The 142,500-nt window shown below is 42.7% G+C and overlaps 1 protein-coding gene across 1 annotated transcript; it reads right to left on the bottom strand.

The window, feature by feature from the left end:
* Window positions 1–16,831: 16,831 nt before the first annotated feature.
* LOC120308729 (semaphorin-3E-like) lies at window positions 16,832–92,976 on the bottom strand (the record flags this gene model as incomplete). Its single annotated transcript, XM_039345188.1, has 4 exons — window positions 92,636–92,976; window positions 23,250–23,410; window positions 18,043–18,102; window positions 16,832–16,951 (listed from the first exon to the last, which is right to left on the bottom strand). Coding segments are annotated over exons 1-4 (468 nt in total), but the record flags the coding sequence as incomplete, so codon positions are not given.
* Window positions 92,977–142,500: the final 49,524 nt, after the last annotated feature.

Here is a 142,500-nt window from a genome sequence, read left to right on the forward strand (position 1 = left end):
GCCGAACTTCAGGCCTTCCTAGGCCTCCTGAATTTCTACAATTCTTTTCTTCCACATAAAGCTAGTGTAGCTGAGCCTCTTCACAGGCTACTAGACAAACAAGCTGTGTGGCTGTGGTCACAAGCACATGAGGCTTGATTTAAAGAAGTCAAGTCCTTGCTCACTTCTAACAGTGTTCTTGCACATTTCAACGAGTCTCTTCCTGTGTGCATCGCTTGTGATGCATCACCCTACGGGGTTGGAGCTGTCCTGAGTCACCTCAGGTCTGATGGAACTCAGGTTCCTATTGCATACTACTCCAGAACATTGTCTTCTGCCGAGCGCAACTACGCTCAGATAGACAGGGAGGCTCTGGCTGTTGTTGCTGGACTTAAAAAATTCCACGATTTTCTATATGGCAGGCATTTCACGGTCTTCACTGACCATAAGCCTCTGCTGGGACTGTTTACCACACGTAAGCAGACTCCCCAAATCAGTTCCCCTAGAATCCTTAGGTGGTCTATCTTTTTGTCTGCATATGATTTTTCCTTACTCCACAAGCCTGGAAAAGAAATGGGCCATGCTGATGGCCTCAGTAGTTGCCTCTGCCCCTAGGCAGTAGAAGTGACCCCAGCGCCAGCTGCCCCAAAAAGGGGATGTTTTCAAAACATTCTATCAATACATGCTTACCGAGCTCTCTTAGTTGCCTAGGGATGGTACGACTGAAAAAAAACAGGTACAGATAAACACTTTCACGTGTCCGCTCCTGGGTCCTGTACGGGTGGCATGAGGCACTGCCCTAGTACTGAGTTTCAGAGTTTCTGGTCCAAAAGGAACAAATTGTTCCACTTTCTCAGGGTGGTTTGCTTTGGGGAACCACAGATGGTGTCAATTTCCCACCTCAATGAGGGCTAGGGTCTTAGAATCCCTCCACGAGGCCATCCCGGCATGTTCGTATGAAGGATCTTGCACGCAGCACACTTCGTGGTGCTTGCTTTAGATAAAGATATTTGCGGCTAAGGTACAGCATTGCCACAGTGCCAACGATCTCGCCCAGAGATGCCCCAAGCTCCTGTGCATAGATGGGAGGAAACACAGTCCCCATGGTCGAGGGTGCACATTGACTACTCTGGGCCCTTTCAGGGCCAGTTCTTCTTGGTCCTTGTTGACAGCCATTCAAAATGGCTTGAGGTTGTGCCTGTCTCATCCACCACCACTGCAAAGACTTTTCAGGTACTGAGGGGGATTTTTGCTGCACACGGGCTGCCAGATGTCATTGTGTCCGACAACGGCCCTCAATTCACCTCCTCCGAATTCCAAGCTTTCTTACAGGCAAACCTGATTCGTCATGCCACGTCTGCGCCCTTTCACCCGTCCACCAACGGTATGGCTGAACGCATGGTGCGCATCGCAAAGGACGCCTTGAAGAGACTCACCTACGGGGACTGGCATCACAGGTTGGCTGACTTTCTCCTTTCTTATCGCACCACACCGTCCACTTCTACAGGGAGAAGTCCAGCTGAACTTCGTTGGGGGCGCCAACTTACTACGAGACTTGACCGGTTGCATCCGGACAGACTGCCTTCATCTACCTCACATCCTCGGGCACCTAGACACCTACTTGTGGGTGCCCCGGTTTGGGCTCGCAATTACGGGCCTGGTCATACATGGGTCCCCGCTTCTGTGTCCAGGATCACAGGTCCTCTCTACTACGAGGTTGCCCTGGACAACGGTCGTGTCCTGCGTCGGCACATCGACCAACTCCGCTCTAGGCGGGACTTTTCTGCTGAAACTCCTGGGTCTTTTCCAGGGGGGGAGGGGGACCCTTTGGAGCAAAGGGAATGGCAAGAGCTACTGCCCATCGCCACTGAGGGAGCCACAAACGGCTCGTCCCAAGGTTCTGCAATTGCTCCGAAAAGGAAGTCTTGGAGCTTACCCACACAACAGGCACTCACGCCTACTCCAGCCAGGGAGTCACCCCGGGGGCATACTCACTTTCCACACACGTCACACAGCACTCCAGTCACGGAGGATACCCGGGGCATCCCAACAAATCATTCCCCGCAAGAGAGCTGGCACACAATCCCCAAGGTTGGCCTGACCTTACCCCAAATCCTACAGGGGTCAAACATACACAGAGCTAGTCGAGGAACCAAGTCCCGACTACAACACCCCTAGCACAAATCAGGGAACACCTGAGTTTTGGGAAAGTACAGAAACCCACACGAGCCCGAACACAGAATGGGGTTCAGGGAATGGACAGCCTCCTGACAGGTCTTGGACTGACCTAGGAGGTTCTACAGAGACGCCCAGCAGCGGCTATCACTTCAAGGGGCCTGAGGGTCTACAGCTAGGTAGGTCAACCAGGTCACAAAGTAACAGAAGCCCTGGCCTGACGAGCCCGGTGGGCAAGCAAGCAGGCCAGGCATCGGGGCACAGTCCTTGGAAGACACCAGGGCACAATAGAGAGAACAGGCTCACGCCTCCCTCCAGTCAGGGGACTTATGCCAGTAACCCAGAGCTAAGAAGGTCACAGAGAGCAAAGAAATCTCCTAAGTATCTAGAAGATTACATAACATTGCTGGCAAGGCAAAAGCCAGTAATCAGTGGGAGCACTGGGGAGCAAAATGTCATATAAAATAAATGTGTGTATGTTGGTAGTAGTTTTAGCCCGGGGGAAAGGGGTGTTATGTCCCGAGCCTTGCAAATGGCTTGGGCGTTTGCAGGCAGTCCCGGGCAGGTGCAAAGCTGCCCGGGACCAGACAGGCTGTCGCCAGCGCCGTGCGCATGCGCGGGTGCTGGCGCGGGAAAAGTAACCCATTTACCCGGGAGTTGCCTATATAAGAGGCTGCGAGGCGTTTGGGCGAGGCTGAAGCCGTCTTCCTGTAAGCTGAACGCTGAATAAATGAAACTGAGAACTTCAGCTGCTTCTCGTGTCTGTTTTCCCGCCACGGACTCAACAATCATAGTCTACATTTATATATTAGATATTTATATTCTAAATTATATTCCAAATATATGAATACATTGCAAATTTCAGCATTTTTTTCAACCCCAAAATTACATAATTTTATACAGAAAGTTTCTTTAAAAACCAACTGCTATTATTCCCCTCTTAAAATACAATTATGCTGGATGCTGTACATAACTATTTTAATGAGATACTGTATGCCTTCTGCAAGTTCCTGTTATGTACATATTGTTTTTAACACTGCAGTAATTGTTTTAAAGAAATGTTTTCATGCTCTACTTAATTGATACTGATCTCTGCTTATATATATGAATCAGCAACTAAGAACCCAGCAGGCAAATTAAAAATGGATTTTTTTTTCCCGCTGAGGGAAAAAATTCCCTCTGAATTTTTCCATTTATTCTATGGAAAAAAATATTTTCACAAAAATATAGTAATATTTTCACTTAATAAAGCCAAAAGTCTGTGTTGATTCAGTGATTTTCCTACAGAGAACAGTTTTCACTGTTTCATTCTTATTCAATAAAATTCTCTCCCTTTGTACAATTTAAGCCTTCTGCTTTATGTGAAATACTTGTTGCTTTGGCTTGGGCCTAAAAGACAATCCAGCAGGGGTTTTAGCATCTTTTGTTATCTACAGTGTGTTTGCACAGCTGCAATTATTAACTGAATAACACAGCTTACATTTTCAAGGAACCCTTCAAAATTAAGGTGGATCACAAATTTACATTTCTCTAAAATTGTGAGAGGCTTCTTTGGCAGGTTTTCCCCAATTCGACAGAAAGCAAAGCGCATACTTCTTAACTATTTGCAGATATACACATTCATCAGGGAAGCTGTCTGCAAAATTTCAACAGTTTTTCAGATGATTTATGCATGTTAGCATAAATACAGCAGAAAATAGTAAAGGCAAAATGCTGGATGACTACAAGTGGACAGCAAAATTGTTGAAACTTCTGTGTTTCTTTACCATCTATTGACCCACTGGATTTTTACAATCCTGATCTGCTACATGCTGTGATTTAGCCATTCTTGGCCATTTAGGAGAAAACATGTTAGAAAAATTGACAGTCCGCAGGATAGTACTGAACGCCTGGTACCATTAGTCATGTTGAGTCTCTCTCTCTCTATTCCTCCACTGGTTTGGCTGGATGTAGCAATACTCAGAGGAGGAAATGGTGGATTATTCAGTGAGGTTTGGGCAGAATAAAATAAAATAAAACCACTCAGGCTTGATTTATGGTACCTCTAAGTTAAGAGGAATAAATTGTATATGGAAACTGCCAGGCCCTTCATGGTTTTTAAAGTTGTGATTGTTCCTTGATGTGGCTATTTTGTTACTTAGCAACTGAGCAGGCCCTCAAAATAATCAGAGCACAATACTAGAAGAAATAGTGCAAATTTAGCCAATTGCTATTTCCTGATCATATCATTTGCATAATCAAGAAATCGTAAAAATTATTTAAAATGACAAAACTTCCTCCCAGATGGTTCACTTAATTGAAGCTTTACCGTAACTGGTATTATTTTACTAAGTTTTAGCATCCAACCATTTCCGCTGTCTTATCCAGAGGGTCAACAGAGAAGTATTGAAATGCACTGCCAATACTTATTTTAATAAAACCCTCATTATTATAGATGTAATGAAAGTATAAACTATTCCATTCAGCTACAGACATTTTGGATTTCAGCCCAAACAAAACGATTAAAATATTGCAATCTGTAGAATTTCCTGCACTAACCAACTGGTTGACCCCAAAGCACCCTGGACTACATTCCTAGCTAGCCTGTTTTAGCTCTACAGAGATTCCCTGAGTGCTTGAGTCCCTGAAGGAGTTTCCCCGATTTAATGAGGAAAATTTCTTGATTTTTATTTTTCTTCTCCTTGGTGACATATTTGATGGAGAGCATCAGAGAAGCAGAAAGCAGCAGACATTCTCCATTGCTTTGAACGGTATATTTCATTTGAAAGGGCTAGCATATTCCACTTCACAGGGTCCTCAGGTTAAGACTTCAGTAGGGGAGCCAGAGTGGGCATTAAAAGCAAACTAAGAAATGTTAGGGTGATTTATTGACAGGACCTGGTTTTTTTCAGGCACGTGAATGCAAGCTCAAGTCAAAGTTCAAGTGATAAGCCCTCCTTGTCCAGTAAAGCTTCTGCAAAATATATTTGAGATCGTTATTGCAGATAAGGGGAAAGGCACCAACAATCCTACAATATGATATACAATATATTTACAACAAGGACAAAAGAATTGAGGCCTTTGAACTATGGTGCTGGAGAAGACTTCTGTGAGTCCCTTGGACTGCAAGGCGATCAAACCGATCAGTCCTAGAGATCAACCCTGGCTGCTCTTTAGAAGGCCAGATCCTGAAGTTGAAACTCAAGTACTTTGGCCACCTAATGAGAAGGAAGGACTCACTGGAGAAGGGCCTCATGCTGGGAAAGATTGAGGGCAATAGAAGAATGGGATGACAGAGAATGAGGTGGCTGGATGGAGTCACTGAAGCAGTAGGCGGGAGCTTAAATGGACTCCAGAAGATGGTAGAGGACAGGAAGGCCTGGAGGAACATTGTCTATGGGGTCGCGATGGGTTGGACACAACTTTGCAACTAACAACAACATATTTACAACAGAGTTCAGAGGTGTTTGCTGTAATCCTATGTTTAATACCACGAAGCTTTTAAAGCAACAGGGTTTCATAAACATGTCATCTTAACTCGGTTTTATTTCTGTTACATTTTTTTTAAGGGGAGATCTGGATTATCGTCATGATACCCAAAACACAGTATTTCTAATTAAACATTTCACAATGGTTGAATGAAATTATACTCGTGTTAATGAGCACATTGTGCTCTGAAGTAATTGAGGACATCCCCTCAAGACCAACAAATAATAGCAGTGCTCCTATTTCCTTCCTTCCCTCCCTCCCTCCTCATGTCCCCAAGGCATGCCAAAGGGCAAATATAAAAAGGAAGTGTCAAGGAAATGTCTGGGGCATCAGATCCATTTGGATACCACCAGGATTGAGAGGGACACCTCAGGACTGCATTCAGGAGCCAAACGTCTCTTCCTAACTCAGTGGTTCTCAACCTGTGGGTCGGGACCCCATTTGGGGTCGAACGACCATTTCACAGGGGTCGCCAAACAAGGCTGTCCGCCATTTTCCCCCCTTTTCTTTGGCCACACCCCTGGCACCCGGTGATGTACAAGTGGTTGGGGGTCACCACAACATGGGGAACTGTATTATGGGGTCGCGGCATTAGAAAGGTTGAGAACCACTGTCCTAACTAATACTGAGAAGATAATAGCCCTCTTATATCTTCCATCAGTCCCTTGGGCCTCTTCTTTCCCCCAAATCCTCTCCAAATGACTGTGAGGGACAGTATGATCACCTTGCTCTGTTTTTAAAGGAGGGATGGGGAATAGGATATATTTGTGTGCCTTTTCTCTGAGACCCATAACTACGGCAATCCATGAACTCAGAAAGAAAAGCAGGGAAATATAATGATCAAAGTCTATGAATTTATAAAGTGAAATTGGCATATAGTACGAGTGATTAAACGAGAAGAGCAAAATGATGGTACTCTTTTACAGAAACCTTTTTGAGAAAGGAAGGAAAAGACTGGAGAGCTTTGTGATAAAAAAAAAAAACAACACCAAGGTAATTTGGTACACTTAGACTTCATTTTCAAGTACAGGGGTTTATTTATTTATTTATTGCAGTTGCCTAGTACTTCACAGCACAACTACATGATGAGGCTCAGCAGGCACAACTACATGATGAGGCTCAGCAGGAGTGAAGTCAACCAAAATCTAAGGAGTTATTTGTCAAGCTGATCTAAGATAATTCAACCTGAAGTAGACACAAAGTTAAGGCCTCTCCCATATTAACATCAATTTAATAATCACTGAAAGAACATGAAGGACAGAACTTGAAGATGTAGTTACTTTTGGATTTTTTTTTTCAAAATATTATAATTAACAATAATTGTAAACTGCACGTTTATATAGCTAAAACGTACATTGAACTTTGCAGCAAACATTGTCAAATTATTAATGAAAAAAACATAAAAAGACAAGGGGGGGGGAATGCTCCTTGTCTAATAAAAAGAATAGGAAATTATAGAACTTAATTAATGGTGTCCATGGAAGAAAAATTACACACAGTGAAAGTGATATGGCTGAGGTCTATTGGAATCTGTTGGACATCTGGGTTGTTGTGCAGACCTTAGATAAATCTATTGTTGGAATGGTTAGAGGGAAATTTTGGGGATGTGAAAGGAACAGATATATAAATATCTGTATTTATACAGATCAATATGAGAAAGGTGGCTTCAGGATTTTTTTTTTAAAAAATCTGTAAAGATTTGTATGAATGAAATCACTGTAAGAAAATAATCTCTCAGCTTGGCTCATTGTAGTCTTCGATTGAAATCATTTTTTTGAAAAATAATCCCAATTAATGTCTTGTCCAATGAAAGTTGTTATTCATGTCTAGATTTTTAAAACATGAGAATTGTTGAATCCCATCTCATTTGTAAGGTCTTCAAGGAAATAACTTCTTCAAATCAAGAGGCAACGTCAAGGTAATGATTTAGAATAGACATGTCAAACTCACGACGTCACGTGACATCACGTAACATATTGGGACGGTTTTGCCATTGACTGCAATGGGGTGGGCGCGGCTTCCCGATGATGCGTCCGGCCCATGGGCCGGAGTTTGACATCCCTGATTTAGAAGCTAACCAGCTGATGTAATGTAAGATATATGATGTAATGATGGGAATGACTCCACAGGATCTATTCCCTTTAAGAGCCAGCTGGGTCTGTGTCCCTTTAAGAGCTTTTTATAAAAGGGAAGGCTCAGCAGATGTGTGCTCTCTTCCTTTTCCTGATGAAAGTATGGTTGTTTGGATCCTGCTGTATTAGCATGTGCGTATATATTGCTCCTGGTGTATGATATTATAGTGCAAGATAAACCACCATTTAATATAGACCACTGTTTACTGTGTTTACTCCTGGGTTTATTCCTTGTGCAATAAGACTGTGCACGCTCTGACAGGCAAATTGGAGGGCCGAAATGGAGAAATGGTACACAACAATATCCTTTGACAGGTCATCCACTGATACCTTTTTCCTATTTGGGATTACCCTATTACGGTGCTGATGAACAACTAGCAGAAGATTCAGGACAAGCATTTTGCAGCATTTTTTTGTCAACAGAAGGAAAACCAGACCACTCTATGTAGCCAATCAGAAGGGTTTTGGAATAAACCGTCAGGTTGCAATTAAAGGAAGCAAATTTACTAAAAGAAGCAAGTCCATGTCTGGATATGCACAACCCCCTACACACAGGGCAGCCTTAGTTTAGATGCTGCAATTTAGATAAGATGGAAAGCTAATGATGGTGTTTTGCACGTTCTTTCTCAATGGGCTATCCTTGCTTCCCTCGTGGCTTCTCAGCAACATGATCCACCCAAGCCAAGATCCAACTGAAAGCAAGGATTGTACAAATGTTTATTTTTGCTATTTGAAACTATCTTTTTTGACGTATGGTTCTGCAGTCCAAACAAATGCAGAGTCCTGGGCAATTATTTCTCCTGGACTCATTTCCCAATGACCTCATCCCTGCTGCAGTCCAAGGGAAGGAAACATATGGTTCTGCTGATCAAACAGCAGTCAGCTCTCTCTCCCGTCTCCGTCTCCCCCCTTTTTGATATCAAGTGTGACCAATTTGTTGGAAATATCTGCCCAGAGTCAAGGCGTAGTCATACTTAAGTATGTCACTGTCTGGTCAAGAAGCCCAACCAACCAGAAAACTACCAATTAAGACTTTTTGACACACAATTCCAGTTTTATAATCCAACATGCACAGCTAGTTCCTATCTAATTGTTTACTTGCTCCAGAATTCATCTCAGTTTAGAATGAATGTATGCACATCATGGGTCGTAAATTATTATATCAATTTACAGGACAACAGTTTTCAAACCTTCAATCATCATTAATGTGACCTCAGTGGCTGTCTTAGACCAGGGGTAGGCAACCTTTTATGACACGTGGACTTCAACTCCCAGAATTCCTGAGCAGGATTTGAAGTCCACGAGATATAAAAGATCCAAGGTTGCCTACCCCTGTCTTAGACCATCCCCAAATATTTTTATAGCACCTTTTCCTGCTCTTTAAGAAGGACATTTGCAAGTGATGGGGGGCCCTGCTCTTGAAGGCCCTGGAGGGGGAATCCAATGACGTTTCTCATCAGGGACAGCTGCCTATTTGAGCACCAACATACACAACTTCCCAGGGTGGTCCTTTACACCATATCTAGCAGGTTGAGTTAATTTTTCCCAATATTAGCAATTGTGTGAATTGACTCCACTCATCGATTTTTTTTTTTAAATTAAAGGATTGGTATATCAGAATCTCTGGAAAAATTTGCAAAATGTTGTGTTGTGAAAAGAACTATTGGATTCTTTGTATAATCAAGAACGGATTTGGATAAATGATGCATGATGAAGTTTTGACAAACTTGCTGCTTCATTTTTTAAAATGATATTTGGGCCCATTAATTTGCCTTGATGAAGCATCTTGTTCTGATTTTTATCTTAATTTCTGATCTACGACGGTATAGGAATTAATAATAACAAAGAAAAACATCACATTGCTGTGAAATTTTGGCATTTTATCTAGGTATTTATAATGATGCTTGGAGCAACGGAGCAACAATTCCTGGCCTTGTCTACCTGATGACAGAGAATGGCTGGTGTGCAATGGAAAAGAAATAAAGCAGAAAATAGGAAGTAAATACACTAGTAACTAAAACCAATCCTTTACAAGCCAAAACTGCCTCTTGTTGATTAAATGCTGTGGTCTGGCTTATTTTCAATGAAAATAGTAGCATCATAAAGTTGGAAAGGGATGCTTAAGTGATTAATCATTGGTTGTAATAATTGTTAAGCTGTTCTTTTTGTGGGGAAATATTTCACCATTCAACTGGAGTTGGCCTCCATTTACCTGAAGATCTTATTACATCTCCTGCACCCAGGGACGAGAGGGAATAGGTCTCCATTTTCTTTGGTCTGGCTTCTCATCAGGCAACTGAAGAGTGCTATCCTATATTCTCTTTGGCATTTCTTTCCAAACTAAACATCTCTCTGTCCCTCACCTTCTCCATGTATTGTTCAATTTCCAGCCTGTGGATGTCCCTCGTTGCCCATCTCTGCACCTGTTCCGACTTCTCTATTTTTTTTTTCTTCAAGTCAGGGCCCCCAAACGTTTGAGGCCTGTTCTTGGAATTTAGGAACCACCCGCATTTATTTTTCTAGTTGGTTTCATTAGATTTCCTCAGCCCACTCCTTTAGTCTCTCAAAATCATTTTAAATTTTATTGCTCCCTCTTTAACACTAGCTATATAATTTGCATCACTGGGCAATGTGACCTATTATTTTTCCACCGAGTTGATGAAAAGTTGGAGAAGAAGAAGAGGAAGAGGAAGAGGAAGAGGAAGAGGAAGAGGAAGAAGAAGAAGAAGAAGAAGAAGAAGAAGAAGAAGAAGAAGAAGAAGAAGAAGAAGAAGAAGAAGAAGAAGAAGAAGAAGAAGAAGAAGAAGAAGAAGAAGAAGAAAACCCACAAAGGTAGAGGTGATGTAAATGACAGACGGGGAGGGGAGAAAGGGAAAACGGGAGGTCAAAACAGGCAAAAGAGAAAATGGAATTGAAGGTGAGGGAAATGAAGGGAAGGGAAGGAAGCCAAGACCGCACCCGTCAAGCAACTCATCCAAGCAACAGCCGTCCTCAGACCATTATTGTCCATTATTTGAGTTTGCAGCCATTTGTATTTAATGCTCATTCTGTCTTCTGTCCTTATCTGTAAATGCAATTTGACGCAGAGAGGGAAAAGGAAACCTTGTTTTTAGTCAAATAAATTCCTCACCCCAAATGGGACTGGCCTGTCCCACCCATTCTGGCAGAGGAGGCATGCTGCGGCTCCTGTCAGCCAAGCAATTTTGCTGGTGGGCTCCAGAAGGGCTTTCTCTGCCCTGGTTCCCACCTTCTAGAACATCTTACACACACCCCTGAGGTGAGATGGGCTCCCACCCTGCCCGATGGCCTGGGGACCCAGTGGGGGAGATTTGCCCTGGAGGGGCTTGATTAAGTTCAATGCCACCCCAGACCTCCTGCTCCTTTCCTCTCCCCCATCCGTTAACTGTAACTTTACTTTGGATTCTAATTCTATTGTATTGTTCTTATAAATCTTTATCTTTTTGTTTTCTTGCTTTTAATGCTCTAAACCAGGGGTAGGCAACCTTGGCTCTTTTATGCCTCGTGGACTTCAACTCCCAGAATTCCTGAGCCAGCATGGCTCAGCTTGAAAACCTCTCCCTTTCCCCTCAGCATGGCTGGCTCAGGAATTCTGGGAGTTGAAGTCCACGAGTTATAAAAGAGCCAAGGTTGCCTACCCCTGCTCTAAACCATCCAGAGTTGCTTTGAAACAAGATGGGTGGCAAACAATTTTAATAAATGAATGAATAGATAGATAAATAAATAAATAAGATTGTACCCTCACCCTAAATTCTCATTTACATTAACAGAAAAAGCACAGCTGATTGTAAACCCAGGGCTTTCCAGGAATTTGCAAATTCCACGTCTCATACAAAATTTCATTATTTTAAAAGAAAGGAATCGGATTTTGTTCAATGATGGCATGTTTAGGAAGAATTAGAGTTTTCCTCAGAAAGATCACGTCTTGCATTCCTAAAAACATTACATTAACATTCCTGTTTTCTGTATGTAATCTAATAATTTTTCTCTTTCAAGCTTGCAGTCCCCAAAGAAATTACATAGAGATGCTTTAAAGCGGAGAGAAAATTAAAAACCTTCCCTGCAAGTGCTGGCTGCAAAATTCAAAGGCACACTGGAGAACAGAGACTCTGCATCAATATGTTAATAAATCTATTTTAGTTTTTTGAAAGCGAACAATTTTATCACTTGTACAAAAATATCAAGGAAAATATAAATAAACATCAGTTTAACTAATGGACTAATTTGATCACTCCATTTATCCGATATGTACTCAGATATAAATCAGATAAATGGCTTTTCCCAAATGCTTATGTTTATAAATTTTGAAAAGAAGGTAAACAATTTTAAATGTAATACATTAAATAAAAGGCAGGAACTGAGTAACTATGATCAAGTTTATAATCAGAAAACCTATCTTTATTTAAATTTTAAGATACTTTAATAAAATAAACTTTATTAAATAAAAATTATGAACATCAGCAAATGAAAGCCAAAGGTGACTTACATTTCTACAATATCCTTCATCTCTGTATTATAAAACATTTTGCACTTGTGGGAGCTTCTCTGGAGAAACAAGTCATATGAAAAGATGAGTTTAAGCATATAAATGAACCAATTCTATTCTCACTTTAGGTAGGTCTAAATCCCGGCAGCGTGAGTGCTGCAGTTTTCCCAAGAGCTCAGCAGAATCTCTCGAAGAAAAAAAACAACCCACCATTTAGGTGCATCCAGAGCTGGGATTCATTAGAAATGAAACATTGCAGACTTGGCACTCATCAAATTAAAACAGTAGACATTTTTTAAACAGTGGGGGGGAAAAAGCAAACCCATGAAAGAGTGTAACTGCCCCTATTCAGGAGGGTCTTTTAAATGGGATGTTGCAAGTTTTGTTCTGTGCCTTCTCTTTCAGTAGCTTTTTGCTCTTAGTAGGGAAGTCACAATGCTCTCAATCTGATATTTATTTACTTGAGGGCTGTTTTCTGTGCCCCTTTGGCTTCCTTTCATGAAAAGAGAGAAAGCAAAATATTTTCTTCTTCTTCTTCTTCTTCTTCTTCTTCTTCTTCTTCTTCTTCTTCTTCTTCTTCTTCTTCTTCTTCTTCTTCTTCTTCTTCTTCTTCTTCTTCTTCTTCTTCTTCTCTTCTTCTTCTTCTTCTTCTTCTTCTTCTTCTTCTTCTTCTTCTTCTTCTTCTTCTTCTTCTTCTTTCTCCTCCTCCTCCTCCTCCTCCTCCTCCTCTGCTCATTATTCAGACAACACATCTCTTGCTCCTAAGGTGGTGACTCCATCCACCAGCTAAGAAGCAGAGAGAAGGGCTGGCTACAGGCCATTTGTTAGTTGTTCAGGTGTCCCATGGCTGCCTCCATCCTTTATTTCTATACCTTCTCTTTCAGCTGATGGATTTATGCAATGGCTTTACAATCTACTAGGAGAGGAAAACCCATTTTTCAATTGCTCCACCTGACTAATACAACTCACCCAACCTAACAGATGTCTTACTAATACAACAATATTCATTTATCTACGTTTCCTATCTTTTTCAGATGGATCGTGTGAGGAACAACATGGCATAACTCTGCTTAGAGGGACAATTAATACGGAGCTTTTCACCTTGTCAGTTTTATTTCCCTTTCTATATAAACACATACGCATATGTACGCTGACATCCCATAGTACACATATGAGTCCTCCAACAGCTGTTATCAGTTTATTTCACAGTTCCCCTGAGAAAGCTGGGGAAATCTGCCTGTGTAGCCATCATCACGCAGAAATGATTGAGAAGGCCTGCTTGAAAAGATGCCCAATCTCTAATGGACCCTCAGCTCAAGGAATGGACTGGCGTTTAACCACACAGTCCCCACCCAGAAATGGTCCACTTGAAGAAGTGGATTATCTATTCCTTGCCTTGGGAAGATTTATCAACTAACCCTCACCATGCTTATTACTTAGCAGAAGAGTTAAAACAGACGAGGAGCACCCCAGCGTGTCTGTATAAGTTTGAAAGACACGTCCAGCAACAAGACGGTCAGCTGGAGAGGGTCTACATTGGCCCACTCTCCAGCCCATCCCTTACAGTACGGGTTGGAATACCAGGGAAGACCACCTGCTGGTTAGTCACTTTCACAAAGAGGGTTTCTGGGTCTCATTCCCCACCCTCCCCAAATGATCTGATTGGCTTTGGGCCCAGACGTGCCTAAGCACAGGGGCAAGAGAGCAATGCCACTGGAGGGGAAGGCCCTGATTTTACACTGAAATCCAAGATCCTCACTTTGGGCAAAACAAGCAAACTGTTATTATTAGCTGATACCACCAGAATGTTAAGCTGTGAGTATATTTTTGATTATTTTTTTTCCTAAGGAACCTTACCTGAGAGTGAAGTTTAAGCATAACAAGCATGGCTGGCTCAGGAATTCTGGGAGTTGAAGTCCACGAGTCATAAAAGAGCCAAGGTTGCCTACCCCTGACATAGACAGACGGGCATACAGCACAAATGGCTGGTCTCCAACATTCTTGTCCCGTGTGCCTTCAAAGCCAAAATGGCAGACCAGAAGCCGAAATCCTTCCATTTGGCTGGTATCAGCTGCCATTTCAGCTCTTCCCACTCAAATTTGTTCTTCCAGTAACCGTCTCATGTCATCATTGTGTAATTTGATTATGTAACAAGAGTTATTATCTGGGTTTCTTAGTGCTTTTTTTTTTTTTGCTACAAAATAAGGATCCTGGACTGATCCTGGACAGATCCTGGGCTCTGTTCCCAACAGTACCCCAATCCAGGATTACTCTGGATTAGTGGAAACTATGCTGCTTGGCCACAATATCTGAGGTATGGTGTGGTATGACATCACAAAGAGACTTGCTAGCATCCAGCACTGTTAAGCACACATGTCTTGTTACCAGTGAGCTTTATTCCAAGGAAAACTGTGGTGGATACCTCTAGAACAGGGGTAGGCAACCTTGGCTCTTTTATGACTCATGGACTTCAACTCTCAGAATTCCTGAGCCAGAATAGCATAGCTGGCTCAGGAATGCTGGGAGTTGAAGTCCATGAGTCATAAAAGAGCCAAGGTTGCCTACCCCTGCTCTAGAAGTTCCAGTTGGCAATAAGGAATTTTATGGAAACTTATTCAAAAAAATAGCGAAATATATCTGTAAATGAGATTATTGCACTATACCTCTCTAGGTTGTCATATTCATCTGATCTTACAAGCAACCTTGCAAACTTTCCATGGACTTACAAATAGTGAAGGTCAGGCCTGGTCAGTCAAGGCTTCAGTGGAAATCTCAATGAAATAGACTAGACAGGAAGGTGAAGAAACATGGTGGACAGTTTCTGCATTACTGCTAAAAAAAACCTGCCTAAATGTCTACAAGAATTAACTCAAAGAAGGCTTTATTTTACCTTTTAATACCCAATGACACACATTTTTGACCTCAAAACCTCAAAGATTTGGATCTGTAATGTTTATCTTGGATTTCCTGAGGAATTAGTATTGTAATGCTAACATATGGAATGGTTTGTTTAATTTTTATTCTGCACAAGTAAACCTGCTTGCAGGGTTTTATCTACACAAATCTTTATCACTGGTGACAACCCACAAGTAAGAACAAATGTGACGGCCTTGAAGTGGCAGGATAAGGCATTCTCACAATTTACAGCATATGCATGCATTACATAACCTACGAATAAAATTTGTTCAGATTAAGTGAGCAGGCATAAACACAAATGGCAGTCTTACAATTATTTCTCCAGTTCATACCAGGCTTTCAAACCACGGATAACTGCTGACAAATCTATGTGATCGGTATAAGGCATTTCTACATCAATTTAAATATCGCTCCTGGATTATGCTCCAAGAAATTAGGAGTTTTTGCAAATCTTAAGAAATGTTCAAAATATTTCCCAGAGAAATTATTCATGAATACTTTTCTTTTTGGGTTGGCAATTGTGGCTAGGGAAAATTAGTTGTAAATTTAATCCTATGTCTCTCTCCTATAATTTAATATAGGTGCTAACTAATTCGGGTTCCCCAAATCTATTTCTTCTAGTTTATTGTCAGGAAAAGTGTGGATTATATAACACAAAATCATTGTGGTTTGGGACTAACAAATCTCTGGTTAGAAGGGCAGTTTGGAAAGTATGGGATGAGCACATGGGATAAATTTAACATTAGGGATTTAGCAAGCATTTAGCAATTTAACTCAGTTTGCTTCGAGGCATTATAAACAGGTTTTGCAGAAGATATACATAAAGAAAAAGGTAGAGTAATTGCAGTCCAATTTATGTATTAGTTCAGTGTTTCCCAAACTTGACAATTTTAAGGCATGAGGACTTCAACTCCCAGAATTCCACAGCCAGCAACTCCCAATTCTGGGAGTTGAAGTCCACATGCCTTAAAATTGTCAAGTTTGGGAAACACTGTATTAGTTGGTATATCTAAGTTAGAAAAGGCTACATTAAAATGAGAACCATATCAATCTCACCCACATTTGCTGTCATAGTAAACAGTGATTTCTACATTTATTGCACAGGTTAATTTTGTAAGTAATAACGATCAGATGAATATAGAAGACGTACAGTAAGTCAACCAGCAATGACATTTTTTTTTCTTAATTAAGAATTAGGACATTCTTAAACAATGTATCTGGCTGGCTACTTTCCCTCCTTGCAAGGAAAAAAAATGCAAACTTAAGTAATTTTTTTCTATCATTCTACTGAATGAATGGCAAAACTAGTAAAATGGGGTGAACCTAATATCCAACCAATGGAAAGAGATTACATTTTGCCATTGGTTTTCTTTAACTTTTCTGAAATTGAGCCCCCCCCCTTTCTCTCTCTTCCCCCCCCCCAACCCACAAACTAACCAGCCAAATGCTTTTCTGCATTTCCTCGTGGATCTTGTATCTCAGATTTCAAAATCTGGCCTGGAGTGATTGGCCAGTTTTTCGGAGACATTTTGCTGAATGGGAATCCCTTGTCCAATTTCCCACCCTGCAGGGAAACAAATCCTGAAGACGCGCTCCATCCTGGGCTCTGCGTAACGTGGGCACGTGCGTGACGTGCTTTGTGCGGCGTATGTCTTACCTCCGACTGATGGCCAGCTCTGACGAAAGCACAGACGGGATCGAAGGCTCCCGTTCCACAGGCCAGCAGGTGCGTTCGGTTGTATCGGTGCAAAGCACAGATGTGATTGGCACATTCCTCCTGGGGGGGGGGGAAGGTAAAAACATAGAGGTAAAAAGTAGGTTGGTATTTTTAAAAAACAATTCTATTTTTTATTCCAGGGACATTATTAAGTTTTTAATTTAGGCCACGGATCTTCAGACTTGGCAGCTTTAAGACTTGTGGACTTCAACTCCCAGAATTCCTCAGCCAGCCATAAGTCTTAAAGCTGTCAAGTCTGGAGATCCCTGGTTTAGGCCAAGCTTATAAAAATGCATTACATCAGTTGGATTCAAAACCTGTAGTAAGCTCTTTGAGGGCAAACAGCAGATCCTCTAAGAGTCAGTGCCAATACTTCTCCACTTCTCTACCCGGTATATCTGCTAGGACCATATGGCCTGGCCTGCAGGTCTTCAAGACCTTTTAACAACTCTCCCAAGGAAGGGGGAGTGCAGCTACCAGCTGGCCAAGGGCTATGATTCATGAATCAGATCTCATGGTTCTTGAGTAATTGGGAGTTGGCTATTCAAGAAGAATAATCGATTCCAGGCTGTTCTGTCTGTTTTTAATCTCTCTCGTGTTAATCTGGCTTCACTCTGCTTGAGGTTATAAAAAAAAAAGGGGGGGGGGAATTAAGCAATCTGCTGTAACTGAAGGGGAATCCCTGATGAAAATCCACCTTCAGCCGTAGAAGGTCACTGCGGGATCATGGTCCATTCGTGATCTTTCAGCTCACAGACAATGGAAGAAGGAGAGGAGGATTCCTTCCTTGAGTCATGGAGGAAAAATAAGAAACATGTAGCCAAGAAAGCAACTGAGAAGGAGCATCTTTATTGGACGGTCTGTGGAAGATCACTGAAGGAGAGATGTGAGTAAAGGAGTATAGGACACAAATGGATATTCACAATTACCCCATTTGTTATGCTTTCTAGTGACAATCTCTGCTGTTTCCTCGCATTCTTTTACAGTTAAATAAACCCAAACTTTCAGATAAAAGGGGTGTCCCATTACTGTTTTCGATCTCAGAGTGGGATGTTGCTCAAACCAGATGAAAACAAGACCCTTTTGAACTCTCAATTAGCAGGCAAAAATCAGCAAAAATACAAGGAAAGTATTTCACAGTGAATACAAACCATCGATCTTCCTTTGATTGTGCATTCTTCCACCTGCTGGGAACTGCTGGGCCAATGAATCTGCAAGAAAACAGGGCTCCATTTAGAAGATGGTAATAACTATGTATTTTTCTCATTAAATGTTAATGCAATACTTGTTTTTCATAAGGTTTCTTATCATTCAAAGGATTATTATCACTATCGGCGTTACTGAGGAAGTCTGGGAGTTGAAGTCCACAGATTTTAAAGTTGCTAAGGTTAAGAAAACACACTGCTCTAAAACAACTGCAGTCTAAAGTTGGTCAGATTAATAAGGCAAAATTATGCACCAAATCATTCTTCCCCGTATGGAGCACTTTGCGTAATGACTGAGCAAACCTTCTTGTTATAAATGCCTCTAAATGCAAAGCCTGCCCATAAATCCATTAATAATACCCACTGGAACGCTTGATTATTCTGCCCTTGAAATAGGAGTCCCTCATCCTTTTAACCAATCTCTCTTTTGTTTCATCATTCAAACTAAGATCGCTTATCAGTAGTATATTTCTCTCTTCTGTTTCTGCGTGATCTCTATGTTGCCACAACTATGCAGCAAAATTCTGCTTTATTACACTGTGGAATCTCTTAGTAATTTGCTGGGAGATGTTTATTTTCATTATCAAGAACTAGTATTTGACTGAAGTACTGGATGACAAAAATATGTATGTAGTATGTATGTTTTCTATCCTCTCTTCTGTCTGTCTGTCTGTCTTCTATCTATCCTATGTATTCTCTGACTCTCCCCTCTCCCCCCTTCTCCCCCATGAATTTATATGGCCTCCCAACTCATGGTGACCTACTTGGGTGGCTTATAGGAATAAATATTAATGTATATTTAGGTGTTCATTTAATTCTGGACATGGATACTAAATCAATGAGCATATAGCAAGCATGTGAGGAATATGATAGCTTCCCCTTCATACAGTGGTGAACTCTTAAGTGCAGCGGGAGCTGTGCATGTAGTCTTGTAGGATTTGCTAATAACTAAGCAAAGAAGAATCTGACCTAACAGGAAAAAATTAAATAAAATATATTAACAGAGGACAAATAATGCCAAATTATGTGTTTCATCAGAATCTCCCCAAAATCAGAAAACCTTGATCCAGGTTCACAGGGATAGATTAATCAGTTTTAGTTATGATAAAATCAGTTTTCTCAGCTCTTCTTGGAAGTACATATAAGTCATGTTTTATAGAGAACATCTGGAAGTATCTTCTCCAGATTTCCACCTCCAGAAGTTTGGCATGTGATGGGCAAAAAAGATAATTTTGTATTATGGGATTTTGCATGTTATGGTAGGCATCTGATATATATGAATATGTATTTGGATGTGTATTGCTTTCATGATATGCAAACATTTTGAAAGATAGATAGATAGATAGAAAGATAACCCTATCTATATTATACTGGTGGGAATCAAACCAATCTATTCATAGTCCTGCCCGACACAAATTCTAGATCACCAATCTTCACTTTCTCTTTGCCAAAGAGTATGAAGTTAAATATCTTGCAAATTCAGAGTTTCTCACCAACAAGTTATTGAGCCAACAAATGGATTTTATCAAGGATAAATCCATCTTCTACTTGAAGAAAGCTACTTGGCTAATGTTCTTTTCTACATATATACAGACAGCCCAAAAATAAATTTACAGTTCTTTCATAATGCAGTGCCTTTTCTTGACTGCTAGTCCTTAATTGCTAAATATTTTCCACATAGAGAATGCAAGATGAATTTGTACTACACATAAAGCCAAAAACTAATTGATTATAAATGCTTCCCCCCCCTTCAAGATATACAAACTCTGAAAATTACTCAAAATGATTACATCCATGGCTTGGTACTAAGTACTTGCCAGGATTAAAAAAACTTTTGGCAAGCTGTCAATCATAATAGTTTACAGAATCATAGTCTGAAGTATTTTCTAAATTTCACCAGTAATTGTGTTGCATCCACCATAGTTTATATTTTAAAGTGAACAAAGAAAGATAAATAATTTATGCTTTGGCATCTATGTTGGAATGACAGGAGCTTGCTAGCCTGCTAGATCATATGTTGAATGGGACGGAGTGAGATGCCAAACAAAAGCTTCTTTTCAGATCACAACCTGAACGTGATGCAACAGTGAGACAAACAAAAAGCCCAGGTGCAGTCCTGTGCTGAATCAAGAAAGCTGGGCTGTCAAAATCAAGACAAGTCATCATCCTGGTCCATTCTTCATTAATCGGATTAGAATATTGTATTTGATTCTGAGGATAGCATTATAACAAGGATATTAGTAAAATGGGGCTTGTCCAGAGAGAGGAACGGGGATGATAATTAAGGAAAAATATGTGAGGAACATTTGAAGGCATCTTTCTTGGTACACTTAGTTGGAGGTTGTGATGGTCAAGAGTCACACCATAGGACTTGGCGGGTTTCTGATCTCAGTAATTTCGGTAAGCAAGGGACTGACCAATATATGCAGGTGGACTTCAGAAAGAACAGGCTTTCTTGAAGGATGAATGTCTGAAGTATTTAAATTGTCAGTTGACTGAGGAACAAATCCTTTTGCAGCCTCTGCATGAACAGAAATATATGATCACTGAGGCTCCCCAGTAGAAACTGGCGTGCTAGAGTCAGAGTTATAAACCAAGAGGTTGGGAGACAACCTTGTGTGGACTTGACACCACTATCCAACCTTGGGCCTGACTTCCTTCTTATTCTCTGACAGACCGTTTGCCTGGTGTAAGATTCCACTCTGATTCCTGGATTGTGGATTTGTCTGCATGGAACCTCAGGATTCTTTGTTTTTTCTGAACTCCCACATTCCCGTGTAATCCTGAGATTAAGGCCTGTTGTAAAGACCTTAAAAGTGATCCCCTGAACTTGTAATTGTTGGCCCAGGATGGAGGTATGTCTGGCTTGTAGAAGACTGCAGATAACTGATAACTGTCAGGTATGGGACAGAATTAAGATGGACAGAATTAAATTGTTCCAGAAAACAGGACAAGAGACAATGGGTTTTAATTCAAGGAGAATGATCAGGAAAGCTTGTCTAGTGGTTAGAGCTGTTCAGCAGGGGAATCAAGGATCTTGGGTGGAGATAGATTCTCTACTGGAGAAGCTGGAAGGCCATCAGCTGGGGATGTTGCACTAGATCGGGGGTAGGCAACCTTGGCTCTTTTATGACTTGTGGACTTCAACTCCCAGAATTCCTGAGCCAGCATGGCTCAGCTTGGAAACCTCTCCCTTTCTCCTCAGCATGGCTGGCTGAGGAATTCTGGGAGTGAAGTCCACGAGTCATAAAAGAGCCAAGGTTGCCTACCCTTGCACTAGATGATGTCCAAACTCCTTACCAACTTGCTATTTTATGAGGACAGTTTGATCTAGTGGTGAAGGCTAGAAAGTGGGATGAGTTCCAGTCCCATCTTGGGAATGAAAAAACAGCTGGGTGACTTTGGGCCAATCACCAGGAGATGGTGAGTTCTAGTCCCGCCTTAGCCATGAAAGCCACCTGGGTGACTTTGGGCCAGTTATTCTCTCTCAGCCCAATCCATTGAGTTATTGTTATGGGGCTGTTGTTGTGGGGAAAATAGGAGGAGGAAGGTGTGTTGGATATCTTCACTGTCTTGAATATTATATATTATTTATAAAAAATAATAAAGGCAGGAAACACATAAATAAAAATGATTCGGCGGAGAAATCTAAGGCTACGTAGAGCAGAGGCTGGCAAAGCAGATGATTCCCAGACCCCCTTTGTGTGGTTTCCCAAGTCCCACAAAAGAGGCAAGATTAAAGCAGAAAAGGGGGCAGGGCCCGCAGATTCTAAAGTAAACAAATTAAGCAAACAAATTGAACCTTATCAGAATCCATTAATGAGATACGTTCTTGTGCACCCATTTCCCTCTGAGTTTGCTTCCTTTCTCCTGCTCTCATTTTCCATTAATGAAATCGATTAAGTATGATTATTTCTGATGCATTTAATTCCCCCTCTGTCTGCTTGGCCCCATCCCATTCCCATCAGTTAACCATTATTAATTCAATTAACTAGAGTAAGCATGATTAATCCCACAATATTTAATGCATTCCCTGCTTATTTAGTTCACTCCAATTCACTCACTGAAAACCACTGGCAACGGCTGCTCTTCTCTGGGTCCCTTTCTCTCCGTGGGTACGAGAGAGATCAAAGGGTTTGGGGGCCGTTTGGGAAGTCCAGTTGAACCCCAGCACCACCCTGGTTTCAGTTGCAAGCGAGTGGCTGAGCCCCCACAGGGTACGTGGCATTTTGTACTATTCCCTTCTGGTGCCCTGCTGATTTTATCATGTATTTATTCGAGTGTTTACAGCTGCAGCTGCCCATTGATCTTGAAACCATATATCCTGCAAATCTGACAAAGATCTTTCTTTAAAGGTTTTCATACTTTTAAAAAGGGCAAATGGAAAAGATTGGGATTTTAAACAATTCACAATGCAACTTAATAAACCAGTGCAGTTTAACTGGCTAACCCATGGGGGCAAACTGCTGTTCCCAAAGTAGCTGAACTACACCATGTATGCATCCTAACTGTACCTAGTTTGGGGCAGAAGAATCTTTTACTCTTGGACGTGAGGATCTGCTTGGCAGAAAGGATCAACTATCTCACCTCTTAGGGCAGGGGTCGGCAACCTTGGCTCTTTTATGACTCGTGGACTTCAACTCCCAGAATTCCTGAGCCAGCATGGCTCAGCTTGGAAACCTCTCCCTTTCCCCTCAGCATGGCTGGCTCAGGAATTCTGGGAGTTGAAGTCTATGAGTCATGAAGGGGCCATAGTTCCCCCGTGCTGGCTCAGGAATTCTGGGAGTTGAAGTCCACGAGTCATAAAAGAGCCAAGGTTGCCTACCCCTGTCTTAGGGTATCTCACAACAATGGGCCCATGGAGGAGGATAAACAATCAAAGGGATGTCAAACCCAAAAAGAAAATAAACTGCCATCTCTCTTTTAATTACGGTAATTCAGTGGAAAAGTTAGAAATGTAATCTGTCAGGGTAATGAGCCGCCATATAATGAATATTTTGGAATGAGCCTGCTCAGTCAAAGCTCTTGAGGGTGGGTGCTCCTTAAATGCCATGTCTAAACCCTCGAAAATCCAAGCCCCCCCACACCCTCTTTTCTCATGCTTCAAAAACTCAGTTCCTCCATTAGCGTAGGATATGTAAATTGTACTGTACCTCTCTGTAATTTTCACTGACTCGGTCTAAGCTGAGAGAATATATCAGGTTTTTTCCTCCAATAAACAGCCGATCTTGATACTCGTCCACAAGCATTACATGAAGCCCAAGCGATCCAGATGGACTATGAAAAACTGACGTTCGGTTCATATTCCACAGCTCTGAAATACAACCAGACTAGGCGTTACCAATATGGATACAGGGATGGGACACCGGTAACGCTACGTTCACGTTCTTCTAGATGTTAGGAAAATAGCTGCCCTGTCTTGACTTTCAAAATTCTTTAGAGGGCTACTTGTAGGTTATCTTATTTCTTTACAACCAAGCATCAATGCATACAAAGATTTTGTTTGTAGAGTTGCCGAATAGAAGAGTTGGAAAGCACCTTGGAGATCATCTAAATCAGGGGTCCCCAACCCCCGGTCCGTGGCATGCCAGCAACCGGTCAGCACAAACAAGGAAAGCCCGATCTGCAGGATGCAGGCAGGAAACAAAACCACGTCCCCTCCGGTTCACGGAAAAACCTCTCTCCATGGAACCGGTCCCTGGTGCCCAAAACGTTGGTGATCTCTGATGTAGACTATACCTGACCAGTGCAGGAATCCTGCACTACAGCAGAAAGAAAGAAGTATGCCCTCAGAACGACTTTTCTACATCTGGCGTTCTCTTAGCTTGCTTGTTTTCTTGCAGACGTTTCATTACCCTAACTAGGTAACATCATCAGTGCTAGCAAGGAGTGCGGTTTGCTACCTGTTTATATTCTGGCGTTTTGCCTGTCTGGGTGGGTGGGGACGATAGGGATTCTTTGGTTGGGCATTTGACTAGTGGCTCTGTGGCATTTTCTTGATTGGGATATTGCTCATGTGATTGTTGGTCTGAAGTTGACCTTAGAGTTAATCTATGCTGATCTGAGTGCTGATTACTGGTAGAAAAATACTGGAGTCTTTTTCTCGTTTGGGCTTCTCCATCAGTAACCAGCACTCCAATCAGCATAGATTAACTCTAAGGTCAACTTCAGACCAACAATCAAGTAAGCCAGAGGTCCCCAACCTTTTGAGCATCAGGGACCGGTTTCATGGAGAAAGGTTTTCTGCGGACCGGAGAGTGCGTGGTCTTGTATACTGCCTGCATCCCATGGATGGGGTTTCGCTTGTTTGTGTGGACTGGATGTGCCGCGGCCCAGTACTGGTCCACGGACCGGGGGTTGGGGGTTCCTAAAGTAAGCAATACCCCAATCAAGAAACTGCCACAGAGCCATTAGTAAACAGCCCAACCAAAGAATCCCTAAGACCGCCCACACCCAGCCAGACAGGCAAGACACCAGAATATAAACCGACAGCAAACAGCACTCCTTACTAGCACTGATGATGTTACCTAGTTAGGGTAATGAAACGTCTGCAAGAAAATAAGCAAGCTCAAAGAGCACCAAGGGCCCCACAGTCTTCCTCCTCCTCCTCCTCCCTTCTAGCACTGATGAGGTTACCTAGTTGGGTAATGAAACGTCTGCAAGAAGACAAGCAAGCTCGGAGAGCACTAAGGACCCCTCACCTCCACCCTGAGCTACAAATATTCTCCGTTATTGGTCTTCTACGTCTGTATGAAACATTACTTTCATTAGTACTAAAAGCATATTCTAAATTCTGGAATTCTCAGAAGTCTGACAAGCTTAAGATGAGTTGGAATCTGCACGTTTCTGATCCTTCTCATCTGAGGTAGTTACCTTGACTTCCAAAAATAATGCTGCCGCAAGCGTCAGTCTTTAAAGTACTGCAACACTGCATTTATCTATAGGAAGAAGAGCAGCCCCCACCTCTAAATAACGCAACAAATTGAAAGCGTTGCTTTATGTATGTTGATGAGAATAAAATAAACAAAAGAACAAGTTGAAGATGCAAATGGCTGAGGACACCTTTGCAGCTTGTCTGTGAAGATTAGGAGAGTTGGTCCTACTCGCCTGGAGTGAATTTAGCACCCTTAAAAACACCTCAACAAGTTTTCTCCCTTTTCTTGCTTGCTTGCCCCTTCCTCCCTGACTCCCTTCCCTTCCCTTCTAGTCTCCATGAAGCTCATCAAAACTTGAGCCTGACAGATTTTGTCTGGGCTCAGAAACTAAGCAAGAGTTGGATCTGTCAGGGAGTTCCAGACTGTAAATTTTTTTTACATAGGGAAGTAAAACAAAAAACAAAAAAGCAAAAGTCCAAAAACCTAGGAGAAAGCAGTAGCAAGTGAACTGTTTTTGTTGGGAGGAAAACTACGTAATTGTTTAAAGTCACCAGGAGTCAAGCTCAACTTGAAGAGGCTTCAGTTTTCTTTGAACCCTCCATCATATCGTAGGGTTTAAAGTAGCCTCTGGTAAATGTACACAGTATTTCTGTTTTCATCTGAATCATGAAAAGCTATATAAAACAATCCAAAGGCCAAGGATGCTCATTACTTTCTAAAACTGTTAACTTAGAACAGTTGATTCACCCCTCTGTAAATTTGTTAAAATGAGAGTTTATCAATGTGAAGTGCCTAAACTACTATCAACTTAATCAACAGGTACCGAGTAAATATTAATTTACAAATGATATTTTGCGAAGAGCTTTCTTATGGTGAAAAGATGAAAGATTTTATTAGTTTATTTCGCTTACTGTTTATTCCTCATGTTCTTTAATCTTTTGAAAAAACTTTTCCACTTTCATCAGTTCCAGTTCCAAAGATTACTCTTTCAAAACATATTTATTTCAAAATGTTGATTAGAATTTAGAACAGGCTAAGCATGTCAAGGATTTATTTATGCAGGCCACAGCTTTCCAAGCAAGACAATATTAAACCTGCTTAATGGAATCATCTACGAAATTCATGTAACATGAGGAGGCATCATGATGGCATCTCGTATTTCAACTATCAATTCAGGAAAACACTGATAAATGGGATTCCTGAAATCATGGAATCTGCTTATACATACCAGGTTATACATACCAAGGAATATAATTTATTAGGATTTTTAAAATTCCTAATGGAGGAGTGAACAAAAAAAGGACTTAACCATCTTTTAAAAATGAACATTATTAACAAAGAAGAACAGGTGGAAAAAAGAGAGGGAGAAGGAAACAAGATTTGGGAATTATAAAATAAATACTCTAATCTCTAAAGCATAATTGCAATGAAATCTCATTTGATCATTGTCAACGAAACAATTACTTACAACCGATTAACATTCGCCAGATTGTCCTTGCCCTTGTCATTTACATTTGCCTCAATCAATTACAACATTTTGAAGATTGATTTTAAAATCAGTGAAAGCCTCTTAATCTTCAAACCAGATATGTGCTTAGTTTTGGGTACTTCAATGTATGAACTTGGCATCCTAGGGCCTAGGCAGTGGTGGGATTCAGCCAGTTGGCACCACTTTGACAAAACCGCTAGCTAATTTTTTGTCGCCCAGGCCCAGAATGGACTTCCGGAAGCAGCATCCACACAGAGAACCGGGTTGTTCATATATTTGAATCCCACCACTGATCCTTTTTGTATCATGGCTTCTGTTGCGTCCTTGGCGGGAAAACAGACACGAGAAGCAGCTGGAGTTCTCAGTTTCTTTTATTCAGCGTTCAGCTTACAGGAAGATGGCTTCAGCCTCGCCCAAACGCCTCGCAGCCTCTTATATAGGCAACTCCCGGGTAAATGGGTTACTTTTCCCGCGCCAGCACCCGCGCATGCGCACGGCGCTGGCGACAGCCTGTCTGGTCCCGGGCAGCTTTGCACCTGCCCGGGACTGCCTGCAAACGCCCGAGCCGTTTGCAAAGGCTCGGGACATAACACCCCTTTCCCCCGGGCTAAAACTACTACCAACATACAACATTTATTTTATATGACATTTTGTCCCCAGTGCTCCCACTGTTTACTGGCCTTTGCCTTGCCAGCAATGTTATGTAGTCTTCTAGGTACTTGGGAGATTTCTTTGCTCTCTGTGACCTTCTTAGCTGTGGATTACTGGCATAAGTCCCCTGACTGGAGGGAGGCGTGAGCCTGTTCTCTCTATTGTGTCCTGGTGTCTTCCAAGGACTGTGCCCCGATGCCTGGCCTGCTTGCTTGCCCACCGGCTCGTCAGGCCAGGGCTTCTGTTACTTTGTGACCTGGTTGACCTACCTAGCTGTAGACCCTCAGGCCCCTTGAAGTGATAGCCGCTGCTGGGCGTCTCTGTAGAACCTCCTAGGTCAGTCCAAGACCTGTCAGGAGGCTGTCCATTCCCTGAACCCCATTCTGTGTTCGGGCTCGTGTGGGTTTCTGTACTTTCCCAAAACTCAGGTGTTCCCTGATTTGTGCTAGGGTTGTTGTAGTCGGGACTTGGTTCCTCGACTACTCTGTGTATGTTTGACCCCCTGTAGGATTTGGGGTAAGGTCAGGCCAACCTTGGGAATTGTGTGCCAGCTCTCTTGCGGGGAATGATTTGTTGGGATGCCCCCGGGTATCCTCCGTTGCTGGAGTGCTGTGTGATGTGTGTGGAAAGTGAGTATGCCCCCGGGGTGACTCCCTGGCTGGAGTAGGCGTGAGTGCCTGTTGTGTGGGTAAGCTCCATGACTTTCTTTTCGGAGCAATTGCAGAACCTTGGGACGAGCCGTTTGTGGCTCCCTCAGTGGAGGTGGGCAGTAGCTCTTGCCCTTCCCTTTGCTCCAAAGGGTCCCCCTCCCCCCCTGGAAAAGACCCAGGAGTCTCAGCAGAAAAGTCTCGCCTAGAGCGAAGTTGGTCGATGTGCCGACGCAGGACACGACCGTTGTCCAGGGCAACCTCGTAGGAGAGAGGACCTGTGATCCTGGACACAGAAGCGGGGACCCATGTATGACCAGGGCCCGTAATTGCGAGCCCAAACCGGGGCACCCACAATGTTTGGTCTAGGTGCCTAGGATGTGAGTAGATGAAGGCAGTCTGTCCGGATGCAACCGGTCAAGTCTAGTAGTAAGTTGGCGCCCCCAACGAAGTTCAGCTGGACTTCTCTCTCCCTGTAGAAGTGGACGGTGTGGTGCCATGAGATAACGGACACCTTGGGGTGGAAGTGCTCTTTCAGCAGCTTCTTCAGGTCTGCGTAGCTTACAGACTCTACTGGAACAGGTGCTACAAGATTTTCTGCGATTTCGAAGGCGTCTTGGCCGCAAACGCAAAGCAGGGTGGCGGCCTTCAAGCTATCTTCCCTCACTTGGTTTGCCTTGAAGTAGTTCTCCATTCTGGATACGTAGGACTCCCACCGCTCTGGATGTGAGACGTCGAATTCCGAAAGCCTTCCGATTTTCGCCATCTTCGGATCTTCAGGAGACGGGTCTATCAGCCAGCCTACCCCCGAATGCGCACCGGATTGGCGGGCAGCTGCCGAGTCGACGCCGTTCCTCTTCCGCCGCTCAGGACTCCTTGGGTAAGCTTACACTTCTTCCTTTCCAGGTAGTGCAAGGCATCCCACCTTCGTCGCCAGTGTTGAGTCCGTGGCGGGAAAACAGACACGAGAAGCAGCTGGAGTTCTCAGTTTCTTTTATTCAGCGTTCAGCTTACAGGAAGATGGCTTCAGCCTCGCCCAAACGCCTCGCAGCCTCTTATATAGGCAACTCCCGGGTAAATGGGTTACTTTTCCCGCGCCAGCACCCGCGCATGCGCACGGCGCTGGCGACAGCCTGTCTGGTCCCGGGCAGCTTTGCACCTGCCCGGGACTGCCTGCAAACGCCCGAGCCGTTTGCAAAGGCTCGGGACATAACAGCTTCCATCACATGATGCCACGGAAGATGATCGGGGGTTAAAAAGTGAAGTCTTAGGAGGAGAGGTGGAAGGAATTGGCAATCTCTTCAGTTCAGGGAACTTTTCAAACACTTCAAAAGTAGGTCACACAAAAATATCAAAGTCCACTTCTGACTTATGCCAGACTAAGAGACAAGGAGTACTGGATTTAGTTATGGGAAGGCCATTTCTGGTTAAACATCAGAACATTTTGGCAAGGGGGCTAATTGCCCAGGCTGGGAGACCTCAGGGAGAGACAAGAGGTGGCTTTCACAGGTGCTCCTCCAGGGAGGAACAGCTTAGAATCTTAGAATAGAATAAAATGGAGCTGGAAGGGACCTTGGAGGTCTTCTAGTCCAGCCCCCTGCTCAAGCAGGAGGACCTATACCATGTCAGACAGGTGATTGTCCAGTCTCTTTTTAAAAACTTCCAGTGATGGAGCGCCCATGATTTCTGGAGGCAAATTGTTCCACTGGTTGATTGTCCTCACTGTCAGGAAGTTTCTCCTTAATTCCAGGTTGCTTCTCTCTTTGATCAGCTTCCAACCACTGTTTCTCGTCCTTCCCTCTGGTGCTCTGGTGAACAACCTATTTGTACAATCTATCTCCCCTATTTCTTCTTTTCTTTAGACTGGCCAAACCCAAGTCCCACAGCCATTCTTCATACGTTTTGGTCTCCCGGCCTTTGATCATCTTAGTTGCTCTTCTCTGAATTTTTTGAGTTGGTGCTCGAATCGGCTCCTTTGGTTTTCACTATTCTAGGAATCTCTGCATTGCAAAACATTCAGCTTACTGTATTATTAGATCCAGAAAATCTATTACTGGTAATACATGTCTGAAATACCTAAATGCTCTTTTTTTTTTTTAAATTTTGAAGGACCTTATTGCCTTCTTGAATATTGGCACGTGGAATGTACATGCATTTTTTAAAGGAATACAAAGTTTGCCATCTCCGGCTTTTATTAGACATACAATGTACTACTGCATTAACTGTATATCTAATTTCTGTACAAAAGCAGTCTTTAGTTCAGAACCAATGATCTTTTGCTGACCTGTTTCATGACTGCAGAATGTGCCCCTAACATTCTGCAAATTGCTGAGAGTTCACTTACACCTCCACTTAAATCCGTCGTCAAATCTATGCCTTCTGAACATTTAGCTACATAAAATAAATATCAACGTGTTAAGAAAAAGGAATTCTTGTACTGTAATATTATTATTTTTTTCTTCCATTCAGTCATGTCCAATTCTCAGAGACTGCCTGGACAAGTCCCTGAGTTTTCTTGGAACGGTTTTGTCGCTGCCTCTTTCTTAGGGCTGAGAGAAAATGACTGGCCCAAGGTCACCCAGCTGACCTTATGCCTGAAGCAGGACTAGAATTCACAGTCTCCTGGTTCCTAACCTGATGCCTTAACCACTCCAAACTAGCTTTCTGTGATACATAATAAAAGGACAAAATTCACCCTGATTATTTGCCAAGAATATAATTAACATACAATGAACATCATGTATGCTTGTAGTGGCTGAAAGCTCACGTTGTACATTTTATTAAATTTTAGGAAAAAACATGGTTCGTAAAATGCAGTTCAGTCTTCTACTTATGCAGGCAGACAAGTCCTTGGGGAAAACGATTTATTCAGTCAGGATATGCTTATTGCTTCAGGGGTAGGCAACTTTGGCTCTTTTATGACTCGCGGACTTCAACTCCCAGAATTCCCGAGCCAGCATAGCTCAGGAATAGCTGGCTCAGGAATTCTGGGAGTTGAAGTCCGCGAGTCATAAAAGAGCCGAGTGGCATTCTTTCTATAGCAATTTGACAAGCAAACAAAGCTTCTTCTTTCAGAAGATTTTATGTGTGACAGAGAGAGAGTCCAAAGGATAAACTATGTAGTAAGCCTAAGAAGTGGAAGGATGAATCCAGTGCATCTTTGGAAAACTGAATCCAGAGTGGATAAAAGAGAAACAGCGCATAAACCAGAAGTAAAAATGTCATTTCTTTGCAAGCACCTGATTTTGTCTGGACTGGGAAGCCTTGTTCCCACGAAACCTCTATGGTGCTATAGATGCAATACCAGAAGTCAAGCTTGACTCAAGGCATCGTTAGCTTTTTGCCTTGTCAAAAACCAAGGTCAGCCTTTCCTGCATGAAAAATAATTTTTGACTGATGCAATCTGTAGGAAAAAAAATATAGCATGGGCTGAGATTTAAAATTCATGTAACCACCACAAAAATATCACTTATTCTAAAATACAGGAATTTATTGACTAGTGGGAGATAAGGTCACATGTTTCTTATCTTAAATAGCCAACAAAAAATTAACAGTTGGTATAAATTACAGTTTCTTTCCTTCTTTGGATATCCAAATGTTCTGCAGATTATTAGCAGGAATTTTAGTTGCATTCCAAAGAATAATCTCCTACTGGCAAAGCCCATTAAAATTTAGTTATCGTGTCCCCCAGGCTACATAAAGGAGCTGCACATTGTATGATCAATTTGTTCTTCGTACTTTTTTTTTTTTTTTTGCAATCTTTCTTTGTGAATTGTCATCTTTTCTCAGGATTTCATTACAGCTGCACATTCCTGGGAAAAATTGCAGCTGCTTTACAGAGACGTAGATGGTCCTAGCTACAGGAGCACCCCGTTTTGTTCAAAAAGACTTTTTTCCTTTTGAATCTGATACATGGCACAATCCTGGTAATTATAAGCAGAGATATGGGCATGAGCATTACCATGAGATTAAGCTAAGCCAGGATTGCATGTTTTTTAAACCAAGGAAAACAGTTGTCCTTTCGGCCTGATGTTTTGAATAAGCCAGTTGCTAGATGGTAACTATCTTTTCCTTATGAAAAGGGAGTTAAGACATGATAATGGGTAGCACATTGGGGCAGCAATAACAGGAGACAAATATAATTTCAGAGAACTTCACAGGTGGCCTATGGAATATTCTGAAAACATCCCTTATTGAGAATCTTTTGAAAAAAATTTTTTCCTGAAGATTGATGCCCCACGGGCATTGGTAGGAATAATGGAATAATTTTTTTACCATTAGAACAGTGGTTCTCAACCTTTCTAATGCCGCGACCCCATAATACAGTTCCCTATGTTGTGGTGACCCCCAACCACTTATACATCACTGGGTGCCAGGGGCATGGCCAAAGAAAAGGGGGAAAAAATGGCGGGCAGCCTTGTTTGGCGACCCCCGTGAAATGGTCGTTCGACCCCAAATGGGGTCCCGACCCACAGGTTGAGAACCACTGCATTAGAACAATGTCTTTATTGCTCCATTTTATGAATTAGAAGCCCACTATTAAAAGAGTTAGATGGGTCTAATTTGTCTGCACATTTCTGCTTTATAAAAAAGAGCAGGATGAAGATTATGTGTCTGGGTCAAAATTTCCAAGTCATGGCAAGGTAGCCACACGTATTTGTAAAGTATGATGCAATGCGATGTATCTCAACAGATGCAAACAAAAGCTCAGATTTAGCCTCCTTCTCCTAACCATGAAGAATCTGAGATTTGTACCCAGCGCATAATCCATTAAAATGTGGTTTCTACAATCTTGGGTATCCTGGTTATACCAACCAGGATACCCAAGAAGAACTGACATCTGCCCTGATGTTGGTGAAGGACCATCAGAGTTTACCAATCTGTTACAGTACAGCCCCCCCCATCTTCTCTCCCCCCTCCACCCAATTCATTTTTTCTGTTTAATGTATTGTGCATTAAAGTGAAACCATTTGTGGCTTTATTGCCTGATTTAAGACATGCTTTCATGGGCTTTGCATATTCACAGGAGTGCTGAGTTAATGAAATCAAAATGCAGCTTATTGAGAATGTCAGCTATTCATTTATTTAAATGGAGCAAGTTTCTAAACTTAATGGACGGCTTAGGCCTGCCTGGAAGAAGTGTAGAATGGCTGCTGAAATGTCAGGCACCAAAGGAGAAACCAAACTTGGAATACGGCATCCAGTTTTGGTCACCATGATGTAAAAAAGATGTTGAGACTCTAGAAAGAGCACAGAGAAGAGCAAGAAAGATGATTAGGGGGTTGGAGGCTAAAACATATAAGGAACGGTTGCTGGAATTGGGTATGTCTAGTTTAATGAAGAGAAGGACGAGGGGGGACATGCTAGCAGTCTTCCAGTATCTCAGGGACTGCCCCAAAGAAGAGGGAGTCAAGCTAGTCTCCAAAGCACCTGAAGGCAGGACAAGAAGCAACGGATGGAAACTAATCAAGGAGAGAAGCAACCTAGAACTAAGGAGAAACTTCCTGACAGTTAGTATAATTAACCAGTGGAACCACCTGCCTCCAGAAGAGGTGAATGCTTCAACACTGGAAGTTTTTAAGAAGAGACTGGACAGCCATTTGTCTGAAATGGTATAGGGCAGGGGTGTCAAACTGCCGGCCTGTGGGCCAGACGCGTCACAAGGAAACTGCACCCACCCCAATACCGGCAATGGGGAAAAAGTTCGATACGTTGCGCGACATCATGTGACGTCGCGAGTTTGACATGTCTGGTATAGGGTTTCCTGCCTGAGCAGGGGTTAGACTAGATGACCTCCAAGGTCCGTTCCAACTTTATTATTATTATTATTATCCTTGCCGCTCTTCCTCATGTTGCCAAAAGCATGTACAAGCTGTAAAAATACAGAAAACAACACTGCAGCCATACATTTCAGTTGGTCTTTGTTACTGGCTGAAAATTATTATTTCCTTAGTTGGTACAGTTGGTAAGTTGGTACAATTTCATAACATGTTCAAAGTAGATCTGTATTCTATAAGCCGCCAGATTATATCCTAGGGCAGATGCTGAAAGAAAGCAACTTGTTCTTATTTAATAACAGATCAGAGGCAAGCGAGACATCAGAGAGGGCCTCCCCTATTTACCAAATATAAGAAATATGTAACCACTTAGAGATGCATTATTTAACTGTAACAACTTCCAGCGGCTTTATTTCTGCAATAGCTCAGGCTAGCCAAGAAGGAGAGATCAAAGCCTTTGGTTACCTGCTATTTTTCCTTCTTTTGAAAGATTTTGTTTACTTGCAGGATGGTGGGAGTTTAGCGCTAAGAAGTGGAGCACAACGTTTTCTGCTTTGGAGCCAACTTAACAAGTAAGGGATACTTTCATGTCACGCTCCCTTTATTTGCTTCACCCCTGTTTGGAATTAAAAGAAAGGTATCTGCATTTTAGCTTTCCAAAAACCACTGGCTATCAGTGACCCTTGGCGAGAATGTAAATGCCTTCTGTCTCAGCTCTAATAATAGAATTGCTAAGTATGACTCAGTTGTGAAAACGCCTGAACATTCTTAAAATGTTAAGATCACCTTATAATTTAACTTAAGTAAGGATTGCAGGAAAAAGACGTTAAAATTACAACTCTGAGGGAATGTCTCCAACGGTAGGGCCGTCTGACTAGAACAGTTATAGTCATGTTACAGTTAAGAAAGTAGAATTTAAGGATATATCAGTGAGATTGCAGAAAAGGTAACTATATATGAAATTATCTAAGCAAGGAGAATAGTCTCTCTCTAGTTGAGGTCCTGGGGAACATAGTTTATGAATTTTTTCTGGGCAACTATACAGATGTGCTTTGCTATTTTTTTTTTTTCTTTCTTGTGTTTGACTTGCGTTGCAAATTTGTCCAGTTGGGCAATTCCACCTAACAAGGTTTGAGCCTGTTTATTACTTTTTCAGAGGTCAGCCCAGGTGAGGTATGTTCTGTCACTTTCTGAAATTAAACTAGAAGCTGGAAATTCTGCTTTGTAATCAGTATATTGCAGGTCAGTGCACTGGTGCATGGTGTATGTCTTCTTCATTTTTTGTACAACTGGCATCTGCATCGATTGTTGCTTTGTAAAATGCTGCAATCCCTATTGGGCAGTTAAACATTTGTAATGTTGTGATTCTATTAAAGGGACTTTCATAGCAAAGCGGTTGAAATAGAGATGGGTGATCCTTTTTACCAGACAAAATAGGTAAGGTTGATTTCCACCATCCTCTTTAGCTTTTGCATGACGTTGTCTGTCACCTGAGCCAGCCTTTCAATCAAAATACAGGACCATAATGCCCAGCCACAAATACCACACTGGGGACACAGATGTTAACCAGTTCTGGCTAGCAGAGTGCATCCATGGACACCAACTAGCTGTCAAAAGGCACAATGAAAACTTCTTAATCCCAGAATACACAGACAGACTCAACCATAATTTCAACTGTGAAACAATGAACTTCCTACACTAAACTAAGTATTAAAACATCAGGAAATTCCTGGAAGATTGGCATTCAGATAAATCAGCACTCAACAGAGACATAGGGATAAACCACATTTGCAGATCATCCAAAAGAGACAATAAACAAGCTAAGAACAAAACAACAAAACCAAAACACCTCCTATCCAGCAGCCAAGACCCACGCATTAGCACTGATGATATTACTTACACAGGTAATGAAATGTCTGCAAGCAAACCAAGCCCAGAGAGGGCCAAGGACTCCACAGAATATAAACTAGGTCTATCTTCAGGTTTAAATAAAACTTTTTTTTTTGCCACGTTCTGGAATTCTTTGTGGACTTTTTGCTAATACCAGGATTGAAGACCTGATGTTTTATGGATTTGCTTATAGATAAGGCATGAAACTGAATTGGAAACTCAACTGGAATCATTTCCTGAACTTTCCTAAAGTGGATGTTACTGGAATAACATAAAATAATAAATTTATTAGCTAAATCGATTGCCCTAGGAAATTCAGGTGGGATAGAACAATCCTAATTGCAGCAAATTCATAATAATTCATAATAAATTCTATAACTGATGTACTTGGAACCCCCATCTCTAATTATAGTATTAACATTACCCAACTTAAAGCTTCTCAAGATAACAAGCACTGAACCTGAGGTGGAACGCAGCTTTCTTTGAGATCTGCTTAGTACTTTATGCATCTTATTTTTTCATCCATTTCACTTATGGAACTATGCCAAAGTTATACACCCCTCAAGCTGTTTACTTTTTTTGTGGAGTTTAAAAATTGTGACTCTGACAGATGAGAACTTTACTTAATGTGCAGTGCATTTAATTAGCCAGGACAAGTGAAGATTTCAGAATCAAAGAGACCAGTCTACTACCAATCTAGATGGTGTTCAGAATTCTTTCTTTCTCTTTCTTTTTTTCTTCTCTCTCTCTCTCTCTCTTAAATTGAAGAACACAATTGTTTCCCCTTTTGGAAGGGGCAATGCTCACACAGGAAGAAAATTATATAAGCCTCTTCCCATTGGATGTCACTGTTTTAATATTATCAAAGGACATGGATATTTATATTCTTTCCTTTTAATAATCTTGATCTCCGAACCTTTCAAATAATGACCTTGAACTGAATTTCTTTTTGTTTTTTTCTTTGTACTTTCTCAAATTCTTCATTCTTCAAATGCTTAACAAGCCTCTTTTGTAAATCCAGCATAGGAAAATTATCCAAGCCATTCTCTCAGTTTATCATTTGTAAATTCCTTTTAATTATTGAGACATCAACACGTTCCTATTTGCATTTGCAAACGTTTGCATCTGCATGTGTGACAACATTTGCATGTCATCCTCGTAGCCTGTTATTCTTAAATCCACTTTCAAATAGCCCTCCCTCATATCAGGCAATACTTGTTCTTCCATAACATCTTTAAAACATATTCTATCTAAAGAGATGGACACTCTTAAATTAACTTCTGGGCCCATTGTTCAAAAACATCCTTCAATATGTCCAATGCTAAAAAAAATTGCTTCCTTCTGTATTAGTTAGTTTCATTTGATTGCTTTTCTCCTTTTATTGTAAACTTTAATTTCCCCAGTGTCCAATTTCTAAAGTCTTATCATTTTTTTAACAAATTCAAAGCAAAGGCAGTTTCCCACAAGAAAATGAGAAAAAATACTTTTATGTCAAATATATATGTGTGTTTGTGTGTGTGTGTGTGTGTGTGTGTGTGTGTACTCTGAAATATCCAGATGCATTTCTTTGAATTTATCCTGATCAATTCTAGCAGGCAAAGCAACTGGGTGACAGATTTAAAACTGCAGTAACTACCAAGACAAGCAATGTGTTTTATGTATAGCATTGATTTTCATGCCTGGGTTGAAACTAATACATATGAAGTAACTGTAATATTCTAACTCACGGGTTCTCTTTCTAGAATCTCAACATCTTTTTTACATGGTGGTGACCAAAACTGAGTGCAGTATTCCAAGTGTGACCTTACCAAGAATCTTGATTCTATCCCTCTTAATGCAGCCTAGCACTGTGTTGGCTTTTTTGGCAGCTGCAGCACACTGCTGGCTCATATTTAAGGGATTGTCCACTAGGACTCCAAGATCCCTCTCACAGTTACTACTATTGAGCAAGGTACCAACTATACCAGGGGTAGGCAACCTTGGCTCTTTTGTGACTCGTGGACTCCCAGAACGAGTAATAAAAGACCCAATGTTGCCTACCCTGAACTATATTATACACGTGCAACGTGTTAAGCAATGCTTGATGTTAGGAAATTTTTCCTGATGTCCAACTCAAATCTAATTCACTGTGATTTAAATCCGCTGTTTCCTCTCTGAATAAATATGCCTTGCCTTCTACATAAATGTCATATCTGCCCACAGTCCTATCCTCTCCAGGCTAAGTACACCCAATGCCTCTAACTTCCCCTTGGGGAATTGCCCCTCCCAGGTGGAAGTCTTCTGACCAGAACAGGACAGGGAATTAAAATGGCTTCTTCTGAACTTGACACTTTACTTCTGTTGAGGCAGCTAGGATCCTGTTGGCTTTTAATGTAGTGCATTGCATGGATGCCTCTTGGATAGCTTGTGATCTATCAAGACACCTAGAATAATTTTTTTTTGTATGTACTGTTGCTCTGTATGGCAGGGGTGTCAAACTCAATTTCACTGAGGGCCGCATCAGCACTGTGATTGCCCTGGGGGGGACGGGTGGGTGTGGCCAGAGTAGGTGCAGCCTACTGGATGGGCGTGGATGGAGTGAATGTGGCCTACTGGGTGGGCGTGGCCAGTTCTACATCATTCACGTCAAGGGTGCCTATGGGGGCCTGGGCAGGAATGGGACAGATCTGAGGGTCTCTGGCAGAAGGGGGTGGACTGGGGCAAGTGCCAAGCCATGGTCCACCGGGGCAAGTGCCAAGATGGCCACCACAAAATTGTACATTGGCTCCCGGCCGGCCAGGGCCAAGGCAGTGGAGGCTGTTCCTTCACTGTTTCCAGGATGGCTTTGAGAGCCACATGAAACCACTTCGTGGGCCGCATCTGGCCCCCGGGCCTTGTGTTTGACATGTTTGCTGTATGGTATTCCCCATTCTATATTAATGCCCTTGGTTTTTGCTACCAAAATTCATGTGTTCCTGTTGAAATTTGTCCTCTGCCCATTGTCAACCTAATACTAGCCTCTATCATCATATCGTTGTGTTTTCCATCAGTTCTCCATCAGTCTCAAAAATCCAAGAAAAGGCAGAGTGAAATTCATCTGGTATTGGAGATGTACATGGGGGCCGAATCCTCCTTAACAATCTCTTTACATTCCCCGGGTTGCCTCTCCTGACTTACTGACGATTTCTGGAAAGTTTAAAGAAGAGACAACTAGATCAGTTGCCCTAGGTCTGATCCTAACTAATGTTGGAAGTCAGCACCCACCCACCCTCCTAGAGAAGAAAATATTTTGGGGGATATTAAAAAAAAAAGCAGAATATTATATTTCCCAAAAGGAATACAATAATGGAGAAAAAATCTTCATGGAGGCAGAAAACCAGCCCTCCATCTCCCTGCCCCAAACAGAAACTAAGCAGGTCAACTCTGTAGAAATGCAGAGTTCACAATCCTATTCAGAAAGACTGGGTCACCTATTCACAAGCAAAATGCCTTCAGCCATAGCCCCAGAGAAGGTTTGAGCTGATGGGATTATAAAAACAAAGTCTCCAAGGACAGGAACATGATCTTTAGGACATAATAGGATTAACCCACCACCATTAGAATACCAAGGCTCAGGTCAATGTACATTGCACAGGAATAGGAACAATCTCAAATGAAAGGCCTGAGAAGGTATAAAAACTCACCCACTCCCAATTCCATTTTGCCAACCACCTCAGAAACATGCTGTGTCACTGAAGTTTCTAGCAACTAAGTAAATAAGGACCTTCTTTCCTAAGCAGCCTCCATTTTATTTCCAGCGTCTTAGCCTCCATTTTGTTTACTCCCAGCTTGGAGCTGGATCTGAAGATTTTTCTTTCAACACAAACAAAGAGCAGCCAGATGAAGAATGACATTTTGGATTTTGAAGGAGAATTGCCCGACATTTGGTATCTCTTCTCCTGCCTCACATGGTAAAGTCTCTGGATGAGGTTTGCAAGCAAACAAAAGCTCATTTCCAGATCTTATGAAGTGCAGCCCATCTCCTTACGGAAGAGCCTCATGGTGGAAATGTGTTCCATTATTAAAGAACTATAACAGCTCCATCTGCCCCCCCTCTTTGCACAGCCAGTTGTTCATTTCCAGGGTTTCCCGCTCTTCCTTTCTGAGCTGTGTCCCTCAATGGAGAGACTGGGAAAAATGCCCTCTGGGATCTCAGCCACTTCTACACCCTCCGAACCAGGCCTTTATTCGCACTCCGCTGCACTGATTTATTATCACAGGCCAAAGACATAATAAGAAAAACAAACAGAACAAACAACATTATAGTATAGTATAAAGAAGAATATAATGAAGGGAAACTAAAGAAAATGATCCAGTTGAAATTATCCATATGGCCTCAATTTCTCCAGTGTCAGTAGTAACTGAGGAGAGCTTGGCAACAGGACTGAAAATCTTCAGCGAAAAGCCTGAAAGTAGAAAAATTAGCTAAATCAGTTTCTGGCCAATCAGAGCAACTGGTAAGCAATGCATATCCTGAACTGTGTGTGCGCCAATTACCGTCACTGCTCAATTCAGATGATAATGTCAGGATGCACAAGTTGTCACTGAGGCATCATCTTTTAGCTTGTAATATATACATGAGCTGATTTGAGCAGCAGAATCTGAGCTTTTGATTATTGTAGGGAGCGATGGGAAAGAAAAGGTTGGTAAGTTTGTTAATAAAAAAATATTACAGGAACAAAGAGACACAAAGGTACAAACTTGCCTTGTATTATGTCATACCATTGGTTTATCTAACTCAACTTTACAAATTAGTTGAAACTACATCTTCCAGAATTCCCAGCCACCTGGCTCAGACAATCTGTGATCCCTTACATCAGGGGTCTTCAAACATGGCCCTTTTATGACTTGTGGACTTCAACTCCCAGAATTCCTCAGCCAGCGTGCCTGGGTGAGGAATTCTGGGAGTTGAAGTCAACAAGTCATAAAAGGGCCATGTTTGAAGACCCCTGCCTTACATTCACACTCTTAAGTTGTAGCCCTGCTACCATTCTTAATCACTGTCATCAATATAATGGCTCTCATTTTCAGGGTGTTTTTTTCTTCTGGATTCCCTTCCTTCCTTCCTTCCTTCCTTCCTTCCTTCCTTCCTTCCTCTCTCCCTCCCTCTTCATCTTTTCCTGTCCTTCACTTTTTTATTTTTTATACTTCTTTATTTCTTCTATTTTTCTGTTTAAGTGTCTGTAATTATTCAATCTTGTATAAAATTCTCTTTCTGTAAATTATTCAGTTAAATAAAGAAAATGCAGAGATGAATAAATTTGGATTGTCCCTCATCACCTTTCCACAGCTCACCGTGAGGTGATATCGCAGATTAATTTTCACTTATAGCAAGTGGCTGAGTTTGATAAATCGGTTGTCCGTGCTCAAATAGTTCAAATGATGTTCTTTCTATACAACATAGGAAATTCATGTTGGATAAATTCTGTAAAAAATCAAAAGCAGTTTGGAGAGGAGGAGAAAGAGGTTAGACAGAAGAAGACAACAGTTGAGGTAACACGAAGGAGAAACTTTAATGATTAGCAAGAGACCACAAGAGAGAAGCCAGCAAGGGAGTGCCATTCACAACATCAGATATTTCTCCGTCAACACACAGAGTTTGTGAAACACACAAGCTGAGCTTGAAATTTCAGCCCTGGAATTTGGCGGCATAACACAAGATTGGACTATAGACTTGGAAAGAACCACAGCAGGAAGGCAGGAGATGATTGCTCTGTAAATACAGAAAAGACACTGTACAACTTATTGCTGCATGGAAATCCTGCTGAGAGCCCTTGGATAAGAGTGAAAATAAAGAGGAATCAAAGCAATACTGCCATAAGATTTTACGGTAGATTATTTGGGCAGGCAAAAGAGATAGATGAGCATGTTTTGAACTGGAAACTTTCCACTAGGTACACGATAATGACTACGGGAGGTTTTAAAAACTCACAGAATAACAAAAGAAAGCTCTTCCTAAACCAGGGGTAGACAACCTTGGCTCTTTTATGACTTGTGGACTTCAGCTCCCAGAATTCCTGAGTCAGCATGGCTGGCTCAGGAATTCTGGGAGTTGAAGTCCACAGGTCATAAAAGAACCAAGGTTGCCTGCCCCTGTCCTAAACCAACTAATAAAGAAGAAATAGAAGAAGTGATACAAAAATTGCAATTAAGCAAATATCCAGAGATGGATTTTCTGGGGCATAAAATCTGACCTTCCAGGAAGCTGTTTAACACATTAACTCAAATAATGAAGGGAAATTCAACAACAACATGTACTTCCTTCTTCCTGGAAGGAAGCTTTGATTTCTTTGATTTATAAAAAGACGAGTGACTTGGCTTGTCTAGAATCAAATAAATCAGGGTCTTCAAACTTGGCCCTTTTATGACTTGTGGACTTCAATTCCCAGAATTCCTCAGCCAGGCATGCTGGCTGAGGAATTCTGGGAGTTGAAGTCCACAAGTCATAAAAGGGCCAAGTTTGAAGACCCCTCAAATAGATCAACACTAGACCAACAATCAAGAAGCAAACAATACCCCAATCAAGGAACTACCAGTTCAGATCAACAAGCTCACAACAGCCTAATCAAGGAGCCACCAAGAATGGTCCCACCAACACTGACAGGAAAGCCACTGGTATAGAAACAGAAAGCAAACCCCACTCAGTACCAGCATTGATGATGTTACCTAGCTGGGTCCTGAAACATCTGCAAGAAAACCACCAAGGTCAGAGAGCACCAAGGACTCCACAGTTCATCCCCGAGCTGCAAATATTCTCTTTTACCTATATGTTTTTACTTATTTTACCTATAAGACTTTCTATATTTACTTTAAAGACATCACTAAACTAACTCAAGATATGGGTGTATCAGTGACAGCAGAAATCCTATAAACAGGGAGAGAGAGAAAGAGAGAGAGAGAGAGGGCGCAAAAGAAGGATTGGGATGGAGTGAACAACAGAGAAGTGTTTCATATTTTGACTTTTCTAGCAAGTGCCATTTTGTTATTAGCAAAAAGACACAGGCAACTCGTACAACTACTGTACTGTTATAGGCAATTATTGTCCACTTTCAAACACTTTCAGATAAATGCTACAAGCTCTGAATATTGCCCCAAAGAATATGACAGATGTTGATTGGGTACCCAATTAAATATTCATAGGCATTAAAAACAATTTTTGATAGCAGAATCCTCTATTTAGTTTGCTTAAAAGAAAACCATAGCGAGTGGTTAGAAATTAAGTATGGGGTAAACTTTGCTCTACTTTTCTTTCATTTTGCCACATTTAAAATATCATTGGTATATTTTTGTTTGCATGACTGCTAATAATTATCCTCCCTGCCTCCTTTGTCTGCTTCAGGCTTTGGTTTTCATTACAGACCCTGCCGTGTTTTATAGCATTCGTGCTTAAACTCGGAGTACGAAGCACACCAAAAACCCTCCCAGGCAACTGTGTGACAAGGGTCTTGGATCCACATTATGATTCCTGCCCTTGGGACAATATGTAAACACCAGCAAGTTAGTGAGTCAAATGGGAAAAATGCAGGCACCGTACAGGTCCTAGCTGAAAACAGTCAGAAACTAAGAAAATATTTGTCGGAGTTAACTGAACGGAATATGAAGATAGGAAGAAAAAACAAACACGGGAACCGATGCTGCTTTTACTGGCCTTTATTAAACTCACCTTCTGGCCTGAATAAATACCTGAACATGCTCCTCCCTGCTGTTCAGGATTAACCATCGTTTGCCCTAAAAATGATTTATCAGTAGGAGACCAACTTTTCCTCAGCATAGCTGCACTAAGGAGGGCAGAGTCCCTCTGCTCAGATTTAAAGATGTATTTATTGATCGGATTGCTAAACTGCCGCCATTATACTGCTCTTGTTGGTTTGCCAACATTGGACCTTGACATTCACACTGCCCATAAAACTGTTTTCCAGAACTACAGAACAGACCCAGAGTTTCTTTTGTTTACAGGGTTTCCACAATTAAGCAAACTTATTGTTCTGCTAGGCAGTACCTGCTTCTGCTGTGTTTAACGGTCGGTGCCACAATCACTCCAAAACTGGGCACTTGGTGTCTTTGTGCTCCGCTCTGCTCCTACCTCTCATCCACCTAAAAACCAAATATATTATGCCCTCCCATCCCCCAACAGCATAAAAGAGGATGCTGATGTTCAGAAAACCTGTATATACACAGAGCCGATGTGGCTGGGACCCAGGACTTGCTGAGTCAGGGAAACGAAGTGACTGTCAGTCAGGCACTCTTTTTCAGCCGAACCCACCACCTAGGGCTGCAGATGAGTTGAAAAACAGCACCTTAAGTTCCTGATAAAAAGTACGGTAGGATGCAACCTTACTAACAAACAAATGAATGGATAGATGGCAACGTAGGATAATGGCTAAAATTTAAACACAAACACATTATCCTTCACCGATAGGATGATAACCACACCATTTCTATTGCTACTCTGAAATGCTGAGAGGCAAATTAAGGCTGTTCCAATTTGTCTGGTTAAGCCAAGGGTAGGCAACCTTGGCTCTTTTATGACTCCTGGACTTCAACTCCCAGAATTCCTGAGCCAGCATGGCTCAGTATGGAAACCTCTCCCTTTCCCCTCAGCATGGCTGGCTCAGGAATTCTGGGAGTTGAAGTCCACAAGTCATAAAAGAGCCAAGGCTGCCTACCTCTGGGCTAGGCCTTCAAGCAGGCACACTAGTTGAGGAATGAGTACAGCTGTGTGTGGCTTTCCAATGTTGTCTAATTCCCTCTTGTAGGAGCCTAGAAATTGTGAGGGACAAAGGGTTGTAGTTCAAAACACCTGGAGAACCTCACATTCCCCAACACTGTTGTAGGAACAACCTCCATACTTGTGCTTGAGATACAAAACCCAAACTGTCTGCAAAGAAAAACCATGTTATTCTAATAGAATAACAGAGTTGGAAGGGACCTTGAGGGTCTTCTAGTCCAACCCCCTGCTCAGGCAGGAAAACCTATGCCATTTTAGACAAATGGTTGTCCAATCTCTTCTTGAAAACCTCCAGCTTCTGGAGGCAAGCCGTTCCACTGGTTAATATGGCATAAATTAACATATATTATCAGGCCCAACACTCCTGACTTTGAAAGAACTGTTCGGTCAAACTCATCTCCTGGTGATTTTCCAGGACAATAACTACAAAAATGGCTTGCCAGTTACTGGTCCTCTGGTTTCTGTTGTTTTCCATTTTCTTGTACAGCCCATAGTTCAGGGTTTTCTCGGTGGCCTCCCGTCCAAGTATTAACCTGATCTATTATGATCAGCTCTGGGGAGCCCAGAGGAGAGCAGAGAAGCAGTTTCCTGGGAAGTGGGCCAGAAATGTTTGCCACCTAAGAAAACACTCCTCTTTCACTTCCATCTTCTAAGGTGACAAAATAAAGCAGGCAATTAATTGCTGCGGGAAATGCAGGCTTCATAAATCCAAACTATTCAGCGTTTCATGTGTTCAATATCACCTGCTGTCATTACGTAGGGCTTTACGTTTGATAAAGCAAGATGGTGTTAATGCCACATCACACATTAATCTGCCCCCACACAAAGAGTTATAGGCGCAGGGGGCTTCCCGCCTCAGAAGAAGCAGGCGGGCATCCGAATAACCTGGTTTCCCAAACCCTTTATTCAAAGCACTTCAAGCAACACCTTGATCCCAGGTTGCTCTGGGCCCCGTCCAGCCACTTCTTTTCCTTTCGGTCCATAATTCCGGGAAAAGCGATAAAGCATTTTGGGTGGGGGACACTGAGAGGAGAGGGACAAGGCATATACATCTCTGTGACCCTGAGCTTGTGGCAAACATTCCCAAGTCTCTGGTCCAAAAGCTTTAGTTTCCTTGCTGGGTCTTCCATGTGGATTAGTAATTTTAAGGAACTGAGTCTATGGCTTTCTCAGGTACCAGCTGACACTGTGACCTCTTTCCATAACCAGCCCAGCTCCTGTCCCTCCCTCTCTCCAGCCAGCCAGCCGCTGCTGCCTGCTTTCCCAAATCTTTTGTGGTGACCAAGACAGAGCGGAAGAGCTTAACCTACATCTTACAGCCCTTGCTCTAAGGCCAGCTAGTGACAGTGCTGCTGCCGCCGTTGAAATTGCCTTGAGCAACCACCTACAGGAGGAGACATGTTTTATTATTATCTTAAAAAGAAGATTTTTCTGGCTATCCAGTTTGAAGATAACAGGCAAAGATAGGAGTTCCTCCTAATGAAAATTAAGGATAAAAGCCTAAGGATTGAAGGCAATATGAAAGCAGAAAAATGAAAACACCACAAGTCCTATCGGCTTTTTACTCACAAGTATTCCTTTGAGCAAAAAATTCATACCCAGAAACACATACAGCATAAACTCTGCATTTCTTGGCAGGATATTTGCTTCTGGATCTTTTACAGATCTCTGTCTAGCCATATCGATTCCCTGATTGCTTCTTTCATCTCCGAACCTCTGGTTGACTTGCAATTTAAAATTAACAATTAAAATTGCAGTGCAATACAATAATCTATACTTTGGGATCATAAAATGCAGTGGTTCCAGTTTCTTGCATAAATATTGCCCTATTGCTAACAATGTTACACCCTTCCCATTTCTTATAAAATTGGGGATTCTCACCATTTAATCTGCCCAGGGATTCCTTCAGGGCAAACTCAGACCAGATAGATTTGACCGCTTCTGTCCTTTAGCTTGTTTCTTTTCACAAATGCCAAGAGGCCAAAAGGACGCAGCTCTGAGCATAAAACATTTTAAAATCAGTTCTTAAAGGAAAACTTAATTACATCCTTCTGTTCAGGGGTATCTCTTATGTCTGTGTTTCCTTTGCTGTCAAACTGTACTTAAAAATAATAAAGCCTGGATAATATGAACTGAAATGAATCCCAGATGGCTTACTGCAAGTAGTTATTTTAAAGGCCGCAAACACTTCATTTAACACTCTTCAAAATAGGGATTCCATTGGCCCAGCTCAAACTCCCTGATAGCCACAAAGGAAAATTAACAACAGCCTCACAACTGCAGTGGTTTTCAACACCGATCAGATTCAGTGATTTGCAGCCACAAGGATCGAGGTTTTTTTTCTTCCAAGAGTAGCTGGCTTTTCATAAGTAGACTCAGGCCTGCATCAAATTATGGATGCTGCTAAGTGAAGAGAAGTGCATGTTAAGTGGATAAAAGCACAAGGAAGAGGCTACTTTGGTCCAACCACTACCCTCTTGTGGGGAAGAGGCATCGGAAGGGGGTTGAGCCCAGAATCTGCAGAAGTGGTTCACTGTTTCTTCACTGGTTAGAAGAGGAGAGCTTTTTGGAAGGGATAGGGTCCCTGGGTCAGGCTAAGTCAAAGCAGCCACCCAAGTCCACTCTGACTTTTGGAAAAATCACCTTTGGGCCAACCGTGGCCTGGAGGATGGAGAACCTGCATGGACATTAATAATAATAATAATAATAATAATAATAATAATAATAATAATAATAATAATAATAATAATAATAAACAAGCACCTGCAACATAACACCTCAGACTTAACAATTGTCGATAAGAAAGACAAAAAAGTCTGGATAGTGGACGTGGCAGTGCCTGGAGACAGCAGAATAGAAGAGAAAGAGCTGGAGAAGATAACAAAATACAAAGACCTACAAATAGAAATAGAAAGACTGTGGCAAAAGCAAGCAAGGGTAGTGCCAATAGTGATAGGCTCCTTGGGTGCAATCCCAAAACAACTGGAGCACCACTTGAACACCATTGGCATTGACAAATTCGCTATTAGTCAATTGCAAAAGGCGGCCTTACTAGGAACTGCTTCCATCCTGCGACGATATCTGAAATACCATCAAACATCCACATCTGCCTATCCCAGGTCCTGGGTAAGGACTCGATAGGTGGACAAAATGCCAAATCCAGTCTGAACATCTGGCTGACTGTGCGATGATCCATAATAATAATAATAATAATTATAATAACAATAATAATAAAGTTCGAAGGGATCTTGGAGATCATCAAGCCCAACCCCCTGCTCAGGCAGGAAACCCTATACCATTTCAGACAAGTGGCTGTCCAGTCTCTTCTTAAAAACTTCCAGTGTTGGAGCATTCACCGCTTCTGGAGGCAGGTTGTTCCACTGGTTAATTGTTCTAACTGTCAGGAAATTTCTCCTTAGTTCTAGGTTGCTTCTCTCCTTGATCAGTTTCCATCCGCTGCTTCTTGTCCTGCCTTCAGGCACTTTGGAGAATAGCTTGACTCCCTCTTCTTTCTGAGATATTGGAACACTGCTATCATGTCCCCCCTCGTCCTTCTCTTCATTAAACTAGACATACCCTATTCCAGCGTTTTAGCCTCCAGTTCCCTAATTATCTTTGTTGCTCTTCTCTGTACTCTTTCTAGAGTCTCAGCATCTTTTTTACATTGTGGTGACCAAAACTGGATGCAGTATTCCAAGTGTGGCCTTACCAAGGCCTTGTAAAGTGGTATTAATACTTCACGTGATCTTGATTCTATCCCTGTTAATGCAGCCTAGCACTGTGTTGGCCTTACCCTGGTGAATGGCAGAAAGAAGTAAATTAAAGCTCACCGATGGTGACCCAACAGAGAAAGGAAAAGCTTTTTTTCTCTTTCAGACAAGATGTTTCAGCTCCCCATAACATTTCAATCAATCCGCACAATTTTAAGTGCATTTCCGTTTTAGAAACCGTCTAACTACTTTCGGAGTTTTAAGAAACTTTCTTGTTTATTATTTATCTTTTTACCATTTATTCCATGCATTTAAATTGTAGTGTACATGTGTCTGTGTGTTAGAATGGAAGACTAAAGATGACTTGTTTGCCAGGTGTGCTTCCTAAAATAAAGATTTAAGCTTATCAGTCCCTTTGCTCTTTCGAGTATTATCCCAAAAAAATGACAGGCTTTTCACCCGGCAACACATGGGCCTCCTTTGTTCCAGGTAAATATAAGGTGCTTTTAAGTTTAAATCTAAACATGCTGTTAAAAGAAGCCTCTTGCTTTGTATGCAACGGAGGAGAAAAAAGGCAATATGGTTGGTTAAAGAATTTTAAATAAACAAAAATTAATTTAAAGGAAATAGGATCTGGCCGGAAGACATGTATAAGGACACTATATAAACTGTCTTTCTCTTTGTGTGACCTGAAAGGCATCTTAAGAAATCAAGGGAGATATTTCTTTGAAAATAATTCATTACCTCGTGCTTCTGTTATTTACAGTCTGGCTTTCATCCAGAGCATCATTACATACCCTTAAAGGATATTAAACTCCAGGCTGGGTTTACACAGGTAGAACTGGACTGTAGAAAGGCATAACAAAATTTAACTTGTACATTTTGGGGGCAGGTGCTGATGTCTGTGATCAATAGTTACAGTACAGCATGAATACCACTCACCTCAAATTGCCTACTCAGATTCCAGGCAGGTTGACATATCACAGCAATGAAATCGAGCAAGCTAACACACTGCATATTCTTATCCCGCAGTCATTTTAATTTCCAAAGCTGACAGCAATGTAAAGGCAAATAAAGAAGGAGGAAAACTCATTTTCTATCAGTTCAAGTTCTAGATTAGGCTTGAAATAGCTTTTTATTCTCTGAAATTTGTCAGCTTTCATTACTTTATCAAGAGCCAGAAGGACTGGAGGTGAGGGAGCTGCAGGCAACAGAAGGAGGGTCTTCTTCCAACAACATGGAAAGAGCAAATTAGCCGTGTGATTCTAAAATGGCATTTAACCACCTTTCATTAATCCTGTTCTGAACTGTAGGCCAAACACTTTCCTCAAACGGACAGTAAAGCATGGAAGCAAAACTCAGTGATATTATGTCTGTCTTTTTAGAATGGCAGCATTTAAGCAAAGAATTCTGCAGCCCCAGAGCAATCTTCTTTTGAATAAGACAGGCAGATTTTTTTTCCCAACCATGCAGACAGAGCTGTTCAATTTTTGCAGAAGAATCACACTGGTTAGCAATTTTTTTTTTCTGACTTTGAAAGCAGACATGGTCAAAATGCTTTTAAAGCTGCAACAGGGCAACAAGTGATGTAATAGTACTGCGGTATTCAGATTGCAATGATCTGTAATCAGAGTTGTGCAAAATACTTCAAATGCAAACCATCTGAAAATTGTGCCCAAAATATCTGATCTAGAGAGTGAAATGAGTGGTTTGGGGTTGGAAATGGACAGACTAGCTAACACATTTTACTTTCCCCTCTCCTTTTAAAATGTACTTAGATAACTTGTGCTTGAATTATTTCTGTTCATTCCTGCCTCTTTGAGGAATATTTCACTGAGAATATTACTGTTATCTCCAGAAACTTCCCAGATTCCACTGTTTCTCAAGACTCCTAATTAAGACTATTTATCAGAAGGAAGGTGAAGATTGCAATGCAAGTCCTCCACGGAGAGCCTTATTTTCAAAGGAGACAGCCACATCCAGGCTGGCAAAATTCTATTTCCTTTCCCCTGCTTTTTTGGGGTGGTGGTGGTGGTCTGTATCTTTTCACTGTTTTGATAATCATCATTTGATCCTAACCGTAATTGCAGAGCTGGGTTATAGACATAACTCGAGGACCACCCGTACATACATGTTCTTGTTGTTTTTACACTGAATATGACTACAAGAAATACTACAGCAGGGGTGGGAAATATTTTGCAGCATGAGAATGATTTGCAGGGCAACATCCGTGTCAATACAAGAGGTCGGAAACTCCTCCCTCTCTCCAAGGTCAGAGGTCAGATGGAGGGCTGGAGGGTGAAAAGGGGTTTAGGAATTCTCTTTTTCTGGGCCATACCGGTCCGCTCCCACCCTGCACTGGGAAGGGGTGGCCTCTTTCTCCACAAAGAGGGGCTAACGGCACCCAGGCGTCCTGAGCAGCAAAAGCAGAGTAAACAATGCAGGACGAAACAGGAACCTAAAATAAATCCACCATGGATTTCAGGGGAGGTGGACACAATGGGATCTGTCGAAACAGATCCCATCACAAGGCGGGCAGGCAGTAATAAAGAGAGCTCACTTGGGCTCATCGTTCTCCAAACACCCAAACAAGCCCATAGGTATTAGAGAAAGTTTAGTTCAAAGAATATTACATTGTGTTTGGAAGTGTCTGTCTGTCTGTCTGTCTGTCTGTCTCTCTATTCAAGATATTTTGACCCCAAACCACATAGCCCTAGCTATTGCGCTTGTAAAGACCACATTCCTCCAAGCAGCTCACTCCTTTCTCTTTGGGACAGTGTTTCACGACTTTGTAAGGCCAAATAGACTTAGAGACCTCAAATTCAAAGACATCAAATTCAGGGAAGAACCACCAACTTTTCTCCATTTTGCTTACTGAGTAAACCACAGCACCTTATTATTATTATTATGTTGTTTTCCCTTAGCAAGATGTTTTGCCTGAGGGCATTTTAAAATTCTTGCTGACAGGCTCTGAAATAATGCTCACAAGCCAAAGCTTTTAATAGGTTTGCTTCCCCAAAAGTCCTGTCAGAAAGATAACCTGCACACTTAAGGATTGGGCAGTATTCCATCTTTCCCCAAAGTCTCACTTTCTACAATGTGTGCAGGTGAAAATATTCCCAATTTTAAAGCAGTTTGGAAATAACAGCGGATTCTATAGATTTTAATACCCTCCCCACAGGGTTTAGGGTTGTGACATGGCCCATAAATTTGATTGGTTTTTCAACCGAATTGGCATCAAGGAATCTCTGCATTCTATCAGGCTGCTTTCTAACAAATTAGTCATTTGTTGCTCTTAAACGTCAGCCCTAAATATACTGCCTTTCTTCTTTGCCACAAAAAGATATATAGCAAAGCTGTCTAAAATACTCGCAATTCACCGTCTGCAGTTCGCAACTTGGGTCTGTGCTCCAATTTCATTTTTAACGATCAGAGCTCTTTTGGCCTATCCCCAAAGATGAGAATTTTTTTTTTTAATTTCTCACAAAAGGAAAAATAATTGAATCACCAGCAGAATCATATGATTATCACTTTCCAAGGGCAATAAAAAGAAGCAGAGGTTATGCTTCTCAGAAATGCCAAAGCAGCTAAGAAGGGGATCATTCAAGGGATCATAAAAGCCGGCTGACTGGAGAACAGTACCTAATTCCCAGCCCCAAAAAAGAGGCCTTGGATTAAAAAACGTTGCTTAGTGGAGAAAGCAAGAAAGCTGAGATCATCAAATGCCAAGATTCCCAGAAAGAGAAACTTTCCCACTGACTTTGGGAGATCAATTCATGTCGGGAAGAGAAACTCCCCCCACCGGGAGATCAATAAACGGGAGGGAGGCAAAATTGATCGCCCTCAAAATGCCTGCATTGCTCTCAGCTCTTCTTTCTCCTGGTAATGGAGCCGATTTTGTCTTCTCCAAAAGGGAGAGGTTTTTCTGAGGTTATGGTGCTCCTCTCCACCTCCTGCCTTTCGCTACAGTTGTGAAAGAGGTGATTATGGCTTGCTTAATAAACAAGGGTTAAGCAACGGAAGGAGTTAACGAAAGACAGAATTCAGTTGCTCTCTGTGAATGTGCTGCTTTTCAGATCTGGGATTAATCTAGCGCCAACATAAACGGTGGGAATTATCTAGAAAGGACAGCTGAGAAAGATGTCATAAGTGATTGCACTGACGGGACAAGGGCAATTAAGAAAAGATGTTCCTAATACAGAAGGATTTAACTGCACCATAAATTTTCTGCCACCACTCAGAGATTGTCAGCACCTTCTGTCACCTCCAGAAGACAAAGTAAGCCCAAAGGAAAAGCAACCTTGCCTCTTGGGAACGAACTAGAGAAAGAGGCAAAGGATACGCTTGGAAAACTGGAGGAGGAATCTTGGCATGGGGTCAGGAATGTCTAAGGTATGACACACTGAACGCTTCCTCAGCTGGTGCTCCCATCTGGCCAACATCTTATTAGTCATGTATGATGGTGATGATGACGATGATTGCAGCCTTTAGGGGCGAATAGGAGGGTATTTTACGAAAGGAAGAAGAAAATATGAAAAAAAATATGGAGAAGTTATAAAACAGACTTAACTCCTAGTGACTAGACAGATATGTCCATGCAGCTTTCTTGACAAGATAATAGAAGAGACTTGTCAGTGTCTTACTCTGGATATTTTTGTAGTTTGAGCCTTAGCATTCCATGGTCGTCTCCCAGCTGAGTCCAGCCTAGTTCTCTCCCAAAAAATTCTACAAATGTAAGCCTTTCTATTGGTGGAAGGAAGCTACATCAGTCAACATGGCCTGAGGCACCCTATGCCCTTGAGATAGGCACGAGCACCTGCTGAGGGTGGTCTTACCATCAGCTGCTTTGGACTCTTAGAGGAACGGGGATATAAACGCAACAAATGAATTAATATACTTGCTACTGCCATACTTCAGATCCCAAGACAATCAACATTAGGTAGATTCACTTTATTTTCCAAATAACAAGTGTGGGTTTCAACTGTTACTTGAAACACTGAGAGTCTGACCGTTGGAATTTTCTATTTTATTTCTTTGAATTACTGCCCACATTTCCTTCTTATAAACTACCGGTATAATAGAATAAAGAGATTAGGGAACCGAGATGAAAATAAACACATGCTTTTTTCAGTGTTCTACAAAAAGATAAATGCTATAATTACAAAGAAAATGTACTCTGCTCACATCTACTAATGGCTTTGTATACTTTATTCAGAGGTCTAAATGAGTTGGATAAGGGCGTCCTTAGAGACATGGGGAGCTAATAGGACTCAGCAACAAAGTCAAAAGGATTAACAGCACACACCTCCTTGATATCCATTTTCGACTTAATAAACTCAGAGTACAACTATATATCAAATTTAGGCATTTAACCTAATGAGAAGGAAGGACTCACTGGAGAAGAGCCTAATGCTGGGAAAGATTGAGGGCAAGAGAAGAAGAGGACAACAGAGAATGAGGTGGCTGGATAGAGTCACTGAAGCAGTGGGCCTGAGCTTAAATGGACTCCAGATGATGGTAGAGGACAGGAAGACCTGGAGGAATGTTGTCCATGGGGTCGCGATGGGTTGGACATGACTTCGCAATTAACAACAACAACTGTATCTTTTCAGGTTGATGGTCTTTGTCATCATTTGGTACTCCCCTATTCTCCGATCAACTGCTAAATAATCTTGATAAAACCCTTTTACTCCAGGCCATGAAACTGCTTCATATATAGTTTTATTAAGAAGGCTGCACATTCAGAAGCAAGAGTGCTTCATGGGGTGCAAATACAGCACCTGCCTGCCACTCCTTCAAGGAGCTGCATCTTTTACTGGAACTGAGGAGCTGCATCTTTCCAGCCGATCCTGGCAAAAGACGCAGATTGTTTAAGGAACTACAGCCAGATGCAATGTATGTTCCCCATATGCTCTGAAGTGCCTACCTATCTAAACCGTGCACAATCTACCCTAAATAACTTATCCATTACTAAATAAGAGGAATACTCAAAGATTTGTAAAATCACAAAACTCACTTATTTTGGCCATCTCATGCAGGGGAATTCACTGAAGTAGAATAGGATCGAATAGAGCTGGAAGGGACCTTGGAGGCCACCTAGTCCAGCCCCCTGCTCAAGCAGAAGAACCTATACCATTTCAGACAAGTGACTATCTAGTTTCTTCTTAAAAACCTCCAGTGATGGAGCGCCCACGATTTCTGAAGGCAAGCTGTTCCACTGGTTAATTGTCCTCACTGTCAGGAAGTTTCTCACAGCATCGCTCAGAGTGGGTCATGACTGAATGGATAACATCGTAATCACTCAAACTGAACTTTTGCTTGTTGTACCTACTTCCGAGACCGATGTTTTAATTTGAATTCCCAGCAGGAGTGACTCCATTGATCAAAAGTCCTAAGAGCAAACTTTGGAAAAATTCTAGTAAATTACCGAGGTCTCACTGGAATTGTTAACTTCTATTTACCCGTTTTGTGAGAGGATTTGCTTAAGTGACATTTATTGTACTTTTTATGAAATCTTGAACACCTTCCTTTTAAAAAAAAACAAAAACAAAAAAAGTCTGTGTTCCAGTCTGCCTTCTATTAGGGTTTGCAGTTCATTCTGTGAGAAATAATCTTATAAAGCAAGGACCCAAATGTTTTAGTTTAATTATAAGCATACGTTCTGAGCTCAGTTGGAGACAAAGCAATACAGCCCCCCCCCTTTCATAAGAAGAAGAAAAGAAAATTTAATAACAGTAACACAACAGTTTGTTGGCAATCCTAAATGCAGCAGTTAGCGAGTCTACACAGGGACTTGGGGCTGAATAAACACAGTTAACTTTGTTCAATGTGTTACTCAGATCAGAGCTACTGCTAAACCACCACTGTTGTGAGTCCATGAACTGTCTTTCTTTGCTTAGCTGGGCTGCCTGCCCTGCAATGTCACGGATCAATGTCCCAGGCCAGCACCAGCCTCTTTGGTGCTCTTGTTCAACAGCCAGACACTCTGCTAATCGGGAGCAGAGTCAGCACCATGAAGCCAGACGACACGGAGCAGGGACAGCGCTGTCTTCTCTGCCATCCCTGCAGATCAACCCTCCCCACCCATCAGTTGGTGGTATGCTGTACCCTCCCTGCCCCTGCAGTTCCAATAAAGAGCTTGCTCTGAATTAAAGCAATAAAATGATTCATTACGACCACTGATTGGAGGTTTTGTTTCTTTGTTTTTACAATAGTCTGTTGTAAACCACCAAGCCACCGATGAAACCATTTAGCGGGCAGATGTGAAACTTCGTGTTCCTATAGATAGGAGACGGAGACAGTTCCTTGAAAACAGACCTGCTAGATTTGTCTCGTGTCATCTGACGTTATCAGTTTTCAAGGAAGGTTCATTCAGTCTCCATCATCCGCTACTTTTGCATTCAGCAGGTCCAATTGGCTGCACAACCACTCAGCCTTGCAATTGTCAAGATGCCCTGAAGTTGACCAAGTACTGTGTTTCCCCGAAAATAAGAGCAGATCTTTTTTTTTTTTTTTTGCCTCCAAGAGGCACCAGGTCTTATTTTTGGGAGATGTCTTACTCACCTCTGGCACTGACAGCCTCGCGCACTTCTTCTGGGGCTGCAGCTGCATTCTGGCCTGCATTTTGCAGTCAAGCCTTTCCAGAAGGCCTCTGCAGCCGAGTACCGAATTATAGATTCAATCCATAGCTCAGTTTTCAGCTGCAGAGGTCTTGCAGAACTGAGCTATAGATTGAATCCATAGCTCTGTTCTTGGCTGCAGTGGCCTTCTGAAAAGGCCTGTGATTGAGAAATGCAGGCCTGGCTGCAGAAGACGCCTCAGAAGAAATGGGCCAGGGAGGAGAGGCCTGGCTGCCAGGTAAGTGGGTACAGGGCGTGTGGGCAGATCCACACCTCCACCCCGCCTGATTTTTAGGTGTGTGCCTTGCCCCAAAACTAGGGCTTATTTTTGGGGTAGGGCTTATATTAGGCCCACCCCCCAAAAACAAGCTAGGGCTTATTTTCTGGGTAGGCCTTATTTTCGGGGAAACATGGTAATTGACCTCTAGATGAACTGCAAGTGTGAGAACTGTATTTGGATGGCTACACTTTTCTTTCCTGGTTGACAATCTTAGCTCCAACTGATAAACAGCCGGAAACGAACAACAATGTATTACCTATGCACATCGAATAAAGGGCCAAGAGAATGAGCTTAACACCCTTGTAAGAGGTCTATTGCCACAATACGTGGTTGACATGGCTGCTAAAACTGAAGATGAGAGGCCGAGTTACACAACAGCAACCTGCCCGCGGTGATTCTGTTCCTGTTTAGAAAAGGAAATATCCCTGAAAGGATGACCCAACGGGGCAAAGGCTGTGTAGCAATAACCATGTCTCGTGGGGTTTGGCTTCCAGCTCCTCACCACATTGTTCTTCTATGAACTTGCTCTACTTTATCCAATATTCCAAGCATGTCCTGGCTAAGATTGTAATGGGATGATGACTCCTAGTGATCTGCGTTTTCTGGCATTAGCCTTTTTAGCAACCGTGTCACAGTGTCGCTAGCTCATCCCTGGTAAATGTTTTGTGGGTTATTTCAGTCCCTTGTTCAAGCTAGTCCAGGTCGTTGTTGGGTTTTTTTTAGCCATTCTCTTTTTGTTTTCTAAAGCATTACCCACTCTTCATGGCCCTGCGGCATCGGCAGGTCTCATCTCCATCCCCTCAACCCCTTCATCCTGGTGGTAGATGAAAGATGGCCAGCCTCTCCTCATGGGAAATGCCTTGTGTGATTTTCCTAGATTGTGTCTCCCTTTCTCCAATTTGTGCCCAGTGACAACACTGGGTGTTGGTCTAACACACATGAGGGGAAGATGGGTCCACAGTCAAAAACTTCTCCTCCCTCAGAACTGATCAGCCAGCCTGGAGTCCAACAATGTGGAAAGTAGTAGCAGTTTTCCTCAGAGTGGAGGCAGTATTGAAAAAAATCAGGCTGAGACAGTGAAAGAAAACAATTAAAGGGGCTGTCTTCCTCCCCCTCAAATGTCAGATTAAGCTGCCACATATTTTTAAAGTGTAGTGTACAAGTCACAATGTAATTCAGGTTGGTTTTTAAACTTGCACTTTTAATCCCTTCTTTTGCGACATATGGAAAAGAAGATTTAGGACAGGAGTGAACTGACACGCAAAAATATTAAGACGATTACAAAATTAAAATAGGTCCTGACATTCATCTGCACCAATTCGGAGGTTCAAATGCAGCCTGTGATGCAATTATTGTTTTGGTAGCTCATGCCTATGGATTGACATTTTTTTTTCCCTTAACCATCTTCTCAGCAGTTATAACCTGCTTTCATAAGGCACATGTACTATTTATAACTTTGTCCCTGTTTCTTTAGCAGAACATAATCTACAGAAATGAGCACCCATATCCCGTGTGTGAGAAAATGGATATATGTGAGTAGAAAATTATTGCTGCAGGGATCCTTCAAACTACATTTGAATTCAGCTCCAGAGATGAGTTGGGAAATGTTGAAACCCCTTCACAAATTCATTGCCACGAAGTTCTCTGCTTTTCCACCTTCAGCCAGACACCGGCAAAAGGCAGAACTAACAGTGGAAGGATGAAACAGAAATGATGAACAATAGTATTTTATTAAACAACGATGATGATGGTGGTGGTGGTGGTGGCAGGATTTCTTCACCAACCAGGCAGAATTTTCCTCTGCAAGACACAGCCTCTGCTTTTTACTGTGATGTTGCCTTCTTCTCACCTCTGACCAGTGGGGCAGACCTCTTGGGCCATTCTAGTATGGGAGCCATATTTTTTTTCTCATTATTCTCACATCACTCAAGGGCAACCTCAGACAAGGTATGCTCAGACATTGCTCTGCCAGCAAGGCTGTCAATCAAGAGAGACTGGCAGAGGGACCCATTATTAATGCCTTGGTAAGGCCAGACTTGGAATACTGCATCCAGTTTTGGTCATCACGATGTAAAAAAGATGTTGAGACTCTAGAAAGAGTACAGAGAAGAGCAACAAAGATGATTAGAGGTCTGGAGGCTAAAACATACAAGGAACGGTTGCTGGAATTGGGTATGTCTAGTTTAATGATGAAAAGGATGGAGGGGTGACACGATAGCAGTGTTCCAATATCTCAGGGGTTGCCACAAAGAAGAGGGAATCAAACTATTCTCCAAAATGCCTGAAGGCAGGACAAGAAGCAACGGACGGAAACTAAACAAGGAGAGAAGCAACCTAGAACTAAGAAGAAACTTCCTGACAGAACAATTAACCAGTGGAACAAGCTGCCTCCAGAAATGGTGAATGCTCCAACACTGGAAATTTTTAAGAAGAGACTGGACAGCCATTTGTCTGAAATGGTATAGGGTTTCCTGCCTGAGCAGGGGGTTGGACTAGATGACCTCCAAGGTCCCTTCCAACTTTATGATGATGATGATGATAATGATGATGAATCATCGCACAGTCAGCCAGATGTTCAGACTGGATTTGGCATTTTATCTACTCATCGAGTCCTTCCCAAGGACCTGGGATAGGCAGATGTGGATGTTTGATGTTATTACAGATATCGTCGGAGGATGGAAGCAATTCAAGAAGCTGGAAATATAAAGTTCAGAAAAAGAATTTTCTTCAACGAGATTCATTATTCCCATTGCTTTTCATCACGTCAGTGATATCTCTCACTCACACCCGGAATGAAACAAAACTTGGATATGAATGGTCAAAACAATGTGGAAAAAATATAGTATAATGTACACAGTTTGAATTGGGAAATGTATAAAAAAAAACCTCAAAAAACCTGACTGCAATATATTATGCTTTATACCTATGAAGTGATGCTGACTTGACTTATATGTAGCACAAAAACACTGGAAATTCAAGAAGAAAAATGTGGAAGCAAAGCCAAAAGCTTGTCACAGCTTGTACAGGAAACATCTTAAAAACAGTAGATGAGGGAAAAAATGACTCCAAAAATGAATTATTGGATAACATTGAAGAAGTAAATTATTAAATTGCCTAAATGTCCACAGAGATTCTCAGTCATCTGGGTCATAAGTGCTTTTTCAAATGATAACTGGACTTTTTCCCCCTTGAAAATATTTCACTTCTATTCTCATCTTCAGTTCATTAGTAAACGATTGCTTGTGCATAAAATACACTGAAAATAAAGTGGACAATACCAAGAATTGGCAATTGTTACAAGTTGGCACTATTGAGAATGAAACAGAAGGATTTTTGTGTTCCCAAACAAACAAATATAGCGAGATCGACGATTCAAGATGTATCTAACAGCAGCAAATGCAGATTTAGTAAGGAAACAGATGAAACTACTGTATAATTTCAACTGTTATGGTTGCAACAAAACTGCTCAGGCTGAATAAATGATGCCACAAGAGAGGTGGCCACTACAAGCTATGATAATAACAGATATTCTTTATGCACAGTTTTACTCTGATGCTGTGCATGTCATTATCACATAACATAAGAATTCCATACATAATGTTATTTATTATCTATAGTGTACCAAAACTCAGGTCCAGCTGGCAAATTGCAAGATGTTTTATTCATTACTAGTTAATCAATAGAGTTGCCAATTCATTTGCAATAGCTACGGCATGCAGAAACTGGGTGGTCTCCATGTCTTCTTATTAATTGTTTCAGAACTTTCTTGTTTCATTTTGATCTTTTGTTCTGCATTTTAACTTTAAATTATTAAGATGGCTTGGTTGCTCAATAGCGAGACCCTGGTGAAGCGAGGACAGCAGCACCTGCATTTTCTGTGTCGCATGAGAAAAGGACATCTTCCTTCTCCTATCCTTACCACTTTCTATAGGGGGACGATCGAGAGCATCCTGTCATACAGCATCACAGTCTGAATTGGAGGCATCCCTGCTTCAGACAGGAAGGTGATGCAGAGAGTGGTGAGGATGGCTGAAAACATCATTGGCAGTTCCCTCCCTCCCATCCAGGACATAGCACAGAAGCACTGCTTGAGCAGGGTCCATAAGATTATCTGGGACACTACACATCCTCTTCACGACCTGTTTTCCTTGTTCCCTTCTGGGAGGAGGGGGCTTCGTGGTATCCGAAGCAGAACATCCAGATTCAGCCATAGTTTCATTCCATACAGCATTAACCTTGTGAACTCTCAAGCTTCCTCCTTCCGTTATATTTTCAAGATGGGCAGTATTTAATATTTATTTGCTATGTATATGTAGGGGGTGGGTCTATACATATGTTGTATATAGTATGTTTAAGTGTGTGTATTATGTGTTTCACTTTGAGAGTGGGCAACTAAATTTCATTTTTGATGTGTGCCATCCCACAGTTTAAAAAAATGACAATAAAAGTTATTTTATTAAGATGGAGTTAGAATTTCTGGAGAGAGTAAAGCTTTCAAAATGTAAAGCTGAGATTGGCGTACTTGGAAATGAGTCTCGCTGAATTAGAGGCAATTCATTCTTAGGCTAGTATAAGTTTCTAAGCATAGCTGTTGAGAAAAATGTTCTGCACTGCATATTTCTGCTAAAATAACCACAAAGCTTTCCTGACAGCAAGAAACTGAAGCTAAGTTAGGGAGCTGAAACGGGTATCCTCCCAACTTACTTAAGTGAAGTTATGCTAACGACATAAACTAAATGAGAACAGTGTTTGGACTAAAAGTTCCAAACATCTCCATCTGAGACCGGTTTCTTTTTCTTTTTTTAATAAATTGAATAATTGAGCACATCTGGGCAAAAATAAATTGTATATATTCTTCAAGCTTACCATATATATATATATATATATATATATATATGTAGGTCTTTGGTTATTCGGGTTTTCTCCCGCGTCAAATTGGAAGAGTCTTGGCGACGTTTTGACGAAGTCTCATTCATCATCTTCAGGCTGGTGTTTTTGGCCAAAGCTGCATCATTAGCCACTTTAAACCCCTCCAATCCATACATGAAGCAAACTGACACACACCATGAAGATGAGGCACGACCACGAACGCGAAGCCAAACTATAGCAATGCAGCTCAGCATCTCACATCTCCCTGCAACTCAGACTAACCTGAGCACAACAAAGCCCCCACCCAAACAGAACACAATCAGAGCACAACCAACCCCCCCATCCAATCAGAGCACAGCCAAGCTCCTAACCAATCAGAACACACCTCCACCCAATCAGAACACAGCCAGGCTCTCACCCAATCAGTTCATACCCTTACTGGCAGTTAAAAGGAAGAAACAGCTACGATCACACATTGTTCCTAGAAGCACGAAGCTGAAAACACCAGCCCGAAGATGACGAATGAGACTTCATTGAAACGTTGCCAAGACACTTCCAATTTTACGCGGGAGAAAACCCGAATAACCAAAGACCTACATACAAACACCCGCGAAAACCTCAGAAAACAAATTACACACACACACACACACACACACACACACACAATGAAAGGGCAGCTCCAAATAATCAAAGATATCCTTTACACCATTTCCTTGGCTTTTACTTTGTCCCCCCCCTCATGTTAATGGGACAGCCCTTCATAGGCCATTCCATTTCTAAAAGTGATGTGTAGCAAATGTGGTTTCCTCAAAGGAACCGCACCCGTCGCTTATGCTTTGTCCATAAATACCAGACAGACCCACTTTCTTAGGGACTGACTAACTCTGATCACCCTCGCCACCTAAAGCCTTGCCATGGTTATCATATTCATCAATAGCAATAGCCATAGCACTTAGACTTATATACCGCTTCGTGGTGCTTTACAGCCTTCCCTAAGTGTTTTACAGAGTCAGCATATTGCCCCCAACAATCTGGGTCCTCATTTTACTGACCTCAGAAGGACGGATGGCTTCAACCCATGAAAAGACACCTCAAAATCAAAGTGAAGTCCTGATGTTTACACAAACCCATCTGTATTTGGGGGACAGGAAGCAGCCTTCTTACTGCCTTTTGATTGGGTGTCTTCTGGTTTCTATCCCGGTCCCCAAGAACTAAGCCTGACTCTGCTTAGCTTTTCAAGATCAGACAAACTTGAGTGCTGTGCAGTCCAGACCTCTGAACGAAATGTTTGGAAACCATCCACTGTGGCTATGACTTTAAGAGGCTTCGGGGTTGGTGGTGGAATGAGATGCTACGTGGGGAATACAGGCCCGCTTTGAAGGCCAGAGGCCTCTTTTCTACTCCCCAGCCCTCCTCGGGGGGATCCCGAATCCCATGGGGAGCATCAACCGGTGGCTCTTCGGTACTTGATTCAGATTTTAGCCCAGGGGTCTTCAAACTTGGCCCTTTTATGACCTGAGGACTTCAACTCCCAGAATTCCTCAGCCACAATGCCTGGCTGAGGAATTCTGGGAGTTGAAGTCCACAAGTCATAAAAGGGCCAAGTTTGAAGACCCCTGTTTTAGCCAGTGGAGGCTCAGAGAACTTTTCTCACTGCTGTAATTTTCGTTGCTAAGCTAGGTGGTTGTTAACTGAATCCTGCCTGATTTTATAACCTTTTTTGCCACAGTTCTTAAGTGAATCCCTGCCGTTATAAAGGGAATCTTTGCTTGACCAATGAAAACGGCAACTGCATGGTCCAGGATATTGCCACTCTGACCAACGCATGCCAGCTGCCGGGCATCCATGGCAAGAGCCAGCTCAGAAGAAAGCTTCTCTCCTGAGGCCTGGTGTCGAATGCCCAGCCCTGTTTTCCTGGGGATCCAACAGCGTGCAGCCTCTGTTCCCCTCACACCTCCTGTAACACTTGAAACCCAGCCCAGCCCACGCAAGCCAAACGAAAGCGCTTCACGGCTTCAACTTGCCAGCAAGCAAACCAGCCTGTTCAGACTAATGGAATTATTAGGACTGGGTGGGTCATTAAGTAGCTGCTACGCACTAAAAATAGGTAGAGTTCCTTTCATGGGTGCAAGGTTTGTTTTCGCAGACAAGAAGCTGCTAAATGACAGAAATATTTTAATGATTCATTTGGAGATGCTGTTTTCTTTTCTCTTGTTTCGCAATGCAGTTGGTGAAGAACATTACAAAAGTGACTTTAACACACCGGAGCTTGCTATTCATCGCGATTAAGGCTGTTTCCAAACCATAGTACAGATTTCCGCATAGTCCTGCATTAGAAAAAAAAAAAATCTTCTTTGAGGGCTGAGTTAATGCACTGCAAAGGCACCTTGATAACATGTCCTCATGACCTTTGCCTGGCCTTCTGAGCCATCTCTGGTTGTTTACCTTCAGAATGGTTTAGGGTGCTTTGGCGACCAGCCTGGAGGTGACCCTAGGACAGTGGTGGCGAACCTATGCCACGGGTGCCAGAGGCGGCACTCAGAGCCCTCTCTGTGGGCACGCGTGCCGTCACTCCAGAACTAGGCCTTCAACTGGGTTTTATAAAACCTTTTCGCTTTAGGCCTCCGCCGCTGTGTGCAAAAAAAAAAAAAAAAAATCAGTCAATTTCAACTTCTCGCGGGGAAAAAAAAGATCTTGCAAAGTTGGAATTGATTGATTGAACTTTTTAATCCCACCCAGTCTGCCGTTACCACCGCAGCCACGCCCAGCCAATGGGCCACACCCACCTGGCACTCGATGAAGCATACGTGGGTTTTGGGTTGCAGTTTGGGCACTCGGTCTCTAAAAGATTCCCCATCACTGCCCTAGGAGGTAGCCATTCAACCAGATCCTCTTGGCCACCAAAGTCTTCTGGGGACGCCCTCCCTGCCCGATTCAGCTGCTTTTGACTAAAACCCTGTATTGTGAGAGAGATAGCAAGCTTGGCAAGCCTCTTTTTTAACTGAAATATCAGCTTCCTAAGGACTAGCACCTTATAGCATTCAATATACTTTGCTAACAGTTTTACTGTATTTCTGTATTAAAGCATTACTCTATCAACCCTATAGCACATGTTCGTGTTTCAAATTTAAGTGGACTACTGCCTAATAAAACAGGGGTTGGGAGTGTCAGTGGGGGAGGGGCAATGAGCATCTTTTCTCTCCCGCTCCCCACTGCCTAAGCTCTGTACCCCTCCTGCCCTCCCTTTCCTCAGCAGACATCCCCAGGTGAGGCAGGGCAGGTAAAAGTCGATGGCTATCATGCCATCTCAGATTCATGACTCTGTGGGGCTCAATCACACATCTTGATGACAAAACCAAATCTTCAAGACCCCATGAAAAGCCAATCTAATTTCTGGGGAAACGGTATTCCAGAGGCAGGTACATCAACAGACAAGGCTCTATCAAGGGTATTCTTTGGCAGATGAAACCTGGGTTGGGACTCTTCTGCCCAGCATCATGAGACGGGTAGACATAATCGCGGAGGGCAAGTCCCTCAAATAACCTGACCTCTTGCCCAAACCAGGTGTTTTATAAGTTATAATCAGCACCTTGAATTAAACCCAGAAGTAAACTGATAGCAGTGTTCCACTATCTCAGGGGTTGCCACAAAGAAGAGGGAGTTAAGCTATTCTCCAAAGCACTTGAAGGCAGGATAAGAACCAATGGATGGAAACTAATCAAAGAGAGAAGCAATCTAGAACTAAGGAGAAACTTCCTGACAGTTAGAACAATTAACCAGTGGAACAACCTGCCTCTAGAAGCGGTGAATGCTCCAACACTGGAAGTTTTTAAGAAGAGACTGGACAGCCATTTTTCTGAAATGGTATAGGGTTTCCTGCCTGAGCAGCGGGTTGGATTAGATGACCTCCAAAGTCCCTTCCAACTTTATTATTATTATTATTATTGTTGTTGTTATTGTTGTTTTTGTTATTATTATTATGCAAACAATGAAGCCCAAAGCTATATCATGCACTGATCCGGGAGCAACAGGCACACAACACAGAGCTGGCTAAAAGCCCTCCTGGTCACCATTATCCAAACAGCTTCATAGATGAAGAGGAATTTGAAGATTGGCTTTTCTCTTGGACCTTCTCAAATGAACCACTGGGTTACATCACTGGGTGTGCACAGTAAAGAGGAAGTATGAATTCAGAGCATAGTTTGCTACTAATTATTTTTTGGAGCAGGGGGAGAGATAAAAAGCTGTGTAGAATTGTTTAAATATTTCTATAAGATAAGAAGACACTTTAGTGAGAAGAGGGGAAAGTTATTTCAAGTGGGACTGCTTGATTGTTTGAATGAAGTCCCAGCTGTCAACTGTACATTCTTTTATACTGGAAACAATTTTCAAGATCCTGGTGGTCCTACAGTGCAAATGCTAACATAGGTTCAATAGTTATAACAAACTAAGAACCTTCCCAAAATTAAAGGAACAAAAATAATTCCATCCAATTTGTATCATTGTCTTTCTGTGTCCCTTGAACTCCCCACAATATATTATATTCTACAATAGCTACTATATATCAACATCAATTACTGGGATTGATTACTTGTAGTATACTAATGTACTGCAAGGACATTTTCATCCATATAAAAAGATGTTGAGAGAGATAACTTCTCCAAGTTTAAGTTAATTTCTTCACAATTTTATTCCACATTATTGGTGCCACTTTTATTAAGCACTACCCTTTCCAAAAGAAAGATAAATCTGTAAACCTTCCATTTTTAGCTTCTGAATAAATGTTGGTAATATCAACATTATTATGGTTTCAACATAATATTGGTATTACATAGATAATTAATTTATGAATGATAGCAACAAATGCATTTTAAAATTTGCCTTTACGTTGTCTTACTTGCACATTAGTTCAAATAATTTAATTCAGACTTTGCAATGTGATTATTTACTCTTTATTTATTAAATTATATCTGGAAAACCTGTTTTTTAAAAAAATACCTGCAAAAGTAACTTTGGTTTAGTTTAGATAAGGACACAGGTATACGAAGTACCTTGAAACTGAGTCTTATTAAAAATTAAGTGCTTATTTTACGTAGTCCTTCAGGATCTGCTGAGCATCAGGTTTTTAGAATTAGTATTTCCATATACTTAGAGTGGTTAGGGAAAACACCCTAATTTTCTCTTTTTGAAATGTACTTAATGTACCCGAATAAAATAATGAAACGTAGCTGTTATATTCTATACTTCATTGCCCGGCATGCGCTATATTCTCAGGCTGCACTTATTATCGAACATGCTCGGATTCTAAGCAGGAGTTAATACATGATGAAACAACTTCCTGAGAGTAACAACAGATGGTTTGTTACATGTTCTCCTTGGATTCAGGGGGAAATCAGAGCATCTATTGAATCTTCAGTGAAATGGGAAGCCTGGTCTTTGATTGGCAGGGCCAGAAGCCTGCCTGTCTGCCCTCCTTTTCCCACAGCCTGGAGCAAATAGCCACTGCGACTCAGCCCCAGAGATTTGGGGCCTGCAGATTGCTCTCCCTGCAGAGCCTGGGGGAGAGAAAGGGCAACTGGGAACCTGTGGCTCAGAGGAGACTAACTCGTTAGCACATTAGAAAAGGGGAAAGGAGCATTGAATGCCTTTCCCGGTTGTGATGGATGCTGCAAAGACGATTCAGGCGAACATTTCATAGCAACAGTGTCGTAGTCATTGATCGGTACGGTGGGGGTTCCCCACAGGAGAAACCCTGAAACTCAGTTTTTATTTAGAAGTAAAATGGCCCCCTTGAAACCCATCGAGTGGGAGGAGAAACAATCTGCTCTGAAGCTCTCACAATTTGTCTTCCAGGCAACCAGCCTTTCCGCCTCCCAACCATTTGGATTTTAATACAAAATGGATCTGAAACTGATCTGGGTTGCTTACGACCAGATCAGGAGTATCTCTTCCCTCCTTGACAGCCCAGGGATGGTGCTGTCCAACTGGGACTGTCTGTTCCCTGCTAAGAAAAGGCACGTCTCTTTTGGAGAAAGCAAACGCCATGAAATAGAAATTTCATAAAGGAAATTTCTTTGAATCTCCTTCGTGAAGGAATATAGACAGAGTGTTATGTTCACTCCAGTCCTTTTGTTGCAGATCCCTGGTCAATGTTCCTTTTACCTACACATTAAGTAGAGAGGCAGCCAGGAAGACAGAAGAAAACTTGAACTGATCATACTACCTAATTGGGTAAGGAAAGAATCCAGCTTGGGAGCTGGAAACAGAGTTAACGCTAACTAGCAAGTCTCAATCCAGAGAGAAATCAACGTGGACAACTGCTCTGTTGTCTGTTAAAGGAGACAGGTTTTGTTTCCGAGACATACCTTTTGGCAGAAATATGAGTACAAACAAGTAGGAATCGATTCTCATAGTTTGGCCATGAGGATTTCTGTGAAAGACTCCTAAATACACACTGAGGCTGAGAAGGAAACTTTATGCATTATGGAGCAGAGAATACAGGAGCACTTTCACGTGGAGAGGTATATTATTGACTTTTCTGCTGGAGGTCTGCACGCTTTAGTAGATATTGCTTTAGATCAGGGGTCTTCAAACTTGGCCCTTTTATGACTTGTGGACTTCGACTCCCAGAATTCCTCAGCCAGGCATGCCTGGCTGAGGAATTCTGGGAGTCGAAGTCCACAAGGCATAAAAGGGCCAAGTTTGAAGACCCCTGCTTTAGATGGTACAGTTATAAGATTCCCTGGAGGGTTCAAAAGGTTTTAAATTTTAGGGCACATTGGACATTTCTTTTCTCCTTAGAGGAAGCATTTTAACAGGCAAGGCGAAATCTCTGACAGATTCCAACATAAATATCCCTACATAGACTAAAGAACATTTTCTAAAAAACAGAGGCCCATGCAGGTCCCTCTTCATAATGGTCACTTTTTTAGCCAATTTGGACACACGTATATCAAGAAATAGCTTGACTTTCTCTTTACCTACATACTGTATGTAACTACATAAACTATATAGTTATATATGTGTACAAACATTTAAAATAAAACAAGTTTAGCTTCCTACCTTTTCATCTAATAATCATAACTAGTGATTTTAGCCAAATCTGGTTTGAGCACCCTTCAAAGTTGATGCTCCAATAAACCCTTAGATCAGATCCCACATTTGACAGAAATCACCAGAAACTGGAAGACACCTTAAAATCCTGCATCACAAGGGACTTTTTTGGGGTAGGGTTTTCAAGTATACACAAATTGATTGGACGGACGAGTACAAGGAAATATTCAAACGGTATGAGATCGGTTGTCATGGAAACTCTTTTTGTGAAGTGCTTGAGTTCTAGGCCTTATTTTAAAAAAGTAAACAAGTACAGTCATATGGGGAAAAAACATAAGAAATATACCAAGGTGTGATTCACAATTACATTTTTCCTTGTGACCCCTTTTGCTTTTTCTCATATGAGTCACCTCTATGCTGCTCCAAGAATTCATCACCAAGTGAAGAAGCATTTTGGTGAGACAAACTCCATAATACGAACACAACACGCGATCCTGAAGCCTACCCAATGTGTTTCAAGACCCCTCAGTTCCCCCAAATTAGTGAACTTTGGCTGGGCATTATTGCTTTGATTCCAATATGAAGATGAGTAAAAATGAAGATATAACTCAAAACAATCATCTTTGCTTGAATTGATTTGCAGAAATGGAAGAGGCTAAGAATTAATGCCATTAAAATAAAGTGTGGCATGCAAGAATAACAGATGAAACTAGAGTCCTGAGAATCACTGTTACTCAAAACTCAAGCAGCCTTACAAGAAATAACAGAAATATGTTGACCAGATAGCTGGAATTCCTTGGAGTGTCTGCTGGACGGACCTTCAACTACCGAGTTACGCATTTCTCTTTGCTTACCTTGAGAGCCTCCAGCAATATTTAGTCTGGCCTCATGTACATCATGAATAGACTTCTTTGAGGCAGGAAGAAGAAGGGGGAAAAAATCTGAATATAAATTCCAAGGTAGAGAATAATAGTAGGCTTGTGGCAGGGCAGTTATAGGATACCGAGTGAAAAATGATACTAGCCAGAAAAGAAAAGAAAAAAAAGATCAAAAAGGGAACAGAAGCTAATAAAAGCAGAATACCAGGTGGCAAACTCACTGAATAAATGTAATATATACCATATATTGTAGGGTGGATTTGAGAAATTAGATCCCTGCCTCTGTAAATCAATTGCCTTCCCAACAGACCACAGAAGAGAGAATCCTAGTTAAGGCTTCCATCATTAGTACAGAGATGGATTCAGAAACTGGGCATCGCATCAAGCATTTTGTTCAATGTGCTGCACACAAGATTCATTTCCCGGGGCCTGACATCAACAGAGGAAAATCAAGCAGGACAATCTGGAAACGGTCCCGTTTGCCTTCAGTTCAAACCCACACCTTTCCTCTCCAAGATCCAAGCTGTTAATTGGTTTCTATAAATTAGAAGAAGCTGGGTCTGATAGCACTTCAGTGCTGTCACCCATAAATCTACATTCTGCCAGCCCCCACAGCAGCTTTACATTATTTTAATTAGCTCCCTTTATTTTTTATCACTTTGGACAATGGATATTTAAATGAATATGCAGACATTTCAAATGAAAACCAAATAACCCAGGGCTTTTTTTCTGCCTGAAAATATTGATCACAGTGGGAGACCATAGGAGAGACTCTTGGGCTTTATTGAATTGTGAGAACGTGTCCTGGGTGTCCTCTATAAATGGTTGCCACAAAGAGATTTTTATTCTGCAAAATGGACAGGAATAGCCAAGCAATAATGTGACTGTATCCCTCAGGAGCATTCCTTTTTCCTTTCTGTGCAGAGAGGCTCATTTTCAAAACAAAACAAATTACTGGGTACAATTACCCCTATCCCTTTTACTGCCTAACCATTTGAATGGACCGTCACTCTAACCCAGAGCTTCTTAACCTCAGATGTGTGGACTTCAACACCCAGAATTCCCAGCCAGGAAGTTCAGAGATTAAAACACATATCGATTCTTTTTTTTTTTTTAATTGCCTTTAAAATGGAAAACTTCCTAAAATCTTGTTACAATTCTCTATCCAAGTTAAAGGAGATGAGCTGCCACATTGAATATTCCGCCAGCCCCAGAGAATCCTTGGTAATAAAAGCTGGGAAGGGAAGGAATGGGCCATGCAGGTTTCTGCCCCACACACTACCCTGTTGTTTTGAAAGAGAAAAGCTGTGTTTGTGGTCTGTCCCACAACACAGTAAACATCAGCAAATGTGAATCATCCGAGGTCGGTTAAACAAGCTATACTTTTGGTTACTTATTCCTTCCAGCCTCTGCTCTTCGGGGCCCTCCTTCACAGAGTACATTGTTCTGAGGTATTTACAGTCCCATCTTTCACAAACCAGTTTCCACTGATTTATTTATTTATGTTGTGTGGCAAAGATTGTGGCTGTGGCCTGAAGGCAGGGGAAGGGCTTATTATCTGAACTATGACTTAAACTGCATGAACACAACCAAATCCCTAACTGTCTTGTGAAGACAGTTCCAGCTCTGTTTGTCTCAATCAGCTCTCGTCTCTGCAACAAAGATGATCAGGGGACTGGAGGCTAAAACTTATAAGGAACGGTTGCTGGAATTGGGTATGTCTAGTGTAACGAAGAGAAGGACGAGGGGGGACATGATAGCAGTCTTCCAATATCTCAGGGGTTGCCCCAAAAAAGAGGGAGTCAAGCTATTCTCCAAAGCGCCTGAAGGCAGGACAAGAAGCAACGGATGGAAACTAATCAAGGAGAGAAGCAACCTAGAACTAAGGAGAAACTTCCTGACATTTAGAACAATTAACCAGTGGAACAACCTGCCTCCAGAAGCGGTGAATGCGCCAACACTGGAAGTTTTTAAGAAGAAACTGGACAGCCATTTGTCTGAAATGGTATAGGATTTCCTGCCTGAGCAGGGTGTTGGACTAGATGACCTCCAAGGTCCCTTCCAACTTTATCATCATCATCATCATCATCATCATTATTTCAAGAAGGCCCTTCGTGCCCAGTGGGGAGAGAGATCTGCTTTCTAAGCTGGGTGCTTTATATACACAGAATATCCATACTGGAAGTGTGGAGCAACTCATGTCTCCATTGTGCAAAGCCCAGCATCCTTCCCTGTATGCACAGGAGACTGCCTTGTCCACCCATGGCCCTTGAGTAGAGCAGATAGCAATCGTTTCTAAAGGTCACAAATAGACAATCTCACCATCCTTTGCTCACCATCCTTGCATTGCAGATTTGGTTTCCAAGTGTATTTTCTTCCTGCACTTTGAAATTTTTTTCCCCACCAATTTTGTTTCCATTTCCATTGTCCATTTCCATGTCATTGTCCATTTCATCTGGAGGCCTTACAAGGTCACATCAGCAGTTCATTCACTGTTTCGCAGAGGAGAGAACATGTTTCACTCAAGGCCACAAGTCCCTGATCTATGAAGACTTTCCCTTTTCCATCAACAATCAAATACAGTAGCATAGAGATTCCTGCTTTCTAGAATTTTCCCCTTCAACTAGAGCAGGGGTGTCAAACTGAATTTCACTGAGGGCTGCATCAGCATTGCGGTTGCCCTCAGGGGGCCGGGTGGGTGTGGCCAGAGTGGGTGCAGCCTACTGGGTGGGCGTGGATGGAGTGGGTGTGGTCTACTGGGTGGGTGTGGCCAGTTCTACATCATTCGCGTCAAGGGTGCCTGTGGGGGCCTGGGCAGGAGTGGGACAGATCTGAGGGTCTCTGGCAGAAGGGGGGGGGACCAGGGCAAGCGCCAAGGCATGGTCCACCGGGGCAAATGCCAAGATGGCCAGCACAAAATTGTATATTGGCTCCCGGCCAGCCTGGGCCAGGGCCAAGGCAGAGGGGGCCGTTCCCTCACTCTTTCCAGGATGGCTTCGCGGGCCACATGAAACCACTTCGCGGGCCACATCCAGCCCCCGGGCTTTGTGTTTGACATGTCTGAACTAGATGGGTTTTGAACCAGCAACCTCTTTATATACTAGCTAAAAAATCTTTGCCACTGATTTAGCTGATATTTACTGGTCATTGACCAAAACAAAGCTTTTTCTCTTTCTCCTGGGCTAGAGGGAAAATCCAGGGCTTAATTGTGCCCTGAAACCAAGGAGGAAGAGATGGATGGGATTACCCAGAGGAAATGGGGCTGGATTCAGACATGCCCATTTTCTACAGCCTGACAAACACAGACTTAGATAGATGGTGGAAAATTGTCCCTGTTCAATCGAATCCTATGAGCAGATGAACATAGGAGAAGACAATCCTGTGGAAGCCATTAACATCTAATCTGATTTGCAGTTTCAATCCTTCGGCTATGGTCCTGGCTAGAGAACAAGACACTCTCTCCTCTATTATCAGGGCTTTTCAACCTTTTCACCCATTTTACCACTTTTAGGATATGGCAATATCCGAGTACCACCAGTCGCCAAGCAAGGTGTCAAAAACTTGATGACACCCCCCCAAAAAAGGAAAAAAGTGATAAAGTACAGGTAGTCCTCGACTTACAACAGTTCACTTTAAAGTTACAATGGCACTGAAAAAGTGCCCCCCAAGCCACAGCCGAGCAAGACACCTGCCTGCCCACCCGGCAGCGCTCTTCCTCCTGTCCGAGGTTTTCATTGTTTTGAGCATTTCTGTTGAGGATTGGCAGCTGGGGTGCGGGGGTGTTTGGTTTTTATTCCCCCTGTCTGCTGGGTAGTTGCAGCAGGTTTTGGTCACTTCACATGACCCTGGGACACTGTGACCATCATAAATATGAATCAGTTGCCAAGCATCTGAATGTAAATCACAAGACCCTGGAGATGCTGCAACATTCCAGCTGATCGGCGCTTCTTCTGGGCTCAGCAGAAGCGCCAGGATCAGCGCCGAGTTCCAGCTGGAGCCTGGCGTTTATCCTGGTGCTTCTGCTGAGCCCTGACAGCCCCGAAGAAGCGCTGATCTTGGTGCTTCTGCTGAGCCCTGACAGCCCTGCAGCTCCAGCCATCTCTCGCTCAGGCTTGTGCGGTGCTGCCAATGGTTCAGCTCATTCCCCTCTAGGATGGTCGTGTACCACCTGCCAGGTGCCAATGTACCACAGGTGGTACCCGTACCACTGGTTGAAAAGCCCTGCTCTATATGACAAGGGTTAAAAATTTCCCTCCACATTTCACCCCAACCTTTTCTTTCGTTTGCTGAACATGTCCAGTTGGCTTAACTCTTCCTTACATAGGACTTAATATCTTGAATTTGGTAGCCCTTATTTGAGTTTCTCAGTTTTCAAAACTGAACCTTATATTCTGAATGAGGCCTGACTAAGGGAGAGTAGGGTTTCCCAGGGTCTGGACACTTTGCTCCTATTCATCTAAGAGAATGCATATAATTTCTTTATATGTATCACAAAATATTATTATAATACTTTAAATGTTTTACGAACGAAAAGTAATACAGCAAGTTAGATGTGCGAATAGGAACTAAAGTATCAGAAATCATGATTGATACTAAACATCCACCCAAACTGGAGATAGATGCAACCAGAATGTCTAAGAGAAACTAGATTCCCAAACTGACAGCATCAGTATTGGTCATGTTTTGCTGTTCTAAGCTCCCTGTCCCTACTCTCAGCATCCTGACATTCTCAGCCAGCTGCGCTGAGTCATGAGAAATAAATATATGCCTTTTTACGGTCTCTTACCCTTGGTTAATCTCCCCACCCACACTGAAACAATCAGCTTAATTATAAATGACAGCTGCATGTCAAATCAACAGCAGTTCAAACAATGGCAAGCATGAACATTTTTTGCACTCAAGTGGTCTCACTTTCAGAGTAACAACTTATTCAAAATGCGTAAATTTCATTATTTGCTGTATCATTTGTCTTTGAAATTAACACCACAGCTGCTTGGGAAAGACAAAACAGACAAACATTCACACAAACCTGCTAGCAAAACAGTAAAACCAGCTACAGCGGGAAAGCTTGATGCAATAACGACCTGCCTTTTTCCAGAAATAGCTGGAGTTTTCCATTTCTCAACCGCCATCGGACTACTTGCATAGTGCTCATACATTCATCACTGGGTGCTACTTTACTTGTGACAGCAAAACTTTCCGCTGACCTACTAGCCCTTGTGTGGCATGTGTGTTTGTCCATAGGCTGAAAGAGAGGCTGTTCTGAGCACAGCTTGGCTGCTGAGGCATAAATGAATAAGTGGAAGTTCAAGTAAGCAAGCTTGACTCACCAGCCCCAGGCTGTGCAGGGATTAAATGGGGGGACAGCTAGAATGGGTGAAGTGATCCCTTCTCCAACTCACAGTACAGATATTTTGCTTTCTTTAACATCGAACTGTCCTTCAGTTGTGCTGAAAAATGAGCCCTGAGAATTAAATGGAGTGGGGTAACAATATTCTCATGATTCTAAGGCAGTGGTGGTGAACCTATGGCACAGGTGCCAGAGGCGGCACTCGGAACCCTCTCTGTGGGGAAACGTGCCATTGCCCCAGCCTCGCCTCCCCCCCGTGACCCCCTCACCAGCAGCTCCCCTGGAGGAGAGTCACCCCCTAGTGTGGCCCACACGGAGCAGCGCAGCCAAGGACATGGCAGCCAGGCAGCGTGGACAAGACTCTGCCCTCACGCCCCATCGCACACAGTTGATGCTGCGGGGCGCGGGCAGAGGCCGTGGCCGCCATGGTGTTGCTGGGCTGCCTGGGCGATCTGCGGTGGGCCCTGGAGGCAGTGAGTGGCCCTGTGGGCAGGCAGGGCAGAGTGGGGGCGGGGCAGGGGGTGGAGCAGGGGCGGGGCCAGTTTTTGGGCACTCAGTCTCTAAAAGGTTCGCCATCACTGTTCTAAGGGAAAGAGACAGAATTCAAACTCAAGGCTAGCCAGAGAATCTGTAGGGAAGATCACTGCACAAGGAAGCAGGGGACGACCGCAAAGGGTGGAGAGGAAGTTGGCCATGCTGACATAGGAAAAGGGACTGCCCGAAGCAAAGGGTCACAGGGCAGGTTACCTGGTTTGTTTGGGACTCGTCCTTTTCAGCACTCCTCCCTCCTCCTACCTTAAGGACAGGTAGTGAGGTATCACTGTAATCACTTTTGGAAATTGCTTATTAACTACCTCTAAGTCAGGGCTGGCTGAGTAATTCTGGGAGTTGAAGTCCACAAGTCTTAAAATTGCCAAGTTTGAAGACCCCTGCTCTAAGCTATGAAATGTTTCCTTCCTCTCTCTCTCTCTCTCTCTCTCTCTCTCTCTCTTCCTTGCATTTTTACTCCTTTCTATTTTATTTCTTTAGCTTTAGTTTGTACTATATTTTACTATTATAATCAGAACTAACAAAAGTGATAGATAGATGGTAGATCAGTGGTGGCGAACCTATGGCACGCGTGCCAGAGGCGGCACTCAGAGCCCTCTCTGCGGGCACATGTGCCGTCACCCCAGCCCTGCCTCCCCCCCGTGGCCCCCTCACCAGCAGCCCCTCCAGAGGAGAGTCGTTCCCAGGCACAGCCTGCACGGAGCAGTGCAGCCAAGGATATGGCAGCTGGGCAGCAGGAACAAGACTCCGCTCTCGTGCCCTGTTGCGCACAGATGATGCTGCGGGGCGCAGGCGGAGGGCATGACTGCCATGGTGCTGCAGGGCTTCCTGGGCGATCTGCTGCGGTGGGCTGTGGAGGCGGTAGATGACACTGTGGGTGGGCGGGGCAGGGGACAGGATGGGGTGGGTGGGGCGGGGCAGTTTTTGGGCACTCGGTGTCTAAAAGGTTCGCCATCACTGTGGTAGATGGAGATATAAATGTATAAAAATTCAACATGAAAGAAGCTGCTCCCCCCCCCAGGCTCACACAGATACTGTACATAAAAAAAAGACCTGTGGTTGTACTTCATTGCTGCCTCCTCCTAAATAAATATTTCCCTGTCCACTTCGGATCCAAAAATTAATAATAATAGTAAAGTTGGAAGGGACCTTGGAGGTCATCTAGTCCAACCCCCTGCTCAGGCAGGAAACCCTATACCATTTTGGACAAATGGCTGTCCAGTCTCTTCTTAAAAACTTCCAGTGTTGGAGCATTCACCGCTTCTGGAGGCAGGTTGTTCTACTGGTTAATTGTTTTAACTGTCAGGAAGTTTCTCCTTAGTTCTAGGTTGCTTCTCTCCTTGATTAGTTTCCATCCGTTGCTTCTTGTTCTGGCTTCAGGCACCTTGGAGAATAGCTTGACTCCCTCTTCTTTGTGGCAGCCCCTGAGATACTGGAACACCGCTATCATGTCCCCCCTTATCCTTCTCTTCATTAAACTAGACATACCCAATTCCAGCAGCCATTCCTTATATGCTTTAGCCTCCAGTCCCCTAATCATTTTTGTTGCTCTTCTCTGTACTCTTTCTAGAGTCCCAACGTCTGCACACTACTGCACACCACTAAAAAGCTGCTGTGCTTGCATCAAGTTCTAAAACATTTCTGTTGTTTTTAAGCATGCCCAGCCCTAATACAGTACTTATTACAGCAACCTTCTAATTTGACAACGGTCCACTTTTCAGGATCTTCCTGATGCACAGATCAAGGGAAGTTTCTGAAGGGCAGTCCTGTCTCTCCAGCCAATGACAGCCCATCCAACAAATCAGAGATTGGAAATGGATGGATTCTATGCCGTCACCATCCATTTGTTTTGAGACCTTTAATGCACTTTAATGCCAGACATGAGCCCTCTCTCTGTCCAAACTCTGTAGGGTTTCTTCCAACACTCGAAGGAGAGGAATGTGTAGCACAGCTTCCTTCTCTCTCAAAACAAGTTAACAGAACAAAACAAAACAAACACCAGGAGTGAAACACATTGTGTCTGGCCTTGAAATGAAGGGGAGGAAATCTCCAGGATTGGTGAGAAAATACAGGCCTTTAGCTTTTATTTATTTCTTGTTCCACTCCACTTCCACTTCCAATTAAATGGCTGCCAAAAGCACTCCCTAAAGCCCAGAGATCTGCTGAAATAAAATGGTTTTGATGCCTTCTGAAGTAGCAAACAGATGTGGCCAAGCTATCCCTTTATTTTACGGGGGGGGGGGGAGGCCGGTCTTCCAGTCTGTTCCTCATTTAGCACCTAGTACAGGGGTAGGCAACCTTGGCTCAGAAATTCCATGAGTCATAAAAGAGCCAAGGTTGTCTACCCCTGCCCTAGTGGTCCAGGTGGGACAAAAAGAATCAAAAGTTACCATCCATCTTCAAAGGTGATGATTGGCATTGTATTTGTCAGCAGGCACATCAAATCAGGAGCCAAGGCAGTTCAAATGGCTTCAGGTTTATAGCTTGTTAACTCTTTCTACAAGAATCTGAACCATTAATGGTCAACACATAAGAATCAGCAGAATTCGAGATGGACTGGACTTAGATTCTTGTGGACCTGAAGGGACTAGAGCAGTGGTGGCGAACCTATGGCATGCCTTCTCTGTTGGCACGTGTGCCGCCGCCAGCAGCAGATCCATCAGGCTGCCACCACCGCCCGGAGCAGGAGCCCCACCCAGCACAAAGGAGGTGAAGCGGCCAACTAGCAAGCTCAAGTAGAGGTGGTAGAGCAGAGGTCATCAACCACTGTTGATTGGTGGACTGGAAGAAAAGGGAAGGGGAAGCATTTTACATGCATGCATGTGGCCGTGAGCATGCACACGCTGCAAATGGGGTGGGGCTAGTGCCTGCATGATACTCACTACCCCTGCCCCATTCTTGCATGGTGCAGCGCCTTGTATCTGCACCCTGCGCCTTGCAGCATGGTGGCCCATTTTTGCACCCCCAGTTTTTGCGTGCCAGAGGCGGCACTCAGAAGCACCTCCCTGCCCCCCCTCTCAGGGCACCACAATGCTGATGCGGTCCTGGCACTTTGCGATAAATAAGTGGGTTTTGGGTTGCAGTTTGGGCACTCGGTCTCTAAAAGGTTCGCCATCACTGGATTAGAGACTGACGACACGCTCAGGTCATCTCCCACAGTATTGTTGCTTTTTTGTGACCACTAATCATTCCAAGAAAATGATCGCAGAATTCACAAGCTAAATATGAGCCAGCCCTCTTTACGAAAAAGTCAAGTACAATTTTAGGTCACAACAAAACAAGTATAGTTTCTAATTCATACGAAGTAAATAATTCTACAATTTATACATTGGTCAGTTCCCATGAATGGGTTTAAAAAAAATGAAGGCCACTAGATGTCAGCAAAGAGAGGATTCTGTATTGCTTTGCTGCCATCTATTGGCCAACTGGAATGTTGTACCCACCTCAAGGGCTGTGTCCAATTTTGCTACACCTTTCATTTAGCTTTGAAGACATTGGAAATAAGTTCAAAGCACAAGGATTATCAGGGGACTAGAAACAAGGTTGAAGGAATCAGGAACAATTACCCTTAAGAACAGAAGACTGAGGTAGATTAACTGCCTCCCACACCTAATCCAAACCATACAAAAAGTCTTGATAACCGAATTAGCAAATATATTCATTTTCTGAGAAATTTGGAAAAGAGGCTAAAAAAATAAATAATAAATGAAGGTCAAATGCTGTACTTTCAGGATGCTTGAAATGCCTGAGTATGTTGCTGTGCCTGTGTTAATCATCCCCCCCTTTTTTTTAAAAAAAGAGCAACACAATTGTAAGTATTACATATTCACCGTGAAATTTCTTTTCCCCAACAGCTGCCCATTTGCTGGAGCCCAAGAATTCAAGCAGGGTTGCACAGCCCCCCTCCCCTGATCGGATATTGGCCAGCCTCCAGCCTCATATACTCTGACCTACAGGAAGGGAGGGGGGGGCTCTCCAAAATTATTGACTAAGTACGCACATATATTACGCAGTGAATTATCCTTATTTCCTGACACAAGCTGCAATTTCCACCTATCTTACAACGTTTCAGTGTGCTCATGGTTTTCAGGGCAAATAATTTACACTGTGTTCCATTTGGGAAGCTGCTGGCATCAGAAGGCATTTCTGTTGGAAATAAAGTGAGAATTGCAAAGATGGACTTAACTGAGAAAGACTCGCGAGGAGAATAAATTAGGGAACAACCGTGGACTACAAAGCAGGTAGGACACATCTGAGCTGTCGGAGGCACGTGGGCTCATCTTCCCCCTGCGATGAAAACTGATCAGAGGAAGGAAAAAAGCCACTGAGACAGTGCATAATTAGGGTCAGTTTATTAATCCTGTATAATATCGTTTATTAAATTGATACGCTGTCTGGCTCCCAACAATCCTAGCAATTTACACTTGTTATAAAAATTTATGAACAAAGAACAGTTTAAAAAACACAAACAACAACACAAGACAATAGGACAGCGATGGCAACGAAAACAAACCTAGATGGGAACAAAAGAGAAGAAGGAGCATCAGTTGTTCTTATGTGCATTCACACAGGAATTATACTATTATAATAAGTATGTATATTTATATCTGTTCATGGGTGTGTTGTAAACTGCTTTGTTTGTAATAAGGGGCATAACAAATATAATTTTTCCTCTCTGGGGCTATGATTTGTATTATGTAGTTATTTGTACTTTTTAACCTGCTTTATGTAAAGTAGGGTATATAAATCGCTCGCAGCCACTTTCAATTGATGGGGCATATAAACTAAGCAGATAAATCTTGATTTTAAATCTACCGGCATCTGCAGAAAGCATCCATAATTTTCTAGCTACTGTTCTTCACGGGGATGTGTTTTTTTTCCTGTCCTCTAATTGGATAACTCTCTGTATGTCTGCTCTGCATTTCATGCGCATCTATCACACTTATCGTTTTTGACAAATATCTGACGTACGGAAGCTTCTTCCTGTGAGCAACTCCGTAAATAGCCTATGGATACAGAGATTCCTGGACATCTCAAGAAAACCCCCAAGCCATGGCTTAGTGCAGTGATGGCGAACCTTTTAGAGACCGAGTGCCCAAACTGCAACCCAAAACCCACTTATTTATCGTCGGGTGCCACTGGGTGGACGTGGCTGTAGTGGTCATGGCAGATTGGGTGGGTGTGGCCAAGGTGGGTGTGATCACCTCAATGTTGTTCGTGGGGAGGGATGCCTGTGGGGGCTGGGCAAGGTTGGGGGAGATCCAGGGGGTCTCTGGCAGGTGAGGCGGTGGGCAAGAGGCTCGTGCTGTGGGATGAGGCGAGGCAGGATGGGGGTGCCATTATCACAGGGCAAGGTGAGGCATGGGCCGGGGTGGCTGCTGCCTGACACCATCAGCCCCTGCACACAGAGGCAGTGAGCACATGGGTACTGGGATACATCCGGCCATGTGGGACCTCGACAAGTTAGTGGGCAGCTGGTTGAAGAGGTATGGTTGCCATCTCCAGGGCATAGCGTGGGTGCCCACAGAAAGGGCTCTGAGTGCCGCCTATGGCATGCGTGCCATAGGTTCGCCACCACTGGCTTAGTGAAATTGCTCTCTCAAGAGAAACTGCAGAGCCCCCTTGGAGATTGGCCGCCGTCTGGGCGGCTTCAGGAATTGTCCGCAGGCGAGAAACCCATCAACCACAGCCAAAGGGAAGCCCCAGGTACCTGCACCAGAGAGCATCCTTCACTCCTCTTCTCTGCAAGGCTGCACCACTAACCAGAAAAGAATAAGTGTATATTTCTTCCAGTTCTACCACAAGACAATGGGGAAGATTATGCAAGAGTTTGCTTAAAACAGTGTTTCTCAACCTTGACAATTTTAAGGCATGTGGACTTCAACTCCCAGAATTCCACAGTCAGCAATGCTGGCTGTGGAATTCTGGGAGCTGAAGTCCATCCACATGCCTTAAAATTGTCAAGGTTGAGAAACACTGGCTTAAAAAGAAGACATTTCTGTCAAAGAGGAACAAAATGTTATTATATAACGGTGATCCTAGAGTCTCATTAAGAGATCTCAGGGCAGAGTGAACAGCCCTGTAAGCTATGTCCCTGTTCAATTTGCAAGCTATTATCCATGATGAACAAAACAGATCATGAGTCTTTGGGCAGAATCCTATAAAGAGACAAGCATTCAGTAAAGCGTAACTAGATATCCACGCATACATTTTGCATCTGCATGTGCAAGAGTGAGTGAAATGAGAGGTCAGGAGAACGAGGTTCAATCCCTCCTTAGGCATCAAAGCCAATTGTGAGACTTTGTAGTCATCTCTCCTCTTTTTTTAGCCCTAGGCCAGGGGTAGGCAACCTTGGCACTTTTATGACTCGTGGACTTCAACTCCCAGAATTCCTGAGCCAGCATGACTTAGTATGGAAACCTCTCCATTTCTCCTCAGCATGGCTGGCTCAGGAATTCTGGGAGTTGAAGTCCACGAGTCATAAAAGAGCCAAGGTTGCCTAACCCTGCCCTAGGCTGTGAAGTAAAAAAATCATTCATCCATCTACCAACCCACAATGGACCTGTGGTAGCTTAGGATCCATAACCTCCGGTAAAGATGTTGCATCCTGCAGACACATTGATTTGGGCTGACAAAATAATATGCATACATATCGTCTGTTTCTCCCGAGATGGTTCAAAGTATCTATTTCAAACTTAATCCGAAGCAATCTTCCACTCTATTTTAAATACCACTGGTTCCTTGGCATCAGTGCAAAGCTTCAACATTTCACCCCCGTATTTAAATGATACTTGAAAGATTTAATTAGTAGCTGCAGGGATGGTCCAACACAACTCATTCTCAATAGCTGGTCCAGGCTCTATTCTGCATTTGTACAAGCAGAATAAATATGCAAGCAGACAAGCTGCACAGCAGCTGCACAATCAGTCTCAACTGTCACACACACGGAGCTGCTCCATGGCCTATTTGCCTTCCGTGTTGTTTCTGCAGCCCCAAAGTCTGCCTCCTGGGGTTTGCAGAAAACTGGGCATGCGGTCAAGGAATATTTCTCCTCCTTGAAAAGAGCTACAATAAGGGAGCAAATATTTTAAATGAGTCGAAGTGGTTTTCCATCCTTTCCTTCCCCTGGGGAAACCTATTTCTTAAAAAATGAGATATCCTAGTTGGTGCAAACTGTCCACTGCTGCCTGATCTTCCTTGTCTGGCAAAATGAGGAGAGCCACGAGCCCAGATTTAATAACGCTTAGTAGCACTCTCAAGGGTAGCATTCTGCAATGCATGTAGAGCTCATCCTCGGAAGGGACGAAGCGGATGGATGCCGAGGCACAGCACACAGTAAATCAGACCGAGAATATTAATCCTTCATTAAGTAGAACTTGTATTCCCGTAAAGACCTGGGTTGCAGTAAAAGTTTCCACCAGGTGGTTTCACTTTAGAGAAAGAAAGGGAAAGAAATGGGTGCATCCAGGTAATTCAGGGTTCAGGCGTAATGCTCACTTCTTCAACCTAAAATCATCATCATCATCATCATCATCATCAATCATCATCATCAGGCCCTGATGCCCTGTTCCTTACGTTAAACATATTCACCTTATTTCAAGTTCTATTTGTAAAAAGTGGGGAGGAAAGGGGGGGAAGTCATTTGAAGGGTTGAACTGAAGAAAGGAGCTGTGGTTCTCAACCTTTTTAATGCCGCGACCCCCAACCGGTCGTAAGTCGAGGACTACTCAACCAGTCATAAGTCGAGGACTACTCAACTGGTGCAGCACCGTTTGCAGAATGGGACTTTTGGCGGGCTCAGCAGGGCAGAGACAGCCTGGACAATTCCTATTGGCTTTTGAAAGCCAATAGAATTAGACTCTATTCAAGAGAGTCTATTCTATTGGCTTTCAAAAGCCAATAGAATAAAAGGGAGTAGCACAGCTAAGGAAAAGGGGGAAAAAATGGCGGACTGTGTTGTTTGGCGATCCCCGTGAAATGGTCGTTCAACCCCAAATGGGGTCCCAACCCACAGGTTGAGAACCACTGAGCTAAAAGAAGATTTTTGTCCAAAATGACCACACAGCCCTAATGTAACCAGGAAAAAATAACACTCTCAAACTCAAAAACAGCAGTTGGAAGTCCATTTCACATGCTAACAAACCAATTATTTGTGACCAAGCCTTCAAGTCAAAAGATAAAGTATTTATTATCCTTTCAGTCTCGATGTTACAGCGCAAAACCTCCTATCCTGATGGCTGACGTGTCCTGGGTATTTTTCCACTTGCTTACTTTAAGGATATGGGCAGGCCATCAGGAGCCCTGGTGGCCCAGTGGTTAGAAGGCAGCGTTGCAGGCTGGCTCACTGCCCATTGCCAGCAGTTCGATCCGGATGGGTTCGAGGTTGACTCAGCCTTCCATCCTTCTGAGGTCGGTAAAATGAGGACCCAGATTGCTGGGGGCAATTTGCTGACTCTGTAAACCACTCAAAGAGGGCTGTGAAGCGGTATATAACTCTAAGCGCTATTGCTATTGGTGTTCAGCCCTTGTTCTTCACCACCAGGGAAAACTGAGCTAAGGACATAAACAGGGCTGGGGCAGGGAGGTGCAATACTCTCTACTCACACTCCCCCCCCCCAAAAGATAATAGAAGAAATGCATGAGTTCGGAAAATCCAGTGAAAAGACAATCCTAATCACAGGAGTCACCAGCAAAACTCCAATGTGCTTCATCAGTTTGGATTGTGACTGTCAGCCAGAGAAGATATCTGGATCTCCATCGTTTCCAAAACAGGTTCTCTGAAATTGGCAGATGCCACTGGGTGCAGGAAAAGTGCATGGGGAAGTGGAGACACACACACACCGCACTCCCTTGGAGAGGTGCCTGCTGCGTATTCCTTGGGACAAAAGGACAGATGGCCTGCAGGAAGACCGTGGGTGGATGTTTTAGCAGTTGGAAGGAACTGGCATAGAACTTCTTCTTTGGAGAGGTTGGGGGGCCCTTATGAGCATCACAAAAGTCATTTCCACCATTTGACTGATTCAAGCAGAAGAGAATATCTTTACTTCATCCATCTCCCTTCTTCTAATTCATATTGCCTATTGATTTATCATCTGAATGAAGCAGGACTTTGTATGAGTTGTGCTGGTTTTCAGAGCCACAAAACGAAGAGGAGCATGCCAGCTTTGACATTAGGAAAAAAGAAAAGAAAGGGTGCATAAAATAAGATAACTTATTAACAATTGTTAATAAGTTTAGCCAAATTAACGTATTAATAATACAATAAAATTAACCAAGTTGCATATGCATCTCTCTTCTGGAATTCACAGGATCAAAATTCCCATATATTTCGTACATATTCAAAGGAATAGATTATAACCAGGAAATTACAAAACATTTTGTAAATTCAACATATATTTCCTACCTATTCAAAGGAATAGATTATAACCAGGAAATTATAGAACATTTTGTAAATTCAATTAACTGTGGCAAACATTCCCCACAGAAAAGACACACCATTTGTATTCTTAGTTGTTTTTTTAAAATGGTTTGGATCCTTCTCAACATTCTAAATTTCTGATTATCATTCTTGTTCGTATGTAGATTCCTCTCTGCTCACAATACAGACTTCCCATTCTCAAACACCACTGTGTGTGTGTGTGTGTGTGCATGACTGTGGGTATGTGCAGACCAAGTCTGCATCTGCAGACAAACAAAAAAACATGTGAACCACCAACTCAGTGTAAATTAAGATACTGTAAATAAATGTGCAATTGTCTGCAGAAGCCGTGTGAATAATTATAATGTGTAGAAGCCATCAGTAATTGACTAAACTGCCAAAGTAGAATTAGAATTTGTCACAGCAGGTTCCTTGAAGATAATATTGAGCATTCTGTGCCACCTCCATGTTCTTATAAAAGCCTGAGAATTCCAGTTTTCTCTCTCTCAGGAAACCAGGGAACAATGGCCTTGAGACCATAAAGAACTGGGCTCCGAGGTGCCTCCAACACGTCTTCCTTCCATCACTGAGCTGCTCGCAACATAAAACCAGGGATGTCCTCCAATCAGGCTTAATTCTTCAGCCTGCATCCATGCACTTTCGTAAGCAGTGTTGGTGACATAGTCTTTAACTGCTTTCTTGCAAGCTATTTTTTTCCCAACTTCTCCGTCTAGCCAACAGCCTAATTTCCAAGTAATCCCCACTCGATTACTTGACGTCTGAGATTAGCCATTGTCTGGTAGGTACAGCCACTTTCGTCTTTTATCCTGTTCCCCACCTTGTCAAGCCGACGTCCGCAATATTCGAAGGGAGAGGGTTTTGTCGGGTGCCACCCTTGCCACGCTGGAGAGCACGAGTCTGCTGGCACTGTGGTCATAGAGCTAAGTGTTAACTTTTCAATGATCTCGCGAGTCAAAAACGCCCTACTGTCAGAAAAAAAGGACCCAGAGCCAAACATTGGCGCACGCAGAGGGGCCCTCCCCACACACAGATATTCCCTCGATGGGCATGAGCTCTTGGCAAAGGTCAGCGTGCCCACTGCGTCTGGGTGTCTTCCACTGATTAAGCGAAACTGGGTTACTCCTACAGAACTTCTGATGTGCTAAATGCACAGGGAGTTGCCAAGGCACCACACAGGGAGCTGATTCATAAGTTGGCCCATTCAGCAGTGGGAAAATTAGTCCCCTTCCACTTCCAGGACTTTTCAGCTGGTTGAAATATACAATCTGGGAACTCCTTTTAGGCAGCAGTAGTTACGACGACTGAAATTCACACATCCACCAAGCCTAAAAAAACAAAACAAAACAAAAACCCTCCTTCATTTCATTCATCTGGACCTTTTCACCACACGCTCCATACACACACACTCACTCGAATGCAAAAACAATTTCAAAAACCACTAAGGGCACCGCAATATATTTTTTACAGCTTTCTTGTCCTTATCTGTATGGCTTGGTTTAAATTGTCCCAAGATTCAGAGCCTCCTTATCTGAGGCCCCTTTTCTATCAGATCCACTCTGAGGTCCTGCTCGCTCTCCCAGTGCCACAATGATCTGGCTGGATTTGCTTTGGATTCCTTGTTGCGCATATACCCTACTCATTTCCCCCCCCTAGAACCGTGTTGTGTGTATGCATATGTGTACACATTAGCCTCCGGCATCATCTACATTTACTGAGCCCCACATATGAGCCATTAAATTTTGAAATCAATAAAAATATTGAGTGGCCAAAAGCTCTCTCTGGGCAACCAAGAAAGATTATATATTCTAATCAGCAACTTCACCAAACTGGCCCTCTCCTGTGTGGCTACCAAAATGGTTGCTTCCCCTATCCCAGTGGTGGCGAACCTATGGCACGCGTGCCAGTGGTGGCACTCGGAGCCCTCTCTGTGGGCACATGCACCGTCACCCCAGCCCCGCCTCCTCCCACAGCCCCCTCACCAGCAGCCCTCCGGAGAAGAGTCGCCCCCAGGCACGGCCCACACAATGCTGTGCAGCCAAGGACATGGTAGCTGGGCGGCGAGGACAAGACTCCGCCCTTGCACTCCATCGTGTGCAGATAATGATGCAGGGCACAGGCGGAGGGCTTGGCCACCATGGCGCTGCTGGGCTGCCTGGATGATCTGTGGCAGGCCATGGAGGTGGTGGGTGATCCAGCGGGCATGGCGGAGCGGGGCAGAAGTGGAGTGGTGGTTTTTGGGCACTCAGTCTCTAAAAGGTTCACCATCACCGCCCTATTCCCTCCATGGGCCAGGGTGGCCTGAGGTTTGAGGCAGCAGATCCCAACCAGCCATGCTAAGATGGTTTCCACATCTCCTTCTCTTCAAAAACGGCCGACAGAGCCTTCCCTGAAGATGTAGCTGTTTGATATGGCAAGACTAAGAAGACATGGATGTAAGTAATAGGGCAGGAATCATGTCTCCTAATAATGCCCTCCTGATCCTTACATGAGTGTAAATACCATTTATTATTACGGCCTCAACAGAGATTAAAACAAGCATATTGCATCCCTACATGCATAAATACGATGGCAAAAGAATGTTAGGATGAGGACAGTCGTGCATAAAAACAGGAGATCTTCACTGCAGACAACTGCAGTTATGGGAGGGGACCCTATAGCCTGGGGAACGTGTCTGCCCTCTGTCTAAAAAGTGATCTGATGGAGTCAGATCAGCCCTGAGGTTACTGCTATATGTAGATCAGTTTGCAAAATGCGGAGTTATCTGAAAGAGCCAGAAGGCATCAGTTATACTGCTATTAACATGTTTGGGCATGTAAATTCAATATTATCCATTAATCCTTGATAATCACCCAAGGCAATGGTTAGGGAAAGAGTCAAGACAAGATGGAACATAAAGTTATTTCCAAAAACTCTAATATTTACAAATTCATTGCCAAGAGCTCTCAATGTAGCTGAGAATGAATAGTTGGACAGTTTGTGAGCCTTTTCCTATCTCCCAGTTAACATTCTACAGTTGTTATATCTACATAAAACAAATTTAAAATAATAGTTACATGTGACAAATATACTTTAATTAGGTATGAGTATCTCACATTTCACAATTCACTGTCAATGAAGCAAGTTACAGTAATAGGTCATATTAATATCGACTTATATATAAAAAAAGTCCATTAAGCAAAAGAATCATTTTATCATTAAATAGATGGCTTTGTTTTATGTTCTTTTTAACCTCTCTTTGGCCTATTTTTGAAAATACATGGACTGAAATCTTCAGGCATAAAGCAGGACTCCGAGTTAAATCCAACTGGTTGCCAGATCCCTTGTTGCTTTGGTGACAACAGCATAACCCACTTCCTGCGAGGCTGCTTCTCCCAAAATGTTTGCTTTTTCAAAAAACTCCACTGCCAATCCAATCTGCAATCTTGTGATTGCTGAGTGGTCTCCCATTCAAAATCTAACCGGCCTTATTAGATTAGCCGGATGCCTAGCTGAAGTTGAATGGCCATTCAAACAAGCTTTGGAAGAGTGAAGTATACTATGGATGCTTCATTCGAATCCTGTGTTCAAAAGATCAGTCAATCTGGTCTTTGTAATGACTATTCTGTCCTCTTAGAAACAAAGATCAGATGTGCGGTTCCAACAAGCCAGATTTATTGAAGCCTCTTAGTACAATCCAATTCATGCCGTGGAAATCCTTTGGATGAAACTGAGATTATTCCTGGTGAAGACAAGTTTCACATAAGGCTTAAGGGCGGGTCAGAGGTCACTCCCAATTTTAAGGATATTTCCACACAGCCAAATAAACAGACCCAGCCTCCAGACATGTCTTTGTGCTGCCTTGTGAGGATCCCTCAGAAGATGCTCGGGGCTTCTGTGACTTCTCCAGCTTCTCTTCTGGCTGCTTTAATGGGGAGCATCGAAGTCCCCATTTCACCAGGGCTTCGCCATCCTCCTTGCTGCTCCAAATCTCTCTCTCTCTCTCTCTCTCTCTCTCTCTCTCTCTCTCTCTCTCTCTCTCTCTCTCTCTCTCTCTCTCTCTCTCTCTTGTTTTTGCAGTGAGGAAGCAAATCCAATTCACTTGATTTTTTTAAAAAAGAACGAAATACTGATTCACCGCAGCCCTTGACAGCAGAAAGGTTGGGCAGCACTGAGAAGCAGGATGAGGCCCATACAGTGGTGGGATTCAAATAGGTGAACAACCGGTTCTCTGTGTGGATGCCGCTTTAGGAAGTCCATTCTGGGCCTGGGCAACAAAAAAATTAGCTACCAGTTCTGCCAAAGTGGTGCGAACCAGCTGAATCCCACCACTGGGCCCACAACTCCACTGTTAACCCCAGTCTCCCAGCGACTCTTCCTGCACTGAGGCTAAGCAGGAGCCTGACAAGCTGCAGAAACTCAGTCAAAAGACGGTGCTAATCCCTGATCACTACATCTGCCATATAGAGAGGGGGGTCCTAAACTCAGCCTCCATCTTCACAGCAGCATGATAAGCAGGTGTCCCTTGAGGCAGCTTCCATGTTGGCCTGGTTTCCCTCAGGCAGCCATGATGGGAAGGGTTGCAGAGGCTACTCTTAAGGAGGTGGAAAGCCTTTTCTTCTGCAGGCAGGCCTTCCTGGCCAAGCCTTCCTCTCTGGACCTACGAAGGCAGAAAATATCTGGAACACCAACAGGGTCTGACTCAGAATCTGGACGGGTCTGTGGCAAGAGGACCTGCTCATTTGGAAAGAGATGGAGGGTTTTGGACTGAGCTTCCCTTCTCCCTGGCAGCCCTGCCTCCCCAACCACTGAAGGCCCAGGCTACCGGCCTCAGCCGCAGCCTTTGCCTGGGGCTCAGGAACACCCCAGCAGGCCAGCCTGTCTTAGGGAGAATGGCCACCACCTGCACGGTTGCAAAGCAGACAATGCCAGATGACCCGGAGCGATCAACTTGGGAATGTGCCAGCTGCTCTTTCGTTTCGTTAATGACTGTTAATCTAAAGCTTTTATTAATATTAGATATTAATATGTACATAGAGAGCTCTAATGAGAGCCAGTTTGCTACAGTGATTAAGACATCAGGCTAGGCCAGGAGTAGGCAACCTTGGCTCTTTTATGACTCGTGGACTTCAACTCCCAGAATTCCTGAGCCAGCATGGCTGGCTCAGGAATTCTGGGAGTTGAAGTCCACGAGTCATAAAAGAGCCAAGGTTGCCCACCCTTGGGCTAGGCCTAGGGACTGGGAGTTCTAGTCCCCTCTTAGCTGGCTGGGTGACTTGGGCCAGTCTCTCTGGGCCTAACTCACATCACAGGATTGTTCTGAGGAAAACAGGAGTAGGAAGGAAGGAGTATTAGGTACGTTTACCATCTTATTTATAAAAATAATAAAAGTGCGATTAAAAAAAATGTAAAAAAAATATTGTACAACTTTCAGCTAGTGGTAAAACAGAAGGCATTGAGTCAGGGGTGTATTATAGGAAGCTAGCCAGTTCCTGGCAGATAACCCAGCAGAATGCAAAAATGCCAACAGAGGTTTTATTCTGTGGTGTTTCTATCTCCATTTGCAGCCCAAGGAAGAAAAGAGCTAAAATAGAGTTACTACAGCTATTTAATTGGAACTGATTGTTGAACATTATGATCGTCCCGAATTTGAAACCAATCGTTTTTGTGAATAGTCTGATTGCAGCTATTATTCCCAGCAAGGGCGAGAAACTTTGAATGATTGCTGGGGTATTCTGAAGTCTCTGTAAATGTAGAGACAAGAAGTAATGGGTGTGAAGAGAGTGAGGCAGAGAACGCAATCAAACCGCTTCTCCCAAGGGAATAAACTTTGCCATTGTCCGTGTCCTGAGGACACAATCAGCCCCAAAGGAATATTGCACCGGTCACCCCCGGCATATTTCTGATGTGGATGAATCTGGCTGCCAAGTGTACAATAGAAGGCTTACAAAGGCTTTGCCACACAGCCAGTCACATCAGATTTAAATTGATGTATACTTCCAACAAAAAATGGCACTGTAGAAAATTAATTTTTCCTTCCTTCCTTCCTTCCTTCCTTCCTTCCTTCCTTCCTTCCTTCCTTCCTTCCTTCCTTCCTTCCTTCCTTCCTTCCTTCCCTCCCTCCCTCCCTCCCTCCCTCCCTCCCTTCCCCTCTCCCCTCCAGGTTTACAAGGCAACCTATAGAGCATTCCTGCTCCATCTTTATCCTCACAAAGTGGGTGGGGCTGAGAGGATGGATTTGGCCTAAAGTGATGCCATTATTATACTTTAAAGTACAGAGGGATCCCTTGGCACCCTAATTGATCCACTATGTGGTCTCCTCTATTTCCAACTTTTTTTTCCCTGTTAAGCAACAGGTCACTTGCTAAAGTACAATTACAGTTCCTGGAGTGTTCCTTGCAAAACATTAAGGTATATACCAAATATTATGTACCTAAGTAAGGGTATGCTCTTACATTGTGTTTAACTCAGAAAATACTTGCACAATGCACTAAATCATAAACACGGGCTGTAAAAAAAAAAGTTAAGACTGAAATTTAGAACATCATGAGAATCAAGCTCTCAATATTTCACTGATCTGTTTGAATGTGTTATGTGAATATAGATAGGAGTAGTCTATGCCTGCCCAGTTGTGTTCAATGGGTCTGGGTCACAATAAGATTACCAGTATCTTAATTAGCTTCCTTTCAGAAATCTTTAACAACCTATTTCCATAATTACAATCAAATGTACTCTCTGAGTTGCTTCTTCCCCTCTTCCTAAGTCTTGAGACAGCCTAGTTACTAAGGGAAGCTTTTAATTTCTTAGTGAAGTACGGAAAGTAGATAGCAATTATTCTACATTTGTATGGAGGAATGTATAGCAGTTTCTACAATGGAGTGTTCAGTTGAAGTTCTTATTGTAAAATGTAAGGATGCAATATAAAGAGAAGAATACTTTTTATCTCTTTATAAAAGAATATATTATCTATCTTTGGAAATGTCAGTAATAGAACCAGCTTGGCAGAGTGCTTAAGGCACCTGGTTAGAAACCCAGAGACCATGAATTCAAGCCCCATTTTTGGGGCAGAAAAGTCAGCTAGATGACCCTGGGCCAGCCACTCTTTCTCAGCCCTAGGAAAAAGGCAAGGGCAAACCATTCCCTCCCCCCCCCCAAAATGCCAAGAAAATGTGCAGGAGTTGCCCAAGTGTCAAAAAGCCCTCTTGAAGGGACAAAAAAAGCTGTACGTATTCTGAACCTAACTGCTTCCTTCCCAGTTGCTGATGAACACTGAAAAGCAAACTAAGATCACCAATTATGCTAAAAGGGTCCCACCTGCACTGAGTACCGTTCAGGGCGGTGGTGGTGGGGGGCAGCCATTCGTGGAATGCATCCCACACAGTTTTACTCAGATAAAAGCATCCAGGTTTCCCCTCAGGCTCCTGTGCAAAGAACTGCAGTCAGAACAGCCTAATCTTGTCTAGATGTAAAGCCAACAATCCAGGCATGATCCCCAAATGAATCCATACAGCACTGCCATTTAAGAGAGTCAGATTCTGCCTTCTCTCTTTGGGATATGCCTGGCTGAAGTCCAGATGCAACTTGGTCAGCAAAGTGCCCTCATTTGCACATTCACATGACAATCGTCAACAAAATAGGGGATGCCGCTACCATGTTGACGTTTAAGTCCCACCTGTGGTCCTCACAGATTGTACCACGCTCCATGCAAGTTTCCCCATCACCCCCCCCCCCACTTCAAATACCAGTAGCTTCAATGAGACTCCAAGGAATCTAAGATTTAAATCTAAAACAGTGAACCGGACATTTACCACAGGACATTTACCAGTTTTCTCCCGGATTAAAAGCCAAAATTAATAAATAAGCAAAGAGCACCTCTCTGTGACAAAGAAGCCTCTTGTCAAATTACATCAAGTCCTTGGCATGAAATCAAGGTTCTGCATGAAGAGATTTCAAATTCCAGGGCTGAGCAAGAAATTGCAGGAGAGTGGATCTCCCATTACGAAGAGAAAGAGTGGGACACCCTCCCCCCCCCAGATCCGTATAGATACATAAGGCAGGTTTTGTTTTGTTTTTCCATTTTCACTTTGGGCAACGTAATTCAGCTAGAAGTAAGCTTGTTCATCATCAGTGTAATTGCTACACGATGACATTTGCTCGTTCGGAAGATGATTCATTCGCTCGAAGAATTCAGTCCCCCCCCACCTGCTCCTTAAGCTGAATCTGGATTCCGAGGACTAGAGGCAAAGGGGAAACGGGGGGGAGGGAGAGAGAGGCAGATTGGATCGTGAAGCGTTTCAAGCACTAAAATCAGGTCCCGAAGTTGACTCTCGGGAGGATTCCGACGCGGCTGCCTGGGATACGATCCTGCAGAGATCGCGCAACCTGCTTACACGTTGGGTTTCATAAGCTCAAGGCGGAGGCAAGCCAAGTTGGCGAGGGTGGAGGAGGGTTTTTTTTTTCGGGGGGGGGGCGTCTTGTCAAGCGGCGCCACTTCTGCAAACGAGGCAAAGTTGGCTGGCGGTGGGCAGACGCCCGCTAAGCGGGAAAGCAACGTCGCGCTTCCGCTCCCCTCCGCATCCTAAGAGCTTTCGCGTAGAGTGGAAACGAATACCTTCCCCCCCCCCGTCGCTGAAAGAAGCCAAAGGGCAACTGAAGCTGTTCGAAGTGCTAAGCTCGACTCCTCCCCCCCATTCCCCTAAAAAAAAAGCGGGTCACCTGCCCCAAAGACAGCGACGCCTTACCTTTATGCGCCAGGCGCAACCTGGGCTGGCTCGGGTCTGCCGCGTGGCCTCCGGTCCAGGCCTCCAGCAGCAGGAGCAGCAGCAGCCGCCCGGCCAAGGTCAGGAGAAGCAGGTCCCGCCGGGCCATGCCGACCCGGGAGAAGCCCGGCGCCTCTTCCTCCGAAGGGGCGGAGGGGGGGGGCTCTCCGGCCGGCGGAGGGTTGGGAAGGTCCCGCTTGCGCCCTTCCGGAGTTCTCCGGGCTTTGGAGAGCGGAGAGGGGGGGGGCCCACGCCGGCTTCCACGCCTAGCGCGGGAGAGCCTGGCGGAGGAGGTTGGGGGCGCCCAGCTCAGCCAGCATCCCTCCCGGCTCCTTCTGGCCGCCTCCTGCAAACGGGAGGGCGGGGGGGGGGCTTGCGTAAGATCCCCGTCTGGAGAGACAAAGCCAGGCGTTCGCTCGCCGCTGACTCTGCCCCGGCTCTGCCGCTCGGCTCCGGGAGGAGCTGCCTCGGCACCCCCCCCCGCCCCCCCGCCGCACAGCCGAGCCCGCGGGAGGGAGGAGAAAAGAGGCGGCCGCCGCTCGCCGGGACCTGCCGGGACGCGCCCGGGGGCTCAGCCGGGTGGGGGGCGCTCCCCGACCCCTCCCCTCCACCAGCGGCGCCCCCTCTTCCCCGCCGAAGTTGGGCAGAAACGGCGGAGGCAGCCACGTGCCGGGACGCCCGCCCGGGGACCAGGAGCCGCGGGGGCTGCCCGCTTCCCTCTCTCCAGCCCGGGGAGAGGTCGCCGGGAAGGCGATGACCGAGGAGGAGGAGGAGGAGGAGGAGGAGAGGCGCCGCGGGACGGATCCAACCCCCCTCCCCAGTGAACCCTCCGCAGCGTCTCCGCGATCTCGTCCCGAGCAGAGAGGCGGCCGCCGGGCTGGGCTCGCGGGGTGGGCACGGAGCCCACGAAGGAAAGCTGCGCAACTTTTTGCCCTATCCTCACCTGGATGGCGAGGGTGGGGGGGAAAGAACGGGACCCTGGCCGGGAGGTTTATGCTCCGGCGGCGGTTCCCGTGCGCGCGCCCTCTTTAGACGGACGGAGAGCTTCCCTTTCATTCCCATTTACTGCACACCTGACTTTTGATCAAGGAAAGAAAGAAAGAAAGAAAGAAAGAAAGAAAGAAAGAAAGAAAGAAAGAAAGAAAGAAAGAAAGGGAAAGACGAAAGAAAGAGAAGGAAGAAAGAAAGAAGGAAGGAAGGAAGAAAGGGAAGGACGAAAGAAAGAGAAGGAAGGAAGGAAGGAAGGAAGGAAGGAAGGAAGGAAGAAAGAAAGAAAGAAAGAAAGAAAGAAAAGGAAGGACGAAAGAAAGAAGGAAGGAAGGAAGGAAGAAAGAAAGAAAGAAAGAAAGAAAAGGAAGGACGAAAGAAAAGGACGAAAGAAAGAAGGAAGGAAGGAAGGAAGGAAGGAAGGAAGAAAGAAAGAAAGAAAGAAAGGGGAAGGAAGGAAGGAAGGAAGAAAAGGGAAGGAAGGAAGGAAGGAAGGAAGAAAGAAAGAAAGAAAGAAAGAAAGAAAGAAAGAAAGAAAGAAAGAAAGAAAGAAAGTCAAACTTGTTCAGAATTGGAACATGATGCCACCAGGAGATGGAGAGAAGGAGAAGAGGGTGGCCAGTAGCCGAGGCGGAGGTTACAGTGGTGATGATGGGGATGCTGACCAGATCCTGACCAGCACCTTCAGGGAGGGAATAGATACCTGCCCTCAAGAGGCTTGATGGCACCTGATCCAATCAATCCACTCAGGGATCCCAGGACTGGATCAGCTGCAGACCACGGAGGGGAATATTCAAGGTCGAGATGGCAGTGAAAATGGACTCTTGTTGGCATGTGGCAGTGGTGGGATTCAGCAAGTTCGCACCAGTTGTGCAGAACCGATAGCTAATTTTTTGTTGCCCTGGCCCAGAATGGACTTCCGGAAGCGGCATCTACACATGGACCCGATTGCTCACATATTTGAATCCCACTACTGGGCAGAACGGCTGTGATCCTCAAATCTGGAGGAAACCCATTAGAGGTTATTTGTTAGGTTTATAACCTGCTTTATATTTCTGTACAACTCCAGATAGTGGTACATAATGCTTTCACCTTCTACTTGCTCCACCACCATATTCCTGTGAGGCAGGTTGGGCTGACTTACCTTCTCCCCCCCCCCCCAGAAACTCAAGCAGATTAAAATTCTTTCCTCAGTTTATTTGCACAACCAGGCTTAGATGGATAAATCATTACATAATCGTTTTAATTGGTCAAATGATAATATTTTATTTCTAAGTTCTGAGTGCTGTTTCCTCACAATGTCAGTTTTCACTTCCATTTTTTTCATTTTAGTTTTTATACACCATAAGGCCTTAAAAGTCACCCATTAAAATGCCTCATTTTCTGAAGAGGAGGAATATAACGTGACAGTTGAGCCTCTTTTGATTTTAAAGAGATGGAGTTACAGATGTCTTTTACATTTCCAAAATAATTAGTCTGAAACATGATTTAGCCCAAACAATAGAAGTTATCCTCAGTTTAATTTAACCCAGCAATGGTTTCCAGAGATCGCCTCTATCTGAAGCAATGTTGGAATTCTTTTGTCAGTTTTCTCCATCCAGATATTCAATCTATTCTAAAAGTTTAGTTGTACTCCCTAGATGAAGACAGGGAATTAGAAGAATAACAACTAAACCATCTAACTAGTTAGATGCTGCCACATGCATGTGAATCATTTTAAATCGTTTTTCACCATTCTTGCTTTTTCTGATTCCATCCTTCTGTCCCAAGCTAAATTATGGGAAAAGTTGGAAGCCTCCTTGATTGACCGATGGTTCCTTCATTTATTGCTTTAAGTGACAGAAACTTCATTACATGAAGTTGGGAACCAGTGGGAATGAAGCTAAAACTCTTAACTTCAGCTACCACTTGTAACTACTAATTGGTTACAATCCACTTAGAACAGTGATGACGAACCTTTTAGAGACCGAGTGCCCAAACCGCAACCCAAAACCCACTTATTTATTGCAAAGTGCCAGGGCCGCATCAGCATTGTGGTTCCCTCAGGGAGGGTGGTGTGTGTGGCCTACTGGGTGGGCGTGGCCAGGGTGGTCATAGCAGACCGGGTGGGTGTGGCCAGGTAGGCGTGGCCACCTCAATACTCTAACACAGGGGTAGTCAACCTTGGCTCTTTTATGACTCGTGGACTTCAACTCCCAGAATTCCTGAGCCAGCTGTGCTGGGAGTTGAAGCTGAAATTCACGAGTCATAAAAGAGCCAAGGTTGACTACCCCTGCTCTAATATCTCTCCTCGAGCTTGCTAGCCGGCCATTTTGCCTGCTTTGTGCTGGGCGGTCTGCTGCTCCGAGTGGCAGCAGCCTAATGAACCTGCATGAGCTGCTAGTGGCTGCAGTGTGTGTGCCCACAGAGAGGGCTCTGAGTGCCACTTCTGGCACGCGTGCCATAGGTTCACCATCACTGACTTAGAAGCTTCAGTGCCTGCTTTATTTGCGCTTTAGGATTCAAATAGCAATGACCGAAAAGGGACTTTTCTCCTTGCATATCTCCTCTTTCCATTTAATTTCTTGATAGGAGATGAAACCTGAGGGGTCTTATGAGAATAAGAGGAAAAAAATGGCTGCCAGGAAGGGACTAAGTGCTCTCACACTGGTTAAAGTTCTTAATAACAGTAGTAGCAGCAGCAACAAAATACAAAGACCTACAAATAGAAATAGAATGACTGTGGCAAAGGCAAGGCAAGGGTAGTACCAATAGTAATAGGCGTCTTGGGTGCAATCCCAAAACAACTGGAGCACCACTTGGACACCATTGGCATTGACACATTCACCATTAGTCAATTGCAAAAGGCTGCCTTACTAGGAACAGCTTCCATCCTGCGGCGATATCTATAATACCATCAAACATCAACATTCCAGGTCCTTGGTAAGGACTCGGTATGTAGACAAAAATGCCAAATCCAGCCCGAACATCTGGCTGACTACGATGATCAACAACAAGAAGTTGGGCTTTCCCAGCTGAAATGCAAGCATGCTCCAGCAGGGGGCAGCCTTCCTTCAGGCCCAGAAGATGTGCCCAGAGCAGGAAGGATAGTCCAGCCTTCCATTAGCTGGATGGATGGATGGATGCAATGCAGGAGGGAAAATCCTGAGTTCTATTCATCCCCTTTTGTCTTCCGAGGCTCTCATCAAATTCGCCTCCGATCCCTTCGAGAAGCAGCTGTTCAGCTTTACAGTCTTCTAATTGCCCCTTTCCTTACTGTCCACTTCTCAAAAGACTATGAATTCAGGATCTCTCTATGAAGTATCACACTTCCTGCCAGAGACACCTGTTTTCCACAAAGCTAAAACAATGTCGCCTCAGTCACCCTAATTCCAGTGGTGTTCAAACTCTGTTGACTGATTTTTGCTCACAGGCTGATTGATAGCTTGCAAGAAAACGACTTGAGGAGCTAGGTCAGTTGTTTCCATCCTTACGTTTCCGAAAATCTTGTTAGGAATCTTGGCAAAACTGGGCTAGATGGATAAAAGGGTCTCATCTTCTGCATTCCTGTAATTATACTTAAGATACTCAGTGGTGGGATTCAGCCAGTTGGCACCACTTTGGGAGAACCAGTAGCTAATTTTTGGTTGTCCAGGCCCAGAATGGACTTCCGGAAGCAGCATCCACACAGAGAACCGGTTGTTCACATATTTGAATCCCACCACTAAAGATACTGGATGTTTTTCTGAGCTGAGATTTAAGTATACATGAGACGGATCTTAGCCTCTGGGAGAGACGAAATGCCAACATAAGTGACCCATGCTTTGTATGGATAGTTCTCATCCTTTAAAAAAAAACAAACAATGGGGTAGAGGGGTTATATTCATGTTAATTCTTGGATTAATTGTCTTGTGCTTTAGCCTTGGTCTGAGCACTTGGTGCAACTGGTTAGCACAGTGATGGCAAACCTTTTAGAGACCAAGTGCCCAAAAACCACTTCGCCCCTGCCCCGCCCCCACCTCTCCTGCCCGCAGGGCCACCCACCACTTCCATGGCCCGCCACAGCAGATTGCCCAGGCAGCCCAGGAGCTTCATAGCAGCCATGCCTTCTGTCCATGCCCTGCACCACCATCTGTAAGCGATGGGGCACGAGGGTGGAGTCTGTCCCCGCTGCCTGGCTCCCATGTCCTTGGCTGTGCTGCTCTGCGCAGGCTGCACCTGGGGCAACTTTCCTCTGAGGGGGGGGGCTGCTGGTGAGGAGAAGGCCATGGGGAGTGGCAGGGCTGGGGCAACGGCATGCATGCCCACAGAGAGGGCTCTGAGTGCCACCTCTGGCACCTGTGCCATAGGTTCGCCACCACTGGGTTACCAGAAAACTACTGGAATGGAGAGATAAGTCTGGTCCAGGTAAAATAGCGTGTTTTACGCACCTCAGTACAATTGGATGAGGGAATTACGGTCGCTATTATGATTAGGGAATTATGAGCTCGGAAGCTAAGAAGGACCCGTGCTAATTAGCATTTGGATGGGATTTCTCCATGGACAACCACAACTATGGTTGGGAAGGTGAAAAACAAAGTTCCCAAAGGGGGAAAAAAACTGTATTTCTGCCAAGGAATATAGTGATCAGGTATTGAGCTTAACTTCCTGATGCAGCCCCAGGAATTAATGGCTGGGAGTCTTTACGCCTGCCTCGGATTGTGTCACTGTGGACTGGGATGGGGCTGTTGATTTCGGCCTGTGAGTCTTTGGCCTTGGCTTTTTTGTTGGATGAAAGATATATGACGATGTTTGGCTGCTGTTTCTCCTCCTCCTCCTCCTCCTCCTCCTCCTCCTCTAGCTTTTCTTTCATTCCTTCCTCTCTAACTGAGCTTCCCCATAAAATTCTTTGGTGCCCAGGCATTCTGCTAAACCACAGGCTGGATGGGCTGCACCAAATTTCCAACCTGTGTAATAATGCGTGATCTCGTGACCTCCGATGCGTTAAAAAGGGGCCAGAGAGGACATATGGGAACCATTAAAAGCGCTACTTCAGTAGCCCTCCTTGCAAGCTGTGGGATTGTACCGTTCGCTGTATGAACGCGTGTGAAACACGGGTACAGAAGTTGATATCCTCTGAGAGGCGGCTTCAGCCCAAGATAAACAAGCCACCTTTCTCCCTGACAGTAAAACATTTAAGCCTTCGTGCATTTCTATTAAATTTTAATTGGCAGATAAGTGCAAATTGACTTGCAAGAGAGAACAAAAACCCTACTGACCTCATAGTAGCAGAGACCATTTGGAAAATAATCCCCAGGGTTTCTGGTACTGTCATTAGGAAATTTCATCATCTTCTAGATTAGAGTTTAAAAACATGAAAAGTTATGTTCTTCTGATAACATTTTTCTCACCTAGTTGTCAATGTCCAGTCAAGTGGGTCACTCTTAAACTGATATAGTCTTTTTTTTCCCTTTATGACTCTGAGAAGCCACTTGGCTCTACCAATTGTTATCATTAGCTCACTTGTTACCTGATACCATCCTGGGATAAGGAAAATTTGCTTTCCAGATGAATTTAAAAGGCCTTGAATTCTAAATATATCAGCAGGATATAAGACAAGTTATAGCAAATTCTCAGTGTCAAATAAAGCAAAATGATATGTATTAGCAAAGGATTAGAGCTAGGAATTGGCCACGGCGAAGTCATAAAACCGTGAAGGATTTGCCTAACAGTGTTTCACAATCTTAGCAACATTAAGATATGTAGACTTCAATTCCTAGGAAGTTGTTGAGAAATAAACCTGGTCTAACAAGTCAATAGGCCTGTGGTTAAATTAACTGTGTGAAGCTGGGAGTCTCCTTTCACTTTCTTAAATAAAACGGGGAAGGGTCTTGTAAGAATTACATGTAGTCCTCACCATTCAAAGCTACGGTTAGCACAAAAATAAAAAAATAACATTGCAAACTTGCATTTATCACTGTCACAGCATCCTGCAGTCTTGTGATCACCGTTCACATTTTTCAGCAGTTACAACTGAGTTACAACAGAACTAATGGAGAACAGCAAAGTAAAATAAGTCATGATTATGTAGGGTTTTTTTTTGCTTAGTGACCTTGGCTTTGCTTAATGAACAAAAGGGAAGTAAGGCTGTGATTTCTGATTAGCAACCGTGGCGCTTAATCAACCATGTTGTCAGTTCCCTTTGGGTTGAAGGAGAACTACCTGTAGAAAAACTTTGGTTCTCCATTTGGGTTTATATGCAAGGAACAGGAATGCAACATATTTTGGAGAACAGATTTCAGAAAGTAATTTTGAAAAACAATTATCTCAGGCAATTGCCACACCATTTTTTCTCTTTGTCCTTTAAAAGACTCATCCAAATATATATGACATGGAGCAGATTGGGTAGAAAAGGTTGTTGACTTGAACAAGTATCTTTTTAAGTGCTGTCATTACAATTTTACAGTTTCTCTCCTGGGAAGAATTTGTCCCTGCAGCATTAATTATTTATTAATTTAACATTCCTTGAAACTGCTGTAATTGGTTTGTTTTATTGCTTTGTTGCTTTGAGCCAGATTGTCAATAACTCACATTATTGGATATTAAAATTTTTTTTTACAAGCACTTCTGATAATTGGGGTAAAAGGATGCTGAGGAATTTATGTTGAGGAATTTGAATGTAATAGAAGCAATGCAAACCTATCAGTAAAACCAGTAAAGAGGGCAGAAGTTCTGTTTAGAAGTTTCCAGTATTAGATGTACATCTAGGCCAGGGGTAGGCAACCTTGGCTCTTTTATGACTCATGGACTTCAACTCCCAGAATTCCTGAGCCAGCCATGCTGAGGGGAAAGGGAGAGGTTCCCAAGCTGAGCCATGCTGGCTCAGGAATTCTGGGAGTTGAAATCCACGAATCATAAAGCGGCCTAGGCCTAGGCCAGAAGTAGGCAACCTTGGCTCTTTTATGACTCGTGGACTTCAACTCCCAGAATTCCTGAGCCAGCCATGCTGAGCGGAAAGGGAGAGGTTTCCGAGCTGAGCTATGCTGGCTCAGGAATTCTGGGAGTTGCAGTCCACGAGTCACAAAAGAGCCAAGGTTGCCTACCCCTGACCTAGGTTGACTATAAATGCTGGAAGAATGATTGCATTGTGAAAAAGAGGGCCAAAATCATTTCTGTTTTCTGCCACAAGCAAGTCCTGACATAAACAATCTCTTTGCCTGCTTTCCAGGAGCAATACTGTGCCCTCCCAAAAAAACCTTCCTTATCAGGGCTCCTGTCACAAAAGTTTATGCAATCAAGGCCCCAAGTGCTGAACAGAGGCAGCAATAAATACTAATGCACGAGAAGCTCCTGTAACCAAACAAGAAACCTTTGAGAAAAAAGCAAGGGTGGGAAAGAGGCGGGCCAAGCCATTAAAAAGAGTTAACATTAATGACTGGACAGTACCTGCAGTGCTACAATTCTGCATTCCACGATATTTCCAAGGACACCCCCTCCTCTCCCCTCCCTCCTGGCTTGCCTATAATTGCAAAACATTTCAGAGGCCCGCATTTCAGAGGTTCTGCTTAAAAAGTACTAATGTGATTTCTGTTTTGTCCATTATGTTTGGAGAGAGCCTTCTCTGAAGTGGGAGAAGGCGAGATGAGCCTCCCCCATTAAGTGCGGCTGATGGGGAGAGTTCCCTTGGGGCGTCTCAATGTCATCGGCCGGCGGGCCTGATTCCAATTCAGGCCACTCCATGATCTCCCCCCCCCCCCCACACTTCTAGTTTCCACCACTCAAAGTGCATCAAACAGCATCTGAATGTGCTTAATAACCTCAGTAGCTGAATCCCCATCTCCCAGAATGCTTTGCGGCCTGAATTTATCCGTGTGTATTGCAAAGATCTTTTCATTCGTTTGGGGGACAGAACTGTGTTTCTTTCTCCACTTCCATCTCCAGACAGTATTTGAGCTGCAGTTTCCATTTTGTCCCTTTTTTTGAAAGAAAGGGGGAAAAAAAGGAATCGTAATCCATCATTTTACCAGTAAATGTATGTCAGCTATCCTGAAATTTCACACCTAAGATCTTAATTAATTCTCTTTTCTCGCAGAGTCTGCAGAAACTCTTCAACAAAGGAAACTCTTGGGCAGGCAAAGCAGAATCCCAAGGCCCAGCTCTGATATTAGGAAGAATTTGCTGCTACTTCATGACGTGGCATGTTGGCCCTCCCAGAAGGCCTTCAGACTGAGGCTGGCTAGCCATCTTAATAATAATAATAATAATAATAATAATAATAACAACAATAACAACAACAACAACAACAATTATTATATAGTTGGAAGGGACCTTGGAGGTCTTCTAGTCCAACCCCCTGCTCAGGCAGGAAACCCTATACCATTTCAGACAAATGGCTGTCCAGTCTCTTCTTAAAAACTTCTAGTGATGGAGCATTCACGGCTTCTGGAGGCAGGTTGTTCCACTGATTAATTGTTCTAACTGTCAGGGAAGGCTTTAGCAAACCCTGCACCATGGCAGGGGGTCCTTTCTCAACTGTGGCAACTCTGAGATGGGTGGACTTCACTTCCCAGAATTCCCCAGCCAGGGCTGAAGTCCGCTCATCTCAGAGTTGCTGAGGTTGGGACACACTGCTCTAGATGAGCTCCACGCCCCCTCCCCACTCCGTGATTTTATGAACACACGTAAAATTTAAGCTCAGATGAAGAATAAAGTGGAACCCCTGCATTCTACTCAGAGAAGATGAGTGCTGGCTAGGGAATTCTGGGATTCCCACATATCTTGCTGAACTTGAGAAACACTGATGGACTCGGATGCAAACTTTCTCCTACAATGAGATAAAATAACTACACTCCTTGCTATCCTATTTGGCATTTGCCATTGTAGATCAGTGTTTCTCAACCTTGACAATTTTAAGGCATGTGGACTTCAACTCCCAGAATTCCACAGCCAGCATTGCTGGCTGTGGAATTCTGGGAGTTGAAGTCCACATGCCTTAAAATTGTCAAGGTTGAGAAACACTGTTGTAGATGCATCTCTCTCTGGCTGTATTGGATCCTTCTCAGCCTGAGATTTTCTCATAATGCTCAGTCTAAATATAAACGTAATCCCTGATGACTGCTGAATTTTCAAGTGACAGATATGCTTAAATACACCAAAAGACCTTTATTCACATGGGAGGAAGCGGAATATCTGTAAATCCAAATGGCAGTTTTACACGTGCCTACTTTAGCCATTTTAAACGTGCAGTATACTTATTTTGCCTTTTATATTAAAACTTTGCTAAAACACGGTTCGTTACATCCAGGGCTTACAGTTCATTCCTATTTGATGACTAATTCAATAAACTAACAGGCTTATCATGTCCCCTGATGTAATATGCACAGGATTGCAGAAATACTTCCCCCTTCCAGGATGAGAGAGATTTTATTTCCCTCATTGGAAACAGAAGTAGCCGTAAGTAGAGCAAGGGAGACAAGCACCTTGAAATTTCCACTAGACTGTTTATATAGACACACAAAAGTATGGAGAGATAGGAGCAAAATGTCTGACTGTTCAGTGAGCTCCTTCATGCTGAGTTCAGCTCTTCATGACATGAAGGGTTTTTTGGCTATAATAAGGAAGAGGGTTGGCATGGCCTTTTCCTGACTCTCCCCCCCCCCCCCGCCCGCCCAAATGTAATCTTGTTCCCTGGGAATTCCTGGTGGTCTCCTATCCAAAGAACCTATTAATTTCACAGGATTAAAAAATGGTAATTATAATATACTGCAACAACTTTTGGTCTCCACACTATAAAAAAGATGCTGAGACTCTAGAAAAAGTGCAGAGAAGAGCAACAAAGACGATTAGGGGACTGGAGGCTAAAACACATGAAAAATGGTTGCAGGAACTGGGCATGGCTAGTCTAGTGAAGAGAAGGACCAGGGTTGACATGATTAGCAGTGTTCCAATATTTGAGGAGGCCTCACAAAGAGGGGGGGGGTCAACCTATTTTCCAAAGCACCTGAAGGCCAGACAAGGAATAATGGATGGAAACTGATCAAGGAGAGATTCAACCTAGAAATAAGGAGCAATATTCTGACAGTGAGAACAATCAACCAATGGAACAGATTGCCTTCAGATGTTGTGGGAACTTCATCACTGGAAGCTTTCAAGAACAGATTGGACTGCCATCTGTCAGAAATGGTGTAGGGTCTCCTGCTTGGGTGGGGGATGGACTAGATAACCCACAAGGTCCCTTACAACTCCGTTATTCTAATTCTAATCCAATATTACATAAGATTTGACTTAGTTTATGCTTTCCTGATTTAAATTTTTTAAAGGATGGTTTATGTTTCAGGGATGCTGTTGTTAGCAATTGGGCTATTGCTCCTACAGCCGATCTATCTCTTGTGCACATTTTAGTTTGAATCTTTCTGTGACTTCATCCTCTTTTCTCTTGGACCGAGACAGGAAAATAGTAGACAAGGCAACTAAAAACGCATCCGACTGGCTTGATTAATTCTCCATTACACAAGCTATCATTTCTGATCCTTACTGTTATGTCCCGAGCCTTGCAAACGGGCTCGGGGCGTTTGCAGGCAGTCCCGGGCAGGTGCAAGCTGCCCGGGACCAGACAGGCTGTCGCCAGCGCCGTGCGCATGTGCGGGTGCTGGCGCGGGAAAAGTAACACATTGACCCGGGAGTTGCCTATATAAGAGGCTGCGAGCGTTTGGGCATAGCAGAAGCCTTCACCTGTAAGCTGAACACAGAATAAAAGAAAACTGGAGAACTACAACTGCTTCTCGTGTCTGCTTTTCGCCAAGGACTCAACACTTACCCTGAGCTTAATTTAGCTTGATTAATCTGTTAAAGAGGAGCTGGAAAATGATGATCAGTAATAAACTGTTTCAGTTGCAAATTGGCTAGACTCGGCTTGAAAATATCAGCTTGTGTTTCTTCTGAACTGTCTGAAAATTAGGGTAATTTTTGACAATTTAATATCACATTCACACACAAGCACAGAGACAAGATTATCATCTGAGAGCACAATTAATTCCTTGCCCTGCACCTTACATTTCCCATCGCACACATGGATAATATTTAAAGCCGCTCCAGAGGTGCCACGTGCTGTGAGCCGAGCAGCAAAGAAATGCCCGGCTAATGGGTAAGAGCTGCCGTGTTGTGCGCCCATTCATTTGGGAACTGGCCCCATAGAAGCGGCTGGAATGAAAACTAAGTAAACACGAATCCACCTCAGCTCTAAATGTTCAGTCTCAGCATCAGCCTTCTACCACCTGAGGCACTGAGAGTGAGTGAAGATTGCAGCAGTAACTGGGCCAACTTCAGAACAGAGTTTGAAGATTTCTCCCTAGCCACAGGCTTAGATGACAAACCCGCAGCCGTGCAGGCAGCCCCACTGAGAAGGCGGATGGGCAGCCAATGCCTCCATGTTTACAAGCATAATTTAACCCTTACAGAGGAGCAAAAGAGTGATACTAAAGCCATCCTAGATGCCTTAGAAGTCTTTTTCAGACCCTCTAAAAAAGATGGCTTTTACACAGTGAGGCCTTGTATTGTATTTACTGACTCCACATGAATCATGGTGCACGTTAATTGTTAATGCAAGTTCATGCAAATCAGCTGCTCAAGGGTGGGTCGAGAGCTACTGTGGTCCTCTGTCTCCCCCAAGAAAAACCCCTCAAGGTAGATCCAGGGATTCCTTTTCTCACTCTTTCATATCCAGATATTTTGGCTCTTTCGCAACAAACTAAATAAAGGGTGCAAATTTATTGATGGTTGAGTGACTGTAAGAAGCAAAGTATTGTGATTGCATACAGGAGTCATTTCCCATGAAATCTAATTAAAGGCATCTATTCGCTACAGAGAATTCACATTACACACTCACATCCACTTGCATTACCCCAGACTGTGGAGATAATGACTCAAATACTCCAAGGAGCATTTAGCATCCCCCCCCCCGCCCCAGTCTTCTAACAGTATTCTCTCCCTAGCAATGTGATCATTCCTAGTATTAGTTTATGGTCACCAAGGCCCTTTACCTTCTGCTTGGCAGGCAAAGAAAGGATTTTCTTTAAACCAGACTGGTGGTCTTGACAAATGCACAGAAGAAGGTTCTGTTTGTTGATGGATCAATAAATGTTACTTGCTCATCCAGGCCGAAGACAGAACAGTTCAATATTGAATTCTTCCCTCAGAGTTCAAAAGTTGTATTTTACTCAACCTGAATTTAAATCCTAAACTATTAAGAGGAAGTAGAAGATTCCAATCTATAGTCCATTTGAATCACATTAGATTACTCTAGATTGAAAGTTTTTCCTACTCTATAATGAAGCTATGTTGTGCACATGCTTAGTTTAACTTTGAAGTTCGAATATTGCCCATACAATCATCTTTGCTAAAGGTTTCATTTTGTGAAGGAAACAGGTAGATTCTATTATAAATATAGTATCTATTACTTTAGTGAGACTGCATATTTTTAAGGTTGATATTGTTTCAATTTTTTAAAATTCCCTTTCTTCTAAAAATAAATTAACCAGGCTGCACTAGAGAAAATTAGAATAAATTTACAGCACACTAGGAGATCAATGTTTTCTACGCAGAAAATCTGCTTATATTCTTTTCATATTCCATTGGAAGGAAGTAAAAGAAAAGACCTCAGTGTCACAATATGAAAAGCTCTTCTCAGATACACTGAAGAAGATCAGTATTTCTTAATGTGTGGTCTGAAGACTCTTGGGGGGGGGTCCCTCAAGACCCAGAGCAGTCTGTGAAATCAAAATTATTTGTCAGATATTAAACATTTAAAATAATTTTTAAATTAAACATTTTTTAAAAAAAGAGGAAGTAGAAGCACTTCTCTGCCTCCAAGGTAGCATCTGATTGGTGCAAGGGTCTGCCACTCGCTCCTTCAGAAATTATCCCTTCATGATGTTGTGTAGCAGGCTGGAACTCACAACCTAGCAGCTCATCTGGGGTTCCTCCTAACCCTGTGGAGGTTAGGCAAGGAAATTGACCATAGACTGGCCCTTGGCCATTGAATGTTATTGTGCTAAAAAAAATAAATCAACCATTACTAAACATTGCAGTTGTGGTCTCCAAAGCTCACGGCCAGTGAAGATTCCCCTCTTATGAATGACGGTCTGTTGAATCCCTAAGATCAACTGCCAATGAGTTAGCATCTTGCAAGGCAGCTTTTGAGCAACTCGCTTCTCCAGATGTGTTGGGACTTCTGCAGCTTTGGCCAAACTGGCTAGGAACTCTGCAGGCTTTCTTCCAAAACCTCTGAAATGTGCCAAGTTGAGGAAGGCTGTTTACTTTCCCACTCCTTCTGGCTTGATTAAAGCATCTCTGCACCAATCTTCACCCTAAGCTTAGTCAGCCTTTTGTTCTAGGCCAGGGGTAGGCAACCTTGGCTCTTTTATGACTCGTGGACTTCAACTCCCAGAATTCCTGAGCCAGAATGTCTCAGCTTGGAAACCTCTCCCTTTCCCCTCAGCATGGCTGGCTCAGGAATTCTGGGAGTTGAAGTCGACGAGTCATAAAAGACTTGCCTACCCCTGTTCTAGGCAGAGCATCTTGGAGTATGACAAGCTAGTGTTTTGTTTTTTTTAATTTTCCCCTGCATCGTTTAAAAGCAACAGACTCTTTTTGGTGTTCGTGCTGCAGAAATCATTTTTCCTGATCGTTGTTATTATTGTTGCATTTTAACACTTGACCTCAGCTGGCTGGCGGCATATTTACTTGGGCAGACTCTTAACTAGTGCCTTAAAAAAAGTCTCTGGTGGTTGGAAAATCCTTTCTTTAGCAGAGATCCAAAGCACTTGGCCTGCCCACAAGAGGGTACATGACGAGATGTCAAAGAGCATCTGGGTAACCCTTTCAATTACGCCCCTCTGCTTCAACTGCCAGACATCTGAGCATTTCCATCTCGAGGGAACACGGGATGGCACCCTGTTGGGAAAACTAACATCATTAGCGGGAATAAATGAGTATGGCGGTCTCACTCCCTGCCTTCAAAATAGTTACATCATACCAATCATTACACAAAAATTAAGCATTTCTAAGTGTGGTTTCAGAGAGTGAGCTGAAGTCAGTTCAATTATTGCTGAAATGCTGTAATGCGGAGGTTCGAACAAAAAGATATCAAATGTTTGATGGACAGCAAAGAAACCTGGAGTCCAAAACCTATAAAATTGTACACATCTAGTGCTTATACAACTGGTGTAAATAGGCCGAAATCTGTTGCTAGTTGCTTCAGTGCTCCCCAGTTTTTTCTTATTTAAGTGGCAAATCCAGGGACTTGGATGAAAGAATTGAAGACACAAGAAAATAATGGTGCTTCTTAGCTCTTCTAAATAAAGAAAGGATACCCATCTTCCAAAACTGTACAGATGGTTCTTTGCTGGTTAAGATACCGTTCCGTGCTGAATGAATATCACTGTAATTTAGATTACAACCTGTAATACAATCTTTGTTTATGGTGGGAGCTCAGCTGGGTAGACTCAGTCATCAGGATACCAAGATAAGGATGGATTGGAATGGTGGTCCAAAACTGGCACCTGGGTTAGTTTGATTGCCTTGAACCTGAACGTTCTTGGTCCAGGCCTAACAACCTCTAAACCTCTCTGCTGCCCTGGCCTGCAGCTCATTAAATGTCGTAAGTAGTCATTTGTAAACCACACATAGCTCAGATTGACAATGTGTGTCTGTCAGTAGAACTCTTTGGGACTCCTTGCTTAGAGACTAAGAGGTGGCTTGGTCACCTATTGTTCCAGGTGGAGCCTTCAAAATCTGAAGATTTGTTCTTGACTGTGGTGGGATGTATAAGAATAATAAATAAATAAATAAATACCACAGGTGGAGAATCTATAGTCATTATGATAATGGCAAAAACGATACAGTCATTATGGACAGAGCAGCAATTTAGCAACCCCTAATTCAATGCACTGGGATTCAATGGTAGATCTCTCTCTCTCTCTCTCTCTCTCTCTCTCTCTCTCTCTCTCTCTCTCTCTCTCTCTCTCTCTCTCTCTATCTCTATCCATAAAAAGGGATATGTCAATCCTTAGACAGGGAGCTATATATCTATAATCTATATATCTATAATCTATATCATATATATCTTTATATAAAAAGGGATATGTCAATCCTTAGACAGAGAGCTATATATCTATAATCTATATATCTATAATCTATATCTATATCATCTATATCTATATATAAAAAGGGATATGTCAATCCTTAGACAGAGAGCTATATATCTATATCTATTTAGCATTACACTGATGATATAACGATATAACGTCTGCAAGAAAATAATTAAGCTCAGAGAACATCAAGGACCACTTCATCTCTATTTCTATATATCTATATAGGGATTTGTTTCTCATAGAACGCCCAGAACGGAGTTCCGGCACCTTTTTTGGATGGAACCTTGTAGGGTAGGCAAGGAGGGTTGTATGATGTGTGTGAGTTCTGGCACCTTTTTTTTTAAGAAAAAAAGCACTGTATCTATACATCTATACATCTATATCTATATCTATATCATATCTGTCTATCTGTCTATCTATCTATCTATCTATCTATCTATCTATCTATCTATCTATCTATCATCTATTAAAAGGGATATGTCAGTCTTTCATCCAGTCAACCACACGAAGCCCTCCCCCACCTGGTTGTCTGGATCCCTGCACTGGGCACTTTGTAGAGCTTGATGAATTCTGAGGAGCCTCCCAGCCCATCCATTCTACACCCTGAGCCATAATATATCAGTCAAGTGGGGAATGCCTGTAGGTGTAAGGTGGAGGTTGGTCAATTTGTATGCTCGTTTCCGCTTCGGGGCAAGTCAACCAGTTTGCATCTGCACAGAAGGCCCTCTTGTCCAAAAATGGTGACCACAGTTCCACTTGACTCAATGTCAGCCTTACAGGGAATTTTACTACACAGTCTTCCAATGTTCTGGAGATAAAAAAATACAAATGATGTTCAGACACAATAATCCAAAACTTAAAACTGAAGAGGACTTTTCTCCATTAGCTCTTTCACCATTGCTTCAAACTCACAACCGGTGACAATGCAACAGAAACAAAGTTCTTGACTGAAGTCTCGTCAAGATTTCAGAAGTGGTTTGCCATTGTCTCCTTCTGAAGGCTGGCAGAGAGTGACTGGCTCAAGGTGACCCAGCTGCCTTTGTACCTATGGTGGGACTACAACTCACCATAGTTTCTAGCCTGATGCCTTAACCACTTACAATAGTAGCATTTGTCAAAAGTTCGTCCCATCAGCCATAAAGTTTGCCATCTAGCATGGTGGTATACTAGCAGCATGGTCTTGGTTGCTGAGGAAGGTTAAATGGCTTGAGGACAGACTGGATGTGGCAACAGAAATGAGTTTGGGCTGTGGGGGAACAGGGCCTCCGTGTTTCATTGCGACCCAGCCCCACACCAGTACTTGACAAACGCTCAATCTTCACATCTATGAGGAACTTTGGTACTCCTGCTGCAGATGTGATTTAACCACCACAGCCCCCTTTTTCAGTCTAACACCTTTTCTCTCACTCTCAGATTTTAATCATCTTCCATGGTGATGAGTATCTGGAAACTCAGTTTTGGAATAATAATGTGAACTCCAGGTTGCTTTCCAGTGGATTTCAGGTGTTCTTCCACAATGGCATGCACCTTCTGCAGCTTCCTTCTGTTGGGTTTTGAAGCCTTCTGGAAGTAAAGATACCATATCTGGAAATGTTGCACAGCTGGAATCTGATCCAGAAAAGATTCTTGCTACCTCAACTGAAGAGGTGGCGTGAGCACTTCACTGGGAGAGTTTGCTACTATTTCTGTTCCTTTTGCTGCTAAAGGTTTCCTTGGCTATAGACATTTCAGACCAAGAAGGTATTGTTCCAGCATGCCCAGAGGTGGCTTGGAGAAAAGACTATAGCTGGAGGTGTTCAGTAAATGCCCTGTTAACTATCTGACAACATTTGTTGCTGTGGAAGCTTGAGAACACTACTGTACATTCAGGGTTTGATATTTCTCTCCCGGCTGCACCAATTATCACTCTCTCCGCAAGTGAAATCTTTTCATGTTGTACACGAAGGAGCATAAGGCACCTTCCCCTGCAGCCAGAATTTTCTTAGAAAAGTCTGACCCCACTTAAAGCAATTAAGACACACATGCGCTCACATACAATCCTCTCCATCTTCACATCCCATTAATAATAAGATAATGAGTTGAGAGCTGCAGGGTATAAAATGTCAGCAGTTGTTCACGGAAAAACCCCAGAAGGACAGGATGGCGTTTCTCTCCTGCTGCATCTTAACTTTCCACCCTTCACAATTGGAGCATAATTCATTTTCCATGGTTCATCCAGTCTCTGACTTTTCTGGCAAGGTTTCAAGTAGATATCAACTGCAATTTGCTTTCATAAAACTATTCAAATGTTTTGAAACAGTACTGAAGCTTGTTTCAGGCACAAAACTGCAGTAATCAGGTGGCGGTAGCAAACATCACTCAGAAATTACTGGAATCAATTTAGTTCATCACAATACACAAATGCTACCCACAGAGATTGCTAAGTCAAGATGTATTTGATCATGGCTTATTGAAGAAGCTACAGGGGCACTGTGTTGGATGTATTCGATCATGGCTTATTGAATAAACCATTGTGTATAAACACCAAAGCTTGGATTAACAAAATGTTAGGCCAGAACTAAAGAAGTCACACTAGGACTTAGGACAGTGCAAGAATCCAGACAGATCAACACTCTTACATACGTGGGAGATGTTTCTGTATTCAGACTGATGCATGAAACCTCACCCAGATGGTTAATCTTGGTACACATTCATTGCTTCAGAAGGCCACCATCACAACTCAGCTCAGAAGCAATATGAACATTTGCAACATTTGTTAACAGCAAGGCTTGGACTAAATGACTCCTTAGGGGAAGCACTTCCTTTGTAGCACCATTGTTTCCCATTGGTTTCTCAGGCTATCATCTAGGGAGATATGGTGGTCCTGGCCAAAGCTTTTCAGCTGCCATCCTCCTTCCTTTTTTTAATGTGTGGAAGTCAGCTGGGAGCATTGTAAAACCCTAGTAAGACCACACCTGGAATACTGCAGCCAGTTTTGGTCATCACATCACAAAAAAGATGTTGAGAGTTTGGAAAAAATTCAGAGAAGAGCAACTAAGGTGATCAAAGGCCTGGAAACCAAAGCATACAAAGAACAGCTGTGGGACTTGGGTTTGGCCAGTCTAAAGAAAAGAAGGAATAGGGGAGACATGATAGCAGTGTTCCAGTATCTGAGGGGCTGCCACAAGGCAGAGGGGGCCAGGTTGTTCACCAGAGCACCAGAGGGAAGGACGAGAAACAATGGTTGGAAACTGATCAAAGAGAGAAGCAACCTGGAATTAAGGAGAAACTTCCTGACAGTGAGGACAATCAACCAGTGGAACAGCTTGCCTCCAGAAATTGTGGGCGCTCCATCACTGGAGGTTTTTAAGAAGAGACTAGACAATCTGAGATGGTGTAGTTTCTCCTGCTTGAGCAGGGGGCTGGACTGGAAGACCTCCAAGGTCCCTTCCAAATGTATTTTATTCTAAAGGCATTTGACGTTAATCTTGTCAAGGTCATTGCATTTACTGTTAGAGAAACAAAGCACATCAGTAGTCAAGACTAGCTTTGATGCCCATTGGTTTTCTGGAAGAGGGGGCAAGAAATGAAGATGAGATTTTCTTCAGTTATTCACGTTATTAGGTTATTTTATGAAGAGTGATGATGAATCGCCTGAATCTTTCACGAGGTTTTCCCCAGTGGCTGCTGTGAATGCACCACAGAGTTATTTTAAGGTTCTGAAACAATTCCACAAGGGCCACTGCTGTACGTACAGCCGTGGCCAATTCAAAAGGGAGAAATGGGGGTGGGGGTGGTGGGAAACTGTTTGAGAAGCAAAGTCACCAGAGCTTCCATTGCCCATCCAGTATTTATTTTCTATCTCTCTATTATTATTTTGTTTCAGTGCTGCAATTAAAGCAGAAATGTTTACATATTCTGGATTACAACCCTCATAAGCCTTCGCTGAGCATAGCCCAGGGATAGGCAACCTTGGCTCTTTTGTGGCTCATGGACTTCAACTCCCAGAATTCCTGACCCAGCATGGCTCAGCTTGGAAACCTCTCCCTTTCCCCTCAGCGTGGCTGGCTCAGGAATTCTGGGAGTTGAAGTCCACAAGTCATGAAGGGGCTGTAGTTCCCCCATGCTGGCTCAGGAATTCTGGGAGTTGAAGTCCACAAGTCATAAAGGAGCCAAGGTTTCCTATCCTTGGCAGAGCCAATAGGAGAGAGCTATGCGGTAGCACATATGGGATCACAAATTCCTCCTTCCTGAATTATGCAAGATCAGAAGAAGCAAATACAGTACTAGAAGGTGGAATATAGTACATTTTGTTGGCGCAGTTGGGGTGCAATTTTCTATTTAGCTAGATAGAAGAAAGGGCCACCGAATCCAGTGAAATTTACTTCTGAGCAGGTATGCTTTGGATTGTACACTGATGGACAAATTGAGCATAGCATCTTACTTTGTCAAAAATTGCACAGCTGACTTCTTTGTTCTGAAGAGGTTCACTCTATAAAAAGGGATACTAAAAATGAAACAAAACATAAATAAAAAGAAATACTATAGCAACTCTTTCCCAGCAAGTGACTCTGCAGGCATCTTTTGACATGCTTCCAAAAATGGTAAACCAGACAAAGTTTAATTGTAAACCCCACGTATGCAGAGAACAAAAATCCACCCTAGCTGAATGTCCAGAAAGATTTAATAATTGGTTTATGCTGGAAGCAAATGATTCACATTCCCCGTTAGATAAATGCTTATTAAGATAAATGCTTACTTTATAAAACAAAGGAAAGTTAAGATCCAGCAAAAGGAAAATGAAAATAGTTTCTTTGAATAAATACAGGTAAAACATATGAAAAGTTAGCCCAATTAGTTTGATATATTAGTCCCAAATGTAATGAAAGCAATGCAATCTATAAATATTGGGCTAATGTTTCAAACACCATTGGACACGATCCAGCTCAGGTTAAATCTTTTAAGTTTCATATAATATGCTTGAGTAAAAATTATTGTATACACTTTTCAGTCAAAATGTACATTTGAATCAATAGTATGAGGATCGATAGGATGTAACTATATAATTTTAAGCAATTCTTAGTTTATGCTCACTAGCACTTTATATGAAAAAAGAAGCTCTGTATTTGATACTCCCAATTCAATTTCATCCAAGTGGCTCTGCCTCGCTTCAACTAGGGCAGGGGTAGGCAACCTTGGCTCTTTTATGACTCGTGGACTTCAAATCCCAGAATTCCTGAGCCAGCCATGCAGGCTCAGGAATTCTGGGAGTTGAAGTCCACAAGTCATAAAGGGACCATAGTTCCCCTATGCTGGCTCAGGAATTCTGGGAGTTGAAATCCAGGAGTCATGAAGGGGCCAAGGTTTCCCCCATGCTGGCTCAGGAATTCTGGGAGTTTAAGTCCACGAGTCATAAAGGGGCCATAGGTCCCCCATGCTGGCTCAGGAATTCTAGGAATTGAAGTCCACATAGTGGATGCTTCGGGGTGCGCACAAGCAGGATCCAGGCCTCTTTCCGGACTTTGTTCCTCTGTAACTTACCTCTGGAGGTGTGCTGCTGTTCCCACCTCTAGGCAGCCCTTTGTCCTGGATAGACATGTCCCCAATATCCTTCTACAATCATTCTCTATAGCGGCCATCACCATCTCTTATGGGTAATGAAATCCAAAGATAGTAACACACTGGATTTAAACATAGGCTCACTGATTGCCCCGGGGGCAAATAGCACAGGCAGCATAAAAGCACTCTTGCTCTGCCAGTGAAGGTAAGCATTGATTCATTTTGCTCAGCAGCTTTGCTGAGAGACCTCGTGGGGTTCATGTTTTGGCAAAACCACCAAACATGGTCAAAGCCCTTGCTGTTGCAGAGGAGGGGAACTAAAGAAAAGGGTGGTATAGGAGCCTAGATTGATATTAAAACTATAATACTAGATTTAAATATATCCTCTTATATCATGGTTGGGGAATAAACCATGATATGAAATGATAAAATAGAAATATCAATCAAGAAGTCACTTGAAGCTGAATGAAAAGACACAATTATCACAGAAGAACTTGCTGTTAAACCTGGTGTGAAGAAAAAAAGGTAAAAAAGACCTCTCATGTTACTTATAATTAAAACATGAATTTCTTTAGAGTGTTTTTAGGGTTTTCACAAGATTTAAAGTAGCTTAGTCTTTGGAGATATACATTAACTATCAGTGGGTGGAAAATATATAGTCAAAGCAGGCAGGTTTGTGAATCTAGAGAAAATGTGAAAAGTAAGCCATGGTTAAAGTAAACTCAGCTACTGGTAGGAGACACTTTCATAAAAACTTGCTTAGGAACAAACACTAATTATGGGGCCAAATCACAGGGCTCCTAGGAATACAGAGTGAGAAAGTTGAAATCACATTTTTTTCAGAGCAATCAGTAAATTTCCACATGACCCAATAAGTTGTGTTAATTCTTTCCCAAGATATGGAACATAAAGAAGTTTCCTCCAGATTCGATACTGTGTAAAAGTTTCTTTCTTCCCCAAGGCTGGAGTTCGGATTTTACTAAAATGAACATGACATTGTAACTATTGATTTTAATATATTACTGGAGTAATATATTTTAATATATTACAAGAGTAATATATTTTAATATATTTTAAATATATTTTAATATATTACTGGAGTAATATATAATAATAATAATAAAGTTGGAAGGGACCTTGGAGGTCATCTAGTCCAACCCTCTGCTCAGGCAGGAAGCCCTATAGCATTTCAGACAAATGGCTGTCCAGTCTCTTCTTAAAAATTTCCAGTGTTGGAGCATTCACCGCTTCTAGAGGCAGGTTGTTCCACTGGTTAATTGTTTTAACTGTCAGGAAGTTTCTCCTTAGTTCTAGATTGCTTCTCTCCTTGATTAGTTTCCATCCGTTGCTTCTTGTCCTGCCCTCAGATGCTTTGGAGAATAGCTTGACTCCCTCTTCTTTATGGCAGCCCCTGAGATATTGGAATACTGCTATCATGTCCCCCCTCGTCCTTCTCTTCGTTAAACTAGACATACCCAATTTCAGCAACCGTTCCTTATATGTTTTAGCCTCCAGTCCCCTAATCATCTTTGTTGCTCTTCTCTGTACTCTTTCTAGAGTCTCAGCATCTTTTTTACATCGTGGTGACCAAAACTGGATGCCGTATTCCAAGTGTGGCCTGGAGTAATATATTTTAATATATTACTGGAGAAGGGCTGAAATGGCTTAGGGAGGCCATGTTCCAGTTCCTCAGTGGTGCCAGCTGGCTCCCAACTGCGGCTTCTTCCTAGTTGAGAGGTTGAAGATCCTTTGTCTTGTTTGTAGGATTTGGTTTACCTTCCCTCTTCGGCTCCTGCTCTGGATCAGATTCCCACCCGGAGGGCAGAGCTGTTGTTCTGCCCACACAGGCTAAAGCAAAGCAAAACTTTATAACCAGTTTTTAGTGTCTGATGCTTTGATGCCATTTAAAAGGGAGAAATTAGACTTGCTGAGTTAAGGCATAAGCATCTCATTAAACACGCCTCTTAATAGAGGTCAGCCAATTCACCAAAAGAAGCAATTTTCAGCAAATCAGTTTTAGAACAATTTGATCTAAAGCTTCAAAAAGAGCTGGGAATGAGACTTGGGGGGGGGGGATTCTCCACAAACAAGGTGTGATGCTACCAATTAAGCTCATGTTCTTCAATCAGAAGGCATCAGTTAATGTCACCCATGTTACCTTTTTGCATTTTAATGCATGCTAATTCATTTTGGTGAATCAATAGTTGGAATTAAGATTGCCAGGAGAAATATCAAAAACCTAAAATATGCAGAGGATACCACTCTAATGGCAGAAAGTGAAGAGGAACTTGAAACACAACATTAAGAAAATCAAGATCATGGCATCTGGCCCTTTCAATTCCTGGCAAATAGATGGGGAAGAAATGGAGGTTGTGACAGATTTTATCTTCCTGGGCTCCAAGATCACCTCAGATGGAGACTGCAGCCAAGAAATTAAAAGACGCTTGCTCCTGGGGAGGAAAGCTATGGACTCCGGCATGGGTACTGCGGAGAAAGACGTTCTTTCTCTCACAAAGTGTTAGATCTCAAGATCCTCCATTGAAGGAGACGTGGAAATGAGGGAAGCGATTAACATTGCCATGCAGCGTATTCACTTCCAGCAGCGGCCAGTCAGGACAGTTAAAAGAACAACAGCAACGGGACAGATTCATGGGCAATTAGCCCATCAGTGGCTATTATTATAGATGGTGGTTGTGACTACTTTTTGAATCCTAGACAACAGGCCTTCAATCTTGGTTTATGGGAAGTGCTTGGTTTATGGGAAATTGGTTCTCATGCCCTAGACCAGAGATAGGCAACCTTGGCTCTTTTATGACTCATGGACTTCAACTCCCAGAATTCCTGAGCCAGCATGGAATCCACGAGTCATAAAAGAGCCGAGGTTGCCTACCCCTGCCCTAGACCAATCCAGAGCATGATGACCAACCCTCTTTATTGAAGGTTACTGATTCTAATCCAATGTGCTGCTCCAGGATGGGTTAATAGATGTTTTTCAACTTCTCCCCCTTTCTCCGCGCACACACACACACACACACACACACAGAGAGAGAGAGAGAGAGAGAGAGAGAGAGAGAGAGAGAGAGAGAGAGAGAGAGAGAGAGAGAATGGGAGGGAGAGGAATGCTTTCTTGCAGTTTTCTTAATTTCCTTCAGTTGCAAAGACATTTTTCTTGTAATTTTATATCCATAAAAGGAATGTGGCATGTCTGTTCAGTGTCTATATTAGATTACACTGGATATAGAAAAAGGTGTAATGTTTTCGAAGAACATTAGAAAAAGCAGATTTTTATTAATTGCAAATGCTTTTTTTTTTCCCTTGGAAAATTACACTTTTATTATTTCTCCTTCTTAGACTTTAGACATGAATTTGACTTCCTGGAAGAATCTCACAGTTCATGCAACTCAAGTGAATTTAACAGAGAAAGGTTTGAGATTTCCTTTTGAAGAAGGTCCACAGTACCCGTATAACAATATAATAACATTTTAATAAAGGAATGGTTGAGGGGCTATTTTATCTAGCTTTTGCGTTCGATTATTATTTTATTATTTTAAATACAATTATTAATTCAGGCCACCAGACGTTTCATTGTGACCCATGCCTTTCTTGTGTATTCAGGTTAAAATTTCCCTGGGTTGTATTTGCTGGTTTGGTAATCTCAGGATGTGAGTCTAGCAATCAAAGCTGGACCTACTTTTGATACCAAGCCAAAAATCAAAGCAGGGTTTGTGGAGTTTCTTCAATGGCCCCTCATCCTCCTCCCTTAGCAGTTCATTGCTTTCTTTCTAGATTTACCTCCCCCCCCCCCAAACCCATATCAATTTGAACATTTCAGCCTTTTTGACCATTCACCTTTTCTTTGGGGGAGAGAAAAAAAATCTATCCAATTTAATTTGGATGCCAGAATAGATTTAGACCGGATCTCCCAAATAGAACCAATTTGCTAAATTTCAACCGATAAAAGTCATGAACAGAATGTGTCCAAATTGTGCGAAACAATTTAGGCGTGTTTGAATGCTCCTTTGATTTCTGGGATTGGGCGTCACAGGCCCATGGGGGACGGCTCCCATTGCAGATGGTGCCGTAACAGCAGTGGCTCTTGGTGCAAATAAAGCCGGCACAAAAAGATGAGAAATTCTAGCTCTGATTATGTGAAGTCATGTGAATTGGACCTCCTGATTGGGATATCTACAGAAGTCAAAAATAATGAACTTCCTTCTTTCTCGGTTTTATTAGGATTTCGTTGCTTCCTGCAATACATTGATTTATAGCTGAAGGCAAAGGTCCTTAATATTGACTGTAAATATGAGTGAAATTAAAAGAAAAATAGATGGAAATAGATAGAAAAATAGGCAGAAATCTAATTATAATGCTTCATTGTCCTACATCGATGGAAAATTCTCCGTAGCCATCCTAAGTTGACATACTCTGTTCAAGGGATCGGGAGAAAAATATGAAAGCAAGCTAAACTAGGAATACAGAATTAGAACTTATAAATATTGAATATAAAGAGCCTATTCATTTATATGCTCTTATAAAACTATTTTTTTTCAATGAAGCCTATAGTAAATAGAATGAATCTTTTATTAGAGGGGCAAAAGGTGCCTTTTTTTCGTTCTTTATAAACTTGGCTCCCTAAGTTTAGCGATTGAATCCTGCTTCTTATGATTCTCTGATTTTCCTACCTTAAAAACCATTTTTTGGGGTCAATTGATATCCAGCAATGGACTAATGAGGTATATTCATGAAAGAATATCAGAGAATTTTAAAAAGCAAAGCAGCATATATTTGTCATATCATATGTGAAATATAATTGGCAATTTCAAAGATGAATTCTGAGACTGTTCTGTCTTTCTAGCTGGTCAAGAAAACCCAATTTTCGTCTAATTTAAATAAGAGGATGTGAATTAAAAAAAAAACCTGCATTGTGTTGAGTTTCTCAATAATAATGTCCATATTTTACCTTCAGGATATTCGGGAGCTCAGCCACTTTAGGGCTTCTATCTGCAAGTTTTGGTTTAAAATAATAATCCTTTGAGTTCATCACCTATCACCTTACACTGATCCTCCACCACTGTTTAAAGTAGGAAAAACTTTCAACCATGTCTGTAAGGGATTAAAGTTTCTGTGTCACTGGAATGAAGACAGACAAGCCGCTTTTCAGATAATTCACGTTTCCTGCAAGCAACCCTGTGGCTTGTGTGGTGTTCAGGCTTATTTCTTTTGTTCTACGTTTGTCTCCATCAAAAGCAAAACCTGTTTACCAGATCTGGCAGTAAGATCAGTATGCATAACTGCAGGCAATGAAGCCATTATAGGACCCTCCCCAATTCCCTGAAAAGAAGGGGGGGGGTCATCTGGTTCTGGCTATCAAGACTATCAAGATGACAGGAAGTGATGTTAATTGCACCGTTTCCAGGCTGGTCCAGCACTTGAGGTTATCACTATAAAAGGGGTTGTTCTGATCAAGATCATGTGAAATGTTAATACCACTTTATAATGCCTTGGTAAGGCCACACTTGGAATATTGCATCCAGTTTTGGTCACCACGATGTAAAAAAGATGCTGAGACTCTAGAAAGAGTAAAGAGAAGAGCAACAAAGATGATTAGGGGACTGGAGGCTAAAGCATATAAGGAACGGTTGCTGGAATTGGGTATGTCTAGTTTAATGAAAAGAAGGAAGAGGGGGGACATGATAGCAGTGTTCCAGTATCTCAGGGGCTGCCCCAAAGAAGAGGGAGTCAAGCTATTCTCCAAAGCGCTTGAAGGCAGGACAAGAAGCAATGGATGGAAACTAAGCAAGGAGAGAAGCAACCTAGAACTCAGGAGAAACTTCCTGACAGTTAGAATAATTAACCAGAGGAACAACCTGCCTCCAGAAGCGGTGAATGCTCCAACACTGGAAGTTTTTAAGAAGAGACTGGACAGCCATTTGTCTGAAATGGTATAGGGTTTCCTGCCTGAGCAGGGGGTTGGACCAGATGACCTCCAAGGTCCCTTCCAACTTTATCATCATCATCATCATCATCATCATCATCATCATCATCAAGGCTTTTCTTCTCATAGAACACCCAGAATGGAGTTCCGGCATCTTTTTGGGATGGAACCTTGTAGGGTAGGCAAGGTGGATTGTATGACGTGTGTGAGTTCTGGCACTTTTTTTTTTTTTTAGAAAAAAAGCACTGATGATGATGATGATCTTTCCATGTGGCACTCCTGCTTTCTCCACCTGGGGTCTCCAGACTGCAGTTCCCATAATTCCCAGCCACGGTGAAGAAATGCAGTTCCCACCTACCTAGAGAGAGCTTAGCTGCAGCAGCCCTGGATCCTGCAAACAATGCATCTCTCCAGACACAAAGACTTCTGCATGATACACATGGGTGGTTGGCTGTAAAGTTGGTGGAGAGCAGAGCATCATTGGGAGGGAGGGAAATCCAAATCACTAACATCTGAAAGGCTGTTCCATCCATTGGTAGTTGCACCTCTTGAGATTATCAACAATGGCTGCTTTTTTTAAAAAAATCCCCAGTCCAGCCTATATCACTGGGATTCTTCCATTCATGCACAGTGGTTGCCATATCTGATTCTGGTTAGCTTTTTAGAGAACAAGATCAGGGATTTTCTGCCACCTCTGATAACCCCCTAGTGCAGGGGTAGGCAACCTTGGCTCTTTTATGACTCGTGGACTTCAACTCCCAGAATTACTGAGCCAGAATGGCTCAGTATGGAAACCTCTCCCTTTCTCCTCAGCATGGCTGGCTCGGGAATTCTGGGAGTTGAAGTCTACGAGTCATGAAAGAGCCAAGGTTGCCTACCCCTGCCCTAGTGGGTGGGTTCTTTGGTGAACTGGATGCTAGAGTAGCTGCTGTTTCTGCCTTCGGATTCTTTGAGTTTATTGCTTGTTTAGGCCGGCCTGGGAAAAACAAAAAAGCATCTGTGATTCTGTCACTTCCGGGTTTGGTTTAGTATTGTTTGTACTAATAATATTGGTATTGGAAACTGCTCTCAAGCAAAGCAGCCCTTAGACCAGTGTTTCTCAACCTTGACAATTTTAAGGCATGTGGACTTCAACTCCCAGAATTCCACAGCCAGCAATGCTGGCTGTGGAATTCTGGGAGTTGAAGTCCACATGCCTTAAAATTGTCAAGGTTGAGAAACACTGCCTTAGACTTATCCCCCCCCCCCAGGGTAATCCTCAAGGGCTGAGTATAAAATAGTGAAGATGACACTGATGCCCTTTTCTACCTGCACACCTGTCTCAAGGGGGGGGGCAGGCCTTTAGTCATATAGTTGTAGCCATCAGGTTGGCTTTTTGACTCCCTCCCCAACCAGTGGACATAAAGAGCTGGCTTTTATGTTTTCTGGCAAGGGTGAGGCAATCATGCTTCAGCCACGGCTTTATAAGGACTCATTCCCCCTCACTACCACCATTAAACCATGTGGCAAATACAGCATCAGTGAAGGATAGAAGTTTCACCTGCAGATAAACAAGAATTCTGCCTGTACTCAGGTGTACAAGCTTAAGGACTGCTTCCATGAAGAGTTTATAAATCAGGATTTTATCCGTAAGCCTCCTTTGACAGACTGGGGCAATCAATCCGTAGGAAAGGGAAGATATGGCAGGCTTGAGTCAACCTCAGGAATGAAAAAGTACATTAAGCATCACCCGAAGGGGAAGAATGAAAGCAGTTTAATTAACACAATCTAATATTGCTGCATTAAGCAAGCTACATCTGTCTGCTTCATTTTTCCCATTAGTCTTCAGCATTATGAAAAAAAAAGGAGCTGCATTTCTACAGAATCACCATGACTTAAATTGTTTCTTGGCCTGGAAAGATTAAGTGATTTGCTGTAACAATTCTGATGAAACTTTGCCATGCAAAATAAAATGAGTGCAAGATACCAACATACAATGTACTTTTGAATCATATCGTGTTGACATGATTTGGATTAATTTGGACTTTAATCTTTATCCTGCTGGAAAATCTCAAGAAACAGGCCACGTGCTTCAATCCTAGTTTGCTAATATAAGTAAAATTCAGTTTGAAGCCAGAGTGAAAACAAGCGCATAAGTCAAATATGAAAAATTGAACTGTGTCTTGATTGGGCATATTCATTTTAGTTCGTCACCTTCAAAGGTTGTATATCAAAAGGATGTTATCTCAGTTTCATTTTATAGGCCGGTGATTAAAAACAAACGTTCTGACTTTAACACACACATATACACACACGCTTCATTTTCTTACAGGAGCCTAAGGTGCCATTCATTGCCTTCTCTCCCCAATTTAATTTTATGACTGTAGAAAGTTCAGCCAAAGGACAGTGACTAATGAGAATTTTAACCACTCTGACAGCGACGTATTCATCACACCTCTATATGATTCTTTTTGCCCAGATTCCCCAAAGAAATGAGTGCGAGGGATGAACTTATTAAATTTCCGCATACCGTCTCCAAGGTTCCCCCCCCCTCCCGCCCTTCTTGTGATTTCTCAGCCTTCAAGGTAACTCTCCCATTGAAGTGTCCTTTTCATCTTTCTTCTCCTTTACTGAAAAAGGGGTCCTTGGTTCATATCTGAACTTCAAAGAGAATTCTGTCACCCACATACATGCCAAATGCCTCTGTGCTCATCAAGGGCAGATATTGGTTTAAAAAGAGGAGGGGGGGAGACCATATCAGGAGCTACTTTTTCCCCAACTTAATTTTACCAAAGAACAAGGAAAAGGAGGACAAAATGGGAGGGGGTTCTGATGAGTCCTGAAGAAAGCAACATGGCACTTTGCCAACTGCCTTCCTTGGGGAAGCTTGTTTCAGTAGAACAATTCTTCCAGTCCTTTGAAAGAAAGAAGGTGTTGCATTTTAAAGAGCAGTGCCAGTGCAGCCCCTTTCCACAGGAATGATTCGTGCAAGTTGTGGAAAGCACAAGTATTGCTTCTATAGCACAGAAAGAACAGAACACCAGGCAATTCACTAGACCCAATTAAAGGGCCCAGGTGATCCTTGCCAGCTAAGCAAAAGTGGTGAAGCATTCATTTCATTCTTTGGTTCACAGTTGGCACTGTGGTTGACTCCTGAGATGAAGTAAGACATTAGACAGTGGTGGCCCATTGATCATTTTCTTTCTGTTTCCATTTCTTTCTGTATATTTCTTTCTACCTCTGTTGCTTTCTATTGATTATTTTCTCAAAAGATTTTAAGAGTATATATTCATGCAGCTAAGCCCGTCTTTAGTCGATCAGACCAGACAAGTAGCAATTCACATGGTAGATTACCAGCAGTCTTATCAAATGCTACATGGAAACCATTGGGGGGGGGGTGTCTGGTGCCCAGAAAAGGCCCTAGGAGCCATAGGGTGAGAAAACTAAATAATAACAGCCTCCTACTTCTGAGCAAGTGTGCTGAGCACATTCTGTACATCACTAACATGAGGTTCAGATTTGCAAACAAGTACAAAACAAATCCCAGGTCCAAATGCTGGCACCTACTGGATTATGACATAATATGTTGGCGTGTTCTTAAAGAGGTTACTAATCACCCGGGCTATGTGAGATTCTAAATGTTGAACAGATCGTAGGCTGGTCTGGTGGTCAATCCTCAACCTGCACACAACAACTGTTGATTGTCATGATGTCATTCAACATTAGCAGACTGCAAGACCCCAACCAAGTTCTTGGTTTTCGAGATGTACTTAATGAAAAACTCTCTGCCAGTCTACCACTTGTAGGAACCTGTTCTTAAAGGTGGACACAGTTTGAAGATGTCACCACACAGACTGCAACAACTATACTTGGACTGAAAACCCAGGCACACCAAGGCTGGTGTGATGAAAAAAGCCATCAAAGAGATCATTTCAACAGCCCTCCGGGCCAAGAACAAGGCTAATGCAGACTGGCAGAGTGATCCATCATCTGTCTCAAAGAAAAACAAGATTAAACACCTGCAGTTCAACATACAGGCAGAACTATGAGAAATGCAGGACAAGTGTCGGCAGAGAAGAGCTGAGCAGGTGGAATGCTATTCAAACATGGCCTAGCACCGTTAGAGACTTCCGCAGTGTCATAAAGGCAGTTTATGGCCCTTCTAAATCAGGTTGCTCCCCCTTGTTGTCATCTGATGGGTTGAGCATGATCAAAGACCAAGAAGGACTGGAAAAAACCCACATTTTTCCAACCTGCTCATTATGGCATCCACAGTTGATCCTGATCTTTTACCCCAAATTCCTCAGCTAGCAGATTTGGATGTCCTCAACCTGCCTCCCTCTGCTGATGAGATCAAGAAAGGGATTTAGCAGATGAACTCAAGTAAAAGCACAGGGCAGGATGGCATTTCTGCTGAGCTCTCAAATCAGTAGACCCAAATACATAATGTGTTCTCAGAGATCTTGGAAGACATCTGAAGGATCATTGTCAATGTTGATTTCAGAAAAGGCAGGCACAGCCACACTTCTCTGTGCATTAATGATTCACCTGTGGAGATGGTTACCAGCATCAAATTCCTGGGTGTGCAGTTAACAAGTAGGCTGGCCTGGTTGCTCAGCAGCGAGACACTGGTGAAGCGGGCACAGCAATGCCTGCATTTTCTGCATTGCATGAGAAAAACACATCTTCCTTCCCCTGTCCTGACCACTTTCTACAGAGGGATGACTGAGAGCATCCTTCATACGGAATCACAGTCTGGTTTGGAAGCATCACTGCTTCAGACAGGAAGGCAGAGCAGAGAGTGGTGAGGATGGCTGAAAAGATCATTGGCAGCTCCCTCCCTTCCATCCAGGACATAGCACAGAAGCGTTGCTTGAACAGGGCCCGCAAAATTATCTGGGACACTACACACCCTCTTCATGACCTGTTTTCCTTGTTACCTTCTGGGAGGAGGCTCCGTGGTATCCGAAGAAGAACATCCAGATTCAGCCACAGTTTGTTCCATACAGTATTAACCTTGTGAATTCTAAAACTTCCTCCTTCCGTTATGTATTCAAGGTGGACAGTGATCAATATTTATATGTTGCTTATATGTAAGGGTGTAGGTCTATACATATGTTGTATTTAGTATATTTCAAATGTGTGTTATGTAAGTAAGTAAAACTTGAGAGCAAGCAACTAAATTTCATTTTTAATGTGTGCCGTTGTGCCCATAGGGGAAAAAAATGACAATAAAAATTATCTAATCTCACAGAGGAGATGCGTGACAACTATAGAGAGACACAATGGCCCCATCTTGGATCTCTATAAAGATAAAGGGAACGATTCATGTTGCAGAAAGTATAGCGGTATTATTTATTAAATTTATATGCTGCCTATCTTACAGTCCCATAACTTTGGCAGCTCACAACATAATAAGAGCATCGACATAAAGATTACAACAGTAAAATAGTACGTAGAGTGTTAAATGAAGAATTAGCCAAGAAGGTGGGAGCATGCAATGCGGACAAAGGTGAGATTTTCTGTGTAATAACCATCTCAAGAATGGCACACCCCTATGCAGGTTCCAGGCTAAAGGGCAGAGCCTGGTTTTAAGGCCCTTTCAAAAGACCAAGAGGGTGAGGGCTGATCTCATCTTGAAGGAGATGATAGGGTGGGAACCATGGCAGAAAAGGCTCTTCGCCAGAACTCCCCCAGCCAAAGGTCCTTGGCTGATGGGACTGGCAGCAGGCTTTTTTCTGCCAGTGGGAGTGGGGCAGGGCAGCCCCACTGGGGTGAGATGGTTCTTGACTGCTGTCCATCGCAGGCATGATGTCCATCGCAGGCCTGTATTTTTCTGAATAGACTTGGCACTGCCTCAGAAAGAAACCTCTAAGGCAGAGGTCCCCAACTGTGGTGGAAAAATCACAATACTTACATCAGAAGACAAGACCACGAAGGGTTGGAGAAAACAGGCTTTATTTGTGCACAATGGTTCAGAGCATTAGCATGACAGATTCTGAACCCTGAGTTACTCCCAGGGTGTCATTTTTATACAGCTTGCCGCCCACGCTTAACCTAATGGATGACTTCTTATCTACCTTTAACACACTAAAAGAGAGAAGTTCATATCTTGAGACCACACGCATAGGAAAAAGGGAAGTTTATACAATGTGCAGAGAACCACGCTCCCCTACACGTGTAATATCTTACACCATTTGTGACTTTCGGTTGGCACTTCTTGTAAAAATGTTTCTTCATAGAATTGCACACAGGTCATCACACTCAGCCAGTTTATAGTATTAGTTAATGCTTTCAAAACATCACCTCTGTTAATTAAAATATAATTCAAAAGTACTTTCTCTTAATGGCAATTTTCCATCTACCTCACAACCTTTTGGGTACCAGGGACCGATTTTGTGGAGAAATGTTTTCCCATGTACCAGAGAGTGTGTGGTTTTGTATGCTGCCTGCATCCCACAGATGGGGCTTTGCTTGTTTGTGTGAACTGGTTGCTGGCAAGCCGCAGCCCGGTACTGGTCCATGGACCGGGGGGATTGGGGACCCTTGCTCTAAGAGGTACAGTGTGGCTTTTGGTCAGAATGGAGTACAGCAGATATGATATTGAGACAAGACCAGAGAAAGTGCATGGAGCAAAACAAACCTGCTCACTTTGTTTTGCCAAGACATTTGCCACAGTAAACACAGGGGCTCTCTCAGGCCATCCTGAGGCGTTATGGGGCCTGAGAAAATTTGTGATGTTGATTTAATTACTCCATGATGGAATAACAGGGCAGGTTCTTTACAACAGAGATTCCTCAGATGCGTTTGCCCTTCCCAATGGGGTAAGACAAACTCGCGTGCTGGTCCTGCTCCTAGTCAAGCTGTTTGGCTCTGGCCCATTGTCAGGTGCTGTCCAGGGTCCTGAAAGAGGGGAGTGTGCATCAGGTACCAACAGGATGGCTGTCTCTTTGACTTTGGCTGTCTGAATGCATGGACAAAGAGCCTCTATACCAGGGGTAGGCAACCTTGCCTCTTTTATGACTCATGGACTTCAACTCCCTGAATTTCTGAGCCAGCCATGCTAAGGGAAAAGGGAGAAGTTTCCAAGCTGAGCCATGCTGGCTCAGGTATTCTAGGAGTCGAACTCCATGAGTCATAAAAGAACCAAGGTTGCCTACCCTTGTTCGATACAGTCTTTCAAGAAACCCTCTTTGAAGATAACTGAACTCCTGGTTAGCATAACAGTGAACTCTGAGTGCCCCCTTTGTGCTAGACTCTGAGTTCCCAGACTGTGGCTGCAGACCCCAGTCCTCAGGTGCACAATAAAGAGTCTTGTCTGAACCTGAAGGACCATCTTTATATCACAGTGATTCTCAACCTTTCTAATGTGACCCCATAATACAGTTCCCCATGTTGTGGTGACCCCCAAGTGGGTGTGGCCACCAATAAGAGGGAGTAGGACAGCTAGGGAAAAGGGAAAAAATGGTGGACAGCATGGTTTGGTGACCCCCGTGAAATGGTCATTTGACCCCAAATGGGGTCCCGACCCACAGGTTGAGAACCACTGTTATATCAAATGGACAGCCCACAAATCTCAGCAGCTTTTCTTTCTTTTTTTAAAAAGAAAACAAATGTTTTAGATCAATCCTGAAAACTCCAACATCTTTTAAACTCTCTACATAATTTCCTCCTGGAAACTATATATATATAGTTTCATATATGTATATAGTTTCATTCATTCATTCATTCATATATATATATATATATATATATATATATATATATATATATATATATATATATATATATATGCAGGAAGTTTTTCAGACAGATGTCTAATTGATTACACCTTGACATTTTTTAACTGCTATACTGCAGTTTTACTTTTTACAATCTCTTTTGCCTTGCAGCCCCCAACTAGGGGCGTTAAGCAGGCTCAAGTCGCAACTGCGAAACATTACAAATCCAAATTTCTTTATATATATATATGAAGAAATAGTCTGATGTATCCTCAACGTATATCTATTCTGTCCAGAATGTTTCCTAGTGAAGATAAATTCAGTTATTGCTTCTGAAATGCATGAAGATATTTTAGTGGCTTCATCTGTTTTGTTTTGTTAACTTGGATTGTTGTTCCAGAGTTCTACTCTTAAAATAAAAACAAAAACTTGTTTCTGCAAGATTTTGCATTTTTAAGAAATTCTATTGGCATAAATAAATTCATCCCTGTCTCAGCTCATTAACTATGCTGCCATCTTCTTGGAATTGCTTAAACACCTCTCTCTCTCTCTCTCTCTTCATAATAAATTGTAATATTTACATACCGGTAACAGTGGAATCATTTTATTTAAATTCCTATTGCAGCAATAATTGTTATAAATAATCATTGTACTTCTTGCAGCTTATCCTGAATCTCCTTTTCTCTACACAATTGGTGGTGAATTCTGACATCTTAGTAACAACCAAGTGGTTAACTTTGATGCATAATGCAGGCATCCATACTTCATGTTGCAACCTATGCAGCTAGTATGAGTCATGTTGACATTGATCAGAGCAACATTTTTTTGCGTTCCTATTGTATACATCCATATACTAATATGTTGCCTGAGTGGGAGACGTTTGTTACCTTATCTTAATATCTATGTCAAAAATATCAATAGATCTTAGACTACTGCTTATTCAACAAACATTAAGATTTGAATCCACTGTGGTTGTATAGAAATGAATGAATTGGGTTATTGGCAATGCACTGAGAATAATACTTTATTACAATACTTTTTAAAAGTACTTACTATGACGTTGTGTACTGTATATTAATTTTAGCCAGGATTTTAATATTTTGGACATCCACATTTTTTTAAAACAATGTACCTATTATATGGAGATTAATGATAAAAAACAGAAATCGATCATCTATGGCAGTGGTTCTTAACCTTTTTGAATGAATCGCCCCCTTGAACCAATGAGGAAGTTGTCATCGCCCCCCTCCCTCAACATAACCTCTCAATCACAACATAGGAAATAATTCTTCAATTTATGCAAACACTTGTTTTGTTTTCTTTAAAATTGTCATCAGGACATATTGATGCAAATAATTTATTTCCAGTCTTTTTCCCATATCTCCCATAATCTGGCCAATGGCGTGCCACTGTATGGGTAGAGGCTGCTGCGCAACGCGCATGAAGATAAGCGATGCGTATTCACATATGTATGGTGTTCTGTACTGAAGCTAGCTGGAGGAACATTTGGAAACACAATTCAATCCACTAATAGCGAGCGATCTGATGTTTTTGTATGACAGATATACAGCGATTCACTGTACGAAAAAGTCTCAAAAGTGTCCCCAAAACATCTTGCTCCATTGCCCCCATATCGCCCACTTTTTGTTCCTTCGCCCCCGTGTCGCTTCTTTTCATTTCATCGCCCCCCTGAAAAATGAAATCGCCCCCTGGGGGGCAATATCGCCCAGGTTAAGAACCATTGATCTATGGCATTCTTATAGCTAAGAAATTAGTATGAATATATGGCTCTGATACTCAGTGGATTGAAGACCTATGGATGAGTTGGCCTCATATAACTCATGTGTTTTTTTTTTCTCATTTCTTTTTCTTTCCCCACATTTTCTTTTTCTGGACTATTTAATTAAATAAGTTAATGCCTTTATAAGAAAATCTCTAGGGCCAAAAATGACCTAACTGCACCATACTTGGGTAATGTTGAAAATACAGGGAGGGGGGCACTATGTAAGAAGACATCCAGAATCTTAGTCCCTGGTAATGGCCTCCCACAGGGTGAATATCTAGGTTTAATGATCCTCTTTATCATGAAAAGGAACCAGTCAGCCACCTCCTAAAGGAGCTAATGTTACAGCAGAATTGGGACTCATTCAATTCAGTCAGTAGAGAAAGTCATGGTCTTTACCTGCATCCATTTATGCTTCTCCATAGTACTGTAGAAACATGTCAAACCTGGGAAGAGAATAAAACATAGAGATCATTTTGTGAAGAGTAATTACATGAATTAGTCCCAGCTGAAGTAAGAGTTATGCTGACTTACCCGATTCTAGCAAAATAAAACCAACAGAATGCATGAAATTTCTGCTGTGCCTTTGTCTCAAGGGGAAAGCAGGAACTGTAAAACAATCATTTGAATGTTATTCAGCATTGCAGCATTTGAGAAGTCAAATCAGAAGAACGCATGGAGACCGGTGGTTTCCTTCTTATATCCCATTTACACAAATTTGTCCTTAGTGGCCATTGCTTGGAGACTGTTTCCTGAAGACATAAAACATCTGCAACTTCTACTTAAGTGCTTACCTGCAAGTAGAATTTTGTTGGTAGCAGCTGTGAGGATAAACATACTCCAGCACCGCCAATTTAAAATGACTTAAAAGAAAGCTAAAATTAAATTACTTGTTCCCAAGAGCATTACAACACATTGAATAATTGAAAAGAAAGGTGTTTCCCTAAAACACGTCCTGGAATTGAAGAACAGAATGGCCCCATGTAATTTTTCTCTTAGGATTTTTTCCTAACTTAAATCACTTGGCAAAACCAGCATGCGGTTAGTTTCTACTGTATTTTCCACTTTAAAAGCTAGTCTTTTCTCTAAAATGATGTTGTAAGCCATCTTCATTAGAAAACATCTGTGAGAAAACCACCAAGCTCAGAGAGCACGAAGGACTCCACCTTAATTCATATTATTTTCATAACTTGGTTTATTTGTCTATACAAATAAGCTAACATTTACTGCTACTACAACTCCACATCTGCAAAGAATGAGAGGCAAATGCACACCAACTTTGGATAAAAACAGATTAAGTACATAAACTCCCCCCCCCACTGGACAGGTGCTAGCAGGCTTCGTGGAACTAATGGGTCCCACGAGGTTTCAGCTGAAAGAGCGAATGGCTGGTTTTAATTGACCATAATAGCAAGGACAACAGCATACCCAGACATTCAGGATCATTTTCAGCTTGAGGCCACAGCCACCATCCCAGCAGATAAGTCACTGTGAGGAGCGAGTTAAAGAATTTAAGGAATTGCCCCAAATTCCTCTAAGAAAGAATGTGGATGTTCTGCTCCCAAAGAGACCTTGTAATGCGATAATCAATTGACATCATACTGAAACTACGTAGTCATATTTCTGCAATAAAAAGGAGATGGGAAGAAAATGCATGTAAAACAGCAACATGCTAATTAGAGTACGATGCAAATGGAGTAATTACGCTTTAAATTGGAGTAATTTTTCATTTGAAAAAAATCTATCTAAGAAAAGATTAGATTCAATAAACAGAAGTACAGCACGTGGCTTTGCCTTTAAAAGAAATTATTTGGTTATTTATGTAAGCAGTTACGTTGGAAGATATTGAAAATAGAAACATTAGATTTTTAAAAAGTAATAAACATAGGCTGGAATACTGCTACACGGATACAGGCTGTGAAATTGATAGGAGTTCTAGAAATTTGCCAGATTAAAAAAAAAATGCACTTTTCACGGTTCTCCCTTTTTTACGCTTCTTTTCTTGATTTTAAATAGTGATTTCTCTCAGCTGTTGTCTTTCTTGTTCAAAAATCTAATAAAAATATTGCAAAAATGAAAGAAGAAAGAAAGAAAGAAAGAAAAAGAAAAAAAAGAAAGAGGGAGGAAGGAAGGAAGGAAAAAAGGAAGGAAGGAAAAGAAGAAAGAAAGAAAAAATGGAAAAAGAAAGAAAGAAAGAGGAAGGAAGGAATGGAAGGAAAAAAGGAAGGAAAAGAAGAAAGAAAGAAAAAAGGAAAAAGAAAGAAAGAAAGAAAGAGGAAGGAATGAAGGAAGGAAAAAAGGAAGGAAGGAAAAGAAGAAAGAAAGAAAGAAAAAGAGAGAGGAAGGAAGAAAAGAAAGAGAAAGCAAGCAAGCAAGCAAGAAAGAAAGAAAGAAAGAAAGAAAGAAAGAAAGAAAGAAAGAAAGAAAGAAAAAAGAGACAGAAAGAAAGCTTTTTGCTAAATGAATATAAAGGAATTTCCATTGAGGAATTTGCTGAACTCTTTATGGCAAGATTGGGTGGCATCTCCACACCCCGCAACCAGCAGGGACCATGGCAAGTGAGTCTACGAGGATATTGGTTATGGCGGTGGCAGAAGGCTGTGACTTGGGGAACGGACAGGTCTGAGAGTCGTATAAAGATTTTTATATAGGATGTTTATGCATGCCTAATCATGGCTTATAGCTCACAAAAATGTAGTAAATAGGCTCATGGTTATTTTTATTTTTGAGCAGAACTTTGTTTCAGTGAGGTAATAACTGAGGTCTCTGTTTTGATATAGACTTACACTGAAAAATAATCTTGGATTCAGAAAACAGGACTATGGGGCAAAAGACTGAGCTATAAACATCCTCAATTTTTTTTATACAACAAAACTCTTTTTGGTAAAAACCCTCCTATTGTTTTCTAAGGCTTTGATGACCAACTACCCTCAAAAATTTAGGATGGGTTAGTTGAATCCTTCCATCCCTCCTTGCAGTTCTTCTTGCCTTGACAGCTGTGATCCAAAAGTTGAAGACCAGTGGAGGAGACCTGTGGGAGGGGGGAGGAGGAGGAGGAGGAGGAAGAGGAGGAGGAGGAGGAGGAAGATTTACAATAGCCATGCTTGAATTTAATCCAAGAGGTGAGAGTGGGCAGGTAAAACTGACCCTGCTTCTCCTATAAGTGCGTTTTATTATCTATGGAAGTAAGAAATAAGAACATTTAATTCCATCCTAGACTGAGAACTGATCTGAAGAAAACTGCCCCTTTCATCTTTCTTAACATTCAGTTTCATTCCCTCTTCACAAAGCATTTTAGTTCTCTTGAGCTTCTCATGCTATTCAGTGCAAACACATATGGACATGCGTAAAAAGAAAAATAGAGATGGGTAATAAAGATCACATTTGATTTCAGAAAGTTGCCCAGATGAAATGTTTTTCTTGGCCTGAGATCATAACCCCTCAAAGGTTAGCGCTGGGGACAAGAAGCAGCATCTAATTTATGTTCGTCTGACCTCTGAGATAGATTCTCCCTGTCGTTTACAATGGTACCGCAGCTGCACATGAAATATGGATGCGATTTTAACCAGTGTTTTGATAGAAACATCCTTCTAACTAAGGAGGAAGCGGTTGGTCCACAAATGAAAAACCACGAATGAAAAAGTCAAGCATTAAGTACAGCTTACCATGTCTACTTATTGGCTTAGGAGTATAGCAGCCTTTGATTGACATATTCTGGGAAAAGGAATAACGTCTTTTTCTTTCCGCCGGAGACATGGGAACATTTCCTCAGCCCAGAAGGAGCAAAATGTGAGTCTGGTTGACTCATTCCTTCCAGAACCTCACTTGTCTCTTTTCCAAGAAGGCCAGGCTCTTGAGGAAGGCAGGAAACATGTCTCATACCTGATTTTAGATACCTTCAGAAAATTATATATATATATATTTCATTTTCTCCTGAAGTGTGCCAGCGTTGATGTCTGTCCACACGTGTGCCTGTAGCAAGCCAGCTGTGTGGCTTGTGCCAACATCACCAAACCGGCTTTTGAGAAAGTTCTTTCCTTCCCAAAGACAACAGAACCATCTTCCATCAACCCAGCAAATGGGCCCTCCTCCCTTCTACTAAAATTGTGCACAGAAAAAGCAGTAAAAGCCTCATTCAGGTTTTTTTTTTATAAAGTTGGCAACTTTAAGCAGGCTGTCTGAGGAATTTGGGGAATTGACACCCACCCATCTTAAAGTTGCCAAGTTTGAAAAACAATGGCCTAATTGCACCTATAACCTTTCTTTTTTAAAAAAATAAAATAAAATAAAATAAAATGACATGAAATTTGGAAGCAAGTTTGGATTATTTTGAGCAGTTTGGATTATTTTGAGCAGAATATATCTCTCTGTCTCTATGCAGTCCACTGACAAGGTAACTTAAAAACCTTGCATAGAGACAGAGATTCTACACAGAGTTTCATTGTACATATTGTAATATGTGGCATGTGTTTTTCCCCCTCAAAATCACTTCCAATCCATTCAAATGCCAAAGAGGGAGAGGTAGAGGTACAGGTAGGGGGGGGAGAGAGGGGGGGGATCACTGGGAAAAGTTTATTGGCTCAGGACAATCACATTGTTTTCTGAATACATTTATGAAGGTTCTCCCTCATCTCCTGGAGAAAATGGAGATCCAGTGAAGGGATCTACAGCTGTCATTGTTAATTTTGTGTGTATGTGTGTAGAGTATTAATGTTGCTGACCTGCAAAATGTTTCTTGTGCCACGAATAGTTTGCAATTATTCCTTGAACTAGATCATCCTACAGATGAGGTGGGACAGATAAATACTATTATTATTAAATTTAGATTAGATAACCTTTATTGCCATTTTTTCCTGTGGGCACCATGGCACACATTAAAAATGAAATTTAGTTGCTTCCTCTCAAAGTGTACACATACATAACACACATTTAAAACATACTATATACAACATATGTATAGACTTACACCTTTACATATAAGCAACATATAAATATTATACACGCATATTTGAACATTATTAAAATTGGGATCCATGTTGCACACAGGGATTAAAAGGGGTTCAAGTTCTGAAAAAAAATTGATTGCCAGGTAATTCTTGAACTTTCAGTGCTCCACAGCAGGTTACAAACTGCAGGCACAGAATCTCTGGAGGCCCTTGAACTAATTCCAAGTAATTAATTCAGAATTCTAGCAACAGCCACCCTTGCAGTCTAGGCATCTGCTCTTAATCTTGAGGATGCCAAAATGTGTGTCACGATATCGTATACAAGGATGTTAGGAGATGGAATTTGCCCTGGCATATTGTTTGTTTCATTGCTTGTACCCTGCTTTATATGTATCTGCATTACTGCTGTCCTAAGCCTCATTTTAAAGATTCAACTGCAATTTAAACAAATCACTCTTTTAAATTGAATATTTGACGCAACATGAACTCAGCTCCACTGACTGAGTAGGGTGCCTTCAAGCTGATTCAAAGAACCAGCACCCTTTTGTCTTTGTGCATATCTATTTGTATTGAGTTGAATCAAATCTCCAGGGCAGTTTGATTCAACAGCTTGATTTGAAGACTTAAATAGAATTGAACTAACACTTGGACGAACAGCAAATCTGAACTGACGAGTCAACCTGAATTACGGATTTGAATAATAAATCGGATTATTTTTCTCACCCCTACAATCTCCGCCACTACTTCCCGCATCTTTTTGTTCAATTCTTTAACACCCCATTTTTATCCTTTTATCCTCATTTGCTTACCCGTTCCTTATTTTTCTTTCCATTTCTGTTTCTCTCTTCCTTATTTTGCTTCTCTTACACTTTCCAGCCTTTCGGATGACCGAACTGCAATTCCACTGAATCAAATGTACCTTAAGACATATTTTCTTTTAATTTCAAATGTGATTTTAGTAGACACACTGCAGTCTTAGAAACAGACTTCAAACAATCCTTTTGGGCCAAGATTCAGGAAGAGATACAATTCTCTGCTTTTTGTTTTCCAGGCATATGCCAATCTCTCTCTCTCTCTCTCTCTCTCTCTCTCTCTCTCTCTCTCTCTCTCTCTCTCTCTCTCTCTCTCTCTCTCTCTGTGTGTGTGTGTGTGTGTGTACATTTGCAAGACAGATTTTAAAAGATAAGATAAATCTCCAGAATCGTTCTCCAGCCCCAGGGTTCCCCAAGACATATTCCTTCTGGCCACTTGTGAGTGATCCTCCACCAGACGGTCTTTATATGACAGCCACATGTTTGAGATTAAAAGCAGCTTCAGCTGAGGCCATTTGAAAGGAAAAAAGCAGCAGAGAACGGTTAAATCTCACTCCTTCTTACCAGTTCCCCCCACCCTTATTGAAAGAGACGAGGGGGGATTAGGAAATCGTGCTTGTTGGAATAAGGTCTGGTTCTGCTGGGAAAGAGATCAGGGAAAACAGTGCAGGAGCTTAAATCTATATATTCTAGCCTCAGCCTTTATCACTGACATACGATAAACAACCATTCTTTCCCTGAATTTCCAGCATTAATGGAACAAGGACGGATTCATGAAAGTCTTAACAAATCTTTTTTTCTTGTCAAGTTGAGCAAAGTGAGAATTTGCTAGGTTTATCTTTTCCCTTTTTAATTCTTTTTAAAAAGTGTTATCAATCAGCTATAACAAACATCACAATAAACATACACTAGTGTTTATAAAATTTAAAAACCACCATTTAGTATTATTTTTATTCTTTGTGCCTTTGAGTCAGTTTCTGACTCTAGGGTGACGACTTGAGCCAAGTCCCTGCAGTTTTCATGGCAAGCTTTTTCAGAATCGGCTGGCCATCGCCTGTTCACCAGGGCTGGGAGGGAGGGACTGGCCCAAGGTCACCCATCTGGCTTCATGCCTAAAGTGGGACTAGAACTCACCATCTCCTGGTTTCTAGCTGGATGCCTTCACCACCAGACCAAACTGGCTCCTCTTTATATGTTACTCAGAGATGTGAAGGAATTGGGTGGATCAAAACTGGATTAAATAAACAAGGGTTAAGATAATAACAGAATAATAATAACAAAATAACAACAACAACAACAACAACAACAATAATAACAATAATAACAATAATAACAATAATAATAATAATAATAATAATAATAATAATAATAATACCACCCCAGACTTAACAATTGTCGATAAGACTTACAAAAAAGTCTGGATATTGGACATGGCAGTGCCTGGAGACAGCAGAATAGACGAGAAAGAACTGGAGAAGATAACAAAATACAAAGACATACAAATAGAAATAGAAAGACTGTGGCAAAAGCAAGCAAGGGTAGTACCAATAGTCATAGGCTCCTTGGGTGCAATCCCAAAACAACTGGAGCATCACTTGAACACCATTGGCATTGACAAATTCGCTATTAGTCAATTGCAAAAGGCGGCCTTACTAGGAACTGCTTCCATCCTGCGACGATATCTGTAATACCATCAAACATCCACATCTGCCTATCCCAGGTCCTGGGTAAGGACTCGACAGGTAGACAAAATGCCAAATCCAATCTGAACATCTGGCTGAATGTGCGATGATCCATAATGCCTTCAAATACTTTTGAGATGGCCTCTCAATTTGCATATTATTGCTATTAAGAGAGTAGTTTGGCCCAGGTTTGGTTTCATGGCTTCCAGCAAAAAGGGGTTTAGAATATAAAGGCGGTAAAGAGCAAGAGTTCAAAACACTCAAGGATTGGTTATTAAAACCTTCTCCTCTCGGTAATTGCAGACTTTTTTCTTCTTCTGACTTATTTATGGTCAGTGTGACTTTATTCCTGGTTAGAGTGATGGGGTGGTGGTGAAGTCTCCAACTTGGCTCTAGCTGTTTCTTAGCACTGTTGGAATGAAACATAGGAAGAGAAAAGGGATGACCACCCCCCAGGACTCTGCCTGTTTCTCCTCTGCTCTGTTTTCAAGCCAGAGTGACCATCTGCTCAAGCAGGAGAACCTATACCTTCTCAGAGAAGTGACTGTCTAGCCTCTTCTTAAAAACCTCCAGTGATGGAGTGCCCATGATTTCTGGAGGCAAAGCTGTTCCACTGATTAATTGTCCTCACTGTCCGGAAGTTTCTCCTTAATTCCAGGTTGCTTCTCTCTTTCTTTGCACATGCAGCATGGAAGCACAAGCAAAAGGGCTGCAAAGTCATCCAGACGCTAAATTTTTATCTGTCCCTTGGATGGCAAAGTTGAAGTTGAAGTCTATAAAATTTTCAGATAAGCCAAATCTGGGAGGGGTGAGTACTACATTAGGCAAACGAGAGAAAAGTTTTAGAAGATCCAGACAAAATGAAACAAGTACAAATGCAGTTTAACAGAGAGAGGTGTTAAGTTCTACAGCTGAAGAGGAAAATGAAAGGCCCAAGTGTAGGACAGGGACGGATTCTCTGTGTAACTCCTGACTTTCTTTCAGTTTTTGGCCCCAGCATTTCCCTCTCACAAAAATTCTGTGAGATGGGCTAGTACAGGGGTAGGCAACTTTGGCTCTTTTGTGACTCGTGGACTTCAACTTCCAGAATTCCTGAGCCAGCATGGCTCAGCTTGGAAACCTCTCCCTTTCCCCTCAGCATGGCTGGCTCAGGAATTCTGGGAGTTGAAGTCCACGGGTCATAAAAGAGCCAAGGTTGCCTACCCTTGGGCTAGTATGAGAGACCCAGACTGTGACAGTGTTGCCCACTGAGTTTTGTGACTATAGTACAGCTTGTTTTTGGTCCTGCTTTCCCCCCACCCAATTTTCACTCCTTGAACCTTTGGAAATGGTTTGAAAAGAACACCTGGCCCACTAACTAATAGAAAAGTACCCCAAAATGCAGCCAGCCCCCTATTCCTGATAATTTCTTATAGCTGCATTCCTAGGCAATTTTATTGGCTCTGAATGGCTGAGGGAAGCTGCAAAGAACACAACTTTTTCTAGATATAAATTCTGCGCCTCTTCAGATTCAATGTCTCCTTTCCATGTTTTTAAATTCTTGGCAATTTAGATTTATAATTCCAACAGTAGTAATTACAATCCATTTATCCATGATTATTCATTCATGATAAATATCATTTAATAATTGTAATAATTATGCATTTCTTGTTATTGCAGATGAAATTTGGCTCTGTACCATTGAAAATCATCCAATCATTCTTCTCAGAAGGATCTGGGCTTTTCTTTAACTTATGCACTACAAGAAATAAAAGGAAACTCATATATCATTCATATTTTGACTTTCATTAGCTGCAAAATGTACAGATTGTTATGGCCTGGTGTAGTAATGTATGTTAGGCGTCAGCACTAAGTGGCTTTTTATTTGTTTAACCACAAGTCTGTGTTGGCTGGAAATTAGGTATTTCTGAAATTTATTCAATAAAAACGTCAACCGACGGTTTAAATGTTACACCTGCTGGAAAACGCGACGATTGAAAAAGAGCGGCGGTTGGGCTTTCTAAATGTTGCATGCTGTAGTGACCAGGTCTGATGGCAAAAATAGGGGGGCTATTTCTGACTAGAGCAGGGATAGGTAACCTCGGCTCTTTTATGACTCATGGACTTCAACTCCCAGAATTCCTGAGTCAGCATAGCTGACTCAGGAATTCTGGGAGTTGAAGTCCATGAGTCACAAAAGAGCCGAGGTTGCCTACCCCTGGACTAGAGCTTACTCTGATGCCAGAAGTATTGATCTTGAAGAAGAAACAAAACCAGATTTATAAAAAAGAAAGTTTGCAAATGGTACACTCTTCTTCAAGGAACATTTTGACAGAGTTTCTAAACTGATTCCTTCAACAGCCTTGGTGGGTTTGGCAAGAATCTGAAGAGAAGTTCCAAACTGAATTTCTGGTATTTCCAGATATGACCAAAAAATAAAAGAAGTCTATCCATGCCTCTCCTGCCTGTGAGTCTGTAGTCAAGAAATGTCAAACACAAGGCCCGGGGGCTGGATGTGGCCCATGAAATGGTTTCATGTGTCCTGCGAAGCCATCCTGGAAACAGTGAGGGAACGGCCCCTGCTGCCTTGGCCCTGGCCCAGGCCGGCCGAGAGCCAATGTACAATTTTGTGGTGGCCATCTATGCTGAAATGCATTCAGTCTTAGCTCCACAAGGCCATCTGGAAACAGCGAGGAACCAGCCCCTGCTGCATTGGCCCTGCCCCCTGGGTGAATGCTGGGGAGTGTCACCCTTTGTGAGGAATGAAGAAATGGACCATGCCTTGGCACTTGCCCTGGTCCCACCCCTTCTGCCAGACACCCTCAGATCTGTCCCACTCCTGCCCAGGCCCCCACAGGGACCCTTGATGCGAATGATGTAGAACTGGCCACACCCACCCAGTAGGCCACACCCACTCCATCCATGCCCACCCAGTAGACTACACCCACCCAGGCCACACCCACCTGGCCCCCCAAGGGCAACCGCAATGCTGATGCGGCCCTCAATGAAATTGAGTTTGACACCCCTGCTGTAGTCTCTATTTAAAAAAAAATATTAAAAAAATCAGCCAATCAGAAAGTGACCTTCCTGGCCAATGCTAGAACAGGGAAGTCTTGGTGAATCAGTTCTTTGCAGTAATCAAGATCAAACACAAACCAGCTACTTCTGCAGCAATACTTGGTGCTGGCAAAGGAGAATTCCCTCTTTGCCCAGAAAACTCATAGCTGGAGTAACACTGAAGGATGAGCTGGTGCAATCAAATGCATCCAGCCACCGTATCATCTGACTGGGATGAGGCCAAAGTGTATTGAAAATAGTAACATTATTAGGCTCCAGAACGTTTTCTGTCTCTTTGAAGTCAAGAGATACCAAACATCTAAATTCTTGCTGCTTTTCATCTCTCTCCCCTCCCCCTAGCAGATTTTGCCTGTCTTTTGTCTCATTTCTGCCAGTTGGCAGTTTCTGATATTTGCTGACGTCAACAAGAAAGTCAATTCAGTCTTTACTCATTGGTAGCATTTTCCCCCTGGACTCAGGGATGTTTCAGCTTCAGCTCTCTTGGCTTATATTATTACAGTTCCTGTTTTTCACTTTCCAAGTCCCTCATTCTCCATAATAGTTTAGCTGCTTGATGTGTGAATTCTGCTAGTGTGCAAGGTCTCGTTTCTTGCATCTTTGCATTTGTGCATCCACAAGTAGTTTTACTGGAATAAATAAAATGGATTGTAACTGTACCAGGCGTGTTTTAGCAAAAGGCATAACCAGTGATATGCTAATAAATATACAACTGGGTTTGTCTGCTCCATTGCCACCACCATGCCATGCTGATAGCCGCTGAAGAGTTGATTGGCACGCTAAGGATTGGGGCCCAGCTCTTCTCTCAACTGGCATGCAAAATTCCAGAAAATCGGCTTTTGGGACAATGCCGGTGGGCATAACCAGCATCACAATGTCCATGAAGCTTCTGAGTTTGGAGTACAAGGGAATTATTCATGACAGTAGGTTATGCCAATTAAGGCTGTCTTTGTAACCTCTTCTGTTTATATGTTCCTAAGAAGAGTGGCTTTATAGAGCTTCATCTTTATAAATACCCTAAACAACTTGTTCATCCTCACCCCACAAACCTTAAAGGATGGAGTTATTTATCCGCTTCCCGTTGCTGATATCCGTTCCATATAAGCAGATTGCCTCTGGAGTTTTGGCTTCATTGTTTGTTGCACATTAAATTTTCCGAACCTTTCAGGCAAAGAAAGTGGGGGAGGACATTTTCACAAATGCAGGTTTGGGAGAGATGAGGATTAAACTGGAACCGGAGGCAGAAAAGGAAGGAAGCAAAATGCAAACTCTGTGTTGAGTAAGTCTCTTTGGCGTCCCTTATAGATTTGATTCAAGAACTTTTTATCAGCCACAACTGAAGTAAATTGATGGGGAAGAAAAATAATTGTAAACATTCAAGCCATGCAGCAGCCACATCATCTTATTGAAAGAAAGGATCCTGATTAAAGAATTAAGAATCCATTCTTCCACCAACAAACAGTGAACATTTTTAGAAAGCTTTTTAATTGAACAAACAATAACTATCCAACAAACCAGTATAGATGCCAAGGCATTGTTGGTTTCAGGATAGGGAGCTCCTGGCCTCATTGTTGGAAACAACCATCAACCAAAGAAATCAACAGCAGAGCTGACTTAAACTCTGGCCGAAATGCCTGATACCTAACACTTTGCTGATTGCCTTCATTCATTCATTCATTCATTCATTCGTTCGTTCGTTCGTTCATTCATTCCTCAATGATTGAAGCACAGATTAGATCTTCGGAGGGCTGTGGGTGGTAACTTATTGACAGCAAATACTACCATAAGTGAAGCTGATATATATATATATATATATTCTGAGGTTTTCGCGGGTGTTTGTATGTAGGTCTTTGGTTATTCAGGTTTTCTCCCGTGTAAAATTGGAAGTGTCTTGGCGACGTTTCGACGAAGTCCCACTCGTCATCTTCAGGCTGGTGTTTTCGGCTTCGTGCTTCTAGGAGCAATGTAGTCCTAGAAGCTCCTAGAAGCACGAAGCCGAAAACACCAGCCTGAAGATGACAAATGGGACTTCGTCGAAACATCGCCAAGAAGCTTCCAATTTTACGCGGGAGAAAACCCAAATAACCAAAGACCTACATACAAATACCTGTGAAAACCTCAGAAAACACACACACACACACACACACACACACACACACAATTTTTAATAATCACAAGTACTTAATATTTTATCAGCAACATATTGTCTGGGTTCCAACATTTAAATTCCTTTCTCTCTACCTCATTTTTCTAGCCATTGATAAAAGGTATCCCATGTTCTAAAATATACTGAATCTTCTTTC

The sequence above is a fragment of the Crotalus tigris genome, unplaced genomic scaffold (assembly GCF_016545835.1).
Source record: "Crotalus tigris isolate CLP2741 ecotype Arizona unplaced genomic scaffold, ASM1654583v1 scf7180000017945.11477521024:1554073, whole genome shotgun sequence".
In the NCBI taxonomy this organism is placed as follows: Eukaryota; Metazoa; Chordata; class Lepidosauria; order Squamata; family Viperidae; genus Crotalus; species Crotalus tigris.